Genomic DNA, 144,179 nt, shown 5'->3' with positions numbered 1-144,179 from the left:
TCCCTTGGAATATTGAAAGATGCTTGGCTCGAAGAAATAAACCTCGACCCGCTTCTCGTAACCGATTGCAGATAAGACCATAAACACCATCGGGATTCAGGAACCACCAGAGGGAGTCTGTTTGCCTCGCCTACTACGAAGGCTGTCTGTCCAAGCTTTGGTCTACATCATTTGGGCTGAGCGCAATCGTCGCTTGCACACTGCCACTGCGATGACAAAGTCAAAAATGTTCAAGCTTCTGGATAGCTTCATCAGAGACGCTATCCTAAGCAAAAGGAACCACATAGCTTATCGACCCTTATGCAGTTGTGGCTTTGTGATGCAATCCTGATCGAACCGGTGGAAGCATACGAGTGGATGCAATCCCGTGGATGCGATTCTCTTGATGAACCCGAGTGGATGAAAACCCGTTGATGCGATTTTATCGATGAACCCGAGTGGATGAAAACCCTTGGAGAAAGAAGACTCATTTGCAATCTCTGACATGCCTATTATGAAATCTAAGTCCAATAAGCTAATTGAGAAGATTGTTGGCCTTATTCAGAATCTGGAAAGTGAAGAAGAGCTTTTTGGCCAGGCCACTACCTCCTCAACCACTTTCATTTACTCATTTGTCTCCTACAACAACTAGTTTGTGTTTTCTATGCTTGTCATGCAACCTATCTACCTATTTTCCTGTCTTTTCTTTCTATTTATCTTTGTCAAACTCAGTATTTGTTTTTCAATCATCATTTTTATAAAAACTATTTCTTCTCTTATTTGAAGATTCATTGTTCTTTTGAACAACCTGATTGTGGAGGTGTGTAAACCCAAAGCAAATCAGGAACCTCTCCTGTTGACTGGTGTATCATATCCAGAAAAATAGAGTGGTGAATCTGAGGCCATTCCGCACCTCAGTGTGACCTATCGATCCATCTATCTATCTAAAAACTGCCATTTATCTATCCATCCCAAAATAAACCATCTATCATTTGTCCTTGTTTGATCCAACCAAAAATCAGAGTGGAGTATCCTAGGGAGGGTTTCATCACTTTGGTACGAGTGATTACCTGTCCATTGTGACAACTGTTTACTCTTCTTTGGATTCAACCTTCTTTTTATTTTTTTTGCCTTGGTTGACTCTAATCGGCTCTATCTTTTGTAAGTTTTACAACTCTTTTGATTTCTTAATGATATTCACATATTTGAAAAAAAATAGAAGAAGAGTTGAGCATAAAGTGAAAATTAAAGCAAGCGAAGTTATATTAGAGCATGATTAACCTGGAGTTCTTAGATGAGGTTCTTAGCGGAAGTTAAGAAACTGTTTCTTAACTTTTAATTAAAAAAGCTAAGAACCGGTTCTTAAATAAGGACTTTAAGAACCGGTTCTTAGCTTTTTTAGTTAAAAGTTAAGAAACAGTTTCTTAACTTCCGCTAAGAACTTCATTCTAAGAACCCCGGGTTAATCATGGTCTTAGAGCACCAATATTGGCGTATCTAAACCTAAGTCCCGACCCAATATTGGCCCAAAAGAAAATGAAAAATAAAGTAAAATCGGACAAACGTTTTCAGAATAAGAAGTTTTTAACAAAGTCCTTGGGAGTACGTGGCAGCTCGGGAAAGGCAAACCGAAGGGGAGAGAGAGAGTCGAGTTTGGTTGGGATTCATTCACTTCGTCTCCTTCTTCTCTCTCTCTCGACAAGGCGATATCGGCAGGAAAGAAAGTCGTCGCAATCCTCTCTATTTTCTCGTTTAATCGAGTACCAAAACCGACGAATCGAACACCCAGAAGGTTCGTGTTCCTTCCCGTACCTCCCTTTTGTGATTTTCGAATTGTATAGACTATATAATCGATCTGGGTTTGTGTTTATACCGTATTTGGATTTGATTAGTTTATGCATGTTTATTTGTAGGGGAAACTCGAGTTCCGGCGCCGTTTCTCATCATCTCCCTATTTTCTTTCTCTGGACGGTGATTTCGACCACAACCGTCTTGACCCGCTCACTCCACACGGATCTCGCCTCAGTTGTGCTCCAAATCAAAACGAATTGAGGCTTGTCTTTCTCGGTTGATTAGTGTTAATTGATTAGGTTTAATTGATTAGGGTTCTAAACTAAACCAATGGGTTAAGAACTGAAGCTATGTATGATAATTTACATCGGTTGATTAGGGAGTTAATTGATTAGTCGTTTGATTAGTAGAATTCTTTTTTGATGAGTAGTTTATTGATTAGTCCGTGCCTCATTGAGTTGATTATTTCTTTGATGAGTAGTTTACATAAGTTGATGAGTAGTTTACATAAGTTGTTATTTCTTTGTTTCATACACTTGATTAGTAGTTTGAAAGAGCTGGTTACCGGACAAGTCTTTGTTTTTTCTCACCTATAGAGTAGAAGTTTTCATTGAGTTGATTTCTTCTGTCTTCTTTATGACTTAAACGTAATTGTTTTAGTTGGTGTGGACATTTAAGATAGCGTACTGTGAAAAATTTAAGATAGCTTACTGTGTTTGTGATTTTGTGTAAGATACCGTACTGTGTTTGTGATTTTGTGTAAGAATGTTTAAGATAGCATGAAGATATGTTTGCTTGGTTTGATGAGTGTAATGGGAAGTAGTTGGAAAACAAGTTTACTATAGTTTCGTTGTTTTCTGTCTTCAGTCTTCTTTATAGTTTCGTTTGTTGTTGTTCTCGTTCGGTTAAGATAAAGCTTAAAGTTGAGCTTTGTTGTTATTACTGTAATAAGTTCTGATTAGACTCTGGTAGTTTGTGATTAGGTCTTTAAGAAGGTTACTTATTACATCCTCACTTTTCACCTATTAAAACACATCAATCTTTCACTTATTGAAACGCAGCAACCTCTCTTCCTCTCTTCTATCTCGTATAATCTCAATGGATTCAAGTGATCCATTGAATCCATTTAGTCAGCCTCGTCCTAGTTTCGTCGGCTTTCTTAACAGCCAGACCTTTCCTTATGAAAGTTATGGTTCTCCTCATCAGTTTGGAGCATCAGACATCCCAGCTTTTAGTTCACAACCACCACAGGCTCCAGTTGCACCCGAAAACCCACCAGTTGCCTCTAGGGAGCGAAAGAACTGGACTCCAGCCGATGATGAGGTGTTAATAAGTGGGTGGCTAAACACATCCAAGGATGCTGTAGTTGGAGTTGATCAAAAATCAGGGACTTTCTGGAAACGAGTTGGTGAGTTCTATGCGTCAAGTCCCCATGCTAAAGCGAGTGGTGAATCATGAGAGCATCTCCATTGTAAGCAGAGGTGGCACAAAATCAATGACTACACGAACAAATTATGTGCTGCATACACGGCAGCTGAGAGACAGATGAAGAGCTCATCCGTCGGGACCAAGAGCCGCCTCAATACCCACCTCAACCCGAAGTTGAGTTCGGATTTCCGCAGACCTGCTACTGTGGTGGCGCTCCAAAACTAGCAACTTCGAAGACTCTTAACGATAGAGGAAGACTTTACTTCACTTGTGACCAAGCTGACGATGAAGAATGCCATGTATGGAAGTGGTGGGATGTCGCCATGATGGAGGAGATGAGGGCAAGGGATAGACATGTACTTCAACTCAATGAAAAGGTAGACAATCTAACCTTGTTTAGTGACTTTGAGACTGAGCAGAAATTGGTTAGGCTTGAGAACCTTGTATGTGAGTTAGGAAAGAAGAGATCAAGTTACCTCATTGGTTTTGAACTATTTGTTGGCCTACTGATCACTGTGTTAGTTTTCTTAGGTGTGGTGATCTGTTTTAAGTGATTCGCGATCTTTGTATTAGGATATGTAATGCAGTTTAATGATTTTGGAGACTAGGATATGGTCTTATCTCTCTCGGAAATGTTATGTTGTTTAATGAATTATGGAGACTTGTAATGACTTGTGCAATATTTTTTAATGACTTGTGTAATATTTTGTAACAACCACGAGATGTTAATAATTTTACATAACAAGACAAGAGGCTACTAACACGACAGCGTAAAAGACTAGTATCACAAGATACACTTCTCGTGACCATATATCCAAAATGCACTTCACAAGATGCTAATAATTTTGGAAGACACATTCACAAGATACACTTCTCGTGACAAACTTTCCAAAATACATCTCCTCACTTGTCGTACAAAGACTAGTATCACAAGGTAGACACACTTCTATAAATATAAGACATTGTTACACAAAAATTTTCACAACTTCTCCTCTCTTTGACAATTTCTTCTCATCTTTTAAAACATTGGAATGGCTTCATCTTCGCATTATCATTACCACAATGAGAGTGATGATGATGAATTTGATTCAATGGCTGCTGAGTTTTTAGGATTTAATGATCCTTTTCCAGAACCAAAAGAGAGAAAAAAAGAATTTTTATAGAGAGAGACCGAGAAGAAGGGCATAGAAGGCTTTGAATTGATTATTTTTCCGAGAATCCAACATATTCAACTCGTTTATTCCGGCACCGGTTTTGAATGAACAAATCTTTGTTCATGGGTATTGTGCATCGTCTCTCTACAGAAATACCGTATTTTCGACTAACAGAAGATGCAACCGGACGGACAAGTCTCTCACCTCTGCAAAAATGTACTGCAGCTATTCGCCAATTGGCATACGGTGGTGCGGCTGATCAGCAAGACGAATATATCCATCTTGCTGAAAAAACGGCTAGAAAATGTTTGCACAATTTTACCGCCGGAATTATCACCTTGTTTGGCGATGAATACCTACGACATCCCACACCGGAGGATCTGGAAAGACTACTACATACTGGAGATGACCGTGGATTCCCGAGAATGATTGGAAGCATCGACTGTATGCATTGGGAGTGGAAGAATTGTCCCACCGCTTGGAAAGGAATGTATTCACGGGGAACCGGAAAACCAACAATTGTGTTGGAGGCTGTTGCTTCAAAAGACCTCTGGATTTGGCACGCTTTTTTTGGAGCTCCAGGTACTATGAACGATCTTAATATTCTTGATCGATCACCAGTTTTTGATGACATTATTAATGGGGTCGCCCCACAAGTTAACTATTATGTCAACGGAACGGAGTACCATCTCGCATATTACCTAACAGATGGTATATATCCGAAATGGGCGACTTTTATTCAGTCAATCCGACTACCACAAACCGAAAAGCAGTCATTGTTTGCTACATACCAAGAATCAGTTCGAAAAGATGTTGAGCATGCCTTCGGAGTCCTACAAGCAAGATTTGCAGTTGTCAAAAATCCATCTAAGTTATGGGACAAAGAAAAAATAGGAAATATTATGAAGGCATGTATCATACTCCATAATATGATTGTTGAAGAAGAACGAGATTCAGACACTATTGAGGAATTTCAAGATGAGGAGTTTACATTTACCGTAAAAAAGGCCTACAAAGGCCGGGAATGCAATTGGTCGTCGGAAAGAAGTTCGGGATTCACATACCCATCAACAATTAAAAAAGGATTTGATTGAACATATATGGGATAAATTCGGACATTTTCAAAATAATAATATGTAATATTTTAATTTCTTTTAAATGAATAAAATGTGTGTTTTCTTTTAGGTAAGTCTTTTTTTTAATAAATGGAATGTAATAAAATGTTTCTAATTTTCTATTAAATAAATAAATTTGTTTTTCTTATTAGTTATCCAATTTTAAACTACTTATATGATTTTTCTTATATTTTATAATTCTGCTCATTTAAAATAAAATAATTAACCTAAGGACCAACCTAAAGTCCTACCAATAATCACAAATTTCATAAAAATCCCACAAGAAAGTCCTAACCTACAAATATTAATAAAAAAATCTTAGGGCATCCGCATTGGTGAACTCCAAGGGGAGTTCACACGGTTTTCGAAAAAAAAAATATTAAAATAATAAAAATCAGTGAACCTGTCTCTTGGGAGTTCACTCCAGTGAACCCGGATCGTCACTGTAGCGCGGGCCCCACGACACGTGGCGGTCCGCGATTGCTCCTATTAATAATTTTTTTTTTTTTTTTTAAACAAAAATTAAACAGAAAAAAAATAGTAATAAAAAATGCTTTGTGAACCCCTTCCATGGGTTCACTAATGCTGATGGTCTTAGGACTTGCATAAATGTCCCAGGGATGTGGTTGCTCTTAGGAGACTCGGTGAGTCAGTGCAAGCTTTTTTTTTTTTTTTTTGAACAAAAAAGTCAGTGCAAGCTATACCTCACGAGTCATGATGGCTTTTAGCACGCGGAAATAAAATAAAAATAAAAGACATTGTCAAGACACTTAAATATTACGGATTGTAGAGACGCAAACCATCCAAAACTTGAGTTGTAGCAAACAGAAGATTTGAATTACTTGATTCCATTGTTAGGACGAACATCTTTAACCGAGGGGGACTTCGTAAAATAAGGAACTACTACTCTAGACTACGTTGTGCCATCTTTCCAGTCCATCATAATCTCCTTCACACATTCTGTAATTAAGATAAACAAAATTATATGGTAGGAAAAGATCAGGAACATAGATTAAGTGTTCCAATAATCTCACGCTGAAAATTTATCAAAATGATGTATTGATTAATCCCAGCAAAATTCTTAACACCATAAATCTCAAGAGTGATGGCAATCTGCAAAAAATTATCAAACAACAATTATAAGATGTAGTGTAAAATATTGTTATTTTTACATAAAAATTATCATATCTTATATTTGGTTGTAGGTTAAGTGCTAACCGAAATCAATATATTGGGATGACTGATTTTTAGAAACCGGATTATGATAAATATATGGAATTTCTAATGCTCTAAATACTGTTATAATATCTTGTTAGCCTATTTCTAAACTCAAATGATAAATTTTTATCAATATATAAAAATAGGGAAAAGGGTTCATTCCAACCTCAATAATTTTCGTCGTATCTTTTTTATACCTAAACTTTGTTACCCTGTTGATTTCATCCTAAACTAACATTTATTTCAGATAACTACCTAAATTATCAAACTCAAGACGATATCAACTTTGGCTAAAATAATATTGGTCAACTATGCTGAGCCAAACACCATATATATATATATTAGGGTAGGCCCGCCATACGGACAGAATTTAATATTTATTCATAAGCTCTTTTTCAAATTTACGGAATTTGTTCATCTTTGATCCGAACCAGATTTATATACGAGTGTAATTGAAAACTAAGGAAAATAAAAATTAGCTAAAATCAAATTTGTGGAGCATCAAAAGAGAAAATATACACGTTATCTCTATTTTCATTTTAATTTGTGGAGCATCAAAACAGAAAACATTATTTTCATATTTTAATTTCCAAACATTTTACAATCTTGTATGAATATCAATCAATAATATAAGTTATTTTTAGCTCCCTTGATAATTAAAATAACATTTCTCTTATTGGCGTAACATCTTATGAGATTCTAGAACCTGATTGCTAACATATTAATTAATGAACAGGTAGAGCATACTACATCATATCAAATAATTTATTTCGAATAAATTAAAATGAACCAAATCAAATTTAACCAAAATAACTTAAATATAGTGTAACCATTAATAATCTGAAAATTAAGATAAACCTGATCACATACAAATACTTTTTGAATAGTTTTTTTTTTTCAAAGACTAAAATCAAAAGAAGTAATTCAATCCCTTAATATTTTTAGTGTTGGCTGTTTTGGCGTTTTTTTTGTTTGGATCATTTTTTACGTGTTAGTATTAGTATGATGTTGATGAAAAGTGTCACATCTCGGTTCTCCCGAACCGGAATGGTTTTGTTTTTCTTGATTATTAACTTGATTTAGATCAAAGCCCATTAGCTTTTATCCTTCTTTTCTGGCCCGTGTAGTAAACCCTAAGGTTTCCTTTTCTTTTCTTATAAAAAGGAGCCTCCTCATTCTCTTCTCTCCCATTAGAAATCAGAACGAAGCCTTGCAGAGTTCCAGAGAGATCTGAAAATCCTAGCCGTCAAGGTTTCTCTTTTCTTCTCTTTCGTTCTCTCTCGCCTGCATCTCTCTCTCTCTCTCTCCTTGGTGTTCGCCGTTTGCTGAAGGCTGGAGCCAAGCCGTTGGAGATTCCCGATGAACCGATCCAATTCTATGTCCAGATCTCTCCTTGTCTTCTTTCTAGATTTGGTCGCTGGTGAGGTAAGGAACCCTAGTTCCCGTTTCCTCCATTTCTTTGTTCTCTTTTATCTTGGATCTCTCATCCCGGATTCTTTGGTGGTAGCACCAATCCTTTTTATTGTGGATCTGGTTCGTGGAAAGCCATAAGCTTCAGATCTGGTTCTACTCTCTTTTCATTCTCAGATCTAAGGCCAAGGTGAAGGCTTGTTGCAATCTCTATCTCCTTCTATCATTATCTCATCATGGTAGAAGTGTCTAGGTTGATCATTCATCCCTACTTGTTACTTTCTATAGATCTATTAATATAAATAAATATTCATATGATATATATATATATATATATAAATATCTTGATGCTTGATGTGTGAAAGACATAGATCTATTGCTAAGGTTGTTAAAATATGGTTGGATGATGTTTGAGGATTGAATGTGTTGATTGTATTGATTGGGGTTATTGTATATGAGGTTGATATTTATATATTTGTGAGATGTATTGAGTTAGGGAAAGGCTTAAGGCCTATGTGTGCCGGTGTAACGTGGTGGAATGACATATATGTATGTCTCGGGCGTTACATCGTTTCTTGTTGGGTCATGTGGCAATCGTTTGAGTTGGCATGATTCATCGCCGAAGCGGGCATGCGGCGTGCCTGTAAATGAAGTAACGTAGAAGCGTGATGTCGTGGAGACAACGTGGAACGTATGAACATGGTGGCGGATCAAGTGAGAACCAATGTCGGTAACTTGATTGCGTGAAGGCGTGAGACAGCGTGATGTCGTGGAGACAACGCAACATGAAAGTTCTCGCGCGACAACATGAGGAACGCGGGTACCGATTTAGGTGGCGTGGTCTCATTGTTGGCACCGCCGGGGTTTAACCTCGTTTCTTGTTGATTGCTTTCGATTTACTGAATGTTAAAGTTAGATGCTTATGCTATGTTGTGTAATGATTGTTGGTGATTGATTTCGGGGCTCCAAGAGCTTCCCTCACTGAGCTTTTGTCGAAATGCTCACCCCTCCTTCTTCCCTTTTCATTTCAGGTTCGGCTCATATTGGTGGGTTTTTGTCAAAGGCGTCCTGGGATCCTAAAGACACATTGTTTCGGCCTTGTGGCCGGAGACAAGTGTCATGATATCGCCGACCATTTCAGCTATGCTGGGTCGGGGTGTCACAAGTGGTATCAGAGCCCAGGAAAGACTCTCTAGTCCTAACCTAGAGGGTTAGTCTCGACTCAAACCAATATGAATTGAACAAGTTCCTAATCTCTTACTTAATGATTGAGTTTTCCCCTTGCTCCGTTCGGAATTCGGAGCGAATTCCCAGTTAAGTGGGGTAGAGTTGTCACATCCCGGTTCTCCCAAACCGGAATGGTTTTGTTTTTCTTGATTATTAACTTGATTTAGACCAAAGCTCATTAGCTTTTATCCTTCTTTTCTGGCCCGTGTAGTAAACCCTAAGGTTTCCTCTTCTTTTCTTATAAAAAGGAGCCTCCTCATTCTCTTCTCTCCCATTAGAAATCAGAGCGAAGCCTTGCAGAGTTCCAGAGAGATCTGAAAACCCTAGCCGTCAAGGTTTCTCTTTTCTTCTCTCTCGTTCTCTCTCGCCTGCGTCTCTCTCTCTCTCTCTCCTTGGTGTTCGCCGTTTGCTGAAGGCTGGAGCCAAGCCGTTGGAGATCCCCGATGAACCGATCCAATTCTATGTCCAGATCTCTCCTTGTCTTCTTTCTAGATCTGGTCGCTGGTGAGGTAAGGAACCCTAGTTCCCGTTTCCTCCATTTTTTTGTTCTCTTTTATCTTGGATCTCTCATCCCGGATTCTTTGGTGGTAGTACCAATCCTTTTTATTGTAGATCTGGTTCGTGGAAAGCCATAAGCTTCATATCTGGTTCTACTCTCTTTCCATTCTCAGATCTAAGGCCAAGGTGAGGGCTTGTTGCAATCTCTATCTCCTTCTATCATTATCTCATCATGGTAGAAGTGTCTAGGTTGATCATTCATCCATACTTGTTACTTTCTATAGATCTATTAATATAAATAAATATTCATATGATATATATATATATATATATATATATATATAAATATCTTGATGCTTGATGTCTGAAAGACATAGATCTATTGCTAAGGTTGTTAAAATATGGTTGGATGATGTTTGAGGATTGAATGTGTTGATTGTATTGATTGGGGTTATTGTATATGAGTTTGATATTTATATATTTGTGAGATGTATTGAGTTAGGGAAAGGCTTAAGGCCTATGTGTGCCGGTGTAACGTGGTGGAATGACATATATGTATGTCTCGGGCGTTACATCATTTCTTGTTGGGTCATGTGGCAATCGTTTGAGTTGGCATGATTCATCGCCGAAGCGGGCATGCGGCGTGCCTGTAAATGAAGTAACGTAGAAGCGTGATGTCGTGGAGACAACGTGGAACATATGAACATGGTGGCGGATCAAGCGAGAACCAATGTCGGTAACTTGATTGCGTGAAGGCGTGAGACAGCGTGATGTCGTGGAGACAACGCAACATGAAAGTTCTCGCGCGACAACATGAGGAACGCGGGTACCGATTTAGGTGGCGTGGTCTCATTGTTGGCACCGCCGGGGTTTATCCTCGTTTCTTGTTGATTGCTTTCGATTTACTGAATGTTAAAGTTAGATGCTTATGCTATGTTGTGTGATGATTGTTGGTGATTGATTTCGGAGCTCCAAGAGCTTCCCTCACTGAGCTTTTGTCGAAATGCTCACCCCTTCTTCTTCCCTTTTCATTTCAGGTTCGGCTCATATTGGTGGGTTTTTGTCAAAGACGTCATGGGATCCTAAAAACACATTGTTTCGGTCTTGTGACTGGAGACAAGTGTCATGATATCGCCGACCATTTCAGCTATGCTGGGTTGGGGTGTCACAAAAAGTATTAGTTTGGTGCTGGTGGGGGATCTAGAAAGTCGAATTGTCGCGGATGCTTTAGGAAGATTTTTTAATGTCTTATGTTTTTTAGTTTGTTTCCAAAATTACCGATCACGTTTTTATAGCTCAGTTCTCGTCTTCGTAATTTTTGAAAAAGAAGATGTAGTTTAATTATAGAAAAAATGTAGTTGAATTTCATTTATTATGTAAGTTGAAATAAAAAATCGAGACCATGAAAATACATATTGTGCTCAAATTATAAAAAAGACAGATTTGTTCATTTTCTTGTAATAAAAGCATGTGTCATACCAATTGTCTAGGTTTGTAATGATGACATGTTATTGTTGTTCTCACATACCATTAATATGTTTTATTTAACGATTTGGCTTAGAGCATAGAAATTGAAAGAAAATTATGTAATGTAAGAAAAAAACATAATGTGAACTAAGCTTGTAAGAAATAGAAGGGTTATAAGGTAGTTGACTTGAGTAACTACTCTTTACGGACCTTCTTGAGTGGACAACCAGCTCCTGGAAGCTTTTGTTCCTCTGCAATGATCCTGCCAGAATTGAGCTCATCACTTGCTGCTTCTACTGCAGATAGACCCCTGGGGCTCATGGGGAGGTCATTACTTCAAGTGTTCTGGTCAGTGGCACTTGCCTTGGCACTATTACTCAACTTTTTCAGTGCACAAAACTCGGTAACCTGTGATGCAAGGAAGTGAGGGACATTAGTAATGACACATGCTAGAAGAAACAGTTAGGGATTTAACCTGTGGGGTCGAGTTAACCACGTATGCGTTAAGCTCAAAGACCGTCACAGCTTCAATTTTCTTCACACCTTCATATTTGGTGGAACTTGTGGAGCAGTTCGCGTCACCAACACCCAAACTACACATATAATTTTTCTTTTGTGTTTTAATTGTGGTCTTTGAATAAATAAGATATAACTTTCTGATTGACGATCAAAAGACTTAGTCGGATGAAGGTCTCAGTTGCGTTTGTTTTTGTCGAAATAGAAATGAGTGCCAGAAGTTGCATTCAGTAATAGGCGGCCTGGAAGATTGAGAAAGATAGTTACAGATCACTATGGAACTGTAAACTTGTTTTAAAGTTGAAGTTCAAGATAGCTACCTGCGACGAATTTTGGATTAACGCTGGTGGCTACGATCACCTTAGGCTCGACGCCAAAAGATATCATTGAGGGAATATAAGAGACAAACCTGCTCATCAGTTTATGAGAAGGAACTGAAAGATCTTGCACCCTATTCAGCCTTCTTTTAATCCGCCCCACAAACATTTGATAAGATTACAGACATAGATATCTTTGCAGCCATCTTATACTAATGCTACAAACTTCAACTTCTTAGTCATAGTTCTCTTCTTTGCAGTGTCAGTATTTACACATAAAATTGAGCTAGAAAAAATAATGGAAAACCAAGAAAAAACCATTGTAATCAAATTAAAGAGGGGAATAAGTGCAACAGGTTTAGTATGTTCATGTAACCATTGTCAAATACTTTTGACATCACAATAACAATCAAAGGATTATACCCATCTAACCTGTAACAGATTTCACAGTTTCCAGATGAAGAACTTTTGTACAGAGGAAAGTTAAAAGTTTAATACTTATCAAAAAATAAGTTAAAAGTTTAATCCCTAGAAACTACTGATCAGAAAGAAAAAAAATTGAATAATTGAAAAGCCGATGATTACATGAAAACGAAGAAGGCACTGGCTGGCCTTTGTGGTTTATTTGGAACCTTTGCAGCCGCTTTACTACGGCATGTTCACTTCGCAATATTACCTACAGAGATCGGAATGCAATATTGAGAGGAAGTGGCTTTGATTGATTGAGGAGGTGGTGGGAAGATGAACTTAAAAACACATTCTTAGAGAAATTGAATCGACGATAAGTAACTTATTAGTCACTTGGAAGCCAGAAGAATATGACTCGCATTCGTCGAATCGAGTTAGAGTTAGATGGTGGGCTTGAGTTTATTTTTCAGTGTGGGCCAAGAAAAACCAGAAATCTATTATAATAACGAAATGAAAACACAACTTTAGATTTAGGAAGTAGACACGTGGAGGCTTGTCCTCGACCTATTTACTTAGGTGACAAGAGGTGAAGAGAATAAACTTCTTATTTATATTAATAGAAAGATATATACACGTTATGTTGAGTCAAGTGCCACATGTCTATTATCTACCGAGTCAACTACCACATGTAATATTTTTCAAAATTTAACCAAAGATCCAAAAATGTGCCGATTTGTTTTTAAAATGTTAAAATCTGAGAAAACAAAATTTCTGAGAGTACATTATTCGAGTTGACATGTGACTATTTATTCAATCAAATACATGAATAATCTAATGTACTCCATATATATTTTAAAATCTCATGATTTTTTTTTGTCTTCATGAGTTTTGGATATGTTTTGGTATATAATATATTTAAATTTTCTGGTTATTCATATATATATATATATATATATATATATATATGGTATTTATAGATTTCTCGGAGTTTCGAGTATATTTTTGAGTTTTTCGGTATTTATAGTTTTTTCGGGGTTTTGACTATATTTTTAGGGTTTTGGTTTTATGTTGGATTGTTTTTTGGTTTTCTCGGATTTTTGAATATTTTTAAAAATTTCGGTATATTTTTGAATTTTCGAGTAAATTTTGAAGAAAGAAATTACATGTGGTAGCTGACTCAGCATAAATTAAATATGTGGTATTTGAATCAATGGACAGTGTACATGTGGCATTTGATTTAGCATGTTTGACCAACATTATTTTAGTCAAAGTTTATTTGAAATAAATGTTAGATTGTGATGAAACCGACATGATAACAAAATCTACATTATAATGAGGCACTTTGCTCACTTCCCAGCGCGCCACGTCAGCGTTTTGTGGGTCCTACTTTTAAAAAGTGTGAAAAAAATTTCAATCCCATGGTTCGAACCCGGGTTATTGAAATATAAACACCAACATTTATACTACTAAACTAAATGATACTTTGTACATTGATGACCGAAACTAATATATATATTTATGAAGGTCAGAAGCTCTTGCTTCTTCGGCTTCCTCTGAGGGCTGGATCTACAAGTGTATTATGGGTTTCATTTTTAAATGAGATTCATCACGTTATATGAAAAAAACTCAAGTTTGCAACAATTATAGTTTTTCCATATTGTAAATTGTCGTCGTTTAATATGAGTTAGGGTTTTTTTCATCATTGTCTTAAATTGCTTGATCATAAATGTTCGTGATTTGTAGCCCATATATGATTTTCATCTTTGATGAACCCAATCTGCATCTCCACAAAACTCATTGATTCCTCTTAGCTTTAACCATCTTCTAGAAAATGTCTCTCTCTGCCTCTCCAGTTCCTCAAACCGGCGTCCCCGGCGTCCGTCACTCAACCTTAGAGTCTCTCCGTCTTGGTCCTAGTAGTCAGAGCATAGTTTCTAGCCTCCTCCGCTTCTGGGATTCCTTGAACTTCAAAAAAGACAGTGAGTTTATGGGAATCACGGTTCTCTTCCTTGATGAAAAGGTAAGTTAATCTTCGATATATCACACTTATTTAACATAATTGTTTTTAATTGATTTCATGATTATTTGTTGAATAATATAATTTACAAATTCTGTGATTCATGGGTTTATTCCCGCCGGACGTGCTAATCATTACAGGTCATCTTTGAAAGTCGGTTCCATTGTGAAAGTCGATCGTTTTGAGGTTGCTAGGTGCTCAAGCATGTACAAGATAACTGATCATCTATTCCTCATTCGTTTCATCTCACCAACCATTATTGAAGAAGTCATCACGGTGCTCCTGAGATCAATCTCCAGTCATGATAGACTGTTCGACAATCTCAAAGTGATTGCGAACACAAACCTAGAACTCCCATATATATTATCATATTGCATCTGAGTTTATATTATGTTTCGATATCATAACTGATATTTAAACTCGCAGATGTGGTTGGACAAATCCGTTCTGTCCAGGGCTCTGACCTTACCAAAGAAACAACTCAAGTCGTTATTCGTCTCCTCATTGATCTGTAAGAAATAATCAACACACAATTCTCTTTATATTACTGTCTATATTGTGCTAACATCAATAATCAAAAATATTTCCTACCCAAGATATGTGATCGTCTATTTATCTCCTTTCCTTAGCAAGTTAATTTTACACAAAACTTTATTTTACAGCTTAAAAGAAACCACAACAACCCAAACAATCAAAACACCAAAAACTAGAATCCCAAAAAAGATGAATCATTAATGATCACCTCTCTTTTTTGTGTAATCTTACAAATAAACTTCAAAACAAATATACCAAACCAATCACCTTAACTAAAACTCAACGACACATACATCGAACCAGCTAAACAAATAAAAACTACACGGCCAGCTATTTAACAATTTACAAACTTATTTTCGCAGATGCTTACGAAGAAGACGAATACAACAACCAAGATCAGTGAAATTACCTAAACAAAAAAAGCAAAGTAAGTTACGAATTCTGATAAATACAAATAACAATGATTTTTGTTTACATATTACCCATCAAATAAAACAGAAACAAACACAGCCACACCAGGAGATACAAGAGACAATCCAAACAGACACAAAGGCGGCAACAACATCTCCACATGCTCACTACTCTTGTCTTATGAAAATAGCTTACATGCCTAATGTCAACAGGCCAATGCTATTATCTTCTTATGAGAAATACATAAATTCGTTTAAAACCCATTAAGGCTCAAATACTCAAAATTGTCACTTATTTTATAGTTATTTCTACAAGTCTTCATATATTTGTTTTTAATATCCTGTAAAATAACAAATTAAAAAAAAACATATAACAAACATAATAAGGATAATAAAAGTTATTACTTAATACACACAACTTACATAACCAAACTAGAGAAAAAATATCCAGAAACAAAAGGTACTCTCAACAATCTTAATATAATTTATGTACTCTAAACAATACAAGAAACAAATTCAAAAGACAAACAAACAATAAGTCTCAGTCACACAGCAAGCAACACCACGAACTATATCAATCATATTACTAACACATTTTAGTCTTTCATAAGTGGAGAACAATGCATACACAGTTCATCATCACAACTCTAACCCTATAACAATAAAAAACTTGAAAAACAATGATCAACCCAAAACGCAAAATTCAAAACTACAATAATCCTAGCAAATATTGAGATGAAACAAGAACTATGTCCACAACTCCGCGCTTGCGCAGGGATAATGCCCCTAGTTCAGATAAGAAAAAACAATGAGAATTGTTGAAGTTAGAATTTACTCTTTTCTCAGTTACAAAATACCACTTAATAAAATAATTAATAAAATAATTTTTAGTAGTTTTAATTGGTTTTGGAAATTTCTCCCCTCAGTTCTGCTCTCGCAAGCCGAAACTCAAATACTTTTTCACAGGCTTAACATTGGCCCAAGCCTGATCCGATCCATACTCTCTAATGCACAATTTTGTACGGTCCCAAAATGCCAAATCTTCTCATTGTCCAAGAATTCATCATCTGTTGTGAAACTTAAGATTTAGAACTGTAAGTTTCTGTATATTATTAATGAATAAATGTTCCTTTTATATAAGAGTTACAAGAGAGATAAATGGAAATACAATAATAGGAAAGATTACAAATCATAAACATAAACGAATTAGGAAATAGGAAAGTTGTAGCCGCCTCTCTCTCCTCTCCAAGTCTCGCGGCCGCCTCTCTCTCTCTAGGGTTGGGCAGTCTCTCTCTCTAAGTGTATAGGCCGGTTATGGACCGGGCCGGTTATGGACATCCACCAATTGATTTATAACACTCCTCCTTGGATGTCATAACCATACAGGGATTGTAATACGCTTAATGTTGCCTCATTAAAACCTTATCATGAAAACGCAATTGGACAAAACCATGATGAAGGAAAAAGAGTACAACATGTACTACTCCCCCTGATGTGAACCTCAGTGGAGGTCCTTCAGCCTACGCACCCCAATCTGATGCGTGAGCTTCCTGAACGTGCAGGTAGGAAGTGCCTTGGTGAATAGGTCAGCTGAATTGTCACTGGATCGTACATGGACGACCTGGACCTCACCGGCTTTCTGAAGCTCGTGAGTAAATAAGAACTTAGGCAATATGTGCTTCGTCCTATCACCTTTTATGTAACCGTCCTTGGGCTGAGCAATGCACACAGCATTGTCCTCATACATCACGGTTGGCTTTTTGCACTCGGCCATCCCGCAATCATCTCGGACGTGTTGGGTCATCGACCTCAACCAAACACACTCCCGGCTGGCCTCATGTATGGCCAAGATTTCTGAGTGATTAGATGAAGTGGCCGTGATGGTTTGTTTCATGGAACGCCATGATATGGCCATACCTCCATGTGTAAAGACATATCTTGTATGTGATCGTGATTGATGTGGATCTGATAAATAACCAGCATCAACAAAGCCAACTAAAGCATCTTTGTTATGGTTAGTATAATATAGACCCAAGTCTTTCGTTCCTTGCAGGTAACGAAGAACATGTTTGATCCCATTCCAATGCCTCTGGGTCGGACATGAGCTAAACCTAGATAGTAGGTTTACGGCAAAGCTTATATCTGGCCGTGTGTGAGTTGCCAAGTACATTAAAGCTCCTATGGCACTGAGATATGGCATTTAGGGACCTAGGTCATCTTCATCGTCCATCTTGGGATGGAATGGGTCAGTGTCCAGGCCGAGAGACCTCACGATCATGGGACTGGTTAGAGAATGGCAATCGGCCATATTGAATCTCTTGAGTACCTTTTCAGTGTATGCCATCTGATGCACAAGGATCCCATCATTTATGTACTCAAGTTATAATCCCAAACAAAATTTTGTTTTCCCGAGATATTTCATCTCGAATTCTTTCTTAAGGTATTCAACCGCTTGGGAAATTGTACCCAGAGGTTCCTAGGATATTCAGATCATATATTTCGATGATTATCAATATTGTTCTCGAGAACTTGCTGTACATTCAGCTCAATACGCTCTAGTACTTTCATTATCCAGTGGACCATATAAATATGCAGTCACTACATCAGTTTGCTGCAAGACTAATTTTCTCTCTTATATAGCTAGACTTATGAGAAATCTTAAAAGTAGTTGCATCCACCACATGGGAGTATATCTCTTCATAATCTATTACTGGTCTTTGTGAGAATTCTTGTGCAACATTAGCTTTATATCTCACGATTTCTATTCCTCACAAGCCCATTTGTATCCATTGGTTTTAACATCATATGGCGTCTTAATCATATGGCCAAATACGCCTTTCTTCTTTAAATTATTTAACCCCACATTTTCATTCAATATGTTCTACGAGTGTGCACTCTTATATTGACGTGGGTTCATGATCCTCGCTTATATTCATAAATTCAAGTGCTACCTTGTATCATCTTATGTCGACATTCCTTATTGTGTTCCATTATGTTCCAGACATGATATAATCGATTGAGATTCATTATTATCAGGACCTTTAATACTTTGCATACTTTGCAGCTTGACGTCTCAAGCTACATTGTTTGGTACCTGTACCTTAGAGCCGGCCGGCCTTATCTCTATGTCTGGTATGGTTTCCTTGACCTCGGATTTGTTTTATCATTCTATGCACCTTTCTCTTTTGTTTCCGAAGATTCTTATCTTTTGGAACTTATTGGTCTATCTTGTATAGACTCTGTAGCAACTTGACTGTGTCGCTCTTGGACATCAATTTAGTTGGTGCTTTACAAGCTGGTTTATATATGACTTAGTCATTCTTTTTCGGGTCAGCAAATATGTCTGGCATTTGATTAGCTAGCTTTGTAAATGTATAATCTTTGGACGTCTATGTCATTCTAGACATTCTTTAGTCCGAGGATCTTGCCAAGACAATGATGGTCGATGCCATTCTATTTCTCTTACCAGCTTATTATTTTCTCCCCCTAATGTTGGATAGTCGGATCCATTAAACTTTGCAATCCGTGTTCTTGGCCACTAAATAGATCACCCATATTTGGCTCAAGGTACTTCATTATTTGTGGGAGATTCATATCCAATATATATCCCTATTCTCATCCTCTTCTAAGGATCCATCTTAGACGGCACATATATTTGTGGTGGCTTATCCAAATATCTCAAGATGTTATATGTCTGGCTCATGACCCGTAATAAATTTGAGATGTGAATATTTATGCTCACTTAATGGTCTGATGCTTATGAGTTAAGATGCATGTAAATTCGTGTGTCCCCAAACCTTGGACTGAGAGTTTGGACCTATGAGTAATGGCCAATACAGATTGATAAAAACATTCAACCAAGCTATATATAGTATGAACATGTGCGGATTTGTCCTCACTGCCCCCTCATGGAAATACTATAATCTTTAAGTGCTTTGGGACATCATGGCGTAATGAGTTTCCCTTGTGTTCATGCTACACACGTGAGATTCTATAGGATAACTCTTTGTGCCCTTTCCAATATCAATTTCGTATCATGTTTTGGACCAGGATGGCCAATCCGGTCATAACATAAAGTGTATAATTTCGTGGGTAAACCATTATGGTTACCATGACTATTGCCTCAATCATACTGATCTTGACATAGTCTAGATCAATAGAGAATGCAGGTATAGTTTTTTTTAGGACTCATTATGGCCTTGGGCGATTTTATACATATATCTGAAGGAACTCTTTGTTTTCTTCGCCCATTGTTTCAATATGGAAACCATTCATTCTTATAACTCTATATAATCTCAATGGGTTTTTCTGGGTGAATATAAAGCATTTAAATGCTTGCCCTTATACATATCTGGCCATATCCCTTAATGTGTACCATACCTGCAAATCATATTGGCATTTTCAAAAATCATTCATTCCTTTTATTAAGTTTTAATAAAACAAGTTCATAGAAATGAAAAACATAGAAATGAAAAACATCAAAACAAAGAACATAGAATTTAGATTACAAATGTCGAAATCAATCTTTGGTTTTTTTTTTAGACAATCTGAAGTTTCATAATCCATAAGATCGTCCTTCTCATGATTGAAGTCGTTTTCATCATCTTGGTAAGTCATATGGGCTTCAGGATTCTTCCCTTTCAAGCTCTCTTGATAGAGGTCAACTAGATGCTTGGGAGTCCTACAAGTCTTAGCCTAATGATTGCTCATTCCACATCTATGGCACACGTATTGCTCTGATTTAGTCGAGTGTTGGGGTTTGAAAGAAGATCCACGACCACGACCATGGCCTCGTCCAAATGAGCCACGGTCCCGTCCATGGTCTCGACAATTTCCTCGCCTGCGGCCAAAGGATCTTCGACCGCGGCCACGTCCGTTTGATTTGTCTCGACCACGGCCATGCTGGTCGTATCCTTGGACGTGGTTGGATTCTTTATTGGCCTCTGTAGCGTGTGCAGCAGGTAGTGGAGCTGATCCAAGTGGTCTCATCTGACTAATTCTCATTAGTAATTCATTATTCTGCTCAGCGAGCAAGAGACAAGAAATAAGATGAGCATAGGTTTTGAAATCTTTCTCTCGGTACTGTTGTTGTAACATCACATTGCTTGCATGGAAAGTGGAAAAGGTTTTCTCAAGCATATCCTGTTCCGTAATACTTTCTCCACACAATTTCATTTAAGAAACAATCTTAAACAGTGCAGAGTTATATTCGTCCACAGACTTATAGTCTTGGATCCTCAGATTCATCCAATCAAACCGAGCTTTTGGTAAGATCACCGTTCTCTGGTGATCATATCTCGATTTCAATTCATTCCAAAGATCTAGTGGATTCTCAATGGTTAGGTATTGATCCTTGAGACTCTCAGCTAGATGATGACGAATGATCAAGATGGCTCTGTAACGATCCTTTTCATTGGCATTATTGTTCTCGGTGATACACTCACCGATTCCCTTGGATTTCAGGATGATCTTAGCATCGAGCGCCCACTGAAGGTAATTGTCTCCAGATAGATTTAGGGCAGCGAAATCAAGGTTGTTGATTTTCGACATCTGAAGTTATAGATTAATATTTTTAGATCTTTTAGGAATAGTTTTTAATGTTTAAACGATTAGGGTTTTATGTTCAAACAATCAAACAAGCCTTCACATCCAAGATCTATGCCTCACGGCCAATGAGCAAGCCGCATGGCCATGGATGCAAACTAGTTCGTTTTTATGCATTTAGTTTGTCGTGTAATTGCAATCCTAACATGGTGTGTTTCTATCAGTTCATGATGCAATCAAAACAAGCAAACCTATCGGCCAAGCAAAGATCAAGCCACACGGCTATTTGATTTAATTCAACACCATTCCTAGAATAAGTTCTAAGTGTAATTGCAATCAATCAATGTGATTAAGTTATGGTATGAATGCAACAAGGCCACACGGCCACGAGTATGATCAAGTCTAGAACAGTTTAACCTAATATGTAGTTTCAAATTTTGATTTTAAAATAATCTAAACTAGGTCATTAGGGTTTTAGTTTAAACAAGCCAAACAATCAGATTCGAGTTTGAACAATCCTAACAATAGTTCTAGGTGATCAAATCAACCAATCAATGTTCAATTTCAAACAATCAAAATCGATTTTCAGAATTAGGGTTTTAGGGTTTCGATTTTATTAACAAGCAATTTCAATTTCAGGATGATCAATCAATCTCAATCAATCAATCAATCAGTTTAATTAATCAATAGTTTACGAATTAGGGTTTAGGGATTTCGAAAATTTGATCTTAGATCAAAGGGATTTGATTTGAGATTCAAAACCTTTAAGGTTCTGATTTTAATTGATCAATGAATCAATCTCGATTTTTAGGGTTTGGGGATCAAACTTATAGAGCTTCGATTTACTCGCTTAGGGATTGATCTATTATCCTATGGCTTTCATCTTAGAGATTATATTTTAGGGTTTCATTCTTTACAATCAACCAAATTCGATTCATTATGTTCTTAGAATTTGAAATACCTTTAGTTTAGTTGTTTGTAGAAACCGGATCACCAAGAATGAACCTCGAGCTTAGACACGATCGGGACGCGAGCTGGCTGGGACGCGAGCTGGACACGAGCTGTCTTGGACCCGAGCTGGAACGGAGTCGCGAACGGATTAGGGTTCGTCGGTATCGTCGGGTTCGGATTAGGGTTCCAAAACAAATCGGTACGCACTGTATCTATGTGTGAGGGCCCGTCGGTGGTCAGATTGACAAGCGGTTTGCACTGACTGATTCGTCTCGGCCAGGGCTTCGATTTGATATCTTGATCGTTTTCTAGGTCCTCACGGTTTGGGAGAATGGTCTCTTCGAAGTTTCGAGGCAGATTCCTTTTCATTTAGGGTTTTAGCGATTTGGTTTTAGGCTCAGGGTGTTAGAGACTATCGTGCTGATAACGTGTTGTGAAACTTAAGATTTAGAACTGTAAGTTTCTGTATATTATTAATGAATAAGTGTTCCCTTTATATAGGGGTTACAAAAGAGATAAATGGAAATACAATAATAGGAAAGATTACAAATCATAAACATAAACGAATTAGGAAATAGGCAAGTTGTAGCCGCCTCTCTCTCCTCTCCAAGTCTCGCGGCCGTCTCTCTCTCTAGGGTTGGACCGTCTCTCTCTCTAAGTGTATGGACCGATTATGGACCGGGCCGGTTATGGACATCCACCGATTGATTTATAACATCATCAACTTGTTTATTTTAAAGTTAAAAAAAAACTTACTTTTTTTTTGTCAATCCAACAACTTCGTTGATTACGCCCAATGGGCAAGTACAGATACAAGTGAAAGTCGGTTTAACATTTCGAACTCAACAAGACAACAAAATTTAAAGCGCAATCGAAAGAGTTATCTTCATGTGTGTCCACGTGCTGCTTCTAAAAAGGCTGAAAACACGCGCCAAACATGCGGGACTCTCGATTTTTGGCCCACCGCCATGCTTCTCCTCCGCAGCCTCCTCCACGAAACTCTTCCAGCAAGATTTTGTGCTTCCGTAACCAGCTACCACTTGCATTCTTCCTCCTCTCTATCGCCATCGATATCAACAAGCTCAAATCACTGGTCGCCGGTAGACGGTAGTGAAGAACAACGATTAATTTTCAATGGCTCGTAACAGAGACTTTATCAAAACGTTTTCAAAGAAAATTTCGATTCTGCCGAATCTATATAAAACCATGAAAATAAAACCAACAGCTCATTCCTTAAACTGATTTGGAGACTTTGCATATGTCAGTATAACTACGAAGATTGATTCCATCTCGAGAATAAGTCTGAGCATAACCAGCTAAAATAACATATCTTGAGTATCAAATGGGATTTGATTTGAAACATAGAGGAGAAAAGAGAGAAAGCGAAACTTTATTAAATCAAACCAACTCGAAAAGGATAAGAAACGAAGAACATAATCGAGTATGATTTGATTAACACATCAAATTCGTCTTGAAAATCGCCAAGCAAAAATTTATAATCAATCACGAGATCGAACTGTATTTCCACCTAGAAAATACGAAATTGTCAGTCAACAGGTTTTTGCAAACTTGCAAGCAACAAACAACGAAATCCATATTTAACTTATATTTTCAAGGTATTAAAGAGTTTCACAAGTTTTGGAAATTAAAATTTTCAAAACTATTGAAAAAAATATATTTTCCTATCTTATTATCAAAAACTATACATTGTACAACCTTATATTATTTAACTAATATAGTATTTTAAAATAGTTTATGAAGATGTTAGTTCATAAAACTGTCATACCTGTTATTCAGAGTTGAAATGATTATCACCCGGCATAAAACAACCCCCTCCATGAAATATTTTTTGGAGTTTTTAAACAAAAAATATTAATATCTTAATATATTATAAATAAAAAATAAAGTTTTCAACTAAAAATTAAATCAGTAAATTGACAAGTGTTGGATGAAGTTCTAAAGAAGTTCTTAAAAATCTTCATTTAAGAACCCCATTTCATTCACTTATTCAATTTCTTATTATTATTTTTTTAATGCCATGATATCTCCATGAAAATTTATCATTGGAATTGTTCAGAGATTTTCTGTTTAAACATAGATCATGAGTAATTTTGTTTGGTTGTTAGAATTATTACCGTGACTAAATAAGTTTTTTTTTTAATGATCATGATGTGAAACCTCTGATTGTTGGATCAACTCTGCTTCTTTTTTTTTTTGAACAACTGCTATTATTTCCCCATATTATATTAGTACTAGGTGCATAGTCTCCGCGCAAGCGCGGAATCGGCTACATTATAGGTGTATTGTATAGTTTTGTTTACGGGATTTTATTGTTTTTTTTGTCTATAATGTGATTGATGGGACTTTGGATATTACATAGGTTGATGAGTTTGATATAAAAATGAACGACGAAGTCATATGTTGATATTTTTATATCTTATATGTTCAAAGTTGAGGGTGATGGAACTTGTTAGTGTTTACTTAGGTAGTTGTTTGTATATAAATCAAATCGTGCATGGAAAAAGATAATAAATTTGGATTTAAAATGTTAGGGTTTCAAAATAACTGGGCCTTGAATCTGTGGTTTAGTCTAATACTGAAAAAATTGTTAGGACTTCAACTCCTTTTTTTCTCTATGTCGGGAATGTGGGCACTAATTTCCCGATTCATGTAGGTAAAATTGTTTCTTAGTTTGTGAGATTGAAAAGCGTAGATTGATTTTAAACATGATTGATGAGAGGTTTACTTGCATCAGTTTCGTTTGCCATGGGTGTTGAGTTTCGTCGGCGCCAGATGTTAGACATGCAAGAGAGAAGATCTGAATATGTTAATTTCGTGTTTTGTTTTTTCTTCTTTCGTGTTTTGTGGGTTCCACTCTTTGCTCAGACTGTACAAAAGATGAAGTCTGGCTAGGCCGTCTTACTTCTCTGAAGTATTCCCTTGATTAACCTCCAACCAACATCTATCTTCTGATTCTGTTTTGAAGTCGAGGAGCTTCCGGAAAAATTAGCTTCCATCTGCTGTTCCGCTTGGAATGGAGAGTTCTGAAATGCCGCATAAAAAACATATTGGCAAATAACTAATGATTGTCAACAACTATCACTATACTAAATAGAAAATAAATCAAGGTTTTTTGTTCTGCACAAACTAAAATCTTACAACAGGGTTGTCACGGTCTTTTTTCAGGAGCAAGATCTTTTTCTTCCCAGAAACCATAGTCAATGCAATTCTTGGGAGAGAGCTATCCATGATAGAGGCTAAAGTTGCGTAGATGAAAAAATAGATCAGAAACACAATAAATTTTTTCAGATAAGGAAAATATGGGATAAGTTGTTGACTAATTATCAGTTTCAGTTGTTGGTATGTCATTCCACTTGAATTTGTCTGATTGTAATCTTGCTTGGAGCTACCAAATATGCTATGTTTACCAATTTCTAGGTTTGTGTTCGCAATCACTTGGAGCACCTAGCAACCTCAAAACGATCGACTTTCACAATGGAATCTGCTTTCAAAGATGGCATATAATGATTAGCACGTCCGACGGGAGTAAACCCATGAATCACGGAATCTGCAAATAGTATTATCCAACAAAGAATCAAGAAATAAATTAAAACATTTATGTTAAATAAGTGTGATAGATCGAAGATTAACTTACCTTTTCATCGAGGAAAAGAACCGTGATTCCCACAAACTCTCTGTCTTTCTTGAAGTTCAGGGAATCCCAGAAGCGGAGGAAGCCAGAGGCTATCCTCTGACTACTAAGACCAAGACGGAGAGACTTGAAGGTTGAGTGACGGATGCCGGGACGCCGGTTTGACGAACTGGAGAAGCAGAGAGAAACATTTTCTAGAAGATGGTTAAAGCTAAGAGGAATCAATGAGTTTTGTGGAGATGCAGATTGAGTTCATCAAAGATGAGAATCATATATATATGGTTTACAGAGGGGCTACAAATCAGGAACATTTATGATCAAGCGATTTAAGATGGGGACATGAAGAGTTCACCGGTGAAAAAATAGATTACGAACATACACACGGCGCAACTCTGTAACTCAGACTTGTTTGAGACAATAATGAAAAGAACTCATATTAAACTACAACAGTTTACAATATAGGAAAACCATAATTGTTGCAAACTTAAGTTTTTTTCAATATAACGTGATGAATCCCATTTAAAAATGAAACCCATAATACACTTGTAGGTCCGACCCTCAGAGGAAGCCGAAGAAGCAAGGGCTTCCGACCTTCACAAATATATATTAGGTTCGGCCATCAATGTACAAAGGTATCAGTTAGCTTAGTGGTATAAATGTTGATGTTTATATCTCAATGAGCCATGGACTTGACACTTTTTTACACTTTTTAAAAATGGAACCCACAAAACGATGACGTGACACGCTGAGGAGTGAGCAAAAACTGATTTATTATAATATAGATTAGTATAGTTACATAAATAATTAAGCAGAAGATAATATTATTGAATCATTTGACCAAAGTAAATGAAATATATAGCAATCTACTGTAATAAATTAGTAACAAATCCAGTATGGAATAAAAATAAATAACGTATTTTTAAAACTGATGTAAAAAAATTATTAGATTTTATTTACTTTTTATCCAAGGATTTTATTTACTTTTTCCGGGGTTTATTGAAGGAGTGATTATGAAAGAGTTTAAATATTTTAAAGATAAAATATGTTAACAGAAATTAAAAAATCTCTATATTATTATTTGAAAAGTCAGTTTCCTATGTGTCGCTCTCACGTTAATTCTCACGATGGTTGATTACATTGATACATTTAAAGAATTAAAAGTGTTACATTTAAAATACTATTATTTATTGTTTTATTTAGTTTCCTTTTTAAAATTTTCCAAAAACATATACATATAATAAAGTTAAAAAACGAATTGAAAAATGAAAATATATGTATATATAATATGATTTCATAAAAAAGTGAAGTTCACAAAATAGTAATATTACATTTAAAAAATATTTTTAAATAACATAAAATATACTTTTGAAGTAATAAAATACTTTCTATATATCTATATTTTCTTAGATGAAAAATATAAATTTGTATATAATGTGATTTCATTAAAAAACAATTTACACTGATAATCTTGATATTAGAAAAAAAAATTATTTCTTTTAAAACATAATTTCAAACAATACAAAAACAGTCAAAGTAATATAATTATTTTTATATATCTATATATTTTGTTAGATGATTACATAAAATAATTAAGCAACATAAACTTCTATGTGTTTAATTGACTAAAAATAGTTTATAATTAGTATTATTGAAATGTTTTATTTATTTTTCATATATTTAGTTGACTATAATATCTTTCAATTACCAAAAAAAATATGGATAAATTATATTTTCTTTATATAATATTATTTTCAAATACAATCACAATTTTTTTATTGGTTATTTTTAAGAGATATTAAAAACACTAAAAATAAATTTTAAAAATAAATATCGTTTGATAAAATAGTTACAAAATAGTTTCATGAGGTAGATATATTATATTTTATCATTATTGAAGTTATTTGTTTTCTTAATATTAAATTTGTTTTTGAATTTTATGTTTTTATGTTTGACGAACTGAATAGAACCATAATCAAAATACCAAAGCAAATCTGAATTCTCTTTTTTAAAATTATTTAAAATAAATTTCAGTTTCCATTCAATAAATCAAAGACATAAATTTATTTAGAATTTAAAAAGTATTTTAATTATTGTAAATATTGATATGTGTTCATGAGCTTCTAAAAATATATCAGCTACTTATGCATGGAACTTCTTACGTATTGTTTTATTTTTTAATGTTTATTTAAAATACATACACATTTTAAACGATAAATAAAATTGATTTGATTTGATTTGACTTAATTATAATATAAAAATAATTATGTATCAAGATTTAAATAATTATTATTTTGTACCTGTAAAAAGCAAACAAGAGTCGAGCCTCAACAATAACAAGAACAAAATCCGTACGAAAGCTTCTTCGTCTCTTTCAATTAGGGTTTCTTCAGGCGAAGTTGTAGATTTAAATTAATCGAATTATCTCGTTTAGCGTTTCTTCGAATTGCCAATCGAGAGAACGTATATGAGAAAAGAGTGATTCGATTCGGTTCCTCGAGATGGAGCAATTTGTCAACTTCATCATTCGACCTCCAAGGTGAACGAACCTCGTTTAATTACGATTTGATTTTGAAAGTTTTTGTCTTTCGATTTCCATTTCGAGATTCAATCGTCTTAGGGATTGGGTTTCCTCTGAATTTTGAGATTCCCTGACAAAAGTAGTTTTAATTGACCCTCTTCTTCGTCTCATCAAAAGAATCAATTTTTTTTTTTTTTTTTGCTCTTTTGTCACACACGTGATCTCTCTCTCTCTCTCTCTCTCAGAAGAGTTAGTTACTATTCAGATTCTACTGGGTCCTAATTCTGAATCTTCTTATAATCATTCAAGAACGTGTCCATGTTTTTTCTTTTTGACATGACTCAACTGTTTACTAGGTTGGAGAGAAAGATATTACAAACAATCCATCAATAAATTGTCAGCTTAGTTTATATTTTGACTTTTGTGTGTGTGAGGCAGAGCTGAGTACGACCCTGAACATGATCTCTTGGAAAAGGATTTCATGATGAAAGGCAGATGGTATCACAGGAAAGATTTAGAGGTAACCAATCCTTTCTTCATTTGTTTCTTAGCTTATAAAACTTCATTTGTTTCTAGTAATAAACGGGACTTAGGTAGGTAGGTCCCTATAGGTGTTCTTCTTGGAAAGTCATATCTCATTTATTCAAGTAAGGTGTCTCTATATAGTTTCTGTACCTATAAGTAGCATATGGAAGTAGTCAAAAGTGTTTCCATTAGCTATTTAAAATTGTTTTCTTTACTTGTTAATTAAATCGAATGGCATAGCAGGTTAAAAACAGTAGAGGAGATGTTCTCCAGTGTAGTCATTACATGCCTGTTGAACTCCCTGAAGGGAAGCCTTTGCCCTGTGTTATTTATTGCCATGGAAACAGGTACACACACAGTGAATCACGAATATGTTTAACTTCATTTTTAGTATTTCTTAATGGTACTGCAATTTCCCATCATTCAGTGGATGTAGAGCGGATGGTAGTGAAGCCGCAGTTGTGCTGCTTCTTTCAAACATCACAGTTTTCACTCTTGACTTTTCCGGATCTGGTCTCTCTGGCGGGGAACATGTCACCTTGGGCTGGAACGAAGTAAGTCCTTGTTACTTTGGTGTAGACATGTTTGTCCAAATTTTATCTTTATGAAGACATATTCCACTTGATCTGGTTGGTATAGAAACTATAGTTCATGTTCAGTCACTGCTTATTGAGAAATGAGTGATCATTCTTCCTTACAAAAGTTAGTTAAATATTTTGTTGGGAGTGGTTGCAGAAGGATGATCTGAAGGCTGTGGTTGAGTATTTGCGGCAGGATGGAAATATATCCCTGATTGGGTTATGGGGGCGTTCGATGGGTGCTGTAACTAGGTTCCTTCTTCTGTCTCTTGCAATCACGTGGTCCTGCATGCTAAACTGTTATTGAATCATCCTCTCTGTTTACAGCTTGATGTATGGAGCTGAGGATCCTTCCATTGCAGGAATGATACTAGACAGCCCCTTCTCCGATTTGGTTGATCTGATGATGGAACTTGTAGATACTTATAAATTCCCTCTACCAAAGTTCACTGTAAGTAATTTTATTTTATGTTTCCTTGTCGGATTCTCTTTCTGTCTTCCACGTTGCTTTTGTTTTTTAATCTCCTTCCACTGTATATTCAGGTGAAATTTGCAATACAGTTTATGCGTAGAGCTATTCAGAAAAAAGCCAAGTTTGATATAATGGATCTGAACACCATCAAGGTTGTGTGTTCATAAAAAGCTATAACAAGCATTTTTTGCTTGTCGTGATCATGATGCTGATGCTGATGGTGGTTGGTTAATTTATCTTCCATTGCTGCAGGTGGCAAAATCTAGTTTTGTTCCGGTTTTATTTGGACATGCCTTGAATGATGACTTTATCCGTCCTCATCATTCAGATCGAATATATGAAGCCTACGTAGTAAGTTGATAGCCTTCTTCGTCTTTATATGTTCTCTTCTTCTATAGCTATAGCTTCTATGTGATTTGTATTCATGATTATTTTGTAGGGAGACAAAAATATCGTAAAGTTTGAGGGTGACCATAACTCACCAAGGCCTCAGTTCTTTATTGATTCGATAAATATATTTTTCCATAACGTCCTTCAACCTCCAGAGGTGGTGGGTCCAACATTATATGACCCATTGGATGATTACTTTGCAAAGGTAATGCAACCAGCCATGGCGCATCGTATGACTGTTTTATTTTATTTTATTTTATTTTTCTTCTCTAATCAATATTGATGTCTATTCTTTTTTTTTTGTTCAGGGCGGTTGGAGTAGTAGTATGCATGACACAACTATTCCACAATCCTCAATGCAGAAAAGTGAGTCATACATACTCTTGAATTTCTGATATTTTGAGCTCAAACGTACGTGACATATCTTTTTGGTCACTATTCAGGTTTAGCCTCGAGTAGCGGCATCTCTGACGCAATTAATGAAGTCCGTACAAAAAGACCAATGAGTCGCACAGATGTCAGTAATTCTTTGACTAATCTTGAGCTTTTTTTTTAAATTGCTAATGCCCATTAAGACAGTTTTGTCGCATAGGTTTGGGTGTTTGGTTTTCCATTTTTCTGATAATAAGCAATCAGTTTGTCCCCTTAACGTTCCTGATGCAAGATTTTAAAACACCATGTCAATCTACTGATTATATAAACCTTAAAGAAAGAGTTTAAAAGCTTATGACATATAGTGGAGTCACTTGTTACTTCTAAAATACTTCCCAAGGCCACAAGTTTATGGGTTGTAATTTTAAGCTTTCTCCATCTTTTTTTTTTATGGGTTTTTGTATTTACTTCCATCAGGTTCCTTCGAACGTTACATCTAACGGTTCTCCATCCCAAACTAAGGTATAAGATCAGTTTCTCTTCCTTTTTCTTATTTGCCATTCTTGTGTTGGTTTTATTGGTTGCTTCTACTCACCGAGTCACCATGTTAACAGATGTGCATGGTGACCATCTTATATTCTTTGTAAACAGGAAATAAAAGAGACGAATGTGACATGATGATTTGGTTTCAGGAAAAAGAGAATCATGATGGCCGTGAGAGTTCATCATCTCCTGATATGATAAGCTTTGATTTGTTAAACGGCGATGAAGATGTAGAATATCACTTGGAGGACATCCCATCTAATGCTGAGGAAGAAGAAAGGGTGAGAGATCGAAAAGCAGACATTCTTTTACTAATATGTCTCATGTTCTTATTTTGACATTCATTTAATAATGTTATTTACTGGAGATTTCAGATGCTTATGAGAGCGGTGATGGAATCATTGAAGGACTTGGAAGTGCAAAGTCTTGAGAATAAAGAAGCTCCGGAGAGGAGAGTTTACGGAAACAATGCTTTTGGAACTGCACAACAGTCCTTCCTTCCTAGGGAAGGATCAACTTTAACTCAAGCGATTCAACCAGAGACTGATTCTGTTTCCAGTCCTGCAACACTTAGCGGGGATGCATTATTACCATCTTCTTCCGAGTCCAGTGCACCAAGTGAGTCGCCGGCTTCTCTAGCTGTGCCTGGCTCTTCGAGCGAGACAGGTGACATGTCAGCGGTTGCAAAGCCCACGGTGACAGTTGAACGTAGTAGTAGTAGTAAATGGGATTTCAACTTCTTCAAAAACAGCAAATAGTTCCAGTTATTGAGTTTGATTTTGAAACTGGGTGAAGTCAATGCAAATGCATATATGTCCAAAACAATAGTTGGTTTCTTTTTCAAAGATTTGTTCATGATAGGTTAACTTTCTTTGGCTTTGGTTATGGTTTTCATTCAAATGTTTGTATTCTTGGGTCTGCACTTTGTTCATTCCACGTATTTGCTAAAGTTTACTTCATATGATGATTCAATTATATTTTTTCATTGTACTGCTTTCTGCCTTGTTTCTTGAGGACAATAAGTTGGTTTCAAAGTTAAGTTCTGGAGTGATGCTGGACTTTGTTAGTCCATGAATTAAATAAGGAAGCTAAGTAGCAACAAGTTATTAAATAGCAACACAAAGCATGTGGCGAGCCACTAGTTTAGAGTTAGAAGTCAGAGCCACTTGTCAAAGCAAAATTTATGTTTTGCTTGTTTGTGATGTTTTGTTTTATTTGTGAGATGAGGATGGTGAAGACTAATGAGACGATGCAAGGTGATTATAGAACTTCAGTAGCTTTTTGCACCAAAGGCTTGTCCACAGAATGTCTCAAATGCCAACACTTAACCCTGTCAACTATTCATTTCTCTTTGTAAAAAATATTATATATATAGTCATATGTATAACAATCACCATTAATAAGAAAAGTATTCTTGAAGCTATGTAAAAAAGAGGTTGTTGCAAAACAAAAGGCTCTAAATGATGACATGAGGAATTAATAGGTATAATAAATTCATATTCATTTCTTAAAATTTACATCATTTATGAGAAATTTTGTTACATATAATTCATGGAGAATTTTCATGTTTACCATTTATTTATTACCGTTATTCATGTTTACCACCACTACTAAAGAGATATTTTCAAAATACATTCTTCATTAATTGGCAAAAGACTCTTATACGCTTGTTATATATATATATATATATAATAATTATTTAAATAAATAATAAATAATTTTTTTTATGTTTTCGAATTATACTTTTTCAAATTCAAACTTTTTTATAAATTTCTTTTTTTTCTTAATTTTTTTTAGAATTTTTTTTTCCAAAGTTTCTTTTTGAAAATCGAAAATTATTTTTGAAACTATTTTTTTAATTATTTTTATATTTTTAAGTATTTATTTATAAATTTATTAGAATCTTAAATTTCGAATTCCAAAAACCCTACTTCACCCTTGAACTCTAAACTCTAAGTCTACATTAGTTAACTTTAGAGTTATAAATGTCTTTTACCATTCATTAAAAAGTGAAGATAAAAGTGGTTAGTGTAAACATGAAAAGTAGTACTATGAATGTAATATTTTTGGAAATTTCCCATAGTTCATTGTCGGCTAATTTTCAATTTTACCAATTTGGTGATACCATTATTCATATTTATCACCAATAAAGAGACATTTTCAAAAATACCTTCTTAATTAAATGGTAAAAGACTATTATACTATTGTTCTCTATATATATAATAAATAAATAAAAATAATTTTAAAAATAAAAGATAATTTTTTTAATTTTTTTCGAATTATACTATTTTGAAATCCGAACCCTAAACCCTAAAACTCAACCCTAAACCTAAACCCTATTTTTTCAAAATTTGAACCCTAAACCCTAAAACCTCATCTCTTAACCCTAAGCCCTAAACCATCAACTCTAAACCTTAAACCTTAAACCCTAAAACATCAACTCTAAACCCTAAATTCTAAAACATCAACTCTAAACCCTAAACCTTATCTCACCTCTCAACTCTAAACCCTAAAACCACTCTATTTAAAAATAAATAAAAGGGGAATAAGGTGAGTAGAGAAAGTGTCCACGTCAGTTTTAAAAATCAACCAATAAGAAATCATATTTATGCAACGTCATCAGTCAGCTTCTCAAAAAGAACCGGTGTCTATTTCGATCGTCTTCTCATCTTTTCTCAGCCTAATACAAGAACGTTTCTTCAGACGAGATTGTCTTTTATGGTTTTAGGGTTTAGGGTTTAAAGTAATTTCGAAAAAATATAAGGTTTAGGGTTTAGAGTTGAGAGTTTAGGGTTTAGAGTTTAGAGTTGAAGGTTTGGGGTTTAAGGGTTTAGAGTTGATGTTTTAGGGTTTAGAGTTGAAGGTTTAGGGTTTAGGGTTTAGGGTTTAGGGTTTAGTGTTAATGTTTTAGGGTCTAGGGTTGATGTTTCAAAGTTTAGGATTTAGAGTTGAGATTACAAGTTTAGATTAGTTAATCCTAGAATTTTTTTTTGGTCAAAGTTAATTTTAGGGTTATAAATATTTTTTACCTTTCATTAAAAGTGAAGGTAAAAATATTTAGTATAAACATGAAAAATGGTACTATGAATATAATATGTTTGACAATATGCCTTCATTTTCCTTCATTTAATTTTAATGAAGAACTATGTTTTGACCCCCCATTTTTAAAATGTGGGCTTATTTTATCAGTAAATTTTATTTAATAAAATTTATAATTTTATCCATTATTTTGTATTTTAATTCTTAAATATTTTTAGCTTAATATGTGTACATTATTTATTTTAGTTAGTTTTAAATTTAAGTTTTGAATTTTAAGAAAAAAACTTAATCAGTATTCTATATAATATTTTTTAATTTATATAATTTAAAAGTTGATGAAAATAAATTATGAGAAATATCAATTTTTAGTTTTATTACATGCGTATAATTTTAGATTTCTGTTTGAATATTTTGAAATAAAGCAGTTAAAGTATTAATTTGAGATGTTTATATATTCATGTTTTTAGATTTGTGGAGAATAATATAAAAGACAAAATAAAAATATATATTTATAATAAATCCGTATTATAACGAAATGCTTGATTTCTAAAGGCAATATTTCTTTTGATAAAACAATCCTTGTAACATTAAAATGTATTACGTTTATTTATAATTTTGTTTTACGAAATAACATACTTTCATATAAAATTGTATTTTTGTATTTAATATTCGATACTCAAATGAATTTTTAATATAAATAAAACTAAGAATGATCAAAGATTAAAAATAGAATAATTTGTTATTTTGTGTGTCTTGTATTTATTTTAAAATTTAAATGGAGTAATACATTTTTAATATGTCTTGCATTGATCAATTTTTTCTTAACGAATTTCTAATATAAATGAGCTAATGTATTTGTTATAACCTTGGCATTGTGCCTCTTTGATTTTTTTTTTTTTGTGTTTCTCTGTTTTGGTAGATCCGGTTCTTTTTTTTTGTTGGATTTTTAGCCCTATCTTGTAGATCTATTTGGAGGTTTTGTCCCCATGGCGAGATTTGTATTGATCTTCATCCTCAGATCCGCTGAAGCTTTGCGATGAAAGCTTCTCACCTTTTCCAGCTTCCCCTTTTGGACTCTTGGGTCAACTTCAGGATTCTCTGATGATTTGAAGTCATAGATGCATGAACGAGGTATGGGTGTGTTTGATCTTTGTTGACCTCAGTTCTGTAGAAGAGTGAGACTTGCACAAGGAAACCATGTATTTTACATCAACCTTGGGAGAAGTATTCATGGTGTAAAGGTTTCCGTCTAATTTATTGTGTCATTTTCAAATGACTGCTAATAATATAATTAGTTATACTTATAAAGTTTTATCGAGCTAATAATGCTTTAAATCATATGTTATTTTAAGTTTTGGATCAAGAAGACTACAACAAGTTACGACCTCTGAGTTACAATGGCGTAGATATTTTCATTCTTGCTCTCTCCTTCGTCTGGAAGACTAGCTATGAGAATATTTGCCAATAATGTTTTTTCTTGCTGTTTTATTCATAATCCAACATTGCTTGTTGGGATGATTAACAAACATCATTTTATTTTGTTCTTTATATGTTCTTCTGAACTCATGTATTATGCTCAGACATTTGTATATATTTCATACAATTAAAAAGTTACATTGGGTGGCACAATTAGTAATATGAACTAACAAACACTACATCAACTGCTTGAATAATTATTGGGTTTGAGTCTAGGCCTTCGTTGGTAGAGCATTAGCATTACCACTATGCTCTACATTATCCAATCAACAATTGTTAGAAAAGCATTTAGAGAAGCATTTACTAAATGATAATGTTTTCCAAATGCTGTCTGGCCAATGTTCTCAAATGAAGCTTTTAAAAGAACATTTGCATTTATAATTTATAAAATTAAAGAAAATATATAATTAATTCATTTATTTTATTTAATAATATCATAAAATTATTTTTATATCCAGAAATAAAATTTTTGATTTCTAAAATTAATTTACAATAAAAATATTTTTTTAAATAGTATTTCACATTTAAAATATAATTTAATTTATATAATTTAATTTACTTCAAATGTGAAATGTCATGTTTAAAAATAGATATTTTAATTATAAAATTTATTTTAAAATAATATTTTTTCGATATAAACATAATTTTTAAATTATTAAATAAAATAGATTAATTTTATATCTTGTTAATTTTATATGTTAATATATTTATATATATATTAGAAATATATTCATTAAAAATAAATATATTATATATTATAAACTAATTTTTATAATAATTTTAAATATCATACTCATACTGCTCTACCAATCATCCTATTAAACAATTTAGCAAAAGCATACAGCTCCAGCAGCATACTCTTTCTATAGCATACTGCTACTGCTATTGCTAATGCTCTACCAATCAAGGCCTAAAAGTGATAAACGATTACTAACCAAAAAATCTAACTAAGAATAATGATATATGGATAATTGATATAAATTACTTAAATTAGGAGTTACGAGAATAATCTACGAATTTGAGTCTGCAGCGATAATTTTTTAGTGATCGAAAATCCAAGTAACAATAATAATGTCCGCATAATTATTTAAGTTAGCCGACCATTAACTTAAATAACCAACCACCATTAAAGATAACAGGATAATTGGTATACATTACATACATGTATGAATCACATAGACTGTCTAATGTATATGACTTATCCGGATAACTTATACCATTAAAAATAAGTGAATAATTACATCACATACATATCTGAATCACATAAACTATGACAGATACATGTTATATTTTATCAATTGTAAAATAGTCTTGACCGTCTAATTTATATGAATTGTCAGGATAATTTATATATTAGATGTTAAATAGTTTTATATTTAATGACTTTTGATTAGTTGATTTGTCGAGGGAATCGATCCGTAAAAGAAACTGCGAAGAAATGGTGTTGTAATTGGAGACTTGTAATTGGAAAGGCGAAGATTTGATCAAGAATTGTGCCGATTAGCCTGTTTAAGCTAGATCAATGTAGTTAAGTTGGTTTAACCAAAGTAAAACCCAGTCCACCGGTCCGGTTAACTGGTTTTAGGTAAGTGAGATATATTGCAGCGACTGAGGTAAGGATGAAGGAGAGAGTGAGCCAGTGAAGCTATGGCTTTTGAGCTTAGTGTAGCTCAAATGGAGTGTTCTGACACAGTGAACCTCGATATGACTCGCCGGAATCTTGCCAGAGATGAAATTCCGGCTTGTGAAGAAACAAAAGCTTTTAACTGAGACTGTTGCTCGTAAAACACCTATGATTTCTCGTGAGAGGTAAGTGAAGTTGCGGGTCATCACATGATCATACAGCATCTTCTTTATGTAAAATACCATGGTTTATAGAGTTGATTTATATAAAAATTAAAATTATGTCAAATTAACTCCCAAATAGAGAAACAAATTCATGTGAAGCGGTGTATTGATCGTTGTGGTATATCGATTGCATGGTATGTATATTTGTATATGTAATAATCAAATCTTCAAAAGATATCGTCAACTAATGTTGCCGTGTTGGTCAGTATTTGCTGGCTAATTTTAGATCCGCACAGGCTACACAAATATTTACGTTTTTTGTATATATAGATTAAAACTCACGTTTTTTTCTGTAAACCAACAAAAGAATAGGGGTACGGTGGTCATTTCACAAGCTTTGGACATGGGTCTCACGGTTGGACCAACGTTTCTATAGTTGGTATTTATTGTGCAAATAGCTCTTTAATATAAGAGTAAAAGTTTAGTAATGTACACTGAATCTTTTTAATTCTTCTTACTTTGTTTCTATTCATTTTTCTCTCTTCATTCTTACCATCTAACAATATTAAAAGAGGAATATGAAATCCTCTTAGCATGTCAATGTCAGATGAAAAAATCAGCCACTAATATTGCAACAATCATCCATGTCATCTTTGATTAATCTTGATTTGATTTGGGGTTCGTATTTTGTTTTGGACTTCTTCTTTTACCTTTCCTTATTTTGTTTGGGCTTCGTCTCTTAGCTTTATCGACTCATTCTCTCTTCTCTCTTTGATGATTCCGCCGTTCTTCTCTTACTTTTCGACCTCCACATCTTCCATTACTCTTCTCTCCAAATCTGTTTCAACGCATACCTTCACCACTAGCTGCTCTAATCAAACCTTGCTTGAACTTATTCAATGTATTCTTTTCACCTTCCTTTCCATTTGTCTATTTATAAATCTCATTTCTTAGCTTATGTCTCGATTAAAATTGATAAGCTTCTCTCAGACAATCATCCCGATGGAACCCAAAGGAAACTCTTCAATCTCCAGCGACCACAAGACCAACAAAAAGACCGTAACTTCCTCCGCGACTGCAAATCAAACGTCCAGATCAACCGGCAAGGCACTGACAGCTATGTTATGTTCTTCAACGAGGTCGGTCCCAGATTGGGACAATCGGAGGCTAACTCATTTATGGGCAGCGAGCTACACGGCAAGGGAGCATTTTTAATTGGTTTAGTGCTCCTGCTTATTGATGAACAGGTTAGACATGAACTGTTGTGTTGATTTATTTTATTGCTTTAGATTTCATCGATTCGTTCCCATTAACTAAACATGAACTGATGTGTTGATTTATTTTATTGCTTTAAACATTTTTCTCCCGCACAACTCTATCCTTTCGGAGCTTCAAGATAACCGAGTGGATATTGACGTAGACAGGTTCAGCTTCCATTCACTTGAAAATTTTGAAGACAACTATGGACTCAGAGGTGATCTCTTTGGCAAGCATTTTTAAAGAAAATTCTCTCTTCAGATGTGGTTTCATATTGTGCTTCTAAAGTAGTTTTTCTTACTTTTCTTTCACACAGCTGATCACAAGCTATCCGTGTTCACTTCAGCTGTTAAGAGGATTAGCTTGCTTTAAACGATCTGCGGACAAGTTACAGTGGAAGTAACTAACCAACTTATTTTTGGAGAGCTAAAGCCACTTCTTTTGCTTCTCTTTCTCTCTATCCCTTATATCCTAGGCCTAGCAAGTGTACGCATTTATAACTATTGCTTAGTCAAAATATCCCATGGTGTGTCTAATGTCAAATTTATTTATTTTTGTCTGATTTTCAGGATGAAGATGGTAATAAGATGATCAATGAGTATGTTGTTGACCAGTGAATATTTGATCTGTAGCTAGCCAAGTAGTAAGTGTGTTACTCACATTTACAATACCTAGGAAGATCCTTTTAAATGTATCCCTCAAAAGCATCCAATAACTTTTTTTTTTGTTTTGACATTTACAACAGATTTTATATCAAACCTCTGTTGATGGACAATATTATGCTATCAAGGTAATCTATTGTTTTTCCCTTATTAAACCTTTTTTGTTTTTTTTTCTTTCCTTCGTTTAGTTGATGTTGTTCTTTCGAAATATGATACTCATAGGGCGTAAAGATCTCTGACATATTTTGATACTTGAGCTAAGGGTTGCACCTTCAGATACTGCTATGAGTGATCTTCGTGAGGTATAACCCATTTTCTATACTGCATATCTACTGGTTCATTGTAGAGACTTTATTCTTAAACAAAGTACCTGTTTTGATGATTCCAAAGTTGAATTGGGATGCATTAACAAAGCAGCTATAAAACAAAAAGAAAGGGGGTGGGGGGCTAACTGCTCTCTCTAGAAAAAGGTAACATTGCATTTTTAGTCAGCTTTTAGTAGGCAAAAGTCTTGAAACTACATTGTTTGTGTTACTCTTTTTCCTCTTTTTGTCGCAAATGTCTCTCTTATTCTATAGCTGGTTTGTATGGGTTATTTTGGTTCCATGTGGATTTTCCGTTTTGTATTGTGGTTGAATGGTTGTGATCACGCATGTGTGGAAGAGCCGAAGAGGAGGCCAAATAAAGAGGTGGTGAAGCTGCGAACCAGAAAGAAAACAAAGAAAGGTACGATTACAAATTTCACTGTAATATATGACACTTGGAGTCAGAATCTAAGGAATCCAGCTTAGTGTTTCACACTGTATACATTGGAATATATATATATATATATATATATATATATATATATATATATATATATATTATTTATATGTTTCAGTCTGATTTACTATCATTGCAGTAGGATTAATCTAACTATTTCATCAACTAGATATGGTCTATGATAGGTTCTCCATCAATATTCATGTGTTTCGTGTGAGGAGTATCAAGGATTTGTTGTATGTTTTCTGGAACAATACAAACCAGTTGCTCAAGGATTTTTTTCTGGGAATTACATCATGAATGATCTTCATCATTGTTAGGTATTTACTCTCAAACATATATGCGAAGACAAAAAATATTAAATGGTTTGTTTATTTTAAACTTGGTGTTCTATATGTGAGCACCTTATGACAGCCATTGTACATTAGTGATTATATATTTTGGAGTCTTAATCGCTATGTGATTCAGAACAGACTTTGGTCTGAGTTTGTCATTTATTGACATGTCTATCATATGTTGCAGGAGCCTACAAGTTCTTTGTTTTATGTATCGTAGGAACCAACACAAAGGACAGAGTTAAGTTCCGTATACACAAGCAGGTGACCGACCTCTTCAGCGCTTTCGATGTAGTGAAGCAGATCACTTCCATAACTATTGAGCCTGGTATTGAGGACAAGTACAACGCATCTGAATCTTAGTGCATGTGGTTTAGTTTACAAATTGTCTTTGAATTTCAGGGACTTTTTATTACAAGGTTCAGATTTCGTCTTCACTTCCAAAATCAATAAGTGGGTCTAAAGCCATAGGCAAAATAAGTAAAAAAACAGTATACTATTCAGTACAACCTATAACTAGATTGACAAAATAAAGTAAAGTTATAAGAACATAATTAAAACAGGTTTGAGTTGAACTTATTCATGGTCTATAACAAATCTATGTTATATAGAACGGACTAATTTCCTTAATTCTTAAGCATGCCACAATCAGATAAAAAAATATAATAAACAAAATAATTATGTCAAACTTATTTCTAAAATTTGCTACACTATTACAGGCAAACTATTGTCCCCTTGACACCATGAACGTGTTTCTACATTGACAGCACCACTGATATTCGGGACCGGCTCAATGGTGTCATAGGCCCAGGGGAAAAATAAATTTTAATTTCCAAACTATTATTTAAAAAAAAAAATCTGATAGAAATATGTTTTTTTTCAAAATACCAGAAGTATTTTTAAAAATAAATCTATGAAAATAAAAAAAAATACTTTCATATAAAAAAATTTGGACCCTTTTTTATTTTTATATAAAAATACATGTATTTTTTAAAAAAATCGGACGCTTATCTATTAAGAAATATGGAGACAACGGATTGGGCCCGGGGCAGTCGCACTGCTCGCCCCCTATCTAAGCCGGCCCTGCTGATATTATATATAAGGCTTTATAAGTAGGAACAAACTAAATTCTCAATACATAGAATCATCATTCAACTTTATATCAAACGACAAATAAAGCTCTCAGTAGCACTCAAAGTTTAAAAATAAAATATTTCACGTACCAATACTCTACTATGACAAACAAACAATTTATATTACCTAAGACTGATTCCTTATAGTATTCAAACAAGAAATCTCTTTTAAAAATCATATAGTCAACTATTTAGTTAAATTTCTTTTTAAACTTTTCCTCGCAACAACACTAGGAACTTGCTTCTACTTCGACATCAACATCATAAAAGTCTTGATATGGAGAAACAAACTAAACTTCTTCCATATATGAAATGATCGCTCTACTTGGGATCCAACTAAAACTCTCAAAAATACTCAAAATAAAAATAATAAATTACGTTCGTGTAACCATCATGTACTATAAAAACATATTGTATGTTTTATACAAGTCTCCTACCTAAATTTTTGGTATTTGGGACAACATAATTTTCTTACAACAAAACTTCATAACCAATTACTATCTATTAAAATGAACTAGATCTCTACCTTTTCCCCTTACACTTTATAGATTCCTTTAAGAGAAAATTATCAAATGATATCATATATTTATACTAAATTTAAAACGAAAATTATATAACCATAGTATCTGCGCGTAGCGCGGACACAGAAAGAACTAGTTATTTTAATGATTGCTGATTAGTAACTAGAGTCGAACACTTAATGTTGTTTTTCTGTTGCAATTTAATCCGCTTACTTACCGATCAAAGTGCACTCAACCCCCACGATATACCCCTCCTCGATATGTGTATTTGAGGACCAGTCCAAAGTATTTGAGGGTTTTCTATAAGAAGTTGAGTTTCAAAGATAATTTTCGAGTGATCTAGGATATTCGGACCACGGTCCCAATTCGAGGACCATTTTTTTTTTCATTCCAGCCAGGACCGGTTATGTATACACCTAATAAAATATTGATTTTGGTCTTTAATATTTTAAGAGATAATATATATATATAGGTATATGCTCAAAAATTGTTAAAAATATACATTTTTATTAAATGTCTATAGCCCCAAAATTTATCCGGAACAGAGAAAATTTTGAAAAAAGGAGCTTCAAAAGTAATAAAAAACAATAATATTGTTAATCTTGTCCACAATGACATAATCTTCAGACCGAAGCATCTAGCTTTTTCCACTTCCGAAAAATTGTCATAAGCAAGAGTGATGAACTTGGCAAAATATCCCACTTACCATACCAATCCACAAACCCTGTTTTCACCAAAACAATTAATCAAAAATAGAAATATAAATTTTTGCCTTATCACCGTCTCATAAGAGAGTACCTTGGCATACAACTTCAACTTAAAACCACAAAAGGCTGCACTAGGCATTCCAATCTGGTAGAAAGTTCCCAGATTTATAAGTGTGACTACACGTTGCCATCCGCATCCTCTGGCCACTCCTGTCGATGAACATATAAATAGAAAAAATGAATTTTTCTTTGTTTGGTAATTCGAAACAACAAGGATCTTTTACCTGATAGAACACTTTGGACTGTATCAAGAGTTATTGTGGCAGCAAGAAAGAATCTCAATGATGTAAACTCTTCTTTGATCACATGACTACTGCTGAATAACCCAACCCAACCATCGTGACCTACAAGTAAAGCAACAACTAGGCCGAGAGAAAGAACTAAAGACAACTTAACGGTAACAGAAGTCGCTTTTTTTGCGCCTTTTACATTTCCTGCTCCAAGCTCGTTTGACACACGCGTACTGCAACAGTCGTTAGTACATTTTCAAAGTTATATTTTTCTATTCATAGAGAGGACATTTACAGAATTTTGAAACGATTGATGAGATGTCTGACCTTGCAGCTGCGCTAGGGCCGCATGTTAACATGTAGCTAACCGCTTCCGTGTTGACACTGAAATTTATTTAACATTACACAACAATGAGCCATCTTTGTGTTGATATGAAATAGAACACTAATTAACGTAATAGTGATATTATAAAGCTTACCATATAGCTACCAAAGATGTGGTGATTTCTGGATTCGGCGCCATCAATCCTGCCAATAGCACAAGAATCTGGAACGCCCAATATTCCAAACTGTTGCATCAACATAGTCCACTCTTAAAACTTCGACAAACATATGAAGTCATACATATGTTCTTGATAATGGTTATGATCTGACGTACCATACCATAGCAACAGAAGGGAGGCTTAATTTCATGGTTATTATTGCATAACGGAATGACTCCAACGAAAATCCGGTCCATGTTTCCTTAAACTTGTCTGAACATATCACATAAGTTCCCAGAGAAAGAAAAGCTATCCACGTTGAAATAGATATAGCTATTGAAGCACCATTGAATCCAAGGCCAGCAATATAGACCAGAACGTATGCGATACCGATATTAATCACCAAGGGAACAATCGAGAAGATGACTAAAGGAGTAACGATTGATTGTGTTTGGCAAAATCTCAGAATGTTTTGTAAGAATCAGCAAGCAAGTAAACCGGGAGATTGGTATTTCATATACAGGGCAGCTTGTTTTGAAAAACTTCAATATTCTCTCCTCTCACCCCTCCACCGGCGAAACTGAGATCCCTTTCGTTTTCGCTCCACCGCCGCCTTACCCGGCGTCGGTCGCCCCCGGCTCCGATGACTAAGAAGAAGAAACCCAAAGATAAGCTCACTGGAGCAAGCCCCTCTAACTCCTCAGGTTCTCAATTCTCTGACAAGGCGTCTTCAGATCTAGCTGCTGACCCCTCAGATCTACGGGTTTTGGCCCTATCTGACTCCGCCGTGTCTCCAGATAAAGCCGATGAGCCCTCTGTCGAACCCACTGGTGCCGTCACAGCCACCATCTACGACAGGGCTCAACAAAACCCTAGTTTTGATTTGGCTATTGCTGCTCTGGATATTGCTCATGTCTCCTATGTTCCCTCAGTTGAACCCTCTGGTGCCGTCACAGCCACCATCTCCGACTCCGAACCCATTGGTGCCGTTGCAGCCACCAACCCCGAGTCTGAACCCACTGGTGCCGTCACAGCCGGCATCCCTGCACCCGGCTACACTGGTGCCGTCACAGACACCACTTCTGATGTTGTCTCTGTAAACCCAACCTCTGAAAATGTAGATGCCGTCACAGCCATCTTAGAAGAGGGAGAGTTCGTGCCCCCACCCTCCCCAAGCCCAACCACAGATGTGTCTCCTCCGGTACCTGTGGAAAATGCTCGTCTGAAGGAACATTCGACACGTTCCCAGCCTAGGGAAGATAACACTGGCCCTGGGCCGAAATCTCCAGCAGAACACTGGCGACGGTTTGTCAAATCTAATACCAAGAAGCTCGAACCTGAAGGCACGCCTTTCACTCTTGACTCAGGAGAAGCTTGCGTTAGGATTCCCAATTCTGTCATCGAAAAAAACAAGAAGGCATGGGATAGCTTCATTCTTGGACAATTTTATGAGGAACCGCCTGCTAGAGGGGTTGTTCATGCCATTGTTAATGGCATCTGGAGCAAGCAAAGAAGAGACATCTCGGTCTCTAAGATGGATGGCCATGCATTCTTATTTAGAGTTCCATGCCCTCACGCTCGCCGACGTATCCTCAGCCAATGCTTGTGGCAAGTCGATGGACAAACCATGTTTGTAGCCAAATGGTCCCCTGGAGTTCAAGCTGAAAAGCCAGAGCTCTCTACTGTTCCTGTTTGGCTTGACTTCACAGGAGTCCCGCTGCAATTCTTCAATCCAGATGCTCTGAAGGAAATCGCAGGACTGGTTGGTCATCCACTTCGCCTCCATCCCTCCACAGAAAACCTCACAAATCTTGAAGTGGCTAAGTTCTATACAGTTATTGATCCAAGAACACCTCTGCCGGAAGCAGTCAACGCTCAATTTGATTCGAGCGAAGTCGTTCGTATTACTGTTTCTAGCCCATGGTTGCCTTCCCTCTGTGGCCATTGTCGCAAAGTAGGACACACGGTCTCCAAGTGTCCTAATGCTCCTCCAAAATGTGACATTTGTGGCTCTGTCAAGCACCACGCATCTGTCTGTACCAGGAAGCAATCTAGTCTTCGAAAAGACAAGGCACCCATTGCTAGTCAGCTTCCGATTGTTGATATACCTCCTGCTAAGGAACCCAGACCTCCTCCATCTATCCTGGATAAGAAGAATCCTAGCCAAGAAACTTTGCCGTCTAGTTCGAGAGCTCCGCAGAAAGAGCTAACTCTCTCTGACAAAGCTCGACTTCCAAATCTCAACAATCTGCTCACTGTGGATCTGAGTGCCTCTGGCTTTATCTCCTCAGGACAATCTGCACAGGGGTCGACAGACTATGCGACTACCTCTATTTCGGACAACTTCTCTGAGGAGGATGACAACCCTCAAATAGAAGCTGATCGATATCTCCAGGTTATCACCAGAAGTATGAAGAAGTCTGCTAGGAAAGCTAGGGCCAGAGGCCCTCTAAACCTCTGATTTTCACCTCTTTATAGATATTTTTTGCTGGAATATAAGAGGAATAAATGATAAAATAAAACGTCGCGGAGTTTGGAAATGGCTGAAGAAAAATAAGCCTCTTTTTGGTGGTCTCGTTGAGAGTCACGTCAAACCGGATAAGGCAGTTGATATCATCAGCAGAGTCTTCCCCGGTTGGCGATTTGAATGTAATTATGAATTTTCGGAGCTAAGAAAAATATGGTTACTTTGGCATCCTTCTGTTACTGTTTCGGTTTGCCATAAATCCCTCCAGTCTCTCTCTTGCATTGTGAAGTTTCCGCTGTCAAATGGAGAGATCGCAGTCACAATGGTTTATGGTTCTACTCTCAGAATAATCAGGAAGCAGCTTTGGTCAGACTTAAGGTTCTTGGCCTCGAGTCCCCAACTTCAGCACCTTCCTTGGACTGTTCTAGGTTACTTCAATCAAGTCTTGTCAGCCGATGAGCACTCCACAGCGGACCAGTACTCTTCCCCTCTTGGTATGCGGGATTTCTCTCAATGTATAGCAACTACCGAGCTCTCAGACCTTCCGTTCATTGGCAACTCTTTCACTTGGTCTAATAAGCAAGGAGATACAATTGTCTCCAAGAAGCTAGATAGGATCATGGTCAATGATGAATGGTTATCTGTCTTTCCCAATGCCATTGGGGTCTTTAGTGATCCGGGAATCTCAGACCATAGTCCATGTTGCGTTTTTCTCGACACCTCGAAGCCTAAAGCTAAGCGGCCCTTTAAGTTCTTCAGTCTACTAAATCAAAACCCGGATTTTATTACCCTCATAAGTGAGTGTTGGAGAGCTCTTCCTTTTGAGGGATCAAAAATGCTGCAGGTATCTAAGAAGCTGAAAGAGCTCAAAAGTGTGATCCGCTCCTTTAGTAGAGATAACTATTCCCAGTTGGAAAAGCGAGTGGCTGAAGCTTTTGATCACCTCCAAGCCTGCCAAAGAGTTACACTTAACAGTCCAACCACTGAGACAGCTTTAGCAGAGAAAGATGCTCATAATAAGTGGAGTGTTCTAGCTCGGGCGGAGAATTCTTTCCTTCAGCAGAGGTCTAAAGTGACTTGGCTTGGCAAGGGGGACTGCGATACAAACTTCTATCATCGTTCTATTAGGTCAAGGCACTCTATAAACTTGATCTCCTGCTTGCTGGATGATAATGGTATTCTTCTTGATTCCAAAGTTGATATAGAGAGGCACATTGTTGGGTTTTATGAGAACCTCCTAGGAGGTAACCAAATGGGTGCTGCGGTCTCGGAGTCAGAGCTATTGTCTCTCCTGCGCAACACTCCCTACAGCGACATACTAGCCTCTCTGAATGAGCCATTCTCTGATCTCGAAATTCAAGAGGTTTTCTTCAGCATGCCTAAGAATAAATCCCCTGGACCGGACGGGTATCCCTCAGAATTCTTTACAGTTAATTGGAAAGCAGTGGGCAGAGATGTTATTGATTCTGTTCAGGAGTTCTTCTCTTCAGGGCGTCTTCTCCAGCAATGGAACACAACCATCCTTACCCTGATCCCAAAAAAGACAAATGCCAATCGGATAGCAGATTTCAGACCAATCTCCTGCTGTAACTCTGTTTATAAAGCTGTCTCTAAGCTCCTTGCTGAACGCTTGAAGCTGGTTCTTCCATCAGTCATCTCTAATACTCAATCTGCCTTCATCCCGGGGAGACTATTGGTGGAGAACGTCCTTATGGCTACTGAATTGGTAAGAGGATACAACTGGAAAAACATCTCTAAGAGATGTATGCTAAAGGTTGATTTGAAGAAAGCGTTTGACTCGGTCAATTGGTCGTTCATTATTCTGATCCTTAGAACCCTCGGCTTTCCCTCATCTTTTGTGAATCTGATTCATAAATGCATCTCCACGACCCACTTCTCTGTGGATATCAATGGCGAATTATGTGGGTATTTCAAGGGCACAAGGGGACTAGGGGGATCCGCTATCTCCCTACCTATTTGTCCTTGCTATGGAATTTTTCTCACAAATGCTAAACAAAGAGTATGCTTCTGGTCACATAGGTTTTCACCCATCTGCCTCAAGTCCTCCGGTCTCGCATCTTGCTTTCGCCGATGATGTAATGATCTTCTTTGATGGTCATCATGATTCTCTCCAAAACATCTCGGCCACTCTAGAGCGTTTTGCCTCCTGGTCAGGACTCTCCATGAACCGCAACAAAACTGAGCTCTTCTCTGCTGGGCTGAACCAGGATGAAACCATTGAGATTAACAGCCTTGGGTTCTCTATAGGTTCACTACCAGTTAGATACTTGGGGTTGCCTCTCATGCACAAGAAGCTAAGGATCTGCGACTATAGACCGCTACTTGATCAACTCAGATCGAGATTCTCCTCCTGGTCCTCGAGAGCTCTATCATTTGCAGGTCGGAGGCAACTGATTTCATCTGTCATCTATGGGACTCTCAACTTTTGGTTCTCAAGCTTTATTCTACCAAAAGGCTGCATTAAGCAAGTGGAATCTTTGTGTTGTCGCTTTCTCTGGAATGGAAACATAACGTCACGGGCGGCGGCGAGAGTCTCTTGGGAAAATTGCTGTCTGCCGAGATCTGAGGGAGGTTTAGGATTGCGGGATCTTCAGCTTTGGAACAGAACCCTATCCCTAAAGCTAATCTGGCTCTTACACAATGAAAATGTTTCGCTATGGGCTTCATGGTGTAAGCAACACCGGTTCAAAGAGGTTAGTTTCTGGAGTCTAGAGGAAGACTCGCAAGGATCCTGGATCTGGAAATCTCTTCTCAAACTTCGTTGCCTAGCTGAAAGGTTCCTTCGGTGCCAAGTCGGGAATGGCCTAGTTGCTAGCTTCTGGTATGATCAGTGGACACCATTGGGTCCTCTCATCAAATTCATAGGCCAGTCGGGTCCAACTTATTTGGGGATTCCACTTCATTCCACAGTTGCAGAGGCATGCACCCCCACGGGCTGGAAAATGGGTCATGCCCATTCCCTTGAGTCTGAGACACTACAGTTCATCTCTGTTCGGTACCTCTCCCATCTCTCTCCCTCATCTCAGATGTCTATGTATGGGAAGTAGATAATGAAGTGATGACCTCGTTCGGAACTAAGCAAACCTGGGAATCAATTCGAAACCGGCGAGACACTCAATCATGGACAGAAAACGTATGGTTCAAATGATCAATTCCAACCCATGCGTTTATGATGTGGATGGCTCACCTGGACCACCTTCCAACAAGGTCACGTATTGCAATCTGGGCGGTAAACACGGTGGACACATGCTGTGTCTGCAATGTTTACATGGAAACGAGAGATCACCTGTTCCTGAGATGTGATTATAGCGAACAACTTTGGATCTTAATCAGTAAGCGATTAGGATACTCTCCCATCCGGTTCCACACCTGGACTGCGTTTATGGAGTGGCTTGGTATTCGAGACAATGTGTGCCCAACTACTCTCCGTCGGGTGACTGCTCATGCTACTGTTTACTCCTTATGGTGGGAGCGTAATAATAGAGTACACAACTCTATCTCAGCCCCTCTTTTGGTTACCTTTAAGAAGATTGATAGACTGTTTCTGAATGTAATCATCGCAAGGAAGGACCGCAAGAAATTCCGTGACTTCATGAGCCTTTGGCTGACTCACGAGTAATCATCTTATGCATTGCTGCATAATTTTAGTCTTCCTCTGTTTTTATCTTTTTTGGCTTAGGAAGGCTGGCCTGCTTAAACTTTTTGTATCAACAAACTCTCTCATTTTCTAATGAAATTCACATACTTAGCAGAAAAAAAAAAAAAAAAAAAAAGTCGGAGAACGGATTCTGTGTAGAACCAGAAGATGGAGATGAATATAGCGAAGACTAATGAGACAATGCAATAGATGAAGCCCCAACATTCTGTAGTTTTCTGCACCAAAGCCTTGTCCACATAATGTCTCAAGTGCTCCACTTAACCCTATCTAAAAATTTAAAGGTCATTAATCTATATGTTTTAAATTATTAATTATAACTTACATTCAAATGACACCAAACATCTTAAAAACAATTATTTTTTAAAAAAAAATCGATCACATAACTGTTCTTTTATGATTTGTTTCCAAATCATGGCAAGAAAATTTGAACTTTTCATATTAAAACAAAAGATAATCATGGGACGGCAATGGTGATGATTGATTGAATTGTAATTAATAAAGTAACTGTAGAATTATTTTTCCAAAATTTAGTCAGTATGATTTTTTTATTTAGCACAAGGGTTAACTGGTGGGGCTGTCTCAAATAATCCATCATGATTTATTTAGTTTTTAAAGGTACAAAATGTATGTAATAACTTTATTTTCTAAAACACTATTTGTAGAAAAAAAATTATTGTTGTAGAAATATCTTTATTTTTTTCTTATTTAATCTTATACTTACATTAAATACACATACATTAAAATATTTTTCAAAATAATTTATTCATCAAATTTTCTATAGTTATAACCCAACGGATCGTCATCCACACATATCTGCTACAGCTCAAAATTTAAATAAAAAATAAAATATATTTCTTAAGAAAATAAAGTTTTGATAATTTTTTTCTTGCTATACCTATAAAATCAGTATAAGGCATGATTAAAAAGTTTAAATATTGTAGATAAAAATTAAACTAAATACAGTTTTTACATCCCAACCAATAATTACTAAACTAGAATTAAATTAGCACTAAAACATAATGATACTATTTAAAACAAATTCATATGGATGCAGAGCTACCAGTTTGGTTTACAGAGTCTATATGAGTTTGTTTTGTTATTGACAAAAAAAAAATCGTGGTAAATTGAAAACTAAGTTCGTGACATGGAAAATTAAGAACACTATATTGGATATTTAAAAAAAATTAAAAATATTAGAATTTAGGTAAAACATAATAGAACAAATTAGAAAACTAATTACTCTAACCAATCTACGAAGATGCTTTTGTAATTAGGAGCTCTTATAATTTTCTAATATATGGGAGCCTAAGACAAATGCTTTTTAACATACCATAAGCACCTCCTTGAGTTGTTATCCATAACTTTTAAATCATCATTAATAAGCCAGATATTCTTGTAGATATATATGTTAAAGAAACATTCAGACAAAACTGGATTCACACGTTCGTTACGTTGTGGTCTTCTGGACACCTTAAATAACAAGAAAACTGATTAATCACTCCCCTTCATATATTTCCGTCAAGATTTTTAAAAATCTTTGTTGATTCCAGAAACCAAATCATGATACAATATAAACTCTAAAAATAAATTATCAATAAATTGATAATAAACATGATATGAAATTGAGCAAATCATTGAGAAGAAATATAATATAAGCTCTACAAATTAATAATCAATAAATTAATAGATACGATAAAAATAATTTTTTCAGACTTAATTGAACTATTATAAAATATGACACAATTTGAAAAATAAGAAAATTATTTTCTTTTAAAAAAATATTTTAATATTATTTTATCGAATTACATCAAAAATTATTTAAAGTTTGCATAAACAACATCTTGTATTGTTTTTTCTTTAATTTTTTTTTCTGAATTATCTTTTCAATTTAATATTTTAATATTATTTTATCGAATTACATAAAAAAATTATTTATATTATATTATATCTAATCACGATACAAAAATATTAATACCTAAAATTAATTATTTTAAATAGAATTTTTTTAAAAATAGATTAAAAAAATTATTTTAAAATTAATAACTCGAAGTTATAAAACTTCTTAGAATCAAACACATTATTATGTGGCTTTTAACTATCTTTCTTCTTTTTTCCATCTCCAAAATTTCTCTATTTTTCATCCTTTTTCATCTTTCTTTTATTCTCGTTTAATTTTAATTTTTTTTTGGTTGAGTGTAGCATGAAGACTCGAGATAACTTTATAATTTATTTGTAGTCAAAGTTATCTTGAAGCATAGGGAGGAACGGTACCATGAAGGTAACACCGGTGACGGTGGCCCATGAATTGGCGAGTGTTGCACCAGCGAGCTCGAGTTGGCCCAGGTGAGAAGCAAACATCACAGATGTTAAAGGGATGCAATAAATGAAGAGATTTGTGAATATCACTGGCAGAGCGTAAATGATTTGAGCCTTGGATTCTTCTAAGTTGATCACTTTTTGAACCCAAGATGATCTTATCCTTTCTCTATCATCTCCTCCATCTTCATGATCATCCAACAGTTGGGGGCTCTTCGTGATGGGAGGAGCCGTCACTGAATCTTCTTGATGAAGCATTTTTTTCTAAATTTAGTGGCTGGGGAAACTTGAGAATGAGAAGAAGAGAGTCTAGAATACAAGTTAAATAGGAGATAATATTTGTGAACGTGAAGGAGAGTTAAATATGGAAGGTAAGCAGCAGCAAAATTTATGCTTTTGTTGGTTTGTGATGGTGTGTTATATTTAAGCAGCAGCAAAATTTATGCTTTTTAGCCTTTAAACCTTAACCACTAGGCCATGGTGCTTCCACAAAAATTATTAAGGAAAAAGTGTTTTCATTAGCTGTTTTGTTTTTCTAATTTTTTTCCTAGTTAAGTGTTATTCGGATGCGTCCTTGGCAGGTTAAAAACAGTGGAGGAAATGTTCTCCAGTATAATCATTACATGGTAGTTGAAAGACCTAGAGGAAAGCCTTTGCCCTGTGTAATATAATGCCATGGAAACAGGTAGACTTCAGGAATAAGATTACTGCTTAAATTTGTTCTCATGATCTTCAGACCGAAGCATTTAGCTTTGTCCACTTCCGACACGATCTTCAGACCGACGCATTTATCTTTGTCCACTTCCGGAAAATTGTCATAAGCAAGAGTGATGAAGATTGGGAAAATATTCCACTTATCAAACCAATCCACAAACCCTGTTTTCACCAAAACAGTGAATAAAGAAACAACATCACAAATAAAAAACATAATTTTTTTCACTGTTACCAATTTCATAAGAGAGTACCTTGGCATATAACTTCAACTTGAAACCACAAAAGGCAGCAATAGGCATTCCAATTAAGTAGAATGTTCCCAAGTTTATAACCGTGACTACATGCTGCCATCCGCATCCTCTAGCCACTCCTGTCGAACGATAGATAGATTGGATAGAAAACATGAGCTTTTCTTTGTTTAGCAATTCCAAACAAGAAGAATGATCTAGTACCTGATAGAACGCCTTGGATTGAATCAAGAGTTATAGAGGCAGCAAGAAAGAATCTCAATGATGCAAACTCTTCTTTGATGACAGGACTATTGCTGAATAACCCAACCCAACTATCATGACCTACAAGTAAAGCAAGCACTACACCAAAAGCAAGGACTAAAGACAGCTTAACGGTTACAGAAGTCGCCTTCTTTGCGCCTTGTACATTTCCTGCTCCAAGTTCATTGGACACACGCGTGCTACATGAGTTGTTAGTTACGTTTTCATTATTACATTTTCAAAATAATGTTATAACAAGTGGAAAACAGAGTTTTGAAATAATTGATGAGATGGCTGACCTTGCAGCTGCGCTAAGTCCATATGTTAACATGTAGCTAATGGACTCCGTGTTGACACTGAACTTATTTTTACATTATGCAAGAATGAGATATTTTTGGGGGTATGAAATAGAACATTAATTAACTAAGTAGTGATATAAAGCTCACCATATAGCTACCAAAGATGTGGTGATTTCTGGATTAGGCATCAAACCTGCCAAGAACACAAGTATCTCGAACGCCCAATATTCCAAACTGTTGCAACAACATAGTCCACTCTTAAGCTTCAACATGCATATGATGTTAAGTAGCTAGTATATGAAGTTATTGATCTGACTTACCATACCATAGCAGCAGAAGGGAGACTCAGTGTCAAGTTTATTACTAAATAACGGAATGATTCTAGCGAAAATCCGGTCCATGTTTCTTTAAATTTGTCTGAACATATCACATAAGTTCCGAGAGAAAGAAAAGCTATCCACAATGAAATAGATGTAGCTATTGGAGAACCAATGAATCCAAGGCCAGCGATGTAGACCAGAACATATGAGATACCGATATTAACCACCAGGGGAACAAATGAGAAGATGACTAGTGGAGCAACGACGGATTGCGTTTGGCAAAACCGCACAATGCTCTGTAAGAACCCGTAAGCTAGTAAACCGGGAGCTTGGTATTTCATATAGAGTGCAGCTTGTCTTGAGATATTGGGATCTTGTCCAATTAGTCCGAAAACCGGTTCTGTGAAGAACCAAAAGATGGAGATGAGGATGGTGAAGACTAATGAGACGATGCATGATGATTGTAGATGAATCCCCAACATTCTGTAGCTTTTTGCACCAAAGCCTTGACCACATAATGTCTCAAGTGCTCCACTTAACCCTGTCTGAAAATAAATTTAAAAACATTAATCTATGTTATTAAGAAGTATTAAGTATATTTTCACATGCTTAGCCAAGCATATATCATTAATGAGCCAAATATTAAGCATAAATCATTAATGAGCAATATATTCGGAAGATATGTCAAGAAGAAAATTCAGACAAGCCGTCCATAGGTTCGTTATGGAGGCCTTTAATAACATGAAATTGATTAATTACGTCCCTTATGATTCGGTCAAGATCTACACGCAACTATTAGAGAAAAAAAAAAGACTTGTTGACTCCCAAAACAATTGAGATGAAAGAAATGGGTTTAACTTAACCGTTTAAGTTTTTAGCAAAAAAAAAAAACTTAAACCGTTTAAGTAATCTATGCAGCTTGAAATCAATGGAAAATGGTGGATACAAGCTTGAGGGATATGGGGGAATGGTACCATGAAGGCAAAACCGGTGACGGTGGCCCAAGAATTGGCGAGGGTTGCACCAGCGAGCTCGAGTTGGCCGAGGTGAGAAGCAAACATCACAGAGGTTAAAGGGATGCAATAGATGAAAAGATTTGTGAATATCATTGGAAGAGAGTAAATAATCTGAGCCTTTGATTCTTCCACGTGTATTAGTTTTTGAACCCAAGATGAGCTTCTCCTTCCTCTATCATTTCCTCCACCTTCATGATCAGTTAACAACGGGGTGGCCGTGTTGATGCGATCAGCCATTGGATCTTCTTGACGAAGCACTTTTGCTTAATTTGGTTGCAGAGAGAACTTGAAAACGGGAGAAGAAGATATAGAAGAGTTAGAAGAAGAGAATTTTGATTTGTGAAGATGAAGAAATTGAATTAAATAAGGGAGGTACGTACACGTCAGCACAAAGAGAGGCAAGTAGTTAAGGCTTAAAGTCAGAGGTCCCTCTCTCCTTTACTTCTTCTATTTATTGGCCACCATGTTTTAGGATTTTTTTTCCAACCACATGCACATCACACAGATCTGCTTTAGTTAGGTTGGCTTTATTTTTTCCCATAACCTATTTGATGTTGTAAACTTAAGGATTTAGAACCGTAAGTTTCAGTATCTTATTAATCATAAAGTATTCCCTTTATATAGAGGATTACAAGATAAATAAAAGGAAAGATTACAAATCATAAACATAAATGAAAAGAAAAATCATAATCATACAAAGAAAAAGAAATTGGGTTTCCTTTTCTCCTAAACCATGTAGTTGTCTCTCTCTCTCTAAGTCTCGCGGCCGCCGCCTCTCTCTCTAGGATTGGGCCTTCTTTCTCTCTAAGTGTATGGGCCGGCTATGGACCGGGCCGGTTATGGACATCCATCAATTGATTTATAACACTCCCCCTTAGATGTCATAACCATACAGGGATTGTAATACGCTCAATGTTGCCTCATTAAAACCCAGTGGGACAAAACCATGATGAAGGAAAAAGAGTACAACACGTACTACTCCCCCTGATGTGAACCTCAGTGGAGGTCTTTCAGCCTACGCATCCCAATCTGATGCGTGAGCTTCGTGAACGTGCATGTAGGAAGTGCTTTGGTGAATAGGTCAGCTAAATTGTCACTTGATCGTACTTGGACGACCTGGACCTCACCGGCTTTCTGAAGCTCGTGAGTAAAGAAGAACTTAGGCAATATGTGCTTCATCCTATCACCTTTTATGTAACCGCCCTTGAGCTGAGCAATGCACGTAACATTGTCCTCATACATCACGGTTGGCTCTTTGCTTTCGGCCATCCCGCAATCTGCTCGGACGTGTTGGGTCATCGACCTCAACCAAACACACTCGCGGCTGGCCTCATGTATGGCTAGTATTTCCGAATGATTGGATGATGTGGCCGCGATGGTTTGTTTCATGGAACGCCATGAAATGGTCGTACCTCCATGTGTAAAGACATATCCTGTCTGTGATCGTGCTTGATGTGGATCTGATAAGTAACCATCATCAACTAAACCAACTAAACCATCTTTGTTATGGTTAGTATAATATAGACCCAAGTCTTTCATTCCTTGCAAGTAACGAAGAACATGTTTGATACCATTCCAATGCCTCTGGGTTGGACATGAGCTAAACCTAGATAGTAAGTTCACGGCAAAGTTTATACCAGGTCGTGTGTGAGTTGCCAAGTACATTAAAGCTCCTATGGCACTGAGATATGGCATTTCGGGACCTAGGTCATCTTCATCGTCCATCTTGGGACAGAATGGGTCAGTGTCCAGACCGAGAGACCTCACGACCATGGGACTGGTCAGAGAATGGCAATCGGCCTTATTGAATCTCTTGAGTACATTTTCAGTGTATGCCATCTGATGCACAAGGATCCCATCATTTATGTACTCAAGTTGTATTACCAAACAGAATTTTGTTTTCCCGATATCTTTCATCTCGAATTCTTTCTTAAGGTATTCAACCGTTTGGGAAATTGTATCCAGAGGTTCCTAGGATATTCAGATCATATATTTCGATAATTATCAATATTGTTCTCGAGAACTTGCTGTACATTCAGCTCAATACCCTCTAGTACTTTCATTATCCAGTGGACCATATAAATATGAAGTCACTACATCAGTTTGCTGCAAGTCTAATTTTCTCTCTTATATAGCCAGACTTATGAGAAATCTTAAAAGTAGTTGCATCCACCACATGGGAGTATATCTCCTCATAATCTATTACTGGTCTTTGTGAGAATCCTTGTGCAACATTAGCTTTATATCTCACGATTTCTATTCCTCACAAGACCCATTTATATCCACTGGTTTTAACATCATATGGCGTCTTAATCATATGGCCAAATACGCATTTCTTCTTTAAACTATTTAACCCCACGTTTCCATTCAATCTGTTCTACGAGTGCGCACTCTTATATTGACGTGGGTTCATGATCCTCGCTTATATTCATAAATTCAAGTGTTACCTTGTATCATCTTATGTCGACATTCCTTATTGTGTGCCATTATGTTCCAAACATGATATAATCGATTGAGATTCATTATTATCAGAACTTTTAATACTTTGCAGCTTGGCGTCCCAAGCTACATTGTTTGGTACCTGTACCTTAGAGTCGGGCGGCCTTATCTCTATGTCTGGGATGGTTTCCTTGACCTAGGATTTGTTTTATCATTTTATGCACCTTTCTCTTTTGTTTCCGAGGATTCTTATCTTTTGAAACTTATTGGTCTATCTTGTATAGTCTCTGTATCAACTTGACTGTGTCTCTCTTGGACATCAATTTAGTTGGTGCTTTACAAGCTGGTTTATATATGACTTAGTCATTCTTTTTCGGGTCAGCAAATGTGTCTGGCATTTGATTAGCTAGCTTTGTAAATGTATAATCTTTGGACGTCTATTTCACATTCTTTAGTCCGAGGATCTTGCCAAGACAATGATGGTCGATGCCATTCTGGTTCTCTTACCAGCTTATTATTTTCTCCCCCTAATGTTGGATAGTTGGATCCATTAAACTTTGCAATCCGTGTTCTTGGCCACTAAATAGATCACCCATATTTGGCTCAAGGTACTTCATTATTTGTGGGCGATTCATATCCAACATATATTCCCATCCTCATCCTCTTCTAAGGATCCATCTTAGACGGCACATATATTTGTAGTGGCTTATCCAAATATCTCAAGATGTTATATGTCTGGCTCATGACCCGTAATAAATTTGAGATGGGAATATCTATGCTCACTTAATGGTCTGATGCTTATTAGTTAAGATGCATGTAAATTCGTGTGTCCCCAAGCCTTGTACTGAGAGTTTGGACCTATGGGTAATGGCCAATACATATTTATAAAAGGATTCAGCCAAGCTATATATAGTATGGACATGTGCGGATTTGTCCTCACTGCCCCCTCATGGACATACTATAATCTTTAAGTGCTTTGGAACATCATGGCCTAATAAGTTTTCCTTGTGTTCATGCTACACACGTGAGATTCTATGGGATAACTCTTTGTGCCCTTTCCAATATCAATTTCGCATCATGTTTTGGATCAGGATGTCCAATCCGGTCATACTCTTTGTGCCAAGATCAGTATGATAGAGGCAATAGTCTAGATCAATAGAGAATGCATGTATAGTTTTTTAGGACTCATTATGGCCTTGGGCGATTTTATACATATATCTGAAGGAACTCTTTGTTTCCTTCGCCCATTGTTTCAATATGGAAACCATTCATTCTTATATCTCTATATAATCTCAATGGATTTTTCTGGATGAATAAAAGCATCTAAATGCTTGCCCTTATACATATCTGGCCATATCCCTAATGTGTACCATACCCGCAAATCATATTGGCGTTTTCAAAAATCATTCATTCCTTTTATTAAGTTTTAATAAAACAAGTTCATAGAAATGAAAAACATCAAAACAACAAACATAGAATTTAGATTACAAATGTCGAAATCAATCTTCAGTTTTTTTTTAGACAATCTGAAGTTTCATAATCCATAAGATCGTCCTTCTCATGATTGAAGTCGTTTTCATCATCTTGGTAAGTCATATGGGCTTCAGGATTTTTCCCTTTCAAGCTCTCTTGATAGAGGTCAACTAGATGCTTGGGAGTCCTACAAGTCTTTAGCCCAATGATTGCTCATTCCACATCTATGGCACACGTATTTCTCTGATTTAGTCGAGTGTTGAGGTTTGAAAGAAGATCCACGGCCACGACCATGGCCTCGTCCAAATAAGCCACGGTCCCGTCCATGGTCTCGACCATTTCCTCACCCGCGGCCAAAGGATCTTCAACCGCGGCCACGTCCATTCGATTTGTCTCGACCACGGCCATGCTGGCCGTTTCCCTGGACGTGGTTGGACTCTTTATTGTCCTCTGTAGCGTGTGCATCAGGTAGTGGAGCTGATCCAAGTGGTCTCATCTGACTGTTTCTCATTAGTAATTCATTGTTCTGCTCAGCGAGCAAGAGACAAGAAATAAGATTAGCATAGGTTTTGAAACCTTTCTCTCGGTAATGTTGTTGTAACAGCACATTGCTTGCATGGAAAGTGGAAAAGGTTTTCTCAAGCATATCATGTTCCCTAATACTTTCACCACACAATTTCATTTTAGAAACAATCTTAAACAATGCAGAGTTATATTCGTCCACAGACTTATAGTCTTGGATCTTCAGATTCGTCCAATCAAACCGAGCTTTTGGTAAGATCACCGTTCTCTGGTGATCATATCTCGATTTCAATTCATTCCAAAGATCTAGTGGATTCTCAATGGTTAGGTATTGATCCTTGAGACTCTCAGCTAGATGATGACGAATGATCAAGATGGCTCTGTAACGATCCTTTTCATTGGCATTATTGTTCTCGGTGATACACTCACCGAGTCCCTTGGATTTCAGGATGATATTAGCATCGAGCGCCCACTGAAGGTAATTTTCTCCAGATAGATTTTGGGCAGCGAAATCAAGGTTGTTGATTTTCAACATCTGAAGTTATAGATTAATATTTTTAGATCTTTTAGGAATAATTTTTAATGTTTAGACGATTAGGGTTTTATGTTCAAACAATCAAACAAGCCTTCACAGCCAAGATCTATGCCTCACGGCCAATGAGCAAGCCACACGGCCATGGATGCAAACTAATTCGTTTTATGCATTTAGTTTGTCGTGTAATTGCAATCCTAACATGGTTTGTTTCTATCAGTTCATGATGCAATCAAAACAAGCAAACCTATCGGCCAAGCAAAGATCAAGCCACACAGCTATTTGATTCAATTCAACACCATTCCTAGAATAAGTTCTAAGTGTAATTGCAATCAATCAATGTGATTACGTTATGGTATGAATGCAACAAGGCCACACGGCCACGAGTATGATCAAGTCTAGAACAGTTTAACCTAATATGTAGTATCAGATTTCGATTTTAAAATAATCTAAACTAGGTCATTAGGGTTTTAGTTTAAACAAGCCAAACAATCAGATTCGAGTTTGAAAAATCCTAATAATAGTTCTAGGTGATCAAATCAACTAATCAATGTTCAATTTCAAATAATCAAAATCGATTTTCAGAATTAGGGTTTTAGGGTTTCGATTTGATTAACAAGCAATTTAAAATTCAGGATGATCAATTCAATTTCAATCAATCAATAAGTTTTAATCAATCATTATTTTTTTGAATTAGGGTTTAGGGATTTTCGAAATTTGATCTTTGATCAAAGGGATTTGATTTGAGATTCAAAACCTTTAAAGTTCTGATTTTAATTAATCAATGGATCAATCTCGATTTTTAGGATTTGGGGATCGAACTTATAGAGCTTCGATTTACTCGCTTAGGGATTGATCTATTATCCTATGGCTTTCATCTTAGAGATTATATTTTAGGGTTTCACTCTTTACAATCAACCAAATTCGATTCATTATGTTCTTAGAATTCGAAATACCTTTAGTTTAGTTGTTTGTAGAAACCGGACCACCAAGAATGAACCTCGAGCTTAGACACGATCGGGACGCGAGCTGGCTGACACGCGAGCTGGACAAGAGCTGTCTTGGACGCGAGATGGAATGGAGTCGCGAACGGATTAGGGTTCGTCGGTATCGTCGGGTTCGGATTAGGGTTCCAAAGCAAATCGGTGCGCACTGTATCTGTGCGTGAGGGCGCGTCGGTGGTCAGATCGACAAGCGGTTTACACTAACTGGTTCGTCTCGGCCAGGGCTTCGATTTGATATTTTCATCGTTTTCTGGGTCTTCACGGTTTGGGAGAATGGCCTCTTCGTAGTTCCGAGGCAGATTCCTTTTCATTTAAGGTTTTAGGGTTTTAGCGATTTGGTTTTAGGCTCAAGGTGTTAGAGGCTATCGTGCTGATAACGTGTCGTAAACTTAAGGATTTAGAACTGTAAGTTTCTGTATATTATTAATCATAAAGTGTTCCCTTTATATATGGGATTACAAGATAGATAACAGGAAATATTACAAATCAGAAACATAAAGGAAAAGGGAAATCCTAATCATACAAGGAAAAAAAAATTGAGTTTCTTTTTCTCCTAAACCATGTAGCCGTCTCTCTCTAAGTCTCCATGTAGCCGTCTCTCTCTAAGTCTCGCGGCCGCCGCCTCTCTCTCTAGGGTTGGGCTGTCTCTCTCTCTAAGTGTATGGGTCGGTTATGAACTGGGCCGGTTATGGACATCCATTAATTGATTTATAACATTTGAGACATTCCAATGATTTATATATCTCATCTTGGCGTAGTGGCTTCGCCTCCTTCTGAGTTAATTTTCATGGGAAGTTATAGGGCTTTTTGTAAAATTGACTCAAAACTCAAAGTCAAACCTAAAACTAATCCATGCTTTTTTGGATTTTTCTTTTGTCCTATTCACCCCACAAGTTCATATAATTCACGAAAATGCCATCAAATTTTTTTTTTTTCCGAAAATGAAATTTTTACACTCTCACCCTCATCATCTTCAAGTAATTACAAGATTGTCATTGTCATCAATACCCCAACCACCATGAACAACCAATTTGAAGCTCTTAATGCACCTAAAATCGATTTACACTCTCTCTTTCTCACTTGTTATGAACTAAAAACAACATCTCTTTCACTTTGCCTCCATATTCATCCAAAAAAGTCAAGCTTCTGATTCAATTTTTTTTATGGTTGATAGAGCCATTCAAGCATACTATTCTTGGTGGGTTACTTTCGTTTGAGATTCTGGGTGGTTGGAGAAGACTTTGTGTGCTAAGGAAGTCATCTCACTAGTTTAAGGTATGAAATTGAAATTTTTTCCAGATCTGTTCGTGTAGAAGACTTACCCGTATGTAGTCTGGCTGTAGAAGACTTACGGGTAAGTCTTCAGGTTAAACAGACGACTTACTTTTAAGTCGTCATCTTTGTTTGTTAAAACAAAATCTAGAGAATACCCTAGACGACTTACTGATAAGTCGTCTAAGATAAATATGTTAGTTTTGCATTTGACCGAATTGTGTCAGATATTTGACTTTCCTGGACGACTTACCAGTAAGTCGTCTTCGGGAAAACAAAATTTTCAATATTTTATTAAAGCTGGACGACTTATCTGTAAGTCGTCTCAGGTTACTTTTGCAATTGGAAAATAAAACTTAAATATTTAACTTTTCCCAGACGACTTACGCGGAAGTCGTCAAGTAAGACAACTTACTTGAAAGTCGTCCAGGATAAGCAAAGTCATCCAGATTTATTTCCTAGATTATGGTCAAACCTTGCTTATCTCGGACGACTTTCTCGTACGTTGTCTGCCTGCACGACTTTCAAGTAAGTCGTCTGGGTAAAGTTAAATATTTAAGTTTCTTTTTCGAATTGCAAACTAACCTGAGAAGACTTACAAATAAGTCGTCTAGCTTTAATAAAATATTGGGGGAAGGTTCGACAGATGCTTAACTTCTTGCAATGGCTCAAGAAGATTATAACCTGGACATGAGCACAGAATATGTGCAGATAACCTACTCATTACCAGCAGAAATGATGCAGGCTCCAGACACCCCTCCTATTCATGTTATAAGTGATAGACAAGTTCGAAAATTGCTCGAGATAACCAAAACGATGGAGTACGGCTTTGTGTATCAAGCCGTAGCAAGGTGGAAACGGTTTCAGAGTTCAGGGAAGAAGATGTTGAAGCTGATGAATGTTTTGAAGATGATGATGATGATTTGGTTGAAGATGAAAATCATGATGGGGAGGAGGATGCTGGTATCTCTTTTGTTGCTGAAGCGGACGAGAATGGTGAGGATTACAGTGTTTATGGAAAGGTTGAAGATGAGGATGAGGAAGATGATGATATGTGTTTGAAAATATCAAAAAGATTGAAGGAGCAAGATCGAATGGTAATAGTATCTATGTCAACCAGAGTTTTGTTAGCAAGGATGCACTGCTTTCAGAGCTGCGGTTGACAGCAGTGAGGTTTAGGTTCTCCTTCAGAATATACAAGTCAACGAAAACTCTCCTTGTGACAACATGTCCGGTTAGTGGTTGTCAATGGAAGGTCAGAGCGAGTGTGAAACATGGGACAAAAACGTTTTAGGTAACAAAGTATGTGGAAAAACATACATGCTCAGTGGGAGACCGACTTGCTCAGCGTAGACACTGTACTCCGAAGTATGTTGGTAGGCTTTTCATTGATCGTGTTGGAATCATTGATTGGTTGAATCCGCAGCATATCACTGATGCAATGAAGAACATGTTTGGCATGACGCTTGATTACACCACTTCATACAGAGCACTTTTATATGCACAAACATTGGTGAGAGGATCAGCAGAAGATGGGTATTCGCGTCTGCCATCATATCTCGAGCAAATCTCCTTAGCAAATCTCGATTCTATCACGGCTATAGAACTTGATTCTATCAATAGATTTAAGTATCTATTTCTCTCTTTTGGAGCTTCTATCAAAAGTTTTAAGTATCAGAGAAGGGTCATTGTGGTGGATGGGACTCACCTAAGTGGGAAGTATGGAGGTGTTATGTTAGTTGCAGCCGCACAAGATGGGAATTTTCAGATATTTCCATTGACTTTTGAGATCGTAGATGCTGAAGATGAACCTTCTTGGGAATGGTTTTTCACAAAATTTGCTAGTTGTGTATCTGATGAGCAGCCTCTGGTGATAGTCTCCGACCGGCACGCAGCCATTAAAAGTGCGTGTGATAAGGTGTTTCCTTCGGCAACCCGAGGAATATGTTATTATCACCTTCAAGAGAACATTGTCAAAAAGTATAAAGGGAAACATCTCTTGTACTTGGTGAAAGGTGCTGCTTATGCTCATACGGTTTCAGATTTTGACCGGTACATGGCTGAGATACGGAGTGCAAACCTGGACCTTGCAACGTATTTGGAGAATGCCGACGTCAGCCTATGGTCAAGGGTTTATTGTCAGGGGGACAAGTACAACATAAAGACAAGCAACATCGCTGAATCTATTAATTCCGCTCTGAAGCGAGCTAGAGGATTTCCGGTTCAGTTTCTGTTGGAGTTCATAAGGGAGAAGCTAGGAAAGTGGTTTTGGAAAAGGAGAGAAGATTCTTTGAGTCTCCCAACTCAACATAGTCGAGGTGTTGAATACTTGCTTGCTGTTCGATCAGAGATAGCGGATACGATGACGGTACAACCAATTGATGGATGGCGATTCTTTTTGAAAGGTGGCAAAATGGACTGTGTGGTTGATTTGAAACATGGAAAGTGTGATTGTGGTGTCTATGTAGTGGAGAAAATACCTTGCTCTCATGCTATAGCTGCTGGAACATCTTCTGGTTTGCATATCTCCACACTTGTATGTCCAGTGTACTCAAAAGATTTTCTGTTTGCAGGATACTCAGAGAATATATATATCCTTGTGTTGGAAAACAAGTTGAGGAACGCACATGCTTTCCTCCGGATGTAAAGCGTGGTCCGGGAAGACAGAAAAAATCAAGATGGCAATCTTGGTTGGAGCTATCCAGGATGAGAGGACGCAAACCCCGGAAGCAACACATGGTTTATAGATGCTCAAAATGCAAGGAAACTGGCCATACTAAACCACAATGTAAGTCGTCCAGTGTTTATTCTTCCAGAAGACCTTCAATTAAGTCGTCCAGAAGGTCATCCAGTTAGTCGTCCAGGGTTTTTTCTTCCAGAAGACCTTCAAGTAAGTCATCCAGTGTTTAGTATTCCAGAAGACCTTCAATTAAGTCGTCCAGAAGGTCGTCCAGTTAGTCGTCCAGGGTTTTTTCTTCCAGAAGACCTTTAAATTAGTCGTCCAGTGTTTAGTCTTCCAGAAGACCTTCAATTAAGTCGTCCAGAAGGTCGTCCAGGTAGTCGTCCAGGGTTTTTTCTTCTAGAAAACCTTCAAGTTAGTCGTCCAGTGTTTAGTCTTCCAGAAGACCTTCAATTAAGTCGTCCAGAAGGTCGTCCAGTTAGTCGTCCAGGTTTTCTTCTTCCAGAAGATCTTCAAGTTAGTCGTCCAGTGTTTAGTCTTCTAGAAGACCTTCAATTATGTCGCCCAGAAGGTCATCCAGTTAGTCGTCCAATGTTTAGTCTATGTATTAAAAATTTGTGTTATGAACTTATCTGTGTCAACTTCTTTGTCAAATTGCACTACCAAAAAAATTTGAGATGGTCTTGCCCTTTATATTATCCGAAATATAGGTACAAAAGGTCACTACTCAGAAGACTTTACATACTACTTATAGTTAAGTCGTCCAACATTCCAGATGACTTAACTGTAAGTCTTCTGCGCAGAATATAGTTACAAAATAGGGATCAAGTTCAAATACACACATCAGCCTAATCTATCATACAAAATAATCTAACGTAACCTATTTATCACCCCTCATACGCACCCAGGTTGGCATCATTGTCCTTGTTTTCGAACTCATGCGCATCAGGAAGCTCTTGAAATATATCCACCGCCATCTTATCCCTCATAGTCTTCCCATTGGCCTTAGCAAAGTCTTTTTTACTAAAATGTATCCCAAGAGCATGACATTCAATGTACTTTAGAGTGTACACGCCACAATCACCAGTTCGGGCCGGAAGTATATTGGTCGGTCTCTCATATGTGAATGGCTCCAGGCTGTATTGGGCACGTTGTTCGTCTGAGGAAGCGCACTCAACAAGAAGATAAGGGACCATGTAGAGAAAAGGCTTCATTACCACATCGAGTTCTTTTGGGGAGATACTGGAACAAATGCTGTCAAAGACGACTGACTATGTGCCTCTTAGGGATCGATATCCACATAGCAATCCAATGAGTGTCGGCGTAGTTCACTGGCGCATAGATATCATTAATATCCGTCTCTCAAACCTTGTTCGATTGGCAAAATGATGGTATAGTGCCTGCATAATAATTCCATGCCCCACCAGGGAGTCTTCTTCCTAAATCGTTCTGATCGGGCTCCGAGTCCTTAAAATCCTTGAAGTTGAATCTCCATTGCTGAGCAAAGAGATGATCAAGGAAGCACATTCTCTCGCTCCTGAAATATTGTGGGTTAGCGTCATACCTCTTCCTCAGCACATTAATCCAAGCATCAATATGCTGCATATAAAATAGGGTACAAGTCAGAAGATATCAGATGACTTACTGGTAAGTCTTCTACGTAGTCGAATTACCAGACGACTTACAAGTAATTCGTAGACAAATTAAGTCGTCTGGTAAGTCGTCTACAAAGAAGACTTATCAGTAAGTCATCTAAGTAATAGCAGAAGACTTACACAGTCCTCCAGCCACTCTAAGGAGGTTCAGAGGATTTGATACCACCAAGTTCTACTTTTACGTGGTTTTTTATCGAGAGGTGTTCTATAATGACTGCAAACACAAAATGTTGAAAAGCAATCAGTTTTTGTAGACTAAAGCAAGATATTATGGGAAAAACAAGCTATTATGGGAAAAGCAAACACTTACGGACAAGTTTTCAACCAATCAGCGAGCTCCTTCAACTTCTTCTTGTCAATTGGTGCAAAAAGATTATAGCCTGGATAAAGCTTTTGTTTGGAATGATCACTCTTGCTGTGATGTTTGCCGTATAAGGAGATTGCTATGAGGCAGCAAGTTTCCTTGTTTGATCACTCTTTGCACGACAAAGTGCCAAAGCAGCATCCCTCTTTTCCTGATATCTAGCATCCTCCTTCTGTAAATCCAAAATAGTGGGTTGATTTTTGTCCAATAGAACAAGGCTCGGTTCTGGAGCTTTATCTTTCGAGGAACTAGCATCTGCAGGCACAGTTGCGGGCACATCTGGACCTTTATCCTCCGCCAAGCTCTTCTTTCCCGCGTTCTTCCCATTAACACTTTCACTCTGCAATATACAAGATGGGTTTATAAAATAATAACCAAAGATCCATTTCAAACAATAATAACCAATGAGTGTCTTCAAACATGAAACAAAATACAAATATAAAATCCATACACTATAAACAAAGCACACATATTATGACATACAAGAAACAAAGCAAATGCAACTTTTCAGTTCTTATTCTTAAGACTTTGTCTAGTCAATTTCTTGTTGGGAGAGGATTCGTTACTAACCCCGGGTTCGAGCGTCGGTTTAGGTGGAGAGGTAGTGTTTTCAGATGATGTCCCTTTCCGTTTTGTGGTGATACCAACCTTCTTCTCCACAGCTTCCACCCTTTCCGACAGATACTTGATCTCCTTAAGGCACGTCCCAAACCCTTCCCTCATGGCATCAGCTATGTCCTTGAACTTGGTTTTAATATCCTCTTTGGTCAACCCACCAACAGTCGTAGTCACCTCTTCACTAGCCACTGCAGCTGCCTCTTCACTAGCTTCTGCAGGTGCCTATTTACGAGCTTTCTTCCGAGGTCTTGGACTGTCTTCCTTCACTACCTTTTTCTTCGCTGGACTCACAACCGCCAGCTTTGTATTGACCCAAGTACCGGTGACTTCCCAGCAATCCATGGTCCACTTCCACGGTTTCTTCACAAACATGAGTTTAATTATGTTCTCCGCGGGCGTGTCCTCAACATCAAACTCCCATTTTGGAAACATTTGACCAATGTCCTTCTGAACAAAGTTGATCACCCTAGTCTGCAGTAAATAGAAGATATGAACTTAGATATTTAACGGATTAAGAAAGATGGAAAAAAAGACTTCGGAGACGACTTATAATTAAGTTGTCTGGAAAGTCTTCCAGTTGGACGACTTAGTAGACGATTTATAATTAAGTCGTCTGGAAGACTTAGTAGAAGACTTATAATTAAGTAGTCTGGATAGTCTTCCCAGACGACTTAATTATAAGTCTTCTGTGAAGTCGTCCAGATTGAAGTAAATACCTGACTGAGGATAGCCTCTTTAAATTGTCTGCGTCCTTTGCGACCCTTGTAAGCTTGTTTTGTGTAGTTCGTGGGTGTTTGTTGGACAAACTTTGGCACGGATTTATAAAATCTTACTTTCTTTTTATGATTAGGACATCTCTAACAAACTCCCTTATAGAACATTTTCAAAATAAGGGGACGATGATGTGTTACTCCAACAGTGACCCACAAAATTTTTTTTAATTATTAATTTACATGTTAGTCTTTAGTATTATTAATAATTAACTATAACCACTAAACATTTTAAACCCAATAAAACATACTATTTGAAATATATTAAAATAAAGTATTTTTTGAAAAATATAATAATATAGTTTAATATAACTATAAATAGTACAAAATTATTAATAAAATAGTTTTTAAAAATATAACGATAAATACTAAAATATGATATTTTAAAATTTATTCATGCGATTGTGAAACATACTAGTTGTAAAATGAAAATTAAATATTGTTATAAGGGGTGAATAGTGTATCCTCAAATCTGAGGATGTACTATTCACCCTCTTAAAATTTGAAGAGATAAAAGGTTATTAGAGTACAAAACACCAAAACCCTCGAAAAATGAGGAGACAAGGGGTTGTTGGAGACTCTTATTCGTATACTCAACAATATTAGTATTTTGAGTATGGAATGACACGTCTTTGTCATGTTTCAATGATTCATTCTGAAGCCGTATACTCATGTTTGCCAATATCAAGGTATTTTGCTTGTAATCAATTTTTATATGGAGAAGACACAGTCATGTGTTTAACTTCGACTGAATCGTATCCTCAAACAACGTTCATATTTCTCGAGTTCATTTTGGGTTTGGGTAAAACTAATAATTGTTCCATGGTAGGGTTCCTAACTAGATCGCTTCTGGGAGTCGTACATCTTCAAAATTAACAGATCAACCCGTGGACAGAATCTATACGAAAAAAGTAACATTGTTCTCCTGGAAGTTTCACAGGATAACTATGAATAGGCTGAGAATAAGAGTAAGACATGATGGAACTCTGATGAGTATGTTATATAGTCGAGGTAACAAACAAATTGTGACTTTTTATTTAACAGAGTAGAAGACTTGGCTGTATAGTTCCAAACGACTTGATGAAACATGGATCGGTGGTGATTGATAACCAAGGCTTCTACACGCAATCGAGAATGTTTATCTTTTAATAGTATAGATAATTATTAATCATAGTTCATGATATATACATCATGTAGATTATTCAATGTTGAAGACTATAATTGGCCGACATTACTAAAGTGTCTGTAAGATTGATAATAAGTATTATTCATGGTCCATGGTATATATCACCAATGTAGTAATGTAAAATAGATAACTTATAATCAATCAACAATAATAGTTTTATAAACATTGAACATAAGTATTACTAATGTTTCATGGTGTATATATATCAAATACCTATGAAATGTTCGTTTTATGGAGTAACTTTATAATTAAATACTATTCAGATTCATGTTCAAGTGAGTATCTCACTATTTCTTAGTGTTATAATCAGTATATTTTTAAAATACCACCGTGTCTAGAACAAATTTTGTATATTGCAAGTATAATAAAAAAAATTTGCTTCGTTATAACTTCCGTATGATTGTAGGAGAAAATATAGGGTATGAAGCATTGACTGATATTGCATAGTTAGATTAATTTATTATATGGCCAAATAGTTTTTTTTTTCGAAAACATCATTTAGAATCTACGAAGAACCTCCAACCGGTCCAACAAGCCAAACCGGTGGGAGTGAATCGACATAAATCAACCGGTCCTCGCACCATGTGCAAGCTAGTCCGCCAAAAGTGTTTTGTGCTCTATAAATATGTCTGATCCGGAAGTTAGAAACGAAAATCTTACTGCGGTTGAATTTTTCCATGTGTGTAGAGAAAGCAGGCTATTCTTCAGATGTCGACACCATCTTTACCAGTTGAGAACAATCCACCGCAAAAACTACATCAGAAAATTGGATGGTCTTCATGCACTCCATTGCCCAAATTAGTGCTTCACACTCAACATTCAAAGGTGACAAACTCCTACGAAGATTCATTGCTCCCATCATAACATATGTCGAACCACTCTTTCTACAGAACCACCCTTGTCCTATAAATATGTCTTCTTCTTTCCAAGCCCCATCAATATAACAAACTCTGGTATCTTCCAGTGCTAGACAAACATGTTATAAACTCCCACTATAGGAATTCTCTGAAGGACGGTTCACAGATAACTGAGCCTCCATCCATATCTTACTTTCCACATCAGCCGACCGTAATTAATAAATAGTTAATAAGTAGGTGCAACAACTTTTTAAAGTAGATTTTTTAGGATAATTATTTTAATAGTATAGACTAGATTTTGATCCACGCTTTAAAACCGCATGATTAATTTTTATTCAAAATTTTATTTACTGAAAATTCGAAATTTTATACATATGTATTTTATAAAAAAATGTTTTTAAAGTATAGATAATTAAATTAAATTTACATCGATATAATTTTATGAAAATAAGATAATACATTTACAAGACCCTATAGATATTTTCCTGCCCGTCTTATTTACTTAATTTAGTTTTAGTTTTATAATAATTTAGTTTCAGTTTTATAATAATTTAAAACTACGTGAATCACTTGTGCCTATGCGGGCATAAACTTTTTTTATAATAAAACAAAATGTAATAATTAGTTTTAGTTGTATTTGTTTTTGTATTTTCAAATTATTTTAATTAAATTTTCATTTCTAAATTATTTAGTTGCAGTTTTATAATTTTATGTGCAATATATTCAACTTGGCCATAATATTTATGTCTAAACTTTAGTGTAAAAATTGATCTTAAATTTTTTAATTATTTTGGATTCAAAATCTTAACATTTTTTCTCGAACTTCTTAACCAAGTCATTACTTTTAGTTGTTACAGTTCCTCTTCTTCAATTTTGATTTTTATAATCGTAGGATTAGTAGTAGTTGAAAGATATGAGTTTTAAAAATTATCTCATCATCAATCAAAACCAGCTTTATAGAAACAACTTCTTTAAGATATTTTTTCTAAAAACATCATAATGTTAATTTTGATTTTAGATGCATATATCTAAAGAAGAACGATTTTTTTGGAAGAAAGTCATAGAAATTGTTTTCCTACCAAAGAAAAATACATTTTTTTATGAATAAGAAAGATTTTATGTGAATGATGAATGATTGACTGATATTTTATATTGTTGTGGATAGTTTAATAGTTTAAATATATGAGAATCCGATTCATATTATGATTTTGAAGCATTTAAATAGTATTAGGATTAAGATTTTATGATATAAAAAAATTGCATAAATTGTGTGGATATTTTTGTAGAAATAAAAAAATTTATAATTATCAAAAGGTAGACTCACATATTTTCTTTTTTATTAAGAAAGAATATATTTGAAATATATTAAAATTTTGCATTTTAATAGTAAAAATATTGCCTTTTCCAATACAAATATGGTTTTATTAATAAAAACGAAAATATTTCTAGATATTGTCTTTTATATGAAATTCTTTTTTGATAACAATTTAGTTATAAAAAGGAATGTATTAATAAAAAAACATAAAAATAAAATATTAATAACGAAAATGGCAATTATATAATAAACTTAATTCATATATATATATATATATATATATATTAAAATAAAATTTTAAATAATAGTATAGATAAATTTACTGAATTATAATGATTTACCCACGTTTTGGCCTTTTTTGCTGCATCAGATGGAATCGTTTTCGAGAATTTAGCTGCTAGATTCTTGAACGATGTCCAAGTTCCTGAGGTAAGAGTTGTCACATATGTTGCTTAGGGCATGATGACATATCTTGAAACCTGAACCTTCTGTTTGATTTTGAGACAGTTGATTATATGGATTTTTCAGGCCCGTGCTTTCTACGGGTTTCAAATTGCCATGGAGAACATTCATTCGGGCATGGTTTTGTATGCAGAGAAGTATGGACTTGGACAATCTCAAATGTTTTCAGTTTTGATTTCACTGCAAAGCCTCAAGATATCATTAAGGAAAAGGATGAAAACAAGCCTAGCTAAAATAGATAATGTTTACATAGAGATGCCAACACTGTTACGTTCTGTTTCAAGTCATATGGTAAAGAACAAAGGCCTAAGTTAGGTCATGGTGAAATGAACATAAACATCTGAGGACCAAACCATAAGACATGTAACGAGTACCCAAGAGGAGCTTTGTTGTTGTCATAAATAGGAGCTTGGTTGTTGTCAACAAAGCTTTTTTTGTTGCCAACTTCTGGAGACATTTATAAAGGATTTACAGGAGAAGGATAGATTGTTCAATGCTATTGAGACCATCCCCTGCATTTCCAACAAGGCAAAATGGTGTCTAGATTGGATTCAAAGGTTTCAGACATGGTGCTGAGTTAAGTGCTTAGATTTTAAGAGTTGAAGAAACATCAGTCGGACAGTAATACTATTGTCTGCACTCCTATGTCTTTTGCTGTGAGGCTGTTTGCTTTTGCATGAGTCGAAGGAATCTTCTTCTAGGGAAGGTATCCTTTTCCTGTTGCTGCGTGCGCATATGTAGCTCTTAAAAGCAGACTGCGTGTATAAGCATTGCATGTCTTTGGCGGCTTCTATGCTATCATCTGGCTTAAGAAGAGAGGTCTTATGCCAGGTTTGACATTCTGATACGAGCTTATATCAAGAGATGAGGGTCGCCACTGTTACTTTGCTTGTCTCTTGTACAGGTAAGAAAGAGACTCTATGGTAACAGAGGACCACTTTGGATTTTATTATCCATTAACTCCTTATTATACTTCTTTGCAGTTTGCTGCAGAAGCAGCTTCCTGTAGAGAAAGTTTATCAGATTGTTCATGAGGCAGTAGAAATTGAGACAGAGTTTGTCTGCAAGGCCCTTCCATGTGATTTTAATTGGAATGAACTCAAACCTTATGAGCCAGTACATACAATTTGTTGCAGACCGTTTTCTGGTAAAAGGAAATAAATGTTGTTCCTTTTGTTTATGGCATTTTGAAACATGAACTTCAAGCTCATAGATTTGTCTTGTTTTTTTTTTTGCTGTAGGTTACGTTGGGATGTGATAGGAGATACAAAGCAGAAAATCCATTTGACTGGATGGAGTTCATATCTCTCCAGTAAGTAATTGATTTATCTCAATGAAAGACACATAGACCTGATCAAGAGCAGCGTTCTCTTCATCGGTGAAGTGAGACTTTGGTACTTTTATGCTCGTCCTCGGAAAAACCGAATGTAACATTGACTTTAAACTGTCCCAAAAAAAAAAAAAAATTTTTGAAGAAAATTACAAACATAGGCTCCTAAAACAATATTTTTAGGCACCAAAGTATATGCAAACAAAAATATTTTAGTTGAAATCTTTAATAAGTCGTCTATAGCCTCTTAAATCTGGAAGACAAAACTTCTTTGACAAGAGAAAGGGAGAGTATCAAAAGGCATCGGTTATGTCAAGCCTCCAAGACGGGTATAAGAATTGCGAATTCAAGATTGACGAGGACTTTTGAGTTAAATCCCCCATGGAATCTGGAAGGGGCACATATGATTTGTTTTAAAATGAATTACTACTCCAAAATGAGAACAGTGTGTATAGTAGACTAATAGTAGAAGAAGAAGAGGAAAGAAACATACTTTAAATCACATTAGTGTCAGTTAGGTTAGCAATGGATCGGATGTTATCTTCTCTTAGCATTGCTTGTGCCTTCTCTAATGTGTAATAATATTACATCTTCTTAGTTAATATTTTGTGAAGATGAGAACTTTGTTGCTCAAGTAAATTAAGTCCAGTATTTTTTACGGCATAACTATAAGCACAACGAGGAGCTTCTTGCTTTTGTCTTGTTGATTCAGAAATTAAGGGGGAAATGTTTGTCTCAAGACCAAATATACAAACGCATCTAAAAGGAAGCTCTAGGTCGGAGGCTATCATCAGTATAAAGAGAAGTTAGGACATGTATGACACAAGGATGAGAGAAAGTTAGCCTTTGAAGGTGTAAATTCTTTTATTGTTCTCACAATTAAAACATAGAGTAATATACAAAGGGTGTTTATGAGTGATCATGAGTATCTTTGTAATTATGTTTTGTCTTTCTTGTGTGATCCCATCTCCTCTTCTCTTTTCTCTTCACCCGCTCTCTTTGCTCTGTTCTTTTTCCCGATCTTTAGCTTTTACGTTTCCTGTATTTGACACAATCAAATAACTTCTTGGCTTACGGAGGTTCCAATTCTGAGAGATGACGTCATCAAAGCTTGTGAATCTTAACATATCTATTATCTATCTTATTATATAAAACTTCGTTCTTCAAAGTTGTTAATTAACATGATTGCGACATGTGTCAATTTTACATCTTATGACACTAACACAAATTTTTTTTATTATTATGTTTTTATCGTACATAAATATGTGTAAATATGAGAAATATATGTTTGTATGTATAAGACAAAATATATTAACTAAAAATAATTTTTTTATTGAAAATATATTAGTTGTATAAAATTCTTAAAAAACAAGAACAAATTATAGTTGGAATTTTCCTTTAAGAAAATTAAAGTAACTCATTTCTTATAAATAACTAACTTTTCTTTTTAATAGATAATTTTGTGTTAAAAATTATAAACTAAAAATAACTTCAAATATTTTACCCGATATGATTGTGACATTTGTACAAAAAAAAACATTGTGTATGTATTAATAAAATTCTATCATTATGTGAAAATAATTTTTTTTCCTAAAATCCTAAATAAAAGAAATTTGAAAAATAACTTTTTCCTCTTTTAATCTTAACCAAATAAGATTTTTTTCCTTTTAAATCCTGACCAAATAGAATTGTAAAGTTAATTTTTACTTTTTAAATTTAATGATAAATATGATACTGAAATATCTAATTAAAATATTAGTAATATTTAGAAAACGAATTTTGAAAATAATATGATACTGAAAATATTTAATTTAAAATATTAGTGATATTGAGAAAACGAATTTTGAAAATAGCAACTTTTAAAAATAGTTAATATTTGCTGGAAATAATTATTTGATAGTATTTTTATTTTCTAAATCCTAGAAAAAAATAATTATAAAAGATTATGTAGTTTTAATTTTCTTTTCTAACACCCTAAAACTGTAAAAAATATATTTGATAGTTCTTTTCCTTTAAAAAGAAACTTCTAAACAAAAGAGATTTGTATCATATTTTTTAATTCCTAACCAAAAGAGAATTGTAAGAAGTTATTTGATAGTATAGAAAATTTGATAATGAACATAATACTAAAAATTATATAATTAAAAATGAAGTGTAAAAATAGTATTGATATGAACCGTAAAAATCATAATTTAAAATTATTTAATAATAACTAGAAATAATTATTTGATAGCAATAAGATTTTTCTGAAATTCAAAACATAAGATAATTGTAAAAGTTTATATGATAATACTTTTCCTTTTCTAAAATCCTAAACAAAAATATAAAAAAGTATTTGATAGTTTTTCTTTTTTTAATTTTAAATAAAAACAAGATTTAGAAAAAAAAAATTCCTTTTAAAAAAAGCCTAACAAAAGTAAACATACATACTTAGTAGTATTTAAAAAAAAAAGATTTTGATAACGAGTATGATGTTAAAGCTATTAAATTTAAAATAAAAAATCAAAACTTAGGATGTTGTCGTGATTGGTATTTATGTGTTTGGTTATACGAAAATCAAACACATGTTTGATATGAATTAGTTTATAATTCATTTAAATTAAAATGTTATTATGAAAATATATCATTAATAAATAATGAATCAAGAAAATTATTTAACATCAGATAAGTTTAATAAAACATTAAATTAGTACATAAGAAAGTGTATAATGTTGTCATTGCTTCTTGGCCTTATTTAACTTCTAAATTCCTTTTTATTTCATTATAATTATTATTTTGGGTTGGATCCGGTTTAAATTTTTACGTTTGGATGTTTTTTCTAGCTCTAACAAATATTAACTGAAACTTATGTGTATAAACGAGTTCTTAACTATAAAATAAATTTCACATAACATATGAAAAAACAATTTAAAAAAAAATAATAATTTTTTTAATATTTTTTATTAAATTAAAATATCAAATAAAGTCCGTTGCAACGCACGGGTCCAAATCTAGTCTATATATAAAAAAGGGTTTCAATCACTCCCAGCTATGCCACATGGGATGCCAGCACAACAATTCCCTCTCTCCACGTTTGACACGTGTCCCATCTAATACTAAACTCTGTGTTTCATTTAAGTGTCCTAATAGTTACGAGTTTTGTTTTGATTTGTTTCTGAACGGGCTTTACTTGGCCTTCATTTAAAAATGAGAATATAGATTAGCAAGGCCCATAGTGAGATACAACATAGAGGCGGCTTACGGAATTAGGGGTTCCATTATCTTCTTCGATCTGCTCGGACCATAACCAGCAAAAGAGATATACTATGCCGTCTCAGCCGAATCATCTCGAAGAGATTTTATGTCGTGTTGCAATTTCGTCTTTTGGTCTTCATTGATTGAATCCTCAGAGATGGTACGTTTTGTCTGGATTTAACGCTTTTATGAATCTTCCCTAACTCCATCGAGAACGACGTCCTCATTCAATGAATATCCTGCCAGAGGCGGTATATCTCAGCTTATAAATATGTAATATTTCAACCTTTGAACATCTCTCATTTCGTGATAATCCCCAAAACTTATTTTCAGTTATATGGCTAATCCATCTGTTCTTCTTCGTGATCTAAAGGTGGCCACCGTTCTCCTATCGTCGAAGTGAGGCTTCTGAGATTTTGGGAAGCTAGAACCTTCAAACGTGGTGGGGAGTTGATGGGGTGGATATGCCTCTCCTTATGCCAAGGTTTTCTGATCTTAAATCTCTTTCTTTCTTTTTTTTTTTGAAGTTTTAGTTTTCCCGATAGTAAATCTCAAGTTTTTTTTCTAAGTTTTCCGGCCTTGACATTCATAAACTTTGAACTGTTTACGTTAGATATATGCAGGTTTCTTGATCTTATATCTTTTGTTTTTAATAGTTTTACGGCCTCCACATTCATAAATTTTAAACTCATACATTTGAAACTATTGCTTAATTAAATCATGAAAAATGATATACGTAGGTTTTCCGATCTTTGACAATTTCACGTTCAGTTTCCTTAAAGTCGGTGCATCTGAAGCTATATATATAGGTGAGTTTCCATCCGTCAAAATCATCACTTTCTTACTCACAATCATATCAAGCAAATAAATTTTTCAGAGTAAAAATCGGTTGCTGTAGCACCACAATTGAAGTTCGTTTGCTTATAGATGTCTGACTGTTGGCAGGCTAAATCTCAGAAACATGGAGGCAGAGCAGGGGGCAGAGGAACTGAAAAGTCTCAATCATAATAGGGTAAGAGTTCTTAGAGAAGGATACATGTTTTTACCATTGCTGCATTAAGCATGTTTTGCTTTCTCTCGCAAATTTTGTTTTTTTTTTGACTTTTGGACATTTTGCTATATCTCTCTCAGGTTGAACTTGAGAGGTTACGCCGAGCGGATGGTCAATAGGGAGAAGTTAGAAGTAAGTTAAATACTTACCCTTTGATTTTCTTTTATTGAAACAAAAAACAAATGGGCACTTGACTTTTACTGGTATATACTTGTAGCGAGAGTTGGCTATTTCCTCCCATGAGATACTTGCTGCCAGAAGGGTTCACGCTGCACGTTTAGTACTGGTCCGTGATACATTTCTCCTCTCGAAGTTTTGTCCGACTCAGCGACAACGTCAACAAAAGATTATCGAGATAGTAATATATCCGGCAGGGAAGCAATGCAGAGCTCAGATGATATCACCATCAACAGCACAGCCTCTGTTAAGCGTCTGAGGTAAAGGTCCCATTGTTGTGAGGAAAACTTATTGTTCTCTCCTCGATCCATCCCTTGAAGAACACACAGCTTCCTCTCTGTGTGTTTCCTCTTCCAAACTTTTTTTTATCATACTTTAAATTTTTATCTTTCAACAGGTTCAAATATGTTGATACGAAACTGAGGTGAACTCAGGGCAAATATAGAAAGCAGATGTGGAAAAATCAAAGAAATGACTTTTTATAAAATGATCAGATTGTTGCAGTGTAACAGCGTTTTCCTACTGTAAAACATTGCAGTATCACATTCACTGTTTATCATTTTCTATTACTCCTCAAGCTTTTTTTTTTTGCCATTGAAAAACTATTTACTTAGTAAACTCAAAGTATGCTTCTAAATTTTTATGTCTTTTAAGGACGACTGGTTTTTCCGCTATTTTTGAGTCTAAATCAGAAAAACCTCCGAGCAGACCTGTATAACAATGTATGTGACGCCGTTGAAACTGGCGATGCGGATGCTACACAAGTTGGTAAGAAGATCATCCTCCCTTCGTCCTTCACTGCTGGACCCCGGTACATGTCTGAAAAGTATTAGGACGCAATGGCTATATGCCGTTGGTATGGGAATCCTCATCTCTTTATCACTGTCACTGCTAATCCTAATTGGGTGGAACTCAGTAACCATCTTGATGCGTATGGAGGTGATTCCGCTAATAGCCGACCTGACCTAGAATGTCGGATCTTCAAAATCAAGCTTGATGAGATGATGGCAGATTTCAAAAAGGGAGAGTTCTTCCCTACGCTGGACGCAGGTAAAAAAACTATAAATAGACTTACAAACGCAACTTTTGTGGTTGGTAGCGGTTGTCGGCGGTTTGCAACAATCATTCAAATCGCTTTAAACCGTTTCAAACCGTTCCGAATTTCATAAATTCAAAAGCTGGCTCCAGAGTTTTCCGCTACCAACCGCTTGAAATTCTCGAGAGTTTTGGTTTTTATTAAATATCTAATGTTTATAATATTTATATGCTAAAATATACATACGAAATATATAATTAAGATTAAAAATTAAACAAAAATCCCGGGCTATCCTAGTCTATTATATAATAGTGTTTGCCTTTTTTCGAAGGGGTCTGCGTCAGATGCCAAATCACAAATTCGAAGCTTCAGTAGTAGACACGTGTCCCTCTCCTCTAAATACTCTGCGTTTCATTAAGTAACCAACGACATTTATTGGGTTTAGTTGAGTTTTGGTCTTCACGCTTTACTCAAGTGACCGAGCCCAATATTGAGTAACCTTTATCTCCTCTACCGCGTCTGATCGAAATTTAGGGTTCGTCTATTGGTGGATTCGATTAGGCCGGTTGAGATTCTTCTTCATTAGTCGAAATGCTTCCGTTTCATCCCATTTAACCTCTTCTTAACTCGAACAATCACTATATAGCCATCAATGTGAAGTTCCGTCTTGCGAGGCGGTGTATCTGCCCGTATAAAAAGGTCAGGTTTCCTCCTCTGAAAACCATCTCCTCAATCCCTCAAAACTAACCATTAAACTTATTTTCTGAGAACTGGCTAGAGCATCAATTTTCCTTTTTGATTTGAAGACCGAATCGACGATGCTCCTCCACCGTTGAATTGCGGTTGATCCGTTTCTGGGAGGCAAGGAACGTCTTGAGGCGGTGGCAAACTCAGGCGAGTGGATAAGCTCATACTGGATTCACAGGTTGTTATGTATTATAGCTTGCGTTCATAATTTTAATTTTTGCCTTATTAAGTTTTTCTGTTCAGATATTTGTTTGACGTTTTCTAAATGAGGAATATTTAGTCTGTGCGTTGATTGTTCTGTCATATTTTTTAATGTTTCTGTCATGTTGAATCCTTATTACCAAGTTTACTGTTTAGATTTTTGTTTGACATATGTTGAATAAGACAATTTAAAACCGTTTGTTGATTGTTCTGTATGTTCATGAGGGTTTCAGGCAACCATTGCTGCGACTTGCTTGCTTGGAAAGCCTGCAATGATAATCATGACATACCAGAAGATGTAGATATATCGTTGTAAATCGAACCTTCAACTTGATCACTTCTTGACGGTTGTAACAACTATAAACGCAAGACGGGTCAAAGCAGAGAATATATGCACACTCATCATGAAGTACGCAGAGAACCGGTTGCCACTAATCGAAGATGATTTGGAAATAATACGAGGTTACACCGTTACAGGTCAAGAAACATTGAGTTGCAGTTCAATGTTGAACGAGAGAGAACAGAGGAAAGAAGTTTAGAATGTTAAGAACAAAAGCTTAGTAACATGTGCTTCATACACAACCTGGAACAGTACCATGCCAGTTTCTGTTGAGGTCACTGACTCAACTTTATATATGTAGAAATGATCAATTTTTTAATGCAAACGATGAATGTAAAGCTATGGTTACTGCAGCTAGGCTCGCATATTTCGATGGTGACTACCGGCCAAGCGCAGCAGAGGATCTTATACATATACCAAATAAGTCAATAAGAAGATGGCACAAAGAGAAAGAAGAAAGCAATGATCAAGAAAACAATTACCAAAAAGGCTCTAAAAGCTTCTGCACAGACTGATTTATCTGGGAATGCTTCCAAGGATCTGCTGCAAATGCATAAAGTAATCTTTACTTTCTATAAAGTAATTTATTATCTTTTTTGTTCGTTTGTTTTCCTTTTGCGACAACTGAGGACTTTATTGCTGTCCACTTGCAAACTTCTTGCACATATTGCTGTGCGGTGATGGTATCTTGAATCGTTGGGTATGCAGTCGGTGCAAATACTGTCAGATTTGTGATAAGTGAGAGCTCCTCCTTTCTCTTTTGCTCTTTGATTTTTATATTCTTTTTTGTTGTTGTATCGAACATGAGAATATTATTGATTAAAAAAATGTTATCCTCCCTTTCAGGTGTTATGAGGCTATACAGAGGCGTGAAGACATGAAGACATCCTGTTAATTTCAATAATACACATTCATTATAAACCGATGTCCAAATATATAGAAATTTTTTTGTAATGCTCAGGTTTAATTATTAGAATATGATATTTTTACTAATTAGAGTTACATTTTTCAAATATATTATTTTAAATATAAACAAAAGTAGGTTAAATTTATATTTTCACATGCACGACAATTCTGAAAACTCATTAAAATTTGCTAAAAATAAACTTAGTTATTATTATAAATTAGAGTTATAAACCCGCACTCAGTATAATTATATTTTTAAATATAATCCATTCGAGATTCAAAATAATCATTTGCTTTATGATCTATTAAATATAATCCTTTGGTTTATGATTCATTAGAGATTCGAAGTAACAAAATAAATTCATATATTACTATCCAATATTCATATATGTATCTCTTTCCGCAATGTAAAACATAATATCTAACTATTACAAAACATTTATATATAAAAAGGTTAATATTTTTTTTGTCAGAAGGTTAATATATTTTTATGAGATTATTAAAATATCATCATATTTATTATACTTATGTTTTTTAATGCCACTGTAAGAAAGTATTTTATTTATTAACTCCATTAAAAATATTAACAGTTAGCCATTAAACTAAATTATTTTAACAAAACAATTAAACAACCACAAAATGAAAGCTCACGGAGTTGTTATAATATATATTAGCCGACCATTTTTTTCTAATTGAAACTGTACTCACACATAAAAAACAACACCAGTATAATATAATATTCAACTTTTTTTTTTCAGATTAGATGTCGTTCTAATTTTTCACACTAATTAAGAAAAATGTTAAATGTTCAGTTTACCCCTATTTAGTTAGGGAAAAACGCCAGATAAATCCTCAACTTTCAAAATTAGGCCAATAAAAGCCTCAACTAATTAGTAAGCCTTTTAAATCCCATACTTTTGAAATTTTCCCATTTAAATCCCAAATTTACTTTGACCATGCCATTTAACGCATCTTAAAAGTCAACTGTTAAAAATATATTAACATCGTTAAACATGGATTACATCGTTTTAGCCTAATGAAACTCTCCTTAAATCCCCAATTCTCAAGCCCTAATTCCCAAAATTAAAAATTCTCTTTTTTTTTTCCCAAATCATAATTCTTCTCATCAGTGCCAAACTTATGTTTTGATAAGAGAACGAAAGTCTTTTTGATTACTTGTGTGTTCGTGAGGTTCTGAAACAGAAGCCTTTTTGGCTATTGTTTTGAATATGGGTTCGTGGTCTTTTACTGTTTGCGTTTCTGGTCATTTTTCTCTTCGTGTTGAAATATGTTAAACTGTAGTTAAACATTGCATAAGTGTTGCTAAAAAAAAACATTACAGTTTACACGCTTTTAACTCACATTCAAATTCAAAGACAATGTAGCTACATTAACTTCAGTTGTGTTGTGTTAGATCACTAGAACATAGCCGTGAGGTCCCACCTGATTGTGATGATGCTGTATATATGTTCCTCTTTTGCCTTGGCTTGAAAGCTGGTTGTGTTCTCGTTCATAATATCCAACTAAGTAAGGTTATTTGCAATTATTTTTTTAAGGAAGTTTATGTTTAGGTCAACGTAGTTCTAATATCTAACGGTGTTAATATATTTTTAACAGTTGACTTTTAAGGTATGTTAAATGGTTTGGTCAACAGAAACTTGGAATTTAAATGGGAAAGTTTTTAAAATATGGGATTTAAAAGGCTTGCTAATTAGTTGAGGCTTTTATTGGTCTAATTTTGAAAGTTGGGGATTTATTTGGCAGTTTTTCCTATTTAGTTATTTAAAATTTATTGATTCTTTTCTACTATTATGTAAGGATTAAACAAAATTAACACATATTAATTCGAAAGCATACAACCTCACTCACACCACATCTAATTTTTCATGCGGTTGAACTCCGGTAATCATTTCCTCGCACAGATCATTTTGTAAAGCAAACAACACTAACACATATTAGTTCCAAAGCAAATCTAAGACACTACCAATAAGAGCTAAAACGTATTTTCTCCATGCCCAAACATCTTAACAACCATAAACATTATTATACATTTTTTCAAATCCTAATATAAAACATATGCAAAGAAAATATACAATAATATAGACATATACATAATACGTAAATTATAACCCGCCCGTCGATCCTAGTTTACTATATAAAATGCATGTAAAGAAATAAAAAAATGCATGCAAATGGAATACTAAAAGAAAACATATTCAAACAACCCCTTGCTAATATATGAAAAAAAAGAACCAATAAGAAATTAGTACGTTTAAGATTTTGATTGGGAATAAAGATTAAAGAAAATTAAGGATCTCAGTTGTATCATAACTTCCACTGTTTGGTAATAACTAAAACACGTTTATAATGTCATAATAGACCATCTTTAATGCATGATATAGTTGGCACGGTTTCATAGGTAGCTTTTTGAATTTTTTATTATTTTTTTATTTTGTTTAATTAAAAAAAATTAATTAAAAGGCGAACCAATCGCGGACCGCCACGTGTCGGTGGAGTCCGCGAACAGTGTAAGAAACACTCCAAAATTGATCCTTATTTCACAGTTCTAAGAGCCGGTTTTTGTAAAAATAATGAGACCCACCCGTTGGAAACCCGCTAAAGACCCCCCCCCCCTTTTGCTAATATATGAAAAAAAAGAACCAATAAGAAATTAGTACGTTTAAGATTTTGATTGGGAATAAAGATTAAGGAAAATTAAGGATCTCAGTTGTTTCATAACTTCCACTGTTTGGTAATAACTAAAGCGCGTTTATAATATCATAAAGGCAAGAAGTGTGGGACTTAGACCATCTTTAATGCATGAGATAGTTGGCACGGTTTCATAGGTAGCTTTTTTGATTTTTTTATTATTTTTTTGATTTTGTCTGATTAAAAAAATTAATTAAAAGGCTAATCAATCGCGGGCCGCCACGTGTCGGTGGGACCCGCGAACAGTGCAAGAAACACTCTAAAATTGATCCTTATTTCACAGTTCTAAGAACCGGTTTTTGTTAAAATAATGGGACCCACCCGTTGGAAACCCGCTAAGGAGCCCCCCTGCTAATATATGGAAAAAAAACCAATAAAAAATTAGTACGTTTATGATTTTGATTGGGAATAAAGATTAAGGAAAATTAAGGATCTCAGTTGTATCATAACTTCCACTGTTTGGTAATAACTAAAGCACGTTTATAATGTCATAAAAGCAAGAAGTGTGGGACTTAGAGCAGGTCCATTAGTGGCTCTTAAGCATGGGCTCTTAAGAAAAAGGCAGTAAAAATAAATGAAAAAGGGCAATTAAGCTTAGGACCGCCTCTAATTATGGGAGTTTAAGAGAAGGTAAGGAACCCTTACGTGGAAGCGTCTCATTGGACCCTTTTTTTGTGTCTCTCTCTTCGTCGGGGTTTCGACGAAACCAAAGTGTCTCCTCTCTTTTTAACGGTCCGACTTCTCTCTCACTCCATCTTCTCTCTCGACGTCGCCGGCTTCTCTTTCACTCCGTCGTCTCACTGGATGAGTCCGCCGTGTGTCTCACTCCGTCATCTGTCACGATCGGTCCTCCTTCTCCGTCACGCCGTCTTCTCTCTTGCTCTGTCCCTTTGTGTTCTCTGTCAATCAGTGATACGTTTCGCTCCCAATTCCTCGACGAAGCTTATCTTCCAGAAGGAGTCCTCCCCTTTTACGGATCTTCTCGTCGCCGTCTCTCATCCGTAAGTATCTTTATTTTGCATGCAAAATAAATTTTGCGATTTGTTTTTTTCGTGAAATTGTTGTGATCTCATTGTTTTGTCGGCAAAGGTGGGATCTTTATGAGATGTTTTTTAGGATTTTGTGTGTGTTTGATCCTTGTTTAGATCAGATTAATGGTTTAGAATCTTGTGTGGGTTTGATCCTTGTTTGATTGTTTTGTCTCAAACATCATACATGATTCAAACATGATTCATGAGATTGATGAATGTGAACCGTATTAAACTAGTTTTACCTCTAATTGGAATGTTGTTCTCTCGGATCACAGTCATAATGGAATACATTTTGCTCTGTTCTTGTGTGTGTTTGATTCGATATAGTTTTCTCATACTCGATATAGTTTTCTCAAACATGATTAATGGTTCTAATCTCACTTTTAAATCTTTTGTTCTCTGATAGGTTTTAAACACAGTAGCAAGTACTTTTCTGCTTGGTGGTCCTCTCAAGCTACTCAACAAAGGTTCGTGTGAGTTTTACTCTTAGTTAGTGTATTTAATTTGTGAAGATTTAGTTTAGCCTTTGCTTAGTCTTGGTTCTGTTTTATGGAAGGAGGCTCTCGTCTAGTGCCATTTACAGTGAAACGATAAGACAATAACCACAGCAGAGACATTAACCAAACGTGAAGACAACAACGAGGAGGTAATTTGGCTTAACTTTACTTAGTTTGTAGGTGTAGTTTGTTTGAGTTGGTTGCAACGATTTAATTTAGTATCAATGCAATGTAAGTCTGATGGTGTTTGTTAGTTGGGTTCAATGCAATGCAAGTCTGATAGATTTGAGTCACTTTCAATGCTTTGTTAGATAGGTTTGAAATTTAATGGAATTAAGTCTGATGGTGTTTGTTAGTTGGGTTGATGTGATTAATGTTTTGTGGTTGTGGTAGTAAAGGGACTTTAATTCCTTTTTCAAATCTATCTAACTTGTTTCAACAAGTTAAATCCTTAATAAAAACTGTCTAACTTGTTTCAACAAGTTAATTCCTTCTTCTTCGTATCTCCTTCTCTGTATCTCCTTCTTCTTCGTATTCCATCTTCTTCGTATCTCCTGCTTCTTCGTATGGATCCTTTTAGCCGAGATTGTAGCTTTCAAAATCTCTTAAACAGCCAACACCCAAACACCTCCTTCGCCTTTGTGTCTGCTCAAATCCCTAGTGTAGAACTTTCTGCCTCGAATGCCTCTGTCTTCGGTTCACAATGGACTGAAGATGGCAATGAAGAGGCAGAGACTGTGTCTGACCGTAAAGAGAGGCGTAAATGGTCTCCAACAGAGGATGTTGTGCTCATAAGTGCATGGCTGAACACCTCCAAAGATGCAGTGGTCGGGAATGAGCAGAAAGCAATAGCTTTTTGGAAACGCATTTCTGGTTATTTTGCTGCGAGTCCTAAGATGAATGGTTTGCAAAAGAGACAGCCAACGCACTGTAAACAGAGGTGAGGTAAGATTAACGAGGGGGTTTGTTAGTTCGTTGGCTCTTATGAAGCTGCAACGAAACAGAGATCGAGTGGACATAACGAGGATGACGTTTTGAAGATGGCTCACGAGATTTACTACAATGATTATAAGTTGAAGTTCACCTTGGAGCACGCATGGTTGGAGCTTCGCCATGATCAGAAGTGGTGTGGAACACAAACTACTAAAGATAAAGTTCAATCCAAGAGAAGGAAGTTAGACGACCTATCGGCTCAGTCATCAACCTCTGTTGCAGGAGAGGATGAAGCAATGGCTCGGCCAGAAGGTGTTAAAGCAGCAAAGGCGAAAGGAAAAAATGCTGTGAGTAAGCCAGCGACTCTGGAAGAAGAAGGAAGGGAGTTCAAGAGTATCTGGGAGATTAAACAGAAAGACTTTGCTTTGAAAGATAAGCTTAACAAGCAGAAATTGGTTGTTAGTCTAATTGCCAAGACTGAGCCACTTTCTGAACTAGAAATATCTTTGAAAAATAAGCTTATAACCGACATGTTGGCAAGCTAGTCTGATGGTCTTTGTTTCTCTTTAGTAGCGCTTAATGTTTCTTGAGTTTGTGGCGAGTTTGTGTAGTATAATATGCCTTAGAATGTAAAATATTTGATGTTGTCTCCTCTGATCACTCTTTGATGTTGTCTTGTTCTGTAAAATATTTCCCTTAATGTAATGCTTAATGCAAAATGGCTTGGTGCTTTCTGTTCGTTTGATGTTTCTGTTGGTTTCATGTATAATAACGAGAGTAATGGTCTGATGCTTAAATTTGTTGCTTTCAGTCTTTGTTCTTTTGTGGTGGTCTGATGTTTTTGTTGTCTTTATGTTTGTATTGCAGATGTGAGTAGACATGAGAAGCTCGTGACACAAGAAGACACAGGAAGACACAAGTTCACAAGATCAATCTTGTTGTCTCGTGGCACAAGAAGCCATTCGATCACTCTTCATGTTGTCTCGTGACACTAGAAGATAATGTTGTTGTCTTGTTGTCTTTTTGTTGTCTTGTTGTTGTCTAGTGACACAAAATCACTCTATGATGTTGTCTTGTTGTATTTTTTTGTTCTAACTTTATGAGTTGACATTGCTTGTGACACAAGAAGACAATGTATTTGTTCTATTTTTTTATAGCTGCTTTATATATTGTACCACCACGAGAGAGAGCAACACTATCTCAAAGCTTCTTTCTTTGTTCTGATCACCCTTGAGAGAGAGAGCAAGAGCTTCTTTATTTTCCCAAAAACAACAACTCGGGAGAGCGAGATAACCCAAAACAACAACCCTTCAAATAAACCAAAACCAAAATCCTTCTTTCTTTCTTATTCTTCTCCAAATAAACCAAAACCAAAACCCTTCTTTCTTTCTTATTCCTCTCCAAATAATCAAGATCTTTTTCACATTTCTTTCTTAACATTTTTATAATGGCGTCTTCTTCTTCAACTAATTTCGATGATGAAATGGATAAAAAATTCGATCGAATTTTCGATCAACACTTCGAAAATCTCCTCATTCGTCATGAAAATTGCCAAGAAGCATCAAGGTCAAAAAAAGAAATGAGCCTACATTGAAAGACAACGAGAACAAGAACACATGCAGTTATGGAACGATTATTTTAGTGAAGATGCAACATATCCTTCTCAGATGTTTCGACGCCAGTTTCGAATGAACAAGCCCTTGTTCATGCGTATTGTTGATCGACTCTCCGCTGAAATCCCATACTTTCAACAAAGAAGAGATGCTACTGGAAGGTTCGGTCACTCTCCGTTACAAAAGGCAACGGCAGCAATTCGTATGATGGCATATGGTTGCCCAGCTGATGCGGTCGACGAATACCTCCGACTTGGTGAGACCACCACGGTTTTATGCTTGGAACATTTTGTTGAAGGAATCATAAATTTATTTGGAGATGAGTATCTAAGAAGACTGACGCCAGATGATCTTCAACAACTACTCGATATTGGAGAGATACGCGGATTTCCCGGGATGATAGGAAGCATTGATTGTATGCATTGGGAGTGGAAGAATTGTCCGACTGCATGGAAAGATCAATATACACGTGGATCAGGAAAGCCAACCATTGTTTTAGAGGCTGTAGATTCACAAGATCTCTGGATATGGCATGCCTTTTTCGGACCTCCAGGTACATAAAACGATATTAATGTTCTTGATCGATCACCGGTTTTTGATGATATATTACAAGGTCGAGCTCCAAAAGTTAATTACATTGTCAACGGACACGAGTACCATTTGGCTTACTATCTCACATATGGTATTTATCCAAAATGGGCTACTTTTGTCTAATCTATTCCACTTCTGCAAGGTCCGAAAGCATCCTTATTCGCTACACATCAAGAAGCTGTACGTAAAGATGTCGAACGTGCTTTTGGGGTCTTGCAAACTCGATTTGCCATAGTCAAACATCCAGCTCTTTTGTGGGATAAAATAAAAATTAGGAAGATAATGAGAGCATGTATCATTTTACATAATATGATCGTAGAAGACGAACGAGATGGGTACACTCAGTTTGATGTATCAGTTTTCGCACAACCGGAATCAAACCGAATTTCCCAAGTGGATTTCACGTATTCTATAGATATGCCTTCAAATCTCGGCAATATGATGAGCATTCGGAATCGAGTTCGTGATAAAACAATACATCAACAATTTAAAGCTAATTTGGTTGAGCATATTTGGCAAAAATTTGGAACAAATCAAGATTTCGACTAATCGGTTTTTTTTCTCGTTTACGATCTGTATTTGTATTTTTCATATGTTTTATGTAATTTTTATTAAAAATTTTATGTATGCTTTTATTTTAAATCATTATAATTAAAACAAAAAAATTTTTTAAAAAAATATTTAAGAACCCATATGGGGTTCTCCCATTGGAGGAAGAAAAAATTAATTCCAATAACCAAGGTTCTTAACTTATCAAATCACTTTTAAACCAAATAATTTAATCATTAGAGCCCATTAGGGGTTCTAATGGATGGAGTTGGTCTTAGACCATCTTTAAGGCATGCGATAGTTGGCACGGTTTCATAGGTAGTTTTTTTGATTTTTTGATTTTTATTTTATTTTGTCTGATTAAAAAAATTAATTAAAATATGAATCAATCGCGGACCGCCACGTGTCGGTGGGACCCGCGAACAGTGCAAGAAACACTCTAAAATTGATCCTTATTTTACAGTTCTAAGAGCTGATTTTTGTAAAAATAATGGAAACCACCCGTTGGAAACCCGCTAAGGAATAAAGAACATGAGCCACATTGTAGTGACTAGTGTTTATGTATGTTCATCAACCAAGCAATGATTCTTACTTGAACGAGACACTAACCAACCAAACAACCCTTAATTAACAGAATAAAAAAGGGGTTATTTGTTTTATGTCAGATCTCTTCTCCACTTATCTCTCTAGCTCTTTTTTTTCTTTTTTTAGCTCTTCCTCTCTCGGTTTAGATATTTGACTAATACGAATCAAAATGATCGTGTTTTATGTTTCTCCAACATGTTATTTATGGATAACAAGCTATAATTTCTTTTATCTAAATCTTTTTTTTTATAACCCTGGTATCCGGAGCCTCGAGAGGATCCGACTAGCGCCAATGACCGTCCACAGGAGCTTAGCCGGGGAGCCCGTTGAGGCATCCAGGAGGGCTGGTGATCATCCCATGTAAATCTCATCAGTGGCCACACATCAGCAGACTTCTCCGTTGAGTCCGAAGGTCCCTCAAGATAATCACCTCCCAGCGGCATTCGAATCCATAACTTCTCAGGTTGAGTTTAATCACTGGACCACTAACGCGTGGTTTTCTTTTATCTAAATCTTGATAGCGATTTTCTGGAAGATGGGCTTCCTTAATTATTATGAAAAATTCACAAGATATATACTATTAATAAAAAAGGCCCCAATAAAAAAAGTTTCAAACGAATGCAAAAACTCATACGTGGCTTTCAAATAGTGTTTAGACATATCCTATATATAATCATTTAAACAAGTGTTAGATTTTGATCCGCGCTTAGAAATCGTAAATTTATTTTCAGACTTAAAGAATTTTTAAAATTAATTTCTATATAAGATAGTGTGTAAATCTGGGAACATTTATCCGCAACCGAGGAACCAAACTGAGAAAAATGAAAATAAATTTGAACTGAGTTTCATAAATAATCCAGCAGATCCTATTATTTGGAATAAAAAAATTGAAACCGAACCGAGAACCAAATGGGTATATGAAATTTTAAATTACAAATTATTTAACTACAAATAATAATTATATTTAATTTTTAAGTAACCAAATATCCTAAAAATACAATTTATTAACCGTATTACCAAAAGCTAAATTATCTGAATATTTCTTTTATCTAAATTTCAACGTAAAAAGAGACGTTCAACTATCTGTGTATTGTTTTGTAGATTTTAACGTCAGGTTATATGATGCATTTCAATTAGAGATGTCAATTATTTAAAGCAAACGGTAGGACTTTATTTTCGAATTCGATTAGAAACTGGTGATGGGCCATCCACTAGTATCAATCTCCACCTACTCCTAACAACTATGGCTTCAATGGTGACGTGCGAAACAACGGCAGGATAAGTGCGGTGCGTTTGTAATAGTAACAAAAATATATAGATACATAGGTATATATTTATGTTTTTCATTTTTTTTCCTATCTATATATATTATCCTATTTTCTTTTGTAACAAAAATCTCCACTTTGCTACTTTTTGTTGAACATAATTTCATTCGGTGAAAGAAATGCATTAATTTAAAAAAGAAATGAACATAAAGTATGAATTAGTTTTACCAACAAAAATGAATTTAACCTAAGAAAAAAAGAGCATCCTCAATGGGAATTCTAGTTTAGGAGTTCTAAAAATGCATATATATATATATATATTTTTTTTTATGTGTATGTAATTGCTTTCGGTAAGTCTTGTTCCTTGGCTTCTTGATGCAGCGGACAAATAGGTTGAACGGTCGATCAAGGAACTTTGGGGTTCTTAGAGACTTGTTCTTGGATCGATCAAGAGTTTCTTTCAATAGCTTCTTGAGACCAACTTCCTGCTTGATGAATTTAATCAAATCGAACAAGGTATAAAGCAAAACAGCTAGTTTATTAATTATCAAAGTCTGAATACAACTTTAGGCTTCAATGCTTATTTATAATAAATCATTAAATCTAGAAAACTCTAATCTTAATTAAAATAGAAAAACCATTAAGATATAGAAAATACAAATAAAAGGTAATTATCTAAATTAATATAACTAATAAAATAAATAACAAGATATTTGGAAATATTCCAAATACTTATCTGCATCATTCTCTCCGGGTTGAAGAAAATTCGTCCTCGAATCTTGAATAGGTTTTTCGTGGCTGAAATCTTCCAATATTTATCTTCAAATCCAAAATTTTCATAAAACCGAATCTTCTGATTTTCCCCAAAATTTTGCACGTAACTCGTCCTACACGGGCTTTGCATGGATCTTGTCCCGCCCGAATTTTGCATGAATCTCGTCTTGCCCGATTTTTGCGCAGGCGAAATTTGCAAAAGAATCTTCACTGAAAACGAAGTCGACAACGCGGACATCATCTTCATAGACATCGTAGATCGGATCACCATAGATCTCTCGATAGATCTCATAGTTTTCTTCTCTCTCAACAAAGGGACTTTCGTCCTGGATAGGATAGATGTTCGCACTCACCATGACATCCTTCGATTAAGAAACCAAAGAGACCTGGCTCTGACAGCAACCTGATGCAGCAGACAAATAGGTTGAACGGTCGATCAAGGAACTTTGGGGTTCTTAGAGACATGTTCTTGGATCGATCAAGTGTTTCTTTCGATAGCTTCTTGAGACCAACTTCATGCTTGATGAATTTAATCAAATCGAACAAGGTATAAAGCAAAACAGCTAGTTTATTAATTATCAAAGTCTGAATACAACTTTAGGATTTAATGCCTATTTATAATAAATCCTTAAATCTAGAAAACCCTAATCTTAATTAAAATAGGAAAACCATACGATTAATCATACGATTTTTACATGTCCTCCCGCTATGCAATGTTGGGCTCTCTCAACGATTCCATCGGCTCCGGGAGTTTTCCCATCAGAAAATCTCTACACCAATATGACTACCTCCTCTCAAGAACCAATTCGGGTGGAAATATGGAGGATTTAACCAGGGTTTTCCCATGGATTATTTGGTATATTTGGAAAGCCCGGAATGAAAAGTTGTTTAATGGACGGGAGTTCTCACCTTTGGATACAATTGATCTGGCAACACGAGAATGCAATGCATGGTTTCTGGCCAATGAGGAGATCGACCTAGGTGAAAGCATCATAGAACGCATACCTAGAACCCCTATTGAAGTACCTACGTTCATATGTAGAGTTGATGGATCGTGGAAAAATGATGAAACTACGAGTGGAGTAGGATGGATCTTACAGCTACAAGACGGTTCGATAGATATTCTCCGACTCCAAGGCTGCCATAAGCAACTCTCGCCACTCCACACTGAACTAAAAAGTTTGGTATGGGCTCTCAAATGTTTATCTCGCCACCATCGTTACTGCAGTTACTTTGTTACTGACTCCCAAGAGTTAGTCAAAATGATTGCTATACCTGATGATTGGCCAGCCTTCGCAGCTGAACTTAATGAGTTTAAAACTCTATGGGCGTCCTACCAAGATGGACAAGTGGTCTATAAGGACAGATCCAATAACACCAAAGCAGACTTCCTGGCAAGACAAGCTCGAACAAGGAAGCGTGTTTTCTCATATGTTAACACGTGTGTGCCACACTGGATTGACACTTGCAACTCGGCCTTTGCCGATTCGTACTAAGATTTATCTTTGTATCTCATCGTGAAAAAAAAAACAAATTAAAATAGGAAAACCATTAAGATATAGAAAATACAAATAAAAGGTAATTATCTAAATTAATATAACTAATAAAATAAATAACAAGATATTTGGAAATATTTCAAATACTTATCTGCATCACTTCTCCTTCTCTAATGTCAGTTCCTTTGTTCTTTATTTGTCCAGGTTCTAAACATTACGGGAAACCCAACCCAAAATATTTTTGGGAGTATTTTGGATTAGGTTTCCTATAAAGTTTAGAACCCTTGTTACATACATATATATAATATATACATACACATATATATATGTTTATAGAATATTTAAGCTAGATCTCCCCATTGAGAGTGCTCTTAGGTTAACTTTTACATTAAATGTTGTACACTCAACTTTATAGAAATATAAAAGAATACTAATGAAACTACATTCTTTAACCGCGCTACGCGCGGTTTATATTTTGTATTGTTTTTTGCATTTATTTTTAAAAATTCGTTAACTTTATGTAATTTTATTTATTTTTTTTGTCCTACAATTTTACGTGTTACTTATAATTTTAAAATTTATAACTTTGCATATTTATCTATTCCTTTAAAATAGTGGTATGTTATTTGGATCATTGTGATCTGAAATTTTTTCTATTATTTGAACATATTATTCCATATACTATGTGGGCATTTACATGCGAATGATATGGTATAATTTGGTAAATCTTGTCATTTTTGTATGTATAATTTTGCATTCTAGATTGTATTTGGTGTAAATTTAGAATATATTCTTGTCTGACACATTTAAACCAAATGTTTTTTACTATGTTCTACATATATTCTATAGTACAGAGTTTTCTATTTTATTTTTTATTTTTGAAAAAGGCTTAAATTTTTATTTTTAGTTTTTCAAATGTATCATGGATTATGTGTTGTAAAATAAGTTTCCATCATACGAAACCAAAAAACAATAACATGATTAACACAATAAAGATGAGAATGTAGTGTATGGTTATTTTATTTCGTTTTGTAAACTAAACATTACATCTAAAATTTACCAGGATTCCAAATTATAAGAAGTGATACCTTTGGCTAAGATTCAGCGAAAGAGTTATAAAGAGAGAAACAACGGAAGTTGAAACTTCATCGTCTTTCATCTTGTAAGGATCAACGAAGGGAATTAAGTTTTAAAAAATGGAAGTTCTTAAATGTAGGATAACGGCAATTTCAGAGACTTCAATAAGAACAATGAAGATGAAGTGTTTTATTGGACTCAATAAATAGTGACATGGCAAAAAAATCATATTTCATTGGCTGATTTAATTTGCCGAGGTGGATAGGCTCAATGGAGCTTATATTCCCCTTTTAATAGAGTAAGATATAAACTATCAAAATACTCTGAAAATCGTTACTAATAAAAAAACCACTTTTATTTTTTTGTAAATATAACTTGATTTATTATTAGGGACTCTTATTATTATTAACGAGAATTAATTAAACTAACTTAAGTAGTGAGACATTTCTTGATTGTGTTTTAGTATAAAACACAATAAAACAAGCTGTTTTAGAAGAAAAATCTTAATGTTTGTATTATTTTTAGTGATTATTTACAAAAGGATCTAAAAACATTTAAAAACTGAAATCACATGAAATAATAAGTGTTAGTGTGAAATATCATTGAACAACCTCTCTGGATTTTGGATCGCTTGCTTCTTTTGCTGGCTTATGCCATGGAGCAAGTCTCTCTTCACTCTGGCTTCCTCTTGATCTGGTGTTTGAAGATGCTATGGATGGATATCAAGTAAACCCTACAAGTGCTTGGCTGCAGGCTGCCCTTGGCCTTGCATGCCCATTGTAGCTTCCTTATGGACCCAAAAGGCGAAACGTTGGTTTGACTTTCTTGTTTTCTCTGCATCTCGCACCGTCTTTCTTCACAACCCAGACGCTGTGGTTCAGCTCCTCAGAAACTGCTTCAGTGCCACTCTCGGGTTAAATGTAAACGACGGCGGTGTTGGAGCTCTTCTTGGCCATGGCGGGATCTTTCCTGTAGCACCGGGGATTCTCTATCTCCGCATGTATCGTGCTCTCAGAGACACCGTCTCTGTAACGGAAGAGATTTTCTCTCTCCTGATACATTCCGTGAAAGATATAGCACAGAAGTTCTGGAAAGGCTGAAGACAGTAAAGAGCGGATCAAGATACGGCCAAAGCTCACTAGCAACAGCAATGACTCAAGTCAAGCTTGCTGCCTCCCTTAGTGCCTCATTGGTATGGCTAACCGGAGGCTTAGGTGTGGTCCACCTACTCATCAAAGAAACCATCCCGTCCTGGTTTCTATCGGTTGACAAGTCAGACCAAGAACAAGGACCATCGGAGCTAGTTGCAGAGTTAAGAAAGAGGGCATGCCCTTGCCTGCTTTGTGGTCCTATGCGGAGGATTCGCTTGGGGCGTGGACTCGAGATCAGCTGCCTCAAAACGCCGCCAAGGAATCATGGGAAGCCACTTGGAGTTCTTAGCGAGTGCCTTGGATGGGAAAATATCAGTGGGATGCGAGACAGCAACGTGGCAGGCTTATATTACCGGTTTGGTGAGTCTAATGGTGAGCTGTTTGCCATGTTGGGTGATAGAGAAGTGTTGAAGAGTCTGAGCAACGGACTGAGACAGTGGGGGAAAGATGAGCTGGCGATTTTACTTATCTCCATGGGAGGTATTAAAACAATGGATCATGCCACTGATTTTATCATTCATTTGAATGCTTCTTAGCTTCTCAGACTTTTGATCTCTTCCATAGTTTTCGGCTTACCGTTGCTTCCTTCTTGGAATCTAACATGCATGTATAGTGAATGGTAAAAAAGACATATCGTGTAAAGAAGTAATGTTCTTTTATCAAAATATGGTTAGGTCTACAGTATGCATTCTGATCTCTCTGTCTGTTTTTGCTACCACATGCAGTAATGAAAGAAAAGATATGTTTTTGAATCAAGTGTGACATTGTTTCGATAAAATGAGGAAAATAAGTTAACATTGTGATGCAGATAAATATTTGGAATATTTCTAAATATTTATTATTTATTTTATTTGTTATTTAGATAATTATCTTTATTGTTTTAGGGTTTTATGGTTTTCTTATATATAGTCTTTTAATTTGAATTTTGTATTCGGCTGATTGATTATTAATAAAAGTTAAACAGATTTATCTTTTGTTCTTTGTTTTCGGCTAAAACATATATAGGTGTTCTCAACGATTTTAAGAAGACATTGATCTTAGGTATTCTTAGACTAGATAAGATCTTTGTGATTTTCTTAGTTTTCCGGGTATTGTAAGAATCAACGGATCTCTAGTTCTATCCTATAAAGCTTCCGCTACATGAGGAATGATGTAGATAAATATTTGGGATATTTCCAAATATTTACTATTTACTTTATTTGTTATTTAGATAATTATCTTTATTGTTTTAGGTTTTTATGGTTTTCTTATATATAGTCTTTTAGTTTGAACTTTGTGTTCAGTTGATTGATTATTAATAAAAGTTAAAGAGATTTATCATTTGTTCCTTGTTTTCGGTAGATCATAGGTGATCTCAACGAATTTAAGAAGACATTCATCTTATGCATTCTTAGACTAAATAAGATCCTTGTGTTATTCTAGTTTTCCGGGTATTCACAGAATCAACGAATCTTTAGTTCTATCCTATAAAGCTTCCGCTACATCAGGTGGTATCAAAGTTGCTATTTTGGTTTCTTAATCAAAACTCGATTCTGGAATCATGGCGAATTTTTTCGTGGAAAGTGAAGTAATAGTTTACAAAGAAATTGTTGGAGATCCGGTTTACGATATCTATGATGATGAAGGTCGGATTCAAGACGAAAGCAATGACGTCGAGGTCAAAGACGTAGGCAGTTGGTGATATCTTGCATATTTGCATTGTTTTAAGCTTCCATTTTGTACATAATGATCATATAGATTAAGAGTTTAGCATCTTTAGGATCCATTTTGCATTCATATGTCTTTATCAGGCATCAGAGTGTCCTATGGAGCGATTGGAGGTGTTTAGAAGCATTTTGGTACAAGAAGGGATGGAAAATGAAGTTGGTTCGGTTTTGGGCGAGCACGACGCAGGTTGGAGCACCCCGAGTTCACCTACCCGCGTAGCCGAGCCAAGAAGAGCCTCCACGCGGGATGAGTGGTGCGGGATCGTGAACCCGCGCGTACGAAGAGGAAGAAGCGAGGCGACACCTCGACGCGGGGTGGAGCGACGCGGGTTCCCTTACCCGCGTTATCGAAGAGAGCCAGTCGATGGAGTCACGCGGGTTGGAGCACACGGAGTCGCCTACCCGCGCGCAAGACGAGAGGGCAGCCTCGACGGTCTGACGCGGGAAGAAGGGCGCGGGACGAGCTACCCGCGCGCATGAAGTGAAGGTCTCGACACTCCAACGCGGGTAGAGTCGCGCGGGTTGTGACTGATGCCTCCTACCCGAGTTGAATCTTTTCCTTAGTCGGATTTTAATGTTTTTAAGGGGCTTTTTAGACTTTTTAATGGAAACCATTAGGTTTACCAAAGACATATAAATACTCTTGTAATCCCAAAGTTGGGACATATCTTATTTTCTATCTAATCAAAAGCCACTTTTGGGAAAAAAGATCTAATCCTGATCATAATTTCTTATCTTTGCTTGATTATCTTGCTCTCTAATCATGTTTAACCTTGAATCATCCATGGTTTTGGGGTTATTCATGTCTATTAGTGAGTAGACTAATCTTGGATTCATGGGCTAGGGTGATTAAGGTTGATAAGAAAAGATCTAGGGTGTTTAGTGTTAGATTTACTTGTTTTCATGCTTGTTGAGGGTTCTCAATGCTATTTTAGTCTTGATCATACTAAAATAGATATCTAGGCATTTTATGCCCACAAGGTGTATGATGAAATGTCTGAACCAACTCTTCAATGCTTTTAGCTTGCTTTACCTAAGAGATTAGTTGTTAAAGAGTTTAAGATTGCTATTGGGCTTGTTCTCCATGTTTGTTTTAGTAACATTCAACCTAAGAGATTAAATGCTTGAGTTGCTTTACCAAAAGAACATTCATCTAGAGATAGAGCTTGTTTAGCTTAGTGTCTAGGCATAAGGAAAGTGTTTGATTGATACCTTGCCACCCTTAGATTGGATCTACATCACCCGAGATCAAATGCCTAGCCCCATGAGTCCTCTTGCTTCAAATTGAGAAAGAAAGATCATTACTTTATTGCATTAGCTTATTAGTTCTTAGTTCATATCATCTTTAAAACCGGATCGCACTTAGCTTAAGCATGAACTTTCATTCCCTTTGCTTTAGAATCACCTAGGATTGGTTCAACAATCTTTTATACTACATTGATTTGATCTTGGACCCTTGAAAAGTCTTGCATCAAATTAGCGTCGTTGCCAAATTCTAAGTTGATTGTGACATTGAGATTTAGTCATTTGCTTGAGACTAAGTCAATTTTTATTTAATTGTGTTATTGCTTCTCTTTGTTCTTCTCCCTTTGCATTTCAGGTGTATGAACACAAGGAGCAGAGGTCCAACAAACCTAGTTCCAAGAGTTGAAGACATTAGAGCACTTGAGAGGGAGATAGCAAGACAGAGAAGAGAAGTAGAGCAACAGGCTCACTTGCAAAGGTTGGGGTTTGATATGGAGAATGTGCCTCAAGATGGTGATGCCCAAGGAGGCATTGATCCAAAAGCTGATCCTTTTAGACCACAGCGCCAGCCACAACATCCACATCGTCAAGCTCGTGCCATTGGAGCCTATGATCAACCTCACAATAATGGTCATAGGTTGGGAATCAGAGCACCAGCTGTGGAGAACAACAACTTTGAGATCAAGTCAGGGCTGCTCAACACCATAGAGAACAACAAGTATCATATGGTCTTGCTGCTGAAGACCCTTTTGATCACTTATACAAGTTTGATAAGTATTGTGGCTTGTCCAAGACAAATGGTGTTTCTGAAGATGCTTTCAAGTTGAAGCTATTCCCTTTCTCTTTGGGAGACAAGGCACACCAATGGGAGAAGACTCTTCCAAGTGACACTGTCACTACTTGGAATGAGTGCAAGAGAGCTTTCCTAGATAAGTTCTTCTCAACTTCAAGGACAGCTAAGATCAGGAACGAAATCTCTGTTTTTCAACAGAAAGGTCTAGAGAGCTTCAGTGAAGCATGGGAGAGGTTTAAGGGCTATTGGGCTCAATGTCCTCATCATGGTTTCAGAAAGGAGAGTTTGCTTAGCACCTTCTATAGAGGAGCTATACCACAGTGCAGAAACATGCTTGATACTGCCAGCAATGGTTTTTTCTTGGGAAGAACTGAGGAAGAGGCAGAGGAACTGGTAGAGAACATGGCAAAGAGTGACTCAGTCTACAGTGAAGAGCATGATAGGGTCAACAGAAGTGATGATCAGCATACAAAGAAAGAGCTGAGGTCTCTCCAAGCCAAGTTGGATCTACTTCTTGCAGAAAAGGCTAAGAAGGAGAAGATGAACTTTGTTGGTGACCAGAAACAAGAGACATCTCCAGTGATCAATGAGGTTGATGGTTTAGAAGGCCAAGAGGAGTTGTGCTTCATCAATGCTAATGGCACATGGTATAAGAAAGAGCCCAACTTTCAGTACCAAAAAAACTACCAGCAAAGGCCACTCTACAACAATCAACAAGGAGGTTACCAAGCCAAGCAGAACTATCCTGAAGCCAACCAATCTCCTCAGACTCAAGGAAGTTCTTCTCAAGCTCAAACTCCAGATTCAAGTGTGGATTCTATGTTTAAGCAGCTCTTGGAATTTCAGGCCAGAAATGAGAAGACCATGATTTATGAGTTCAAGAACATCCATGCAAAGATTGATGGGAACTATTCTGACCTCAACAACAAGTACATGCAACTTGCCTCTCATCTCAAGGCTTTGGAGAGTCAAGTTGCTTCTATGCCTTCATCTTCCAAGCAGCCAATGGGGTATCTACCAGGGAAACCAGAAAAGAACCCCAAGGAGTATTGCAATGTTGTCTTCTCCACTACTTCTCCAGAGATTGAGCTGAGTGATCATGAGAAAGAGGAGGATGAGATTGAAAGACTGGTATTTGGAACTGAGTTTGGGGAAGTTGAGAGATTTGTTGTGGCCACAGCTGAAGCATAGATTGTGAAAGATGCTGCCAGGACGGTTGAAGCAACGAATCTGCAAAGAGCTGAGCACAAGTTTGAGAATCAAGTTGAGAAGAGAGCTGACAACAAGCTGAAAGAGGTTAAGCTAGAGGAAGCCACTAAGGTTGAGCTATCACCCTATGATAAGCTCCCTTTCCCCCTCCCCCAAAGAGTTTTCACCAAAGCTCAGAAGAAGGTGCTCTCCAAGTTCAGGAAAGATCTTAGTGATGTTGGGGTCAGGCTTCCAGAAATCTCGGGTATGCGTGAAGCTCATGTCCAGATGATGCTCATCAACGACATTCTAGACCACCAAGCTGAAGTGGCCGAGCTTTTGGACATCTCCATTCCGAATATTGATCCACCAATCCCTCCAAAGTCCCTCCCTAAGCTTGAGTCTCAAGGGATGTTCACCTTGCCTTGCTACCTTGGTAAGCTCACTTTTGATGATGCTCTTGTTGATTCTGGTGCAAGTGTGAATGTGATCTCAATGGAGATGATGAAGAGTCTAGGGATTGAGAGCATGGAGTCAAACACATCTTCACTACAGTTTGGAGATTCCTCTTCTACAACTTCTATTGGTCTCATCAAGGACTTCCCTTTGAAGATTGGAACATGCACCATTTCTATAGACCTTACTGTTCTGAAGATGGCAACTGAGAAGAGAGTCCCATTGATCCTTGGCACTCCATTCCTCACAACAGTGGGAGCTTGCATAGACTTTGCCAACAAGAAGGTCACACTCCTAAATGTGAACAAAGCTGTCTCCTATCCACTACAGTCCCTAAAGATGAATGCTGAGTATTGTGGAACAATCACTTGTGGAGCATCCTCCATTGAGAATACCAAGGCTGAAGGGGTTGGTATTGAGAAAGAAGTTCTTGTTGGAGAGTCCTCTAAAGAACTGTGTGATGAGCACTTGGAAAGTGCTAAAAAGGAGGAGGTGAGTAGCACCACAAAGGCTGCTCATGACAAGAAGAAGATTGTGAAAGAACCTCATCCTCCACCTCTTGATAAGACTCTTCACACTCTCACTCTCCACCCAATGAAGCTTAAGGATGGGGCCATTGAGTACAAAATCAAGTGCAAGAGAAAGTCTAAGCCATTCTCAAGTGCAAGGGCCATCATCACTCCTCAGCTCCAAAATGATCCAATCAAGCTTCAAGAGCTTCTCTCCCACGTCCTCACCATCACTCTTGAAGGTGGGAAGGACCCTCCCTCTCACTAGCCAAAGGAAGGAAAGTCAAGCTAGAGACTTAAAACAAGCTCACTTGGGAGGAAGTCCCATGACTATCCCTGTACATATCAGTAGGATCTTCGTTTTTAAGACCCTTGGGCTGAGGAGGAAAGCGGCCGGACATCGCTCCCTAGACACCAGTGCCTTTTCCAAGACTCCATCAGAGGTACTCCTTCACCTTAATCTTGTACATACCAGTTTATCTTTGCATATTGCTTTCCTTTTGGTATCTCTCCCTTACTCACACAGAGACTGTGTGATTTAAGTGTGGGGGAAGGTACCAAGTATTTGATCATGTTTGCTTTGATGATTTTGAGTCTCATGCATTGCATTGTACATACATATATGCATAGAAAAACGAAAAAAATTTGAAATTTTTGAATCATGTAGTTGCATCACTTGCATTCTTAAGATTGAGTCTAGAGCATATAGGATGCATTCACTTGCATATGGAGCAGCTGATTGATATTGCCATGTATAGAACACTTGTTTGCACTGAAAATGACACCCTAGTTAAACATATTAAGTAGCTTAAGCATCTCTTGAAAGCCTTGCACGCTTCGAGCCTTGAAAACTCTTCTTGAAACTTGTTTGCTTGCTTGATGTTAGCATTGTTCTTAAGATCAGCTCCAATCTGAACTTGACTTGAATGAACTTAATCTCTCTTGCATATGGGCATTTGCATACTTGATCATGGATCTCATACACATTTGGGTTATCTTATTCCTTTATACCTATCTTTGTTAACCCAAATGAGACTCCTTACCCTAAAACCTTAACCATTCTTTGAGACCAAACATTGAATTGCATGAGTGAGGCCTCTTTTGATAGTTTGTCATGTGCAAAAATCTTGAGAGTATTGGGAGCGACATGGATTTGTTCTCATCTCTTGCTAGCATAGGGTCATCATTTGAGCTAGCTTCTTGGATGGTGAGTGGGGTCTTTGTTCCTTAAAGGTTTATATCTTGGGTTTGGGAAGTGATAAAGTTGAGATTGATGAACAAAAGATTGTCATGAGAAAGAAAAGCCCTAGGGACCTAGAATAGAAAAATAAGAAAGCTCTTGATTGTATTGTTTGAGACCTTCCCCCTCTAAAAAAAAAAAGAAGAAACAAGAAAAAGAAAAAAAAAAAAGAAGAAAGATTCAATAAGATAGTGGGGAAGAGATAATAAAAAGTGTTAGAGCTTAGAAATGTGAAAAATGAATAAGAGGTCCTTAGTGGTTGAGTCTTAAGAAAAGAATATTGTTCATTGGGTGAGTGATGTGAGTGTTTTTCATTTTGGGTTATGGGATGAATGAAATGGGTGTAGAATTTGTAATCACTTAGGAATGGGGTAGAATGATGAGGATGGATCCATGTATGCATGAACTGCTCCTAGTCTTAGATAAATTTTGCATAATGATCAAGCTCCTTGATTCTTGAGTGATTGCCACCTTAAAATGACAACATTTGAATCCTTCTCTTCATTCAAATTAGTCCATTGCTTAACCAAATGATTGAGATCATGTGCCCATTTGTGAGAATTCATTTTGTGTGTGTGTGTGAATCAATGTGAGAGCTGGTTTAAAGAACTTGTTAGTTGATGAGTATTGCAACTTGTGTAGAGGCATAAGAGTATGGATAGGCCTAGAGAAGCTAGAGTATAATAAGAGAGTTTGCTTATGCTATTTGCTATATTTCTTTAGGATGTCAAGTTGAGTGCATTGAGTGTTTCTTTTGGCTAAGCTAGCATCTTTGTATCTCTCCTCCTTGTGTTTTGAAAAGTTTACTTGAGGACAAGTAAATGACTAGTGTGGGGGAGTTGATATCTTGCATATTTTCATTGTTTTAAGCTTCCATTTTGTACATAATGATCATATAGATTAAGAGTTTAGCATCTTTAGGATCCATTTTGCATTCATATGTCTTTATCAGGCATCAGAGTGTCCTATGGAGCGATTGGAGGTGTTTAGATGCATTTTGGTACAAGAAGGGATGGAAAATGAAGTTGGTTCGGTTTTTGGCGAGCACGACGCGGGTTGGAGCACCCCGAGTTCACCTACCCGCGTAGCCGAGCCAAGAAGAGCCTCCACGCGGGATGAGTGATGCGGGATCGTGAACCCGCGTGCACGAAGAGGAAGAAGCGAGATGACACCTCGACGCGGGGTGGAGCGACGGGGTTCCCTTACCCGCGTTGTCGAAGAGAGCCAGTCGATGGAGTCACGCGGGTTGGAGCACACGGAGTCGCCTACCCGTGCGCAAGACGAGAGAGAAGCCTCGACGGTCTGACGTGGGAAGAAGGGTGCGGGACGAGCTACCCGCGCTCATGAAGTGAAGGTCTCGACACTCCAACGCGGGTAGAGTCGCGCGGGTTGTGACCGATGCCTCCTACCCGAGTCGAATCTTTTCCTTAGTCGGATTTTAATGTTTTTAAGGGGCTTTTTAGACTTTTTAATGGAAACCATTAGGTTTTCCAAAGACATATAAATACTCTTGTAATCCCAAAGTTGGGACATATCTTATTTTCTATCTAATCAAAAGCCACTTTTGGGAAAAAAGATCTAATCTTGATCATAATTTCTTATCTTTGCTTGATTATCTTGGTCTCTAATCATGTTTAACCTTGAATTATCCATGGTTTTGGGGTTATTTATGTCTATTAGTGAGTAGACTAATCTTGGATTCATGGGCTAGGGTGATTAAGGGTGATTAGAAAAGATCTAGGGTGTTTAGTGTTAGATTTACTTGTTTCCATGCTTGTTGAGGGTTCTCAATGCTATTTTAGTCTTGATCATACTAAAATAGATATCTAGGCATTTTCTTCCCACAAGGTGTATGATGAAATGCCTGAACCAACTCTTCAATGCTTTTAGCTTGCTTTACCTAAGAGATTAGTTGTTAAAGAAGTTAAGATTGCTATTGAGGTTGTTCTCCATGTTTGCTTTAGTAACATTCAACCTAAGAGATTATATGTTTGAGTTGCTTTACCAAAAGAACATTCATCTAGAGATAGAGCTTGTTTAGCTTAGTGTCTAGGCATAAGGAAAGTGTTTGATTGATACCTTGCCACCCTTAGATTGGATCTACATCACCCGAGATCAAATGCCTAGCCCCATGAGTCATCTTGCTTCAAATTGAGAAAGAAATATCATTACTTTATTGCATTAGCTTATTAGTTCTTAGTTCATATCATCTTTAAAACCGGATCGCACTTAGATCAAACATGAACTTGCATTCCCTTTGCTTTAGAATCACTTAGGATTGGTTCGACAATCTTTTATACTACATTGATTTGATCCTTAAAACTTCTTCTCAGTTGGAGAGAGGAAGTTGTTCTCCAAAAGATTCTTTTGGAAGTCAACTTGGAGCTACACAATTCACGTTTTGGAAATCATGGGGCCAGCTGGGCTTTTGTTAAAACTGATCCAATAAAAGCTACAACACATCATCGTAATAAGGAGCACATGTATTTCAATCTCAGGTTGATTACGTTATTCAAGGTGGAACAAAACTATATATTCTCTTTTGGTAAATATTATCAATAGAAAAAGAAGAAGAAAAAGAACAAGGAGTTAAAGACAATGATTAAGATTCGAGGGCAAATCTTCTCAAATCTGGAGAGAATGATGCAGATAAATATTTGAGATATTTCTAAAAATTATTATTTACTTTATTTGTTATTTAGATAATTATCTTTATTGTTTTAGGGTGTTATAGTTTTCTTATATATATTCTTTTAGTTTTAACTTTGTATCCAGTTGATTGATTATTAATAAAAATTAAAGAGATTTCTCTTTTGTTCCTTGCTTTCGGTAGATCATAGGTGATCTCAACGAATTTAAGAAGACATTGATCTTAGGTATTTATAGACTAAATAAGATCCTTGTATTATTCTAGTTTTCCGGGTATTCTCAGAATCAACAAATCTCTAGTTATATCCTATAAAGCTTCCGCTACATCACATTGGCAGAGTCTCAGTGTGACTACTGTGTCTTCTTTTCTTCTCGTAATATGAAATCTCGTTTCTTTTTAACCAGCATCACATTTTCTTGTTTCATTCTTCTCTCTCGTGTCTGCTTCGTTCGTTGCTGGATTTGAACCAAACTTGGAACATAATTGAATATACGTGGCCACCATGGTTTATGTGTAGATCTTACATAAGGGATTTCTGTGTGATATTCATCGTCCTCTCCAATAATGTAGACCACCTTCTTTGTGTCCCAACCAACTAGTCCCAGACACACGACCACTTTCTTGTTCTCGTCGAGTAAAAAAGTTGTGAACATCGGGTAACGTTCTTCAAGAACGTGTAAATCCACTGTAAAGGACTTGCTCCACGACAAGGCGGCAGCTTCAGTACCAAAGTTAGTGGTCACCCACAAATCCATCTTTAATGGAAAGTAGTTCATATGTAACCCTGAGATTTGTTCTTCTCTAAAAAGAGATAGCATCATAGGTTGTAGAACTGGAGGAAGATTTAAACGTCCAAATCTCTCTCCTGTGAAATCAAAACTGAGTAAGAATATAGAAGAATCCTTGTCTTTTCTCTCTGAACCAACCCAATAAGTATTCCTGTGGGAACCGAAATTTGCACTGTCGATTTCCGTTTAAATAAGGAAACTTAGGAAAATCCTAATTTTCCAGAGGACCCGGATCTCTGCGAGAGCCAACGACAAGTAACCAAATAAATGCGGAAAATATGAGAAAACATGATAAAACGAATTTACAAAGAAAGTAGATCTTATTTCGAATTCGCGTAAGAGCGTTGCGATCATTACAAGAGAATACAAAGGCTTTGGCCGCAGGGGCCGTCAGCGAGTTACCTAGTTCTAGCAACATAAAACCCTAATCCTAGTTGAGTCGCAGCTCGATAACAAAAGACGAAAAAGATATCTAAAAGGCTTTGATTGATTTCGGACTGAACCTTATGAAAGGCTGCCTACGTACCCCTTTCGAGGATCAAGCCGAACGTAGTTCAATTGGTAGAGCTGGACAAGAGATCGAACTGCATAGGCGAGTTCGTCTAGTGATTGAGTGCCAGTCATAGAAACCGAACTTGTCGAGAAATAAGCCTAAGTTTCTAAGTGCAGAGAGTTCTGAGTCTAAAAGAGTCCCTCCCCCATGCTCCTCGCCTAGGACTTCTCATATACTAGCTCCAAGGTCGGTTTACGCTTTTACTCTTCTGCCCTTAAGCCGTCATAGCATAAAATGGAGATATTCCATTTTTCCCGATCTTCACAATTATCATCAAAACTTCCATATTTATCCGCGGAAACTTGACATTTATCCTTCCTTGTGGACCAAGCGTAAACCGTGCTGTAGTTTACGGGCTTTTGGTTAAGAAATCGTAGGATGGGCCTCGAGTCGTGTTTTAGGTCCCTTTGGGCCGTCTTCCGACTCGACACGTTTACTACGATTTCTTCTGACAATGAACGAATTTTCCGCGGTTTCTAATCCGTAAAGTTTGATCGATGAGTTAGAATAGTGGAAAACTTGGATTGAGCCTGCTACGGTCTTCGGGAGATAGCATTTGAAGGTTTGGCGAGAATGCATGGACTGGTGTCGTATCGATGTTTGGAAGAGCTCGATCGCTGCGTAGCGGCCGAACTTTGGCTCGAGCCCAGTCGCTACGTAGCGACCGAGCGGGACGAGTGCTCGGTCGCTACGTAGCGACCGAGCTTTGCTTGAGCTCGGTCGCTACGTAGCGACCGAGCGAAACGATCGCTCGGTCGCTACGTAGCGACCGAGCGGGACGATCGCTCGGTCGCTACGTAGCGACCGAGCTTTGGCTTGAGCTCGGTCGCTACGTAGCGACCGAGCGGGACGAGCGCTCGGTCTCTACGTAGCGACCGAGCTTCAGCTCGAGCTCGGTCGCTATGTAGCGACCGAGTGGGACGAGCGCTCGGTCGCTACGTAGCGACCAAGCGGGACGATCGCTCGGTCGCTATGTAGCGACCGAGCGGGACGAGCGCTCGGTCGCTACGTAGCGACCGAGCGGGACAAGCGCTCGGTCGCTACGTAGCGACCGAGCTTTGGCTTGAGCTCGGTCGCTACGTAGCGACCGAGCACGCTACGTAGCGACCGAGCACGCTACGTAGCGACCGAGCACGCTACGTAGCGACCGAGCACGCTACGTAGCGACCGAGCACGCTACGTAGCGACCGAGCACGCTACGTAGCGACCGAGCATGCTACGTAGCGACCGAGCACGCTACGTAGCGACCGAGCACGCTACGTAGCGACCGAGCACGCTACGTAGCGACCGAGCACGCTACGTAGCGACCGAACACGCTACGTAGCGACCGAACACGCTACGTAGCGACCGACCACGCTACGTAGCGACCGACCACGCTACGTAGCGACCGACCACGCTACGTAGCGACCGAGCAAGCTACGTAGCGACCGAGCACGCTACGTTTCGACCAAGCACGCTACGTAGCGACCGAGCACGCTACGTAGCGACCAGCTTTTTCGCTGGTTGCTACGCGGCAACCTTGTTCTCGTCTTTCTCCGATTTTTCGTGAATGTGTTTTCTCCGCAAGATTCTTCGTAAAAATAGATCTTTTTCTAAGATTTATTTTTCGTAAAAACGTTCATGCCGATTTTTACGGACTTTTAGACATTGATTCCGTCGTGACCGATTTTGACCCCAACAATTCCCATGCAAAGATGCCCATCCACTTCCATGTATATAGTAGTCGAGAGAGATTCCATCAAGAAACCTCCATGAGTCAGAGCTAAATTCATATATTTCAAACTCAACAACTTGGTTTTCACTCTTGTAACTCTGCCAATACCTCAAGATTTTGTAGTCACGGCAAGATTTGTTGTTTTTGTATCCTAGAGCAAAACTAGATTTTTTCTTGTAATGACGACTACTTGCTTGGATCCATTTTGTTTCCCCTAAAAACGGATTCCAAACAACGAGCTTATTGTATTCGGTAATGCATAATAACAAACCTTTGCAGTGAATGACTTCGACTATGTTGACTTGTTGTGAACTAGAGGGGGAACCCTTTAGGTCAAAGGGATCCTTAAACTCTATAGATGGAGCAGCGACGCTGAGATCGATCTCAACGGTCACTGGACAAACCCTAAACTCCTTCAGCATGAGAAGTAGAGGCTGCTTTGGAGCTTTACGGTATTTGGTCTGAGTAAAGCATTCCATTGTTTACAAGTTGGTCGCAACCTTCTCAGAGTTGTTGCCGGCGCCCTAGAGAGTATTTCCTCTAGTAAATGGTGGGGAAGATCGGATATCATCATTGTCTTCTCTCCCAAGGAAGAAGCAAACGACCAGGCCTTGATTAGGGTTTTTAGGTATTTTTTTTTTTTTTATCAAACAACAATTCCATTAATTTAAAGTCTCAACCCCTATCAGCGGAAGAAATAAAAAGTAAAAAGGCACAACTTGTCATATTACAAACACAAGAAAACACAACACATACATGTGAATCCTGAAAAGATAAGATAAGGGATCGAATAGCCAATAAGATCCAATGAACATCAGAAGACCAGCTCTCTGAAAGAATGCGACTGAGTTCATGGCAGTCTGACTTGCAAACCAGCTGAGAAATGCCCAAAAGGGCTAGACACTCTGCAACAAAGGCAGTGAGGTCATGATACCGGGACAATGAACAACCAAGTCTTCGTGAGACCAAACAAATCTGATGCAATGTAAGGAAGCAAATACTGTAGCTTTTCTTTCCAAATTGCCACCAATGGTTAGAAAAAAATACATACACCTCCACAGTTAAACCACAGACATATAAAACCCTGCATACTGCAGAAAAAGAATGAGCCAAGGCAACATAATTGCTACTGAAGAACCTGAGAACAGAGGAATGAGACCCCAAACCAACCAAGGCTATGACTTCATTCTCAATGAGACTTTGCCTACTCTCCAAACGTCTTGACAAGTGAACTATGAAACTTGGGACAATGAGTAGCCAAGAGACGGAAGCAAATGCACAAGACACAGATTCACAATTCCAACCATATCACTTTTTATATCAAGTACTAGTGAATAAACACAGATCTGAGAAACTTGAGGCCAGTAGATTAAGAGACCAAAATCAAACTTAACAGAGTTGAAACGAGCCGGATAGAACCCGAAATTGAACCCGCATACTGCAGTAAAGGAGTCACAGAAAACCACAAGAACAAACACCACTGAAACTAATAGATTTACTAAACGGACGAACAGTATAATCACTGCAGAGTCGAAGAAGCGGCAAAGGAACAGGGACAGATCCGGTGGGTGGGGAGGAACGGAAAGGACATGAGGAGAGCAATCGACTAGCAGATCTAGGAGAAACACGAGCAGCGGCGGTTCTGGAGGCGGAGGAAGGAGCAACGGTGCAAAGGGACAAGGAACAAGCAGAGCCATGGAAGAAAGGAAGAGGAGGGAGAGAGAGGAGTGTTCTCGTCGGTGGGCGAGAAGCCACACGGACGGCGGCGAAGACGATCACAGGAAAACCCTAATCGGGTTGGGAGAGAAAATGTTTTTTTTTTTCAGTAGCGTTAGGGTTTTTAGGTATTCACTTTTTCAATGAACAAGTGTTTCTTCTACAGAAAAACAAGAAAGGATGTTTCTTATGAATACTCTTTCAATTTCACTTTCCTTTTCCTTTTTGTTTTTCATTTTAATGGCAAATACTCATCCTTTCTTAAGATTGATGGGAATTTGATTATTAATTATCTTATTAGTGGAAGTCATCTTAGTCCAATGGTTTCATTAAGGGTTCATTAATGCTTCTACACCCGCAGGTCCAGATTTCAATTCTCGGAGAAAAAAGATTTATTAAACAATTATGCAGGCTACGGAGGAAAAACTTACAAGGGATCTTCAACATGGTACAAGAACTCGGTCAGACATGATCTTCGTAGGACGGCTCAGGTGATGCAGTTAAGCGTAGATCTTTATAAAGCAGATAGTATTGTCGGTTGTCGGATCGTCTATGTAATTTTTCTCATAATTGTAATAACATAATAAATCAGCTTTAAAAAAATTATCTTATTAATATACTTTCTATCTATGTATTCTAATGCCTTTGAATAAATGTTTATGGTTTGTCGACAATAATAAACATGATGAATAAATCATTGTTTGATAAAAAAAAACTATCTTTATCCACAACTTTGCCATCCATGACATATATGTCTAAGGCTAGACATTATTACTTACTACTTTGGCTTGTATTCGTTATTTGCATTGAAAAAATATCTGATGTTGTCAAATCAATTAGCAACTCAACAAATTTTATTACTAGCAAGTTCGGATTAAGTATCAAGTATTGTTATTTTTCTTAACACATGTCTTGATACTTACTCCATCACTTATTTTTCGTTACTTCTTCTAAAAAAATACTTGTTATCCGCTACAAAATACTTACTACTCGTTAAATATAATTATTATTCGTTAGAATTACTTATTACTTTTTTAAAATACTTACATTATATGATTTTATTACTTATTTTATATAAAACTATTTGATTTTGGTAAGTAACGAGCAGAATCAAATAACTTGCAACTAATAGTTTTTCTCTGAGTACTTGATAGAACAAGTACTTGATTCAAGTAAGCCAAATAAAAGTATTAAATCAAACTAATCGAACGTACCAAGCCAAATAGCAAACACCTGAAAATTAGCAAGTATTTGTCTTGTGTCCGTTCAACCCTACATATGTCTATACTTCACTCATACATAATATATTTGTCTACTATTTTTCCTTCTACACTACATCCAAAATTTGTATGTTCATAATTTCTTCATCCACATTATTTAGACCACTCAGCCTCTTTTTATTCATCATTTATTCATAAAATTTTATCTTTTAATTTCTAAAATTTATCAATATAGATGTTAAGATATAGAAATAAAAAATTACAATTGATCATAGCAAACATATTTGTTTTTGTATTTTCAAATTTGAAATATAAACAAATAAAGATAGATGAGGTGAATAAATAATAATAAAACAAAAGAAAAATTAATACAACTCTATTATCCAAATCTGATAGCCTAGATTTAAGCTCATTAAACTATAAACTACCTTTTTCATCTAACTATTAAATGTCTAGTTAAATTTGTTTATTTATGGCTAGTTTCATTAAGTCTTAACTGTTTGCCAACATATATTTTGTCACAAGTAGGGTATATATTGGTTTTGTTTTGTTCAAACAGATGAAGAAAAATTCGTCAAAAGAGAGATGAAAAAGCAAAAGACAAACTTTTCTTTCATCTTTTTGTGAAGAATAAAAGAGAGAGAACATATAGAAAGAGTGAGACAGTTATGTAGAGAAATTCTAAAAATAGACAACTGTTTATTTAAACTTCATATATGTCGATTTCTTTGATTAAAATTAATGCCAATTTCAATAAAAATACCCTAATTAAATATTTGTTAAGTGTTTTAATATTTTTTTTCATTCCAATATAATAATTTAACTAATTATTTTGTTAATATTAATACACAAACGTTTTTAAAAAATCTCACTTTAATAATTAAATTATTCCTTTTTAATCAAAAATATTAATAAGGTTTAAACGAAAATTTAAAAGTTATAAAACAATTTTTTAAACCTAATTTATTTTAAAAACTAAGAATAAAAAAAAAACTAAATTTGTCGCTCATCTTTTTAAGGAAAATTTGGAGAAATACACCTATATAAGATTTTAATTTGAAAACAACACCATTATTTAAGTTTTTTTTGAAAAATGCAGTTTTGTATATATGAATTTATTAAAGTAGGCAATCTGAATATTTAATATTATTATTAAATTTTATTATCATAATCTATTTAATATTTAAATTAACAGCTTCAGAAATTATAAGATATGTTTTTTAAATGAAATCTTTATAATATCTAAAAAATTAATATATTAAGTTTTTATATTTTTGGAATCAAAAGAATAAAACAAGCGAGACGTCTTCGATCTCGTCTTTTGGTGATCTTTTTGGTTTTATTTTTTGCAAATCATTTTTGTTTCTCTACTTTCATATTTTATTTTTCCATCATTCAGATTTTTTTCTTTTGATTCTTCACTCATGTCCGTAAGTGTGTGTGTTTGGTGTCTTTGTGTGTTCTAAACGTTTGTCTTCCAAATTGGTTTTGATTTCTCAAGGTTTTGGTAATTGTTTAGTTTTGATTTTGTAATAAATTTCATTATTTCCACTTTTCACTAAACTGTTTTTTCACCACTTTGTAAATCACATTGATGAGAATCAGAGACTCCAAATAAGAACACTCTAAAGAGATTTGCTAGAAGTTGAGAGTGAAGTTTATTGTACCTTAAGCATACCTACAAAATATCATTTTACACACAGAATCAATAGTCATGTGACTTTTTTTTTTGAATTGCACACACTCTAATGTCTCATGACAAACATTGATGCGAGGGGGGGAGAGAAAGGGGGAGAGAGAGAGAGAAAGAGAGAGAGAGAGAGAGAGAGAGAGAGAGAGAGAGAGAGAGAGAGAGAGAGAGAGAGAGAGAGAGAGAGAGAGAGAGAGAGAGAGAGAGAGAGACGATGCTTTTGAAATAGAATTTTAGAGAGAAAGAGTTGATGTACTATTTTCAAGTTTAGTAACAATATTATTACTAATTTCGAATTTCTATTTTAATTATTTAAATATTTAATATGGATAAAAATATATTTTCACTTTTAAAAAAGTGCGGTTTTTAAAAAAATTAAAAAAGAAGGTGTAATTTTCAAATTCTAAATTATTTATATAGTATTTTACAAATTATCCCAAAATTTTAATTGTAGTTTTAGCTCTAAAATCAATTACGTTTATTTTCTAAAATTTAAATTTATTTATTTTTTCATTCAGAAATAGTTTGTTTTGTAATTCAAAATTTCATCCACACTTAAGTTACTTTTAGTTCTAAATTTATAAAACTAATTGATAAACCTTTCATATTTATTTTGAATCTAATATTTAATTTGATTTGAAACTTATTAATTTTTTTGATTAAAAATATTGTTTGATGATTGAAATCAATATAATTAAAAACTAAATAGATAAAATAATTAATTAAAGTATTAAGATGGATAGCAAAAATTAAAATAGAATTCCGGAAAGAGAGAAAAATGTTGGAGAGAGAGACAAGGTACTATATTCAAGTTTATTAACAATATTATTACTAAATTCAAATTTCTATTTTAATTATTGAAATATCTAATATGGATAAAAATATCTTTTCACTTTTAATACACGCAAGAAGAAGCAAATAATAATAATGACAATGTAGAAAACTCTTACGACCATGTGGGAACAAAGTATTGACGACGTCCAAGTTTGTTTCAAACCAGAGATATGTATTTCTAAGAAAAAAACAGAGAGAAGTTTTTTGTTTTGTTTTAAAAGCAAGAAGAAATGAATTTGTTTAATATTTAATATATTAAATCAAGGTTATAGCCATTGCTTGTATATTGCGTGTCAGAGAAGAAGAAATCATCATTGCCTATATCTCCACTATTTGAGCTACTATGTCAACTCATTTTTTTAATAATATTCACTATCAAGTATTGACACTACAAGTTACTTCTCTATTAACTCTTAGTCTATAAGCTATAGCCGATCGCTGAACTATAATATCATTGACATTACTCTCTATTAACTCCTATGCTTTTTTCTAATTTAAAATAAACTATTAATAATTTAAAAATATATTTTTAACTCTGCAAGTATATCAAGAAAGAAAATTGTAATCATAGATCTTCATCACTTAGAGAGAGAGAGAGAGAGAGAGAGAGAGAGAGAGAGAGAGAGAGAGAGAGAGAGAGAGAGAGAGAGAGAGAGAGAGAGAGAGAGAGAGAGAGAGAGAGAGAGACGATGCTTTTGAAATAGAATTTTAGAGAGAAAGAGAAATGTTGGAGAAAGAGCCGATGTACTATTTTCAAGTTTAGTAACAATATTATTATTTATTTCAAATTTATATTTTAATTATTTAAATATTTAATATGGATAAAAATATCTTTTCACTTTTAATAAAAGTGCGGTTTTCAAAAATTAAAAAGGAAGGTGTAATTTTCAATTTCTAAATTATTTATATAGTACTTTACAAATTATCCCAAAATTTTAATTGTAGTTTTAGCTCTAAAATAAATTAAGTTTATTTTCTAAAATTTAAAATTTATTTATTTTTTCATTCAGAAATAGTTTTTTTTAATTCAAAATTTCATCCACACTTAAGTTACTTTTAGTTCTAAATTTATAAAACTAATTGATAAAATTTTCATATTTATTTTGAATTTTATATTTTAATTTGATTTGAAACTTATTAATATTTTTGATTAAAAATATTGTTTGATGATTGAAATAAATATAATTAAAAACTAAATAGATAAAATAATTAATTAAAGTATTAAGATGGATAGCAAAAAGTGAAATAAAATTCGGGAAAGAAAGAGAAATGTTGGAGAGAGAGCCAAGGTACTATTTTCAATTTTGGTAACAATATTATTAATAAATTCAAATTTCTATTTTAATTATTGAAATATCTAATATGGATAAAATATCTTTTCACTTTTAACAAAGTGCAGTTTTCAAAAAATAAAAAAGAAGGTGTATTTTTCAAATTCTAAATTTACTAGAGTATTTTACAAATTATCCCAAAATTTAAATTGTAGTATTAGCTCTTAAATCAATTAATTTTATTTTCTGAAATTTTTTTAAAAAAATTTCATTTGGAAATAGTTTTTCTAAAATTCAAAATTTCATCCACGATGCTTTTGAAATAGAATTCTGGAAAGAAATGGAAATGTTGGAGAAAGACCTTCTTACCATTTAGAAAAGAGAAACTATGCCCTACCATACACGCAATAAGAAGCTCATAATAATAATGACAATGTAGAAAGCTCTCAAGACCCTTTGAAAACAAATTATTGACAACGTCCAAGTTTGTTTCAAACCAGAGAGATGTATTTCTCAAAAAAAAAAATAGAGAGAATTTTTTTTTTTTAAACCAAGAAGAAATGAATTTGTTTAATATATAATATATTAAACCAAGGTTGTACCATTGCTTCTATATTGCGTGTCACAGAAGAAGAAATCATCATTGCATATATCTTTCATATTTGAGCTACTATGTCAGCTCCTTTTTATAATAATATTCACTATCAAGTATTGACACTACAAGTTACCTCTCTATTAACTCTTAGTCTATAAGCTATAGCCGAATATAGCTGAATATAACTCTTAGTTTTTTTTTGTTTTAAAACCAACAAGAAAGGAATTTGTTTAATATTTAATATATTAAACCAAAGTTGTAGCCATTGCTTCTATATTGCTTGTCAGAAAAGAAGAAATCATCATTGCCTATATCTCCCATTTTTGAGCTATTATGTCAACTCCTTTTTATAATAATATTCACTATCAAGTATTAACACTACAAGTTACATCTCTATTAACTCTTAGTCTATAAGCTATAGCCGAATATAGCTGAACTATAATATCATTGACACTACTCTCTATTAACTCCTATGTTTTTTCTAATTTAAAAATATATTTTTAACTCTGCAAGTATATCAAGAAACAAAATTGTAATCATAGAGAGAGAGAGAGAGAGAGAGAGAGAGAGAGAGAGAGAGAGAGACGATGCTTTTGAAATAAAATTTTAGAGAGAAAGAGTTGATGTACTATTTTCAAGTTTAGTAACAATATTATTACTAATTTCGAATTTCTATTTTAATTATTTAAATATTTAATATGGATAAAAATATATTTTCATTTTTAATAAAAGTGCGGTTTTAAAAAAAATAAAAAAAGAAGGTGTAATTTTCAAATTCTAAATTATTTATATAGTATTTTACAAATTATCCCAAAATTTTAATTGTAATTTTAGCTCTAAAATCAATTAAGTTTATTTTCTAAAATTTAAAATTTATTTATTTTTTCATTCAGAAATAGTTTTTTTTAATTCAAAATTTCATCCACACTTACGTTACTTTTAGTTCTAAATTTATAAAAATAATTGATAAAATTTTCATATTTATTTTGAATTTTATATTTTAATTTGATTTGAAACTTATTAATATTTTTTATTAAAAATATTGTTTGATGATTGAAATAAATATAATTAAAAACTAAATAGATAAAATAATTAATTAAAGTATTAAGATGGATAGCAAAAATTGAAATAAAATTCGGGAAAGAAAGACAAATGTTGGAGAGAGAGCCAAGGTACTATTTTCAAGTTTAGTAACAATATTATTACTAAATTCAAATTTCTATTTTAATTATTGAAATATCTAATATGGATAAAAATATCTTTTCACTTTTAACAAAGTGCAGTTTTCAAAAAATAAAAATGAAGGTGTATTATTCAAATTCTAAATTATTTACTAGAGATTTTACAAATTATCCCAAAATTTTAATTGTAGATTTAGCTCTAAAATCAATTAATTTTATTTTCTGAAATTTTAAAAAATAGAATTCTAGAAAGAAAGAGAAATATTGGAGAAAGAGCTTCTTACCATTTAGAAAAGAGAAACTATGTCCTACCATACACGCAAGAAGAAGCTCATAATAATAATGACAATGTAGAAAGCTCTCACGACCCTGTGGAAACAAAGTATTGACGCCGTCCAAGTTTGTTTCAAACCAGAGAGATGTATTTGTCAAAAAAAAAACAGAGAGAAGATTTTTTTTTGTTTTAAAACCAAGAAGAAATGAATTTGTTTAATATTTAATATATTAAACCAAGGTTGTAGCCATTGCTTCTATATTGCGTGTTAGAGAAAAAGAAATCATCATTGCCTATATCTCTCATGTTTGAGCTACTTTGTCAACTCCTTTTTATAATAATATTCACTATCAAGTATTGACCCTACAAGTTACCTCTATATTAACTCTTAGTTTATAAGCTATAGCCGAATATAGCTGAACTATAATATCATTGACACTACTCTCTATTAACTCCTATGCTTTTTTCTAATTTAAAATAAACTATTAATAATTTAAAAATATATTTTTAACTCTGCAAGTATATCAAGAAAGAAAATTGTAATCATAGATCTTCATCACTTGAGAGAGAGAGAGAGAGAGAGAGAGAGAGAGAGAGAGAGAGAGAGAGAGAGAGAGAGAGAGAGAGAGAGAGAGAGAGAGAGAGAGAGAGAGAGACGATGCTTTTGAAATAGAATTCTAGAAAGAAAGAGAAATGTTGGAGAAAGAACCGATGTACTATTTTCAAGTTTAGTAACAGTATTATTACTAATTTCAAATTTCTATTTTAGTTATTGAAATATTTAATATGGATAAAAATATTTTTCACTTTTAACAAAAGTGTGGTTTTCAAAAAATAAAAAAAGAAGGTGTAATTTTCAAATTCTAAATTATTTATATAGTATTTTACAAATTATCCCAAAATTTTAATTGTAGTTTTAGCTCTAAAATCAATTAAGTTTATTTTCTAAAATTTAAAATTTATTTATTTTTTCATTCCAAAATAGTTTTTTTTAATTGAAAATTTCATCCACACTTACGTTACTTTTAGTTCTAAATTTATAAAACTAATTGATAAAATTTTCATATTTATTTTGAATTTTATATTTTACTTTGGTTTGAAACTTATTAATATTTTTGATTAAAAATATTGTTTGATGATTGAAATAAATATAATTAAAAACTAAATAGATAAAATAATTAATTAAAGTATTAATATGGATAGCAAAAATTGAAATAAAATTCGGGAAAAAAAGAGAAATGTTGGAAAGAGAGCCAAGGTACTATTTTCAAGTTTAGTAACAATATTATTACTAAATTCAAATTTATATTTTAATTATTGAAATATCTAATATGGATAAAAATATTTTTTCACTTTTAACAAAGTGCAGTTTTCAGAAAATAAAAAAGAAGGTGTATTTTTCAAATTCTAAATTATTTACTAGAGTATTTTACAAATTATCTCAGTCAAGATGCCGCTATGGAGATCTCGATGTGTTTGATTAGACATGATTGTGTCAGATCCTGATGAGATGAATAATGTTTATTTGTCTCAGTCAAGAAAACTGCAGAGATGACTAATGTTTTTTTGTATTGCAGAAGTTTTCATGGAAAAAACAATAAAAGTTTAAGGAACATTAGAGAAGCAGTTGTTATATGAACTACACGTAAGTTTTAGAAAACAAAATGTCATAAGCGTAGTCTTTTCATTAATCAAATTATATTATATGCTTACAAATGACATATATTATATTGTAATTTCTCTAGTAAATGTTGGTCCATTAAAAAAAATTTTTGAGGAAGCAAGTGGTAGTGACACCTAAGTTAAAATGACAAACCTGTAAATAAAGTAATAAACAAAGGTTAGTTTTTAAAAAGGTTTCTCTTTTAATATATAAGAGATATAAAATCTTATTTTTGTTGTAATCAGTATCACATTTTCTAGGACAACAAAGGAGCTACAAGAAATTGATATGCTTACTTGTATCAACCATGCTACATAGACTCTACGAAGCTCTGAATTTTCTAAAGGTTGAGGAATTTTCCAAAGGTTGAACTTGGCGAACCCAAATAATTGAATTCTTTGGAATTGAACCCTGAGTAATGTACTTTGATGAAAACCACTTACTTTGTGTTGCACCATGATGAGACTGAAAACAATAACTTAGAATTGAGAAGCGAGGATCAGTAATGAGATCTCTTCTCAGTCGAGGAGAGGGAGATGTTAATCATCGCAATCCAGGTCTAACCCAAAACCCACCAAATTTGCAATCCTCACTTATCTTCTCTCGATCGGGAATATTTGAAGAACTTTAAAAACCCTTCTCGAATATTGACTGGATAATCTGGAAAAAAGATGAACTTTTCATTGGTGTTTGATTCGTCGTAGCAAGTTTGGTTTTAAATAAATGGTGTAGATTCTTTACATTTAGTTTATGGTAGAGTTTAATATGTATACACTACTTGTATGCTTCGTGAGAATGTATTATGAAACACATTATTTAGTTTCTAGTAGACAGTCCAACATTAAAAATCACACATAAAAAATATTGTGACTTCTGTTAATAGAATAGCTACGTGGCTGCCATGATTTCTGTGTAGATCTTATATAAGGGATTTCTGTGTGATATTCATCGTCCTCTCCAATAATGTAGACCACGTTCTTACTGTCCCAACCACTTTGTCCTGGACAAACGGCCACTTTTTCTCCTCGTTGAGTAAAAAATCCGGGAAAATGGGAAACGTTCTTCAAGAACGTGTAAATCCACTGTAAAGGACTTGCTCCACAACAAGGCGGCAGCTTCAGTATAAAAGTTATTGGTCACCCACAGCTCCATCTTTAATGGAAAGTAGTTCATATGTAACACGGAGATTTGTTCTCCTCTAATAAGAGATAGTATCATTCCGCCCACGGCTAATGGCTACCCACACCCGCTCTCTCGGCCCGTGGATCCCATTCCGTTCCAAAAATCGGTGCGTTAACTTTTCAAGGCCTGAAAGACTTGTTTACTGACCCTGCAATCACCACCTGGCCTTTCCCCGTGCTTTGGCCTCACTCGCACGGTATCGCGAATCACTTCCCAATAGGTCACCATCCTTTCACTACTCCAGCCCAAACACGCTTAACTCTGGAGTTCTAAACGGATGTGTTATGAAAAAGGTAAGTCAACTTTGATGACATAGGTAGCCAAATCAATTCTCTTAATCTTTCCATATATATGTCACAACTGGGGATGTTAATCACAGGCTGCGCAACTGGAGGAAGATTTAAACGTCTAAATCTCTCTCTTGTGAAATCAAAACTGAGTAAGAATATAGAATCCTTGTCTTTTCTATCTGTAGCAACCCAATATGTATTTCCTTGCAAAGATACCCATCCACTTCCATGTATATAGTAGTCGAGAGAGATTCCATCAAGAAACCTGCATATATCAGAGCTAAGTTCATATATTTTAAACTCAACAATTTGGTCTTCTCTCTTGTAACTCGCTCTGCCAATACCTCAAGATTTTGTAGTTACGGTAAGATTTGTTGTTTTTGTATCCTAGAGCATAACAAGATTTTTTCTTGTAATGACGACTACTAGCTGTGATCCATTTTGGTTCCCCTAAAAATGGATTTCAAACAATGAGCTTATTGTATTTGGTAATGCATAACAACAAACCTTCGCAGTGAATGACTTTGACTATGTTGACTTGTTGTGAACTCGAGTGAGTACCCTTTAGGTCAAAGGGATCCTTAAACTCTATAGATGGAGCAGCGACGCTGAGATCGATCTCAACGCTCAATGGACAAACCCCAAACTCCTTCAGCATGAGAAGTAGAGGCTGCTTTGGAGCTTTACGGTGGTGCTTTTCGGTGAATATTTGGTCTTTGAGTAAAGCATTCCATTGTTTGCAAGTAGGCCGCAACCTTCTCAGAGTTGTTGCTGGCACCTACAGAGTATTTCCTCTAGTATATGGTGGGGAAGATCGGATATCATCATTTTCTTCTCTCCCAAGGAAGAAGAAAGCGACTAGGCTCTATTAGGGTTTTGACTTTTGAGGAATTCACCTTTGCAAGAAACTATGTTTCCTAAATTTTCTTTTTCTTAACGGCAAATATTCTTCCTTTCTTATGTGGATTTGTTTATTAAATTTATTGATATCTTTCTGTCTATTTTGTCTTACAAAGGAAACAAATAAAACGAAAAAGGAAAGAACTTTGAATATCCGAAATAAAAGAACTTTGACGTTGACTATCCCACATCAAAGAACCTTAACGTCTCTGGTTCCACGGTCTCTTTCAATCCAAATTCTTGCCTGATAAAGACCTTCGGTGTAACCATCAAGGTTTGTCTTTTTTTTCAATAAGGTTTGTCATATAGAATTACAAAGCATTTGATTTATCAAACCATGTATTTTTGTAAAAGACTTTCTATTAAAAGATAAAGATTACAATGCAGAAAAAGTAAAGAAAATACAAAGAAAACAAAGGAGAAATGACAAAACATCGGAGCAGAGAAATAGAGGAAAGGCCATCTAGTGGCTGACAAGAAAACTCAAGTCGATAAAAGCTTTCTTCGATTTATCTGCCGTCTAACCGCTTTGTCTTATACAATACAAGATACCTAGTATTCACTAGTATTTACATATGAGTCCCCCAATGTTTCGTATTTACATAATAAGATCTCATATTTCCCAATACCCCCCCCCTAAAGTTAGAGTATGGAGGTCACAAATACCCAACTTGCGAAGAAAAGAATCAAACTCTTTTCGTCCTAGAGCCTTCGTGAATATGTCGGCAAGCTGGTTCGTAGTGGAGACGTGTTCCGGCTTGAGAACACCTTTAACTATCTCATCACGTATGACGTGACAATCGGATTCAACATGCTTTGTCCGAGCATGGAAAATCACGAAGATCAGCTTGTGCGCGTGGACGAGCTGAAGACTGCATAGCGAAGCTTACCACATCATTCTGTTCTTCCATTGATCGAGTCGCACGCTTGGATTCTTCATCCTGTGTTACAACCTGATATGCTTCATCAATCGTCGAAAGAGGATCACAAGAGAGAAGCGATGACTTCACAGCTCCAAATAAATTTTCATCAAGCCCCATCAGAAACTGATGTAACTTGTCTTCCTCTCTTTCACGAGCAATCTCCTCCGGAGTCTTTGCGCGTTAAAAATCCGCCAGACGGGTCCATAATTTTGTCAGTTTCTCATAGTATATTTCGACAGGCACACCTGTCTCGTTGTTGGCAAGTAGCGAGTTTTGTCTTCAACCGTTGAACTCGCTGCCTATTTTTCACCGAGAATCGCTTCTGGATCTGAGTCCAAAGATCATAAGCGACCTCATTGTGAGACAGCGTGCTGCTGATTTCAGGAACTATAGTAAGCTTGATCCAAGAGAAAACCATAGCATTGTTCGCCCACCAATCTTCGAGATCTCCGGAGTTATTTGACAATACTCCCATCTGCGAATCCAAACTTCTCACGTGCGCGTAAAGCAAGTCAAGATTCAGAGCCCATTCATCATAGTTTGGGCCCTTAAGCTGTGGTTGTGAGATGATCGATCCCGGGTTATCACCAGAAGAGAGATCATATGGATCGATCCTGCGACGAGGGATCTCCGGCCGAGGTTTGACAATCGGATTTCCATTTTCGTCGACAGCACCAGTGTTTGTTTCTGTCGCCATGTTGCTTTGTAAAAACAAAGAGAAGAACACAACAAGAACAGAAAAATAAAGGATCGAAAAGCCTAAGATTTTAGGTTAGAGCTCTGATACCATGACAAGAAAACTCAAGTCGATAAAAGCTTTCTTCGATTTATCTGCCGTCTAACGGCTTTGTCTTATACAATACAAGATACCTAGTATTCACTAGTATTTACATATGTGTCCCCCAATGTTTCGTATTTACGTAATAAGATCCCATATTTTCCAATAGAAATGTATACATAGTGAAAAGAAACAAAAGTCTAATGGTAAATAGTTAAACCGAGGACCAAAACCCAACCATCTCCGAATCCCCACTTCTTGCCCGCTTTGTGAAGAGCAGTAATTTTGTTTCTGATTAAACACCATTGTGGAAAAGATTATTATTATATTCCTTCCAGAGTTCATAAATACACTTGCCTGCAATAGGGGGCGAACCGCAAAGTTTCTTATCCTGCCGGATGACGCAGACGAGACGACATCCAGAGAAAAGTATGTTAATCTTGTTAAGGGCTTGCCAGTGCCGGTCTTGGACCATTCCTAAGAAACATGCGCATGGGGTCCATAGTTTTTTAAACTCTCTAAGACCAAATTTTCATTGTTGTTAACTTGTTGATGTCGAAATCAATAAAACTTGGGGAATTATTATAAAAAAAAAAAAGAACAAAAGCTAGTAGTTCTCAAATATTTTCATTATTAATTTTTTTAAAAAAATTAATAATATAAAAATTGTTTGAATGATAAAATAAATATAATTTAAAAACTCATGTACAAAAATAGATAAAAATATCCAGGACCTCGTAGTCCAGTGGTATCCTCTTTGGGGAGGGGAGGTGACCGGTTCGACTCGCGGGGAGGGGGAGGCGTGTCCAGGGCCCGTAAGAAGGTACAGACAAAGGCTGGCGCCGGGCCTAGGTGGTGGGCCGCAAGGTCAACACCTGGTTAAAAAAAAAAAAAAAATAGATAAAAATAATAATTAGTTAAAGTATTAAGCTCCATAGTAAGAAATTGAATATGAACAATTCTCTCAAATAGACATTTTTTAAGTTTATGTCACACAAATAGATCTCAAAAAACAAAATGACCAAAATAGATTTTTTTATTTTAAAAATTTTAATATTTTTTAGTTTTTAAAATTTAAAATCATACTCCCAAAACTTCACCCTTTAACTCTAAACCCTAAACCCTAAATCATAAACCCTAAACCCTAAATTCTAAATCATAAACCCAAAAATACATCCCTTAATAAAATATTTTGGTCATTTTGATATTTGAGATCTATATTTGTGATAAAAAAAAATTTAGGTCTATGCTAGAGAATTTCTCATTGAATATCGAAGAGTTAATTAAAAAAAAATAAGTTGTGATAATTTTATGAAATTTTCCATTAGAATTAATTATGAAATCTTCCATAGCATCCAACGTTTACCAGACTATTATATACGTGGGCCATATTTCCTATTATAAAAATTGGAACTTTGATTATAAAAAAGCTATTTGTGTACACACCATGGACATGTAAAAAGTCTTCATCTTTAATGGCTCCGTCCACCGCTTAGAAGTTACACACTTGTGGATCCTCTCACCGAATCGAGATTCTCCCCCTTTTGTTGATCTCATAGTTTTTGGCAGTTTGGATTTCTGATTCTCCGCAACTCTTGATGAGGTAATTCTATTTATTTATTTTTCCAAAACGAACATATGTTTGAGTTTGTCTCTCTGATATTATTTATGAGCAGTGTGAGAAACTCTTAAGAGTGGAAATGGTGGGACCAACTTTGTTTCACCGGAGAAAGCATTCATGGCCGCCTGAGGAATTCATTTCCAAAACCACTTTGCAATTAGTAACTTCTATTATTGCCCTTTTGATTATGGAAAAAAAAAAAGAACAGGACTTTGACTTTGACGTTGTTTTATCATGTAGCTTGATTTCGATAGTGCTGCTCCGCCATCACACGCATGGAGGAGGAGATTAAACTGCCATGCCAATATCTTAAAAGAGTTCACTATTACCTTTAGAGAAGCCATTAAAATGGTATCTATCCTCCTACACATCCTCTTCTTGTTTTCCTCATTTTCATACCCCCAAATATGGTTTATTACAGGTACGCTTGGGGATACGATTATGGTCTTACGTCAGAGAAGAGGCCTCTCACGGAAGGGTAACTTCACTATGTTACATAACCTTTCTTTATTTGTATGAATGTTTAAAGTGTTTTTATAGATTTATCTCTTCATATATGGTTTTTGTAATACTGTGGTCTTTGTCGTTGAGAGTTAACTTGTCAATTGCTTGCAGAAAGCACCCATCGATCCTTTCACCAAAGACAATTGTAGACCATCTGCATCCCAAGGTGTTCCACTTGGAGGAATGGGGTACACAATCAAATAACCCTCTTGCCCATAATTTTTGTTAGCTTAGGGTTTTGAACAAATGCTCCTGGTAATTGCAGAAGTGGAAGCATATCTAGGGGTTTCAGAGGGGAGTTTAAGCAGTGGCAAATTACTCCTGGAACCTGTGACCCATCACCTATGATGTCTAATCAATTTTCTGTAAGTTTTTTTTTTCTATGACCTTAATGGAATTGAAAGATATTTCTTTGAAACGCTGAGTCGTTGTTAGTTCAATTGATAGAGTCTTATACTTCCACATTGTACCCTTTTATTCTTCCTTTGTTTCCCTCTTTCAGGATCCTGAAACAGAGAATCATATCTTCCAATTGTACCATTTAATGATTTTGCAAGTGCATAAACATCCTTTCATGCTAAAATCCTACCTACTAGTTGTGTTATTATTTCGATTACAAATCTTTCTCTTGGAATTTTTTTTAATCATTGTTTGTATGGTAATTCATACTGGATATTTTGTATTTGTTCTAAACTACCCTTTTTTATTGTCATTTAACAAGTATGCATTTCTAATAGTACTTTGTTTTTACAATGAATGTTTTCTGTTTTTATTGTCATTTTGTGCCATGTTTGTCTATAATTGCTATTTTAAAATTTTGTTACTTGTGTTTCTAATCACATTTCCGTGGCCCATTCTTGTCAGATTTTTATTTCTCGAGAGAATGTGCACAAAAAGTATGCATCAGTTTTGGCTCCAGGCCAGCATGGAAGTTTAGGGTAAGTATCTGTTTTACAACTATCCTTTGTTTCAACGATGCAAGTTTTTTTCTTATTTACGTACCTTGGAGTGGTTTTATGGTCTCAGAAAATTGCGTGATAAGGGAATCTCTTCATGGGGTTGGAATCTGAGTGGCCAGCATTCTACTTACCATGCTCTGTTTCCTCGGGCCTGGACTGTATATGATGGTACCTACCTACGAGACTTTGTCTTTTAAGGCTATCTTGTTTCTCTCAGTATATGATTCGTAATGTTGCTTCTCTTTGTAGGTGAGCCTGACCCAGAGCTAAAGATTTCATGTCGACAAATATCTCCCTTTATACCAAAAAATTACCGAGATAGTAGTCTTCCAGCAGCTGTTTTCGTATATACTGTACGTATTCTATTCATCTAGTCGATAATTATTGGGAAAACCTTAGTTTTGAAAGCGTGTTAAATAAGGAAGGATTTATAATTTTTAGCAAACAACCTTTGGAATATATATAGACCGTGCACATGTGATACTTTTCCTTAGCTGATGAACCTCTACATATTGTTATACTTCAATATCCGAAGTGGTAGTACTTGTAGAGTATCAATCTCCTTCAAGCAGAATCTTAGGAAAACCTTAAGAGTTTACTAATTTTGATTTAGTTGGTGAACACTGGAAAGCAAAGGGCAAAAGTGAGCCTTGTCTTTACATGGGCGGTGAGTTGGCATCTGATTTATTTCTATTACATTATGTCCAGAAGAGCAGATGTTTACCAGCTTTGCATTCTGCAGAACTCAATTGGTGGGACTTCGCATATGTCAGGGGGTCATGTGAATGAGCCATTCATGTAAGGAGGAATATGTGACATCTTTTCCATAAGTGATTATGGCTTCAAGTTGATGTGTAATTTTTGTTGTTTGAATTCTTCTTCCTTTCAGAGGCGAAGATGGAGTCTCTGGCGTCCTCTTACATCACAAGTAAGTCACTTTACCTTAATAGCTGTAAAACTGTTGGTTTGCATATATCTTGTGGTCCACATTGACATTCTTTCTTAATGGTTTAATGGAGGACAACTAGGAAAGGCAGTACCTGAAGTTTTATTTGTTAAAAGCAACCTTACATTTCAAGTGTGCAAATAATTGATCTGATGAATAAAACAAAACAATAAGATTGTACCAATTCAATATTGTAAAAAGTCGCCAACTAAGGACACCTTGTTGTTCAATAGTGAATGTACATTACCTAGAGAGAACAACTAATTGAGCAGCAGTTTCCATTCATTTTCTTGCTTCAAAATGGTCCCTAGATAGACTTTTCTCCATGTGTGGCCCAACAATTTGTTGCATTTAGACTATTAATCTTGTTGTGTTATCTATCCAAGTGCTGTATTTATATTCTACTGCTGTGTGAGTAGTTGAAAAATTGTTCTCCAGATATCATCTTGTTCATTGCAGTATGGTTCCTGTGCGTGGCCTTTTCTTTTGTTCTGTATTTTATTGCTTGAATGTTATAGTGTTGTCTTTTTTTTGCCTCGTCTCCTCTATTGAATGAGTGGAAGCATGCTTTCTCTCCGCATAAAGGAAAGATCTCCAAGTAGATCCTCTTGCTAAAACATTTTACACTGTTGTCACCTTTTGGGTGTTTAACACATTGTTTGCTCCATCTATGAAGCTAATGTGGTAGAATATGTTCTTGTTACAGAAGAAAGTTGCGTTCTTTTCTCTTAGATTTCTTTTGAATGTGTGATAATTGTTCAGGACAGGCATGGGAAACCCCCCTGTTACATTTGCTATCTCTGCTTGCGAGACTCAGAATGTGAATGTGACTGTTTTACCATGCTTTGGATTGTCTGAAGACAGTTTTTTTACAGCGAAAGATATGTGGGAAACAATGGAAAAGGTGATGTTTCTTTGCATCATCGTCAACTTTGCATGTGGATCTCATATCTAGTCAAAGCATGCTATGAGTGTATAATTAGTTGTTCTTTTTTGTTCTAAGCTTTCAGTCGTATGAGAACGTTTGTTTTATATATCTGGAGTAGTTGTATAAATGAGACTGACATTCACATATTTCTATCTGAAAGGATGGGAACTTTGACCAAGAAAACTTCAATAGTGGGCCGAGCATGCCTTCATCACCTGGAGATACTATTTGTGCAGCGGTCTCAGCTTCAGCATGGGTAGAGGCTCATGGCAAGTGCACTGTATCTTTCGCTCTATCATGGCCATCACCAAAAGTGAAATTTTCAAAGGGAAGCACATATGACAGGTAAGTGAAAGTACAACATTTGTGGCCTCTTCCTGAACTTGAGAGATTAATAAGTTGTTTACTTGTCTGATTATCTATCATCAACTTATAAAAAAATTTCATGAAATTAGCATTGCGTCAGTTTTCTGTGTAGTTTACATTTTCTCTTTGATACTGGACTTTGAGGAAGCTCAGCCATTTTTTTTTTTTTGTTTCCTTCTTTGAATGTCCCAAAAGATTGAAATTGAGAGATGGAAACTGTGTTGACAAAGCTAATGATACGCATAGTGTCGAACATTAGTTGAGATACGTAAAAAGTGCATACGTAACGAGAATGGATGAATATCCCCTTTTTGGTATCAATTGGTTAAGAAAGCTAAAATCTTGTGGTTGAATTGAGTGTATCAAGTACATGCTTTTAGAAGATAGATATTTAGCTAATATTTCAATGTGGTATGCCAAAACATTGTTAATTTTCTGAGTTCTTTTTTTTGGTCCTTCTCTGCTCTCAATTTGTAGGAGATACACCAAATTTTATGGAACTTCGCGAAGAGCAGCTGTGGATCTTGTGCATGATGCACTAACACGTATGTATCCCTGATGTCAATTTATTTGCGCCTTATGCTTCACTTGAGTTGCCACTGGTCCGATTGGATGTATACCTTATACTGCTGTTAGACATACACAAAATGGCTCTTTAAGTATTAGTGACTAGCTTTGGTTTTCAAATACAGATTATAAGAGGTGGGAGGAAGATATTGAGGCGTGGCAAAATCCCATTCTTAGAGATGACAGGCTCCCTGAGTGGTAATTGCTTATACTCAAAGCAGTTTTTTCATACTTAGCTCTCTTATCGTTATCATCTGAATTGTTTCGTTATTTGCAGGTACAAGTTCACTCTGTTCAATGAGCTTTACTTTCTGGTAGCCGGTGGTACAGTCTGGATAGGTACACATCTATATGATTGAAAATTTCGTTGCTTCTCTTTTGTTACCTTGAAAATATTTTATTACTTTCTCAACCATCTGATTTAAGAAATTTAGATGGTAAAGAACAGCAGAATAACCTTAATAATGGTGACAGAAACGGAATAGAGAGCAATGGTTTATTTGTGGAGACGTCGCAGGGAGATGATGAGGACGATGTTGGTCGGTTTCTTTACTTGGAAGGCGTGGAGTATGTGATGTGGAACACATACGATGTGCACTTTTACGCATCCTACGCTCTCCTTATGCTATTCCCAAAGATCGAGCTAAACATCCAGCGGGATTTCGCCAAAGCTGTCTTGTCAGAAGACACGAGGAAGGTTAAGTTCCTAGCAGAGGGGAACTGGGGAATCCGCAAGGTCAGAGGCGCTGTTCCTCACGATCTAGGGATGCACGATCCGTGGAACGAGATGAATGCCTACAACATACACGACACGAGCAAGTGGAAGGATCTTAACCCAAAGTTTGTGCTTCAGGTGTACAGAGACTTCGCAGCTACAGGGGATCACCAGTTTGGAATAGACGTTTGGCCCGCCGTTCGTGCCGCTATGGAGTACATGGAACAGTTTGACAGAGACAATGACGATCTAATAGAGAACGACGGTTTCCCAGATCAGACGTATGATACGTGGACCGTTCACGGCGTTAGCGCCTACTGCGGTTGCCTGTGGCTCGCTGCTCTTCAAGCTGCAGCGGCGATGGCTCTCCAAGTCGGTGATAAGTTCTTTGCGGAGCTGTGTAAAAATAAGTTTTTGAATGCAAAGGCGGCACTGGAAGCGAAACTGTGGAACGGAACGTACCTGAACTATGACAGCGGGGCGAGCAGCAACAGCAAATCCATACAGACTGATCAGCTGGCGGGTCAGTGGTATACCGCATCCTCAGGTCTGCCTCCAGTTTTTGAGGATTTCAAAATCAGAAGCACTCTGCAGAAGATATTTGATTTCAATGTGATGAAGACCAAAGGAGGGAGAATGGGTGCTGTGAATGGGATGCATCCTGATGGGAAAGTGGACGAGACGTGCATGCAGTCGCGTGAGATATGGACAGGTGTCACTTATGCAGCTGCAGCTACTATGATCCTCTCTGGAATGGAGGAACAAGGGTTCACTACCGCTGAGGGAATTTTCGCAGCTGGCTGGTCAGAAGAAGGTTTCGGGTAAGTTAATCCAAGTCTGTTAGATGTTAGTTGGGTATCACACACACGTTTCAAAATGACATTGCTATATACGTTTGATTTGACTTGGTTTTGAACTGGATATATAGATATTGGTTCCAGACACCGGAAGGTTGGACAATGGATGGGCACTACAGGTCATTGATATACATGAGACCTCTGGCAATATGGGGAATGCAATGGGCGCTAACGGTGCCAAAGGCAATTCTTGATGGTCCTAAGATCAACATGATCGACAGAGTTCACATGTCCCCTAGAAGCCGCAGATTCTCTCACAACGTTAAAGTTGTAAAACACAAAGCTAAGTGTTTCGGCAATTGTAAATTAAGCTGTTCCTGCTGAAAACAATCGTCATGGAGGTTTTGGGGGTTGTAATATATATTATATTAACAGGTGGGGAATGTATTTCCATGAAAGATAATGGAAACGTTCCTGGAATGTAGCGTTACATTTTGCTCATATATATATAGCGAGAGATAGAGTTTCTGCTTTACAGGAAGATCATAAGTTTGTAACCTAACCCTTTGCTTCATTTCATAGTTAATAACTTGTATTGACTCCTTACCGGATTTCTACATAGAGAAAAGAGGCCGAGTGAAAGGTTCTTTCTCTCAGTTTAGCTAAAGGAATGCTTTAAAACATGTGTAAACCCATTTGGGTTCTTTCTCTCAATCATCTTTATGGTGTTTAATGATATCAGCAAAAGTGTCCAAGCAAGAAGTTATTAGTCAGGCAGGCGCGGAGGCGTATTGAAGGGAGTGGGTCATTTGACCCCACTTGATTTTAATTATCTAAGGCCTTTTGCCTAAATTTATGCATTGATCTAGGTATAAATTTTCAACTAACACCCTGAAGTTCACGTTACCCCAACTAAAAATACTTATTTCTTATATAAGATTGATCCGGGTTGTAAATTTTTTTTGCCTCCGCCACTGTACTCAGGTGTCTCTATTTGCTCCACACCAAGTTGTTGCTTCTATTGCAAAATCTTTGCAACAAATGCCGCTGTACAAGTGGGATTTTTTTCCTTTTCTAGAGAGTTTGAGACAAATCATTATTCTAGACCGTTTAGTTGTGTTTTCTTGACAAACATAACTCTGTGTATGACGTTAGATTATAATCAAAGTGTCTAAAAGGATATAAAAGTTTTTGACCGTTAGATCATAACCAAAGTGTCTAAAAGTGAAATAAAGTTCCGTTAAAGTGTCTAGTGCTAAAAAAAAGTCCGTTAAAGAGTGTCACATTCTCGCACTTTAAACACGAATTTTTTTAAAACAAGTACCATTTTTATCATAACAAACGTAAGCTAAGTTTGGTCGCCATTTTTGTCTAAACCACTTTGAAGAACGATAATGTTGGGACCTCAGTGCTGCGAAAACCCGCCGGTTCTTAACCCGCTCTCCGGGTCGGGTCATGTGGAGAAACTGGGTGGCGATGTATACGTCTCTGGCTCTCCAGATTCCAACAAGTGCGTCCTCCTCGTCTCGGATATTTATGGTAAACACTACTTCTTCTTTTTTTGTCTTTGATCTGATTGAAAGTCGTTTGTTTTATTTAGAGACATGATCTAGTAAAAAGGGAAACTTTTTCCTTTTTCTTTAGACCCATCTGTTGATTTGATTCATTTCTCATCTCTGTGTTCTGACTTCAGCTTTGTGTTTTCTTCTTCAGGCTATAAAGCTCCAAACTTGAGGTATTATAATATTGCATCTGTGTTTGACATGGTATTGGTTGGTTTTGAATTTGTACACAAGCTAAAGAATATATTAGTAGATAAGATGTGAATGTCTCACTGGTTGCAAACTTTTTTTTATAAGCTTTGAGTTATTATTTAATTGCATTCTCTGCATCTACTTTGTTGTTTTCGCCACAACCACAAATGTGTTGAGATGAAGATCAAGAAGTGAAGAGACGAAGCTGCCAGACTTTAGAATTAAGCTGTCAGACTTGAGAATTAAGCTGCCAGACTTTATAAGGTTTTATAAGGCTTTATAAGGGTTTTATAAGCTCGATTTTATTGAAGAGAAGAAGAAGAGAGGAAAAGATATTTTATTATATTGTGTACTGAGGTCACTTGTCTTTAAATACTTGTACTCAGATCCACAATTAGATTAAGGAAACTATTCTCTCCTTCTTTCTCTTACATCTTCAGATCTACTTTCTCTCTCTCTATGTTCTTCATATTTTTCATTCTCCAATAATCAACTCTCAATAATTCTCTCATTCTATCAATTCTCTCATTCTAACATGGTATCAGAGCCAGGTTACTCTAAAACCTGAGTTCATTCCGCAAATTTGTGTTCTTGAAGATTCTGGGTTCGTGAGTGTTCTTGAAGATTGGATATTCTGTGTTATTAGTGTGTTGAGGTTCTCTTCTTGTAGATGGAAACAAACGACACCATGATGAAGCTATATACACCGGTTACTCCTGATAAGTGGAGTTGTGGAGGTGAAGTGATTACGAAGCAGATGGATGAAGGCAAGTGGATTCAAGAGAATCAATGAACACTTGGGATCATCCAAAGGTCGCTCTCAAGTTCAATCCTGGAAGCTGATACTCATGAAGGGACGGCTAAGGAGTTGTTGGAGAGTATGGAAGCTGTGTATAAGGACAGATCCCATCTGGGCAAGGTTTTTATGGTCAAGCGGGCCATTGAGGAGCTGAAGCAAGATGGAGAAGAGCTCAGTAAGCATCTTGAACGGTTTAAGAGCTTATGGGCAGAGTTAAAGGCGCTCAGACCGAGTACCTTGGATAAAATCGTACTGAAGAGAAGGCTAGAGCAAGATGAAGTCTTGAGTCTCCTGCTGAGTTTAGATAAGTCCTATGATAAACTGGCCAGGAAGATACTCACAGAAGAAACTCTACCTGATGTAGAGAGTGTGTGTGGTATGTTGAAGCAGAAGCAAGCAACAACTCAGCCAGAGGAGAGGAGACAGATTACTGAACTACAACAAGTAATCAGTGGCAAGAGCTTGTATTAAGCATACATAGGAGATATAAAAGATGGGGATGAATTAAAAAATAGACACGAGAAGGGTAGAGCTGATGAGGTGATTACCAGAAGAGAGTGGGATGCATTTGTAGCTGAAGCAAAAGCACTCATTGCATCTAAGAAGCAAGGAATTCAGCCAGTAAGGTCTAAACCTATTATTGTGGATTCTGGAGCCAGTCATCACATGATCAGTGATAGGAGCCTGATAGATGAAGTGAGAGCAGCTACTGGGGATGTTCAGATAGCAAATGGAGATAAAATTCCTATAGAAGGGATAGGAAACTTGAAGCTATTTGACAGGGAATCACCAGCCTTGTACCTGCCTCAGTTTACTTCCAATTTGATATCTGTGAAGAGAGCTACTGTTGACTTGCAATGTCAAGTAGTATTCAGGCCAGAGGAGGTTGAGTTTCAAGATCTCATTACTGGTCAAGTGATTGGAAAGGGGAGCAGCACCAACAACCTATACCAGCTACAATCAACTAAGCTCTCTAAACCCTCTATCTCTATATGCATGAGTAGTACTGCTGATGATTGTGATAGCATTACTTGGCATGCTAGATTAGGACATCCTCACCCTCGCGCCCTTGAGCTCATGATGCTTAATCTATCAGTTAATCACCTGGAATGTGAAGCATGCATACTAGGGAAGCATTGCAAAACTGTTTTTCCCACATCTGAAACTGTCTATGAGAAATGCTTTGACTTAATACACTCTGATGTGTGGACATCTCCATGTATATCTAGGGATAAGCATAAGTATTTTGTGACTTTCATAGATGAAAAATCTAAGTATACATGGGTCACATTGCTTCCTTCCAAGAATAGAGTGTTAGAGGCATTTATAAACTTCCAAGCTTATGTCACTAATCAGTATAATGCTACTGTGAAGGTACTAAGGTCAGACAATGGAGGTGAATACACTAGCCATGCATTCAAGAATCATCTGATGAAGCATGGGATAGTTCATCAAACCAGCTGTCCCTACACTCCACAACAGAATGGTGTGGCTGAGAGGAAAAACAGACACCTGATGGAAGTAGCAAGATCAATGATGTTTCATTCTAATGTTCCCAAGAGATTTTGGAGTGATGCAGTTGTCTCAGCGTGTTATCTCATCAACAGGACGCCAACGAAAGTTCTGAGGGATCTATCTCCGTTTGAGGTGCTGAACAAGTCTAGGCCGCAGATTCAACATTTGAGAGTGTTTGGGTGTACCTGCTATGTATTGGTTCCAGGAGAACTGAGGAAGAAGCTTGATGCAAAGAGCACTAAGGCTATGTTTATTGGATACTCTATCACTCAGAAAGGGTATAAGTGCTATGATCCAACAACAGGGAGAGTGTTGGTGTCTAGAGATGTTAAATTCATTGCAGGGAAAGGGTATTATGAAGAAAAGATATGGGATGATTTGAAGGATCTTCCACAAATGCCATCAGATAAGGCAACAAATCTGAGGATGGTATTGGAGAATCTTGGGATTAGCATGACCAAGGATCAGGGAACAAGAAGAGAACCACCAAGAAGCACAAGTACTCATGAGGAGGAAAGTGAAAGGATCTCCCCTCTTGATCATGAGGGGGGAAGTGAAGCTGAATCAGGAGTGCAACAACAACAGCAGAGTGATTCAGGAAGTCATGATCAAGGAGAGACACAAGGAGAAGAGAGTCCAAGATCAGATGGAGATGCGCAGGCTGATAGAGAGAGTCCAAGATCGGATGCGCAGACTGATAGAGATGAGCATGCAGCTATGCAAAATCCAGTCGAGTCAGTTGGGATTCAAGAACCAGAAACAGAGGTTCAACCACTGAGGAGAAGTACCAGGGTGAAGAAAGATCCATCAAATTGGGTGAACACAAGGATGTGCTACAATGCGGAGGCTGTAGCACATCCGATTCAAGCAGTTTGTTCGTTTGCAACATATCCAGAGGAGCATGTGGTCTTTATGTGTAATCTGGATGAAAATGAGATCCCAAGGTCTTATGAGGAAGCCATGAAACATAAGGTCTGGAGAAACTCAGTGGGTGATGAAAGGGATGCAATGATCAGAAATGACACTTGGTATGAGAGTGAATTACCAAGAGGGAAGAAGGCTGTGTCTAGCAGATGGATCTTCACAATCAAGTACCGGGCAGATGGAACTATTGAGAGACGCAAAACTAGGCTGGTGGCAAGAGGGTTTACATAGACTTATGGGGAAGACTACATTGATACTTTTGCACCAGTGGCTAAGCTTCACACAATTCGAATTGTGTTATCCATTGCAACAAACTTGGAGTGGGATCTGTGGAAATGGATGTGAAGAATGCTTTCCTGCAAGGTGAACTGGAAGATGAAGTATACATGCATCCACCTCCTGGTCTTGAGCATCTAGTAAAGCCAGGGAATGTCTTGAGATTGAAGAAGGCAATATATGGGCTGAAACAGTCACCTAGAGCTTGGTACAGGAAGCTGAGTACAACTCTCAATGGGAGAGGATTTAGGAAGTCTGAACTGGATCACACTCTCTTCACCTTGACAGGACCTTCAGGGATCATTGTGATTCTAGTGTATGTGGATGATTTGATTATCACAGGAAGTGATAAGGCAGGGATCCAGGCTACTAAGGAGTTTCTCAAATCAGTGTTTGACATCAAGGATTTGGGAGAGATGAAGTATTTTCTGGGTATTGAGATATGCAGATCTAAGGAGGGCTTGTTCATGTCTCAAAGGAAGTACACTGTGGATCTATTGAAGGGCGCTGGTAAGCTTGGAGGAAAGACAGCTAGGACACCACTTGAGGATGGGTATAAGGTTTTACTTGAGGGGGAGATTGAAAACAATCAACCATTTGAAGATGCTAAGCTGTATAGGAAGATGGTTGGGAAGCTGATCTACTTGACAATCACCAGGCCAGACATATGTTTCGCTGTGAATCAAGTTAGCCAGCATATGCAAGCTCCAAAGATGCACCATTGGATTATGGTAGACAGGATCTTGAGGTATTTGAATGGCTCTAGCGGCCAAGGAGTCTGGATGGGATGCAATAGAAGTACAGAGGTAGTTGGTTATTGTGATGCTGACTGGGCTGGAGATAGAGTTGATAGGAGATCAACTACTGGGTATTGTACCTTCATTGGAGGGAACTTGGTTACATGGAAGAGTAAGAAGCAGAAGGTTGTCTCTTGTTCTAGTGCTGAGGCTGAATATAGAGCCATGTTGAAGTTGACAAATGAGCTAGTGTGGATCAAAGGGATATTGAAGCATTTGAGTATTGAGCAGACCACTCCCATGACAATGCATTGTGATAATCAGGCTGCTATCCACATCGCTTCTAATTCTGTGTTTCATGAGAGAACAAAGCACATAGAAGTTGATTGTCACAAGGTGAGGCAGATGATTGTCCTAGGAGTAATACTGCCATGTTACACAAGGAGTGAGGATCAACTGGCTGATGTGTTTACTAAGGCAGCGAGGCAGAAGACAATAGAGTCCATACTATCAAGGCTTGGACTCATTGATCTTACTTCCAGAAGCTGATCCCCTTAACCATGGAGTCTCCACTCTTTTTCCCTCGTCAAGGTTTTATCCCAATGGGTTTTCCTTGTTGAGGTTTTTAATGAGGGAGATCTTCATGGTTTCCAAGCTAGACAAGTTCACTTAGTCTAGCTTGAGGGGGAGTGTTGAGATGAAGATCAAGAAGTGAAGAGATGAAGCTGCCAGACTTGAGAATTAAGCTGCCAGACTTGAGAATTAAGTTGCCAGACTTTATAAGGTTTTATAAGGCTTTATAAGGGTTTTATAAGCTCGATTTTATTGAAGAGAAGAAGAAGAGAGGAAAAGATATTTTATTATATTGTGTACTGAGGTCACTTGTCTTTAAATACTTGTACCCAGATCCACAATTAGACTAAAGAAACTATTCTCTCCTTCTTTCTCTTACATCTTCAGATCTACTTTCTATCTCTCTATGTTCTTCATGTTTTTCATTCTCCAATAATCAACTCTCAATAATTCTCTCATTCTATCAATTCTCTCGTTCTAACAAAAATGAATGTTTATTAATTGTTATGTTTTTTAAGGGCGCTTGCGGACAAGGTTGCAGCTTCAGGATTCTATGTTGTGGTTCCTGATTACTTCTACGGAGATCCTTATGATCCCTCTCATCAAGACAGACCCGTCCCTGTCTGGATCAAAGACCATGGCCATGTTCGTTCCTTATCCCCCTTTTTTTTCAGTTGTTCCCCTAGATTTTTATGTCATCTTGTTCTGTTCTTTTCAAAGATTCCATCTGAACCAGTTTATGTTCTCTTTTCTTTAGGATAAGGGGTTTGAAGATACAAATCCAGTACTTGAAGCCATAAAGAACAAAGGCATAACTGCCATTGGAGCTGCAGGGATGTGCTGGGGTGGTGAGTTTTTATGTCTTTTTTGATATACTCTCTTTATTGCGCATTTGTCACCTATGTTGTATTTAATACACTCTCTTTTGGAAATGTCTGATGCATATTACTGTATCCTCTCTATCTTTTGTTAAATAAATAATGATCTTCAGGAAAAGTGGTTGCGGAATTGTCTAAAGAAGAGCTGATCGAAGCAGCTGTTTTGCTTCATCCTACTTATGTCACTGTCGATGATATCAAGGGTAAAGTGACTTTTTGTACTTTTAAAACAGCTGTAATTGGTCTGGTTCCATGGTTTATGCCTTACCGATTTCACGGTTTCCTACAGATGTGAAGGTTCCAATAGCTATACTAGGAGCTGAGAATGATTTTTTGACCCCACCAGCACTCGTGAAGCAATTTGAGGAGATTCTTCCTTCTAAACCCGAGGTAGAGACTCTGCTTCTTCTGCAACTCAATAGTGCCTTTTTAACTAACTTTTATTGAGAATGTGTAGGTGGGTAGTTATGTGAAGATTTTCCCCAATGTCTCACACGGTTGGACAACTCGGTATGACATCAATGATCCAGAGGCGGTTAAAGCTGCTGAAGAAGCTCACAAGGAGATGCTTGATTGGTTTGTGACTTACGTCAAATGAATGATTGAGAAAAGGCTATCTCTTAAGTGTTCACATTTGCTACTGTTTGTTGAATAGCAAATAAGGAGAGAAGTAATAAGTATAATAAAACTCTTGGGTTGTGTGTGTCTCTCCACTCTCTGTTCTTGTCTATATGTATGTTGAATAAAAAAATAAGTATGTTGTTGCTATGTTTGTGAGTTTGGCCTGTGATGCCTTTCGTTTATCATTATTTTATCATTGCAAAAACTTTACCCTTTCTCATCATCTTTGTACATATGGCAACAGATATCACTGTCTTCTTACCTCAGAATATCTCTAACCATACTCTACTTTTTACTCTGAAACAAAATTTAAAGTTAAAAAATGGTCATTCACTACTTTGTTTTCCACTCTTTAGTGGACTAAAAATAAATTCACTATATATATGAAGTAATGCATTTATTTTTTGTCCATTACTTCATTTTAACTTCAAAATAGAATAGAATTATAGTGAAATTTAACTCCATTATAGAGTTATTCAATTTAATAATAAGAGTAATAAATTTTCCCCTATACGTTAATCTTGGAGCATTACAGCATGTTTTCGTAGCCACGCGTCATCGCTATGATGATTCTTAGAATCTTTAGAAAAATAAGTTGATCCATACAAATATATATTATATTTTTTATTAAACTAATTATCAAATTGATTAGTAGTGTGCAAATGAATATTTTCAGTTATTTCCTTAAATAAAAGATACGTAATTACCTAATATTATTAACATCTATATGACAATTAAAGATTACAAATAATACATATTTGATAACAATTTTTGTATTCTCTCTTTTTTTTTAATTTTATATTATTATAAAATAAACAATCACATTAAGCATATAATAAAAAATTAGATTTTTTCTTATATGTTATATTTTAAAATTTTTTTTTTTTTTTTGTCGTCAACTTTACAAACTCATACAGACTCTGTAAACCAAGCCGGGAGATATTGATCCATGTGAACGACGAAAGACGGCTGAATCCTAACACTGCGTGCTAGGCTATCCGCCTTTGTATTCTGCGCTCTTGGTACATGAACGATCTCTGATTGGAGAAAACTTGCTCTCAGATTTTTGATGTCTTCCAAATAACTTGCAAAAGCTGGCCACTCTTCTGGTTCCGAAACCATCTTCACCAATTGAGAACAATCCGTTGCAAACGTAACCTGAGATTGCCGTAAATTTCTCATACATTCCATAGCCCAGAGTAATGCTTCCATCTCCGCATGGAGAGGAGAAAGGCTAGCCCGAACATTCCTCGCCCCCAGCAACCCAGCGAAGCCTTCTAAAGTGCTGTGCCAACCCTGGCCGGAGAAAGTATCTTTCTCTTTCCAGGAACCATCTGTGAAACACCATCGTCCTGGATTTAACAGTGAAGACCTAATCTCTTCATGTGGGACCATCCTCTGTTCATTCACTAGTTGGGCTTCAGCCCAAAGGGTTGATTCTGTTTCCGCCAATTTGAGCGTATCCCTAGGATCAATATCCAGATTACTAAAGACCTTACTATTCCTTCCTTTCCAGATATACCATAGTATCCATGCAAACTGATGATCATTTAACTGGATATTTAAAACGACTATAACATACTAAAAATTGTAAAAGTCTCACATTGAAAATTTTATGATCAATGGTTTAACTAATTTTTTTGTTCAAGCAAGATATAAATGATCATAAATCGTATGAATATGAAGTCTCATTAATATATACTCATATTATATATATATGTATATATATTAATATCTTTTAAACTAAATTATATACTATATAAAAATATAAAATATGTTAATTTCAAAATTTGCATTGAAAAATTATTGAGATCTTAATATTATAATTTTGAAATTTGTATTGATAAATCTTACATTAAAAGTTTTGTGATTAACGGTTTAAATTTTTGTTACATAAAATATACAAATGTTAATAAAATCATATGAGTAGGAAGTGTCAATAATAAATATTTATATAAATATACTATATACATCTATGCAAATATCACTAAAGTTTAATTATATACCATATAAAGTAAATAAAATGATTGTTTTGATTTATTTACCAAAAAATGATTGCAAATAAATAAAAGGTATTGGTTTTTATTTATGTGCTTAAATAAACAAAAGATATTGGTTTTGATTTATGTGTTTACTATAATGTATATACTTTTATGTACACAAATTATTTTCTAAATAGATGGTTTATATTATGTTATTTGATCCTGAAAAATCCAGAAATACACTTCTTCGAACCGAAGTTATTTTTAATATTGGAAGCACTTTATATAAATTATTTCATTCAGATTAAATATTTTAGTCTTGATTTTTATTCCTAAAAAGCTTTTAATGAAATAGTATGACAAAATTCAAGTCACCTCATTTTGAGTTTGTTCGAACAATGAGAGATTTGGTCATTCGTCTAATGTTTGTTCCTCCATAATACCCTATATATCTATTATAATTGTAAGAATGAGAGATTTGAACTATTTATTATAAGTTTTATGGTTTATCATTTAATTAATCAAACAGTTCTTAGTTTATACATAGTTTACATATACTAGAATTGTGAAGTATTACGTATATTTTATACCGGTATACTCTTAAGTAAATAAACCTCAAAATCATAGGTTAATTAAATAAGTAATTTGTTAGAATTGGATGATTTTTAGACCAAACTGGTGAATATATACTACACAAACATTTATATTTCGAGTATGCACTTATATTCTATAACAGCTTGATATATTAGATTTGAACACTAACCTCTGAATAGAGTTTGCTGATTTTCTTCAAAAATTTGATTCTTAGATATGTATATGGAGTTGAACTAATTTTTACAGATGTCAATCTTTTTAAAATGACACTTATGTAATTCAACAAATTCATAGAAGAAGTTAAACAAAGAAACAAAACTCATATCAATGAAATAGAAATGAGAACGAAATCACAATTTTATAGAGGTAGAAAATGATATCATTTATGGAGAGTAGAGAGTCAATACTTAACAAATCGAGAACAGAAAACCTAATCCTCTTTTGTAATTTTACAATCGATGTTGCCTATATGATTTTTGTGATTTGTGTTAGCCGTAAAATTTAATTTCTTTTTGTGCATATGATGTCTTCAAAATAATTAAAATGAGTTGTAATACGTTAGCTCTTCAACAACTATGATACATTTAAGAGAGCATCATTTGTATTCGTTATTTTACAATCGATAAAGTTTTAATGTTGCAAAATGTTAAAACCTTTTAATATGCAAACATTAGTATAAAAAACTCACCATGCGCATGCACGCGGTTTATCATCTAGTCTGTTATTAAAGCATAAACATTCTTTCGATCCAACCATTTTTGTAAACTTTTAAATTAAATACACCTATCTATTATCAAGTAATTATGGAAACAATACTATACTACTATCTATGTTAACAAATAAAACATTAATTAATCTTGTCTCCAATAAAATATAAAACATTAGTTCTCATATTTTAAATAATTTTTATCAGTTTTATCAAATTATTTGACAAATCAAATAATGAACTAAAACATTCAAATAACTTATGAAAAAGTAAAAACAAAACAGGTTTAGATTCTACAAAAAATATTTTCAGTCAATATCAAATCAGTTAAAATAGTGGATTATTTTATTGGGGGATTTGCCAAATATGACTCAAAACTTGATTTCAAATGCAAAACTAACCTAAAAGCCTTGTGAAATTACAGCCAGCCACTTGTGACCAAACAAAAAAACATAACTCATTTTTACGAATATAGCCCCGGAAAGTTGTCTGAGTCTTTTGAGATACTGTAAGTCGTCTAGACGACTTCAAGGAAAGTCTTATGGTGTAGTTGATCTTAAAAATAATTTATAAATTTAAAAAAAAAAAATTTGACAAGTGAAAAATTAAAATCATGTAATTATAAACAGTTTTAAGTGATATAAATTATGATATAATAAAATTGAATTGTTTTCAACATAGATGAGTGAAAGTAGTGACTTATGATATTCTTTGGTTTAAGGTTTGGCAACATATGTTGTACTAATGTATGTATTCTTAGGGTTAGATTTTGGAAAGCTTAAATGTTTTTTTTGAAAAATTAAATTTTTACCTATATGTGTTTATTTCTGTGTATAGTAAACACTTTTAAGTTTAATTTGATTTTGTGAAGTGTTTAGTTAGTTAATTTAGTTTAGGGTCTAGACGACTAACAGGTAGGTCGTCTGGCGATTAGTATTAACGGTTAGAAGACTTTTCTGAAAGTCTTCTAATTCCCGCCAAAAATATTTTAGTTTCCCGCTAAAAATATTTTAGTTTCACAGTAAAAATATTGAAGTCTTTTATTCGAAGACTTACTTGAAAGTCTTCTGAATCAAAAATATTTAAGCTAATTGGATTTTTTGTCTCCCTATATAAAGAAAAATTTTCACATTCTCTCTTTTCCTCTCAAATGGCTGCAACAAAAATATAATGTTCCTCGTTCTAAAACTCTCCAACCTCTCTCTAATCTCTTTGAACTTATAAATACCAAACTTTATATCAATTTATTTTTTTTGTATCATGTCTTTCTAACTAATTTATCTTATTTTTGCAGGTTTTTCATCACATGGTTCTCATCTCCACTCATTTAAAAGTAGATATATTAAATCTATTAATTTTAGATATATATTTTTATGTGTTCTATAAAGGTAAATCTATCTAATTTTCCACTCATTTTCTCTGTTTTTAAGCCATTTGAAAGTTTTTGGACATTCAGGTTTTTCAAATCTGGATTTGGATATGCAGGTTTTTCAGATTTGGAAGACTTTGGGGAAGTTTTATCGGAATTCTTCTAAAATATAATGGGGTAGAAAACTTCTTCTCGCGGAGTCTTCTCCCATGTCTCCCTTTCATAACAGATCTGAGCGTTTTAGTAAGTTTTTATGTCTGATTTTTCTTCATTTGGTAACCTCCTGTTGCATGAAGTTCTTATCTTTTTCCCAAACAAAAACTTTCAAAGCCCACTCTAATCTCTTTGACTTGAAATCACCAAACTTTATATGAATTTTTCATTTTTGTCTCATGTCTTTCTCACTAATCTATCTTTTTGTTGCAGGTTCTTAATCAGATTGTTCTCATCTTCCACTTGGATATGTATGTTGTGTGTTCTATAAAAGTATATCTATCTAATCTTCCACTCATTTTCTCTGTTTTTAAGTCATTTTAATGTTTTTTTATATGCATGTTTTTCATATCTGGAACTCTTCTGACGGAGTCTTCTTCCATATCTAGTGGAGTCCAAACTTGTCTTTGTAGAGGAATGATCTATAATAGTTTTGTTTGTGGTCTGGTTTGTGATTTGCATGTGTACTCCTTTAGTTGTGATTTTTTTTTTTTGTAAATTTGAAGAGAAATTAAAGAAAAAAATTGATAAATATGTTCATTTTCCACAATATTATCTTGCCAAAATTACTTGACATAATTGAAATTATTGATACAATTTCAATAGCAAAACACAATAACACAAAAAATTAATCAAATTTATTACAACTAAGGGAGAAGAATTCTCAAGAATACTTAGTCAAATTCACAAAAGATATACCATTACATAAGTTCAAAGATATAACACTTTCATCAGAAGTCTTCTGGGAAGTCTTCTCGGAAGACTTAAATTTAAAGCGGCAAATTGAAATATAAGCGGCAAATTTAAGCGAAAAATTAAAATTTAAGGGGGAAACTCAAAATTTTAAGTGAAAATTGAAATTTCAAATTTCATGAAAGTTAAAAGTGTATCTTATGATCTAAGAAGACGCATTAAACCATGTTACTTGATATTCTTGAACTTACTTAACACTTTTGAAAATTAAATAAACATATCTTAAAATTACTTAAAAAAATTACAAAAACTAACGTAGAACCAATTTAGTTATGAATTTCATTCAGGAGCTCAAATATCGACTAATATACATGAATTAATAAGAAAATGTTAAAAAGTCTTTATAGTCTTAGAGAAAATGAAAGTTTATTAAACATTAACGCTGACGACATCCACGGAGCTCGTCTGTAGACTTCTAGGAAGTCGTCCATTTAGGTTAGCTTTGCAATTGACTTTTAACCTAGACGACTTACATGGAAGTCGTCCGTCTTTG

The 144,179-nt window shown here is 35.8% G+C and overlaps 6 protein-coding genes, 2 long non-coding RNA genes, 1 other non-coding gene and 4 pseudogenes across 17 annotated transcripts; 7 read left to right on the top strand and 6 right to left on the bottom strand.

Moving 5' to 3' along the window:
* Window positions 1-27,917: 27,917 nt before the first annotated feature.
* Window positions 27,918-32,024, top strand: LOC106376875. Of its 2 annotated transcripts, XM_013817006.3 has the most exons (15): window positions 27,918-28,172; window positions 28,593-28,674; window positions 28,923-29,026; window positions 29,107-29,233; window positions 29,415-29,509; window positions 29,585-29,708; window positions 29,801-29,881; window positions 29,982-30,080; window positions 30,169-30,324; window positions 30,428-30,485; window positions 30,563-30,636; window positions 30,969-31,013; window positions 31,106-31,114; window positions 31,184-31,315; window positions 31,409-32,024. In XM_013817006.3, exons 1-15 carry the CDS (start codon window positions 28,135-28,137, stop codon window positions 31,790-31,792), a joined length of 1,608 nt encoding a protein of 535 aa, XP_013672460.2. In that variant the 5' UTR covers window positions 27,918-28,134; the 3' UTR covers window positions 31,793-32,024. The 2 variants fall into 2 exon arrangements, with proteins under 2 accessions (XP_013672460.2, XP_013672462.2); XM_013817008.3 differs by lacking the exon at window positions 31,106-31,114.
* Window positions 32,025-36,423: 4,399 nt separating this feature from the next.
* Window positions 36,424-41,042, top strand: LOC106376879. Its single transcript, XR_007318458.1, has 7 exons — window positions 36,424-38,811; window positions 38,911-39,080; window positions 39,164-39,237; window positions 39,340-39,384; window positions 39,479-39,982; window positions 40,204-40,338; window positions 40,541-41,042. It is a non-coding gene; the product is annotated as an uncharacterized LOC106376879 (long non-coding RNA).
* A 1,114-nt stretch (window positions 41,043-42,156) lies between these two features.
* LOC106376332 (protein DETOXIFICATION 19-like) lies at window positions 42,157-44,944 on the bottom strand. Of its 3 annotated transcripts, XM_048745715.1 has the most exons (6): window positions 43,663-44,944; window positions 43,484-43,573; window positions 43,332-43,388; window positions 42,999-43,237; window positions 42,806-42,924; window positions 42,157-42,731 (listed from the first exon to the last, which is right to left on the bottom strand). In XM_048745715.1, exons 1-6 carry the CDS (start codon window positions 43,695-43,697, stop codon window positions 42,672-42,674), a joined length of 600 nt encoding a protein of 199 aa, XP_048601672.1. In that variant the 5' UTR covers window positions 43,698-44,944; the 3' UTR covers window positions 42,157-42,671. The 3 variants fall into 3 exon arrangements, with proteins under 3 accessions (XP_048601672.1, XP_048601671.1, XP_048601673.1); XM_048745714.1 differs by having other exon boundaries at window positions 42,688-42,924; window positions 43,663-44,016; XM_048745716.1 differs by having other exon boundaries at window positions 42,688-42,924; window positions 43,668-44,016.
* A 4,775-nt stretch (window positions 44,945-49,719) lies between these two features.
* Window positions 49,720-52,249, bottom strand: LOC106376876 (protein DETOXIFICATION 19-like). Its single transcript, XM_048743889.1, has 2 exons — window positions 51,904-52,249; window positions 49,720-49,899 (listed from the first exon to the last, which is right to left on the bottom strand). Exons 1-2 carry the CDS (start codon window positions 52,204-52,206, stop codon window positions 49,720-49,722), a joined length of 483 nt encoding a protein of 160 aa, XP_048599846.1. The 5' UTR covers window positions 52,207-52,249.
* Window positions 52,250-52,443: 194 nt separating this feature from the next.
* Window positions 52,444-55,147, bottom strand: LOC106376881 (protein DETOXIFICATION 19). Its single transcript, XM_048745713.1, has 7 exons — window positions 54,747-55,147; window positions 53,773-54,317; window positions 53,600-53,686; window positions 53,453-53,509; window positions 53,115-53,353; window positions 52,914-53,032; window positions 52,444-52,824 (listed from the first exon to the last, which is right to left on the bottom strand). Exons 1-7 carry the CDS (start codon window positions 55,023-55,025, stop codon window positions 52,723-52,725), a joined length of 1,428 nt encoding a protein of 475 aa, XP_048601670.1. The 5' UTR covers window positions 55,026-55,147; the 3' UTR covers window positions 52,444-52,722.
* Window positions 55,148-71,817: 16,670 nt separating this feature from the next.
* On the top strand, window positions 71,818-74,584 carry LOC106373790 (annotated as a pseudogene).
* Window positions 74,585-76,423: 1,839 nt separating this feature from the next.
* Window positions 76,424-81,068, top strand: LOC106388962. 6 transcript variants are annotated; one of them, XR_007318457.1, is made up of 11 exons: window positions 76,463-76,774; window positions 76,875-76,985; window positions 77,242-77,310; window positions 77,447-77,513; window positions 77,633-77,684; window positions 77,770-79,464; window positions 79,572-79,690; window positions 79,947-80,327; window positions 80,408-80,611; window positions 80,762-80,791; window positions 80,900-81,068. It is a non-coding gene; the product is annotated as an uncharacterized LOC106388962 (long non-coding RNA). The 6 variants fall into 6 exon arrangements; XR_007318453.1 differs by having other exon boundaries at window positions 76,424-76,774; window positions 77,770-77,989; window positions 78,127-79,690; window positions 80,408-80,791; XR_007318455.1 differs by having other exon boundaries at window positions 80,408-80,791.
* Window positions 81,069-85,342: 4,274 nt separating this feature from the next.
* LOC106395551 lies at window positions 85,343-91,013 on the top strand (annotated as a pseudogene).
* An 8,126-nt stretch (window positions 91,014-99,139) lies between these two features.
* LOC125581228 lies at window positions 99,140-99,246 on the bottom strand. The gene has a single exon (XR_007318928.1). It is a non-coding gene; the product is annotated as a small nucleolar RNA R71 (small nucleolar RNA).
* Window positions 99,247-105,288: 6,042 nt separating this feature from the next.
* Window positions 105,289-108,646, bottom strand: LOC106373791 (annotated as a pseudogene).
* Window positions 108,647-119,364: 10,718 nt separating this feature from the next.
* LOC125579967 lies at window positions 119,365-121,662 on the bottom strand (annotated as a pseudogene).
* Window positions 121,663-123,993: 2,331 nt separating this feature from the next.
* LOC106376883 (non-lysosomal glucosylceramidase) lies at window positions 123,994-130,594 on the top strand. Its single transcript, XM_048745712.1, has 19 exons — window positions 123,994-124,192; window positions 124,266-124,370; window positions 124,451-124,561; window positions 124,632-124,688; window positions 124,826-124,902; window positions 124,980-125,079; window positions 125,579-125,652; window positions 125,741-125,841; window positions 125,923-126,026; window positions 126,287-126,340; window positions 126,416-126,471; window positions 126,563-126,601; window positions 127,382-127,523; window positions 127,708-127,892; window positions 128,391-128,458; window positions 128,606-128,678; window positions 128,758-128,825; window positions 128,885-130,016; window positions 130,124-130,594. The coding sequence occupies exons 2-19, from the start codon at window positions 124,290-124,292 to the stop codon at window positions 130,374-130,376; spliced, it is 2,775 nt and encodes a 924-aa protein (XP_048601669.1). The 5' UTR covers window positions 123,994-124,192; window positions 124,266-124,289; the 3' UTR covers window positions 130,377-130,594.
* A 705-nt stretch (window positions 130,595-131,299) lies between these two features.
* LOC106376885 (endo-1,3;1,4-beta-D-glucanase) lies at window positions 131,300-138,289 on the top strand. Its single transcript, XM_048745711.1, has 7 exons — window positions 131,300-131,531; window positions 131,706-131,727; window positions 137,089-137,215; window positions 137,328-137,418; window positions 137,562-137,651; window positions 137,738-137,838; window positions 137,906-138,289. Exons 1-7 carry the CDS (start codon window positions 131,387-131,389, stop codon window positions 138,044-138,046), a joined length of 717 nt encoding a protein of 238 aa, XP_048601668.1. The 5' UTR covers window positions 131,300-131,386; the 3' UTR covers window positions 138,047-138,289.
* Window positions 138,290-144,179: the final 5,890 nt, after the last annotated feature.

This window comes from Brassica napus, chromosome C1 (genome assembly GCF_020379485.1).
Source record: "Brassica napus cultivar Da-Ae chromosome C1, Da-Ae, whole genome shotgun sequence".
Taxonomy (NCBI): Eukaryota; Viridiplantae; Streptophyta; class Magnoliopsida; order Brassicales; family Brassicaceae; genus Brassica; species Brassica napus.
The sequence above is the reverse complement of the archived record's forward strand: the minus strand, read 5'-3'. Positions and strand labels throughout refer to the sequence as shown.

Excerpts from the sequence above, each read along its gene's own strand:
- LOC106376875 (XM_013817006.3), top strand. The coding sequence starts at position 28,135 with ATGGAGCAATTTGTCAACTTCATCATTCGACCTCCAAG. Across the intron at positions 29,510-29,584 it reads TCGATGGGTGCTGTAACTAG|CTTGATGTATGGAGCTGAGG; the intron begins GTTCCTTCTTCT and ends CTCTGTTTACAG. Across the intron at positions 30,081-30,168 it reads GAATATATGAAGCCTACGTA|GGAGACAAAAATATCGTAAA; the intron begins GTAAGTTGATAG and ends ATTATTTTGTAG.
- LOC106376332 (XM_048745714.1), bottom strand. The coding sequence starts at position 43,697 with ATGAAATTAAGCCTCCCTTCTGTTGCTATGGTATG. Across the intron at positions 43,574-43,662 it reads CCTTCTGTTGCTATGGTATG|TTTGGAATATTGGGCGTTCC; the intron begins GTACGTCAGATC and ends TTGATGCAACAG. Across the intron at positions 42,925-42,998 it reads AGTCCAAAGTGTTCTATCAG|GAGTGGCCAGAGGATGCGGA; the intron begins GTAAAAGATCCT and ends GTTCATCGACAG.
- LOC106376876 (XM_048743889.1), bottom strand. The coding sequence starts at position 52,206 with ATGCTTCATCAAGAAGATTCAGTGACGGCTCCTCCCATCACGAAGAGC. Across the intron at positions 49,900-51,903 it reads TCACCGGTGTTACCTTCATG|ATAGGGTTAAGTGGAGCACT; the intron begins GTACCGTTCCTC and ends TTAAATTTTTAG.
- LOC106376881 (XM_048745713.1), bottom strand. The coding sequence starts at position 55,025 with ATGGCTGATCGCATCAACACGGCCACCCCGTTGTTAACTGATCATGAA. Across the intron at positions 54,318-54,746 it reads TCACCGGTTTTGCCTTCATG|ACAGGGTTAAGTGGAGCACT; the intron begins GTACCATTCCCC and ends ATTTATTTTCAG. Across the intron at positions 53,354-53,452 it reads GGACTTAGCGCAGCTGCAAG|CACGCGTGTGTCCAATGAAC; the intron begins GTCAGCCATCTC and ends CAACTCATGTAG.
- LOC106376883 (XM_048745712.1), top strand. The coding sequence starts at position 124,290 with ATGGTGGGACCAACTTTGTTTCACCGGAGAAAGCATTCATGGCCGCCT. Across the intron at positions 126,472-126,562 it reads CATGTGAATGAGCCATTCAT|AGGCGAAGATGGAGTCTCTG; the intron begins GTAAGGAGGAAT and ends TCTTCCTTTCAG. Across the intron at positions 126,602-127,381 it reads GGCGTCCTCTTACATCACAA|GACAGGCATGGGAAACCCCC; the intron begins GTAAGTCACTTT and ends ATAATTGTTCAG.
- LOC106376885 (XM_048745711.1), top strand. The coding sequence starts at position 131,387 with ATGTTGGGACCTCAGTGCTGCGAAAACCCGCCGGTTCTTAACCCGCTC. Across the intron at positions 131,532-131,705 it reads CCTCGTCTCGGATATTTATG|GCTATAAAGCTCCAAACTTG; the intron begins GTAAACACTACT and ends TTTCTTCTTCAG. Across the intron at positions 137,839-137,905 it reads TTCTTCCTTCTAAACCCGAG|GTGGGTAGTTATGTGAAGAT; the intron begins GTAGAGACTCTG and ends GAGAATGTGTAG.